The sequence below is a fragment of the Fundulus heteroclitus genome, unplaced genomic scaffold (assembly GCF_011125445.2).
Source record: "Fundulus heteroclitus isolate FHET01 unplaced genomic scaffold, MU-UCD_Fhet_4.1 scaffold_51, whole genome shotgun sequence".
NCBI lineage: Eukaryota > Metazoa > Chordata > Actinopteri > Cyprinodontiformes > Fundulidae > Fundulus > Fundulus heteroclitus.
Window position 1 is genome coordinate 1,968,074 of NW_023396934.1, and position 144,179 is coordinate 2,112,252.

General features: G+C 39.6%; 5 protein-coding genes across 6 annotated transcripts in view; 3 read left to right on the forward strand and 2 right to left on the reverse strand.

The window, feature by feature from the left end:
* Nucleotides 1–12,127: 12,127 nt before the first annotated feature.
* pcdh12 (protocadherin 12) lies at nt 12,128–30,754 on the reverse strand. Of its 2 annotated transcripts, none has more exons than XM_012853654.3 (5): nt 27,509–30,754; nt 23,619–23,707; nt 20,841–20,992; nt 15,370–15,537; nt 12,128–14,405 (listed from the first exon to the last, which is right to left on the reverse strand). In XM_012853654.3, exons 1-5 carry the CDS (start codon nt 30,371–30,373, stop codon nt 14,152–14,154), a joined length of 3,528 nt encoding a protein of 1,175 aa, XP_012709108.2. In that variant the 5' UTR covers nt 30,374–30,754; the 3' UTR covers nt 12,128–14,151. The 2 variants fall into 2 exon arrangements, with proteins under 2 accessions (XP_012709108.2, XP_012709107.2); XM_012853653.3 differs by having other exon boundaries at nt 23,619–23,710.
* Nucleotides 30,755–40,498: 9,744 nt separating this feature from the next.
* Nucleotides 40,499–48,030, reverse strand: gm2a (GM2 ganglioside activator; the record flags this gene model as incomplete). The annotated part of the gene is made up of 4 exons (XM_012853655.3): nt 40,499–42,191; nt 44,688–44,870; nt 46,931–47,083; nt 47,803–48,030. Coding segments are annotated over 4 exons (720 nt in total), but the record flags the coding sequence as incomplete, so codon positions are not given.
* Nucleotides 48,031–49,172: 1,142 nt separating this feature from the next.
* shtn3 (shootin 3) lies at nt 49,173–88,592 on the forward strand. Its single transcript, XM_021311191.2, is given in 18 exon segments — nt 49,173–49,244; nt 58,826–58,886; nt 72,367–72,419; nt 72,421–72,462; nt 72,702–72,873; nt 74,257–74,354; nt 74,448–74,529; nt 74,981–75,075; nt 75,538–75,684; nt 76,624–76,777; nt 77,575–77,743; nt 78,385–78,449; nt 79,936–80,039; nt 82,064–82,078; nt 82,331–82,390; nt 82,641–82,770; nt 83,180–83,456; nt 84,183–88,592. Coding segments are annotated over 18 exon segments (1,902 nt in total). The 3' UTR covers nt 84,289–88,592.
* A 3,020-nt stretch (nt 88,593–91,612) lies between these two features.
* On the forward strand, nt 91,613–99,168 carry thoc3 (THO complex 3). The gene is made up of 6 exons (XM_012853660.3): nt 91,613–91,827; nt 93,433–93,589; nt 93,674–93,878; nt 97,218–97,379; nt 97,471–97,571; nt 98,042–99,168. The coding sequence occupies exons 1-6, from the start codon at nt 91,648–91,650 to the stop codon at nt 98,203–98,205; spliced, it is 969 nt and encodes a 322-aa protein (XP_012709114.1). The 5' UTR covers nt 91,613–91,647; the 3' UTR covers nt 98,206–99,168.
* A 22,663-nt stretch (nt 99,169–121,831) lies between these two features.
* LOC105918548 (complexin-2) overlaps nt 121,832–144,179 on the forward strand; it is a 50,332-nt gene continuing 27,984 nt past the window's right edge. Inside the window, exon 1 of the mRNA XM_012853662.3 lies at nt 121,832–121,987. The gene's annotated coding sequence lies outside the window, so the exon portion shown is untranslated. The remainder of the gene's footprint in view (nt 121,988–144,179) is intronic.

Below are 144,179 nucleotides of genomic sequence, written 5' to 3' on the forward strand. Positions count from 1 at the left end.
TAATTCACAAGATTTTTGTGCTGATATACTGTTTGATGTTCTCCAAACCTGGTGCCATGCATTATGGTCAAAAATCTCTGCTTTGGTCTTAGGCATCCAAAGGACATTGAGCCAGAAATTGTGTGGCTCATTCAGATGCAACTTTGCAAACTTTAGTCATGTTCAGAAAGATGAAGTTCTCTCCTTCAACCCATCCATTGAAATTATATTTGCTTAGTCTTTTTCTAAATGCCCTGTCAGGAACATTAACATTTATCTTGCTAACTGAGGCCTGTAGAGTTTGAGATGGAGAGCCATTGCTCAGAGAGTAAAAATAAAAAAGACACCACTCCCTGAGTGAATTCAAAGCTGTTTCGGATGTTTTGTACTTGAGAAAATTGTTTCTCTCTGTAGATTGATGGAATCACTGTTTAAATATATCATAACCCTTCCCGGATGTATTTAAACCAACAATTACTTCTCTGAGGGCATTTTTGTGTTAAGAAGACATATTTGTGTTCATGAGAGCAACAAATTGCTAGAAATCCTGCATTTGAAAAACGATCAGATTGATGATGATCAGTTAATAAGTTAATTTGATTATCATCTTAGCTTTTTGCACATTCCCTTAGTTTTATTTATCTTTTTTATTTTTTATTTTGATCCATCAAAGTTTAATTTTAATGCCCAGCTCAATGGTTCTGATTGTGAAATAACAGAGTCGTGAGCATGGATAACACAGCTGGATAAGTGAGCCCAGTGGGTTTTTGACAGCCTCAGTGGGGGAAAAAATCTGCTGAATAAATTGGGTGTTGTTCAATCAAGAGCAGGATAGGTGTTTGAAAAGATGGATGGAGGGGAATCTGAAACTCATCTCTTTGCAGCTGTTGAGACAAACGGAGCTAACAGAGGATCCATGGAGTGTAGCAGCCTTTTACACTGTTCCAGGCAGCGAGGCATTTACATCTGCTTCTGCAGTAAAGGTTTCTTCTCATCTTTATGTGTGTGTTTGTGTCTGGACGTTTGCCGGTTTGTGTCCCAGCCACCTGTCACTAGCAGAGTTTACCTTATCATGTTTGTCCACACCTTGTTGATTTTATCAATGCAAAAGGTCACTTTGTGCGATCAAACAAAAACATAAAAGTTTTCTCGCATATATAGAAAGATATCAGATAACAGCAGAATCTGAGTAGAATTTTGACTCAAAGAAAGAAACAAAATACCTATTTGTGTTGCTAGAACATACTTTAAAGATCAATCTAACTTTTAGCGTTCATTTCTTTTTGTCTGTTTGTTTGTTTTTCTTGCCGTTTGCCGAAGTGGAGATTTGATTGTTAAATATTTTCAAGGAAAAATAGTCAGAATAAGCAAACTGACAAGAGCTTTTTGTTTGTTTTCCAAAAGTTGAGTTTTAAATTGATCAGATTGGAGGCAATTTTGCATCATTCTGAAAGATTTTGTCTGTTATTGACCATTTTGTTGTTGTTCAGCAAACCATGTATTTTTTTGTGCTTTCATTGATGTTTTCTTTATCATTATTGTGTTCTATTTGAATTTTTGGTAATGTGTTCTGTAGTTCTTTAATCCTTTTCTGGATGTTGTAAATGCATCCTTTGTTTTTCATTGAGCAATTATAAATGCAATTAAATGTTTTCATAGCTTTGTTGCTTTTCCCAACAGATTATACTTGGGAAATGGCTTTTGTTTGAAGTATTTCACACATTTAGCATTGTTTTGAAATACTTTTATTAAACAATTATTCAGTTTAATAAAACGGTTTTTGTTTAAGTCTGTCTTACCTGCTGTTAGTCCATCATCGGACTGTGTGCTTTATGTTTATTATTATTTGTGATTTTTCTTTATTTTGACCGATTTTAACAGATACTTGTGTGAAATGCTCTATTAAAATCTAGTCTCATTAACTGTTTGACAACCTTTTGCTGTTTTTACAATCACCATAATCCATATTTAGAACATCCCCTAAACATCTTTTGAAGGAGAATCTGTGAGCAGGTGCTGGTGGATCCAAGCAGGTTTATAATGGGTTTCAAAAGTATTCCTACCACCTGGACCTTTTCACATGTAGTTATTTTACATCCACAATCCTGAATGCATCTCATTGAGAATGTACGTGATAGACCAACAAAAAGCTACCCATAATGTATATGGAATTTAAAATTTGAAAACCGGTATGGTGAAGTTTTATTCTTTTCCCATGAAATAGTGCTTTGTAGAACCGCCTTTAAATGAAACAGATGCAGGACTTCTGGGGTCTGTCTCTGCCAGCTTTGCACATGTAGAGCCTGAAGTATTTTCCCTCTATTACGTTTAGTACATCTTAAAAATCACACCATGTTGCTTTGTTGATGTAGCATTTACTGAACTTTTTACACAGCACATTTACAACGTTCTTTGTAAAGCACAGCTGTAAGCCTTAAAGACACAGCGTCCAGCCAGACACAATGGAAACACAAAACTGAGTGTTTTTCAGCCATAACTTCAGCTCATTCTCCCCAGTGTCGCCATCACCCTGTCACATAGTCCTCAAAACAGAGAGGTGGGATCCCCATTCTCTGAGCTGCATCTGGCAGTGTTGGAGGGTTACTCCCCACTTGGCTCATTTCTCAAGTAGTCCAAATGTTGATTTAATTCATACCTAACCGTGAGCAATTCAGGTGACACTCTTGTGTTGGATTGTTTGCATGCCCAGATAGTGAGGAGGGTTTGGTTGAGAGCATTTTTGACAATTCCAGGGAGGCCCCAGTACCCACACAGGTTGTTTAGGTGGTCAATGATGGCATTTGTGGTGATACATTGACAAACCTCTGGCCACTTTAAACCTGAATATGTTCTCAGAGTGAAGACGCCAGTGATGTGGGGTGAGCTGGACTGTGGCAGGCTGACCAGTTTTCATCAGCAGCTGGGGCTTATTACAGCTCCACCATGACTGACTGGTAGACATGCAGGACTTGGACCCTGTCTTTGTCACTTTCTGTGGCCAGTGCCACCTGTCTCCTCTGTCACTGACACGGCTCTTTTCAGGAGCTTGACCACTGTTGTGGTCCACCCAGACATAAACTGCAGACTGAAGTTGTATTTATTCACCTTGACAGCCCACCTCAGCAATCTCATGGTCCTTTGCCTCAAGCCCTGGGTTACCATGAGTGCTGTCAGCGCTTGGTGGCCTGTGCAGATGTCGAACGGCCATACATCTACACAGGCCAGTGTTCACATTACCACAGGCAGCCCCCCCACCCCCACCCCCACCTCAACCAACTACTTCTGCTCAGCTGGAGTAATTCAATAAAATGTTATTTATATAGCTCCAATTGACAACACATGTCAACTCAAGACACTTTACAGAGTCAAATTCAATGAAACGCAGCAGATTGCATCGAGACTTGCAGCATTCACTCCTCCTGAAAGAGCGTAGTTCCACAGTGGACAGTCGTCTGTATTGGGATAGCTTCACAGCAATCCCTCATACTGAGCATGCATAAAGCGACAGTGGAGAGGAAAACTCCCCTTTAACAGGGAGGAAAACCGGCAGAACCAGGCTCAGTATGAACGATCATCTGCCTCGACCGACTGGGAGTTAAAGAAGAAAAAGCAGAGACACAAAAAGCACAGAAGCACACATTGATCCAGGAATTATTTCTACGCCACTAGTGTTTATATCTGACCTGCTCTTTTATGAAAAAACTTCAGTTTCATGCACATTGCTGCACCAGTGGTCAGCCTCTCAATCTCAAGTCCGCCTTTCTTTTTTTAACTTTCTCACTCCATTTTACATGGTCTTAAGGGTTCTGGCATGCAACTTGCTGTGCAAAGGTAGTGGAGATTCTGATCTCTTTTTGCTCCATCTGCAGTGGGTATGAAGATTCATTTGCTAGGTTTGCAGCCAGGATGAGGCAGCAGCAGCTGTCTGTGAGACAGACTACAGAAGTGGAAAGGAAATCAGGGCTCCCTCAAGTCAACTCCCTCAACTGGAGAACGAATGGTCCTTTCACGTGACGTCATCAATAACAGAAAAAAGACAAAAAGTTGCTTTTATGAAAATAAATAAATCGGTGGAGCAGGAGTCTGAAACGTTGCTGGTAACAGTGGTGCTGTGACAGAGAGCGTGAGCAGCCTCAGAAAATGACTGGAGGGGGGTATCTGTGTTTTCCCTCTTGCAACTGCAATCTGTGGGAGTTTCAGACAGGCAGATACCCGAGTGAGCCACATAAACGGCATAGATTATTTTAATTAAAGCAACTCAAACCTTTGCAATCACTGAGTGGGCCGGGGCAGCAGGCTAAGCCACCGCCAGGCCACCGGGAACAATCCTGATGCTCCCGATGTCCAGTACGCCCCTGGCTGTAAGCCTTAAAGACACACAGCGTTCAACAGGACAAAATTAGAACACAAAACTGAGCATTTTTCAGACATAACATCCATATTCTTCTTAGCTCGAGTCCTGTAAGATTAGATTGAGAACATGGGAACATTTTAGGCCATAGATTTCCAACTGCATTTAAATCTGGACTTTGACTAGGCCATTCAAACACATGAATAAATGTTGAAACCATCTCACTGTAGATCTTGTTGTAGTTTTAGGGTTACTGTACTGCAGTAACACGAACCGCTATCCCAGTCTCAAGCCGTTTTGGAGCTCCTAACATTTATTTCTTCCATGATTGAGTTGTAATTAGTTTCATCCCTCTTACAATCAACTTTGACCAGTTTGTTTGTCCCTTCTAAATAAATGCATCCCCACATTACAATGATACCACCAACATGTTTCAACGACGGGATGTTTTTGGGTTATCGTGAGGTGTTAGTTTACATCTGCACAAATCGGTTTACATGTACACAAAATAAATGAATTTTGGCCTCATCATCATTTGGCTGATTCTGATTAATGCTCTCCTTAACCTAACTGTCAGTTTAGCCGGATAGGCTATGTCTTGTTAAGTCAGCAGTTGACCCGTACGTATTTACTGAGGAAGGCATAAATAGGGCTCTGTGAGATTCTCAAAGCATAGGATATTGCTCTGTTACCCAAAGGCTGGTTCACATGGCAGGATTTTTAGCCCAATTTTGTCCTGATAGTCCCCTTTACGAGAGGTGCCGACTATTCCCGTGTCTCTTAAGATAATCTTAAGAGACATTTGTGCTGTGTGTGGTGTGTTCAGAGTGATCGGGTCCACTTGGTGGAACACTGGGACCACTCCAACCTTAAATCGGGATATTCAATATGTCGGATTGTCTTGCCTCGATATCCTAGCGTGCGTGGTGTCCCCCGAGGACAAACACGTAGGCAGCCTGTTGAATGTGACATGACACCAAACGCAGAGACCCCGTTTGCGCTGTCTCCACTCCTTCAACCAACACATTTTCTTTGTGTTGTGCTTTTTTAAACTTCAGAGGCATTCATAGAACAGCTGGAGTCCAATGCAGAAGTTATGGGAAGGCCTCATAGGTTTTAAAGAATAGCTATACTTCAGTCTTTTCACAAATTATGGAACTTCTGAATGCAACTGGTATCACTTTCATTCAGGGGTATCATAATATACAAATAGATGCTAGACGGTTATCTGTAAAAAATTAAAAAATAAAATAAAAAATAAAGCCATATATTATGATTTTCGATTTGCTTTACAATGATGCACAATTTGGCTTAGTCTCGCACGTGAAACCCAAATTGAAGTACTCCAATTGACTTCAGTGGAACTAAACTGTTCAGAAACATATGAAGCTCAAACATTTTGTGCTTCATATGTTCAAATCGGATTTGTTTCCTCCGGCTGACACTGAGACATTCAAGACAACTGTCAGTTGAAAAAGCTGAGCTCCAGTGCGCCATGTCATGTGCATACCGTCTCCTCGGTAACAGCTGTAAACTGCTCTGTGCGTCTGCAGAGCTCAGCGGGGAGCTGACAGGAACATCTGAGCGGATTGTCTTCTTACAGTCGTTTATTTGAAAAGCAGCTCAATAAAATGAGAAGCAGGGATATTCTTCCCTGTCCGGTCTCAACAATGGGATGTTTCTCAAGTATATTTTTTTTTCTGTATGATTGATTATCAATAATTTCCTGTTCAGCTTTACCAGAGTCCTCTGGATCTGAGTTTTGGTGCTGCAGCTGTTCATTCGTTTGATGATGCTGCCCTCCAGTGTTTCCTGCAGTTGGCATCCCAGCTGCCTTTTGAGCAGCTTCTCACCCTCTAACAAACAAAACAACATGCAGAGATAAAAAAAAAGTATGTGTTCTTAGTTTATAGCAAATTTGCTAATGAAGATTTCTGTTTTGAGTAGCTTGACTTTTCTGAAGCCATTTCATTAAATAAAGTCACGCCACATTAAGTATTTTATCTTTTTTTTTCAGTTTAAATCCACCAGTTTTGGCTGTTCTCTCTCTCCTTTTAGAGATGTATCTTTAATTCTCAAATATCACTTTAAAAACTTTAAACCACATGAAAATATACAACCTTTAACATCATCAATAAGATCTGAAAGGAAGTTGCTCTGCTGCTTTTTCTTCCACAGTAGATAAAATATACTAAAACTAGGACATTTATAAAGCTCCCCTTCTCTGAACCCAAAGAAACAACTGAGAGGAGATATAAAGAAAAAAAACTCTGTGTTTATGACAAAAGTAAGATAAATGTTCTTTCTCTTGAGGTGAATTAGTACCTGAGTGGAGCAAACAGCTCAGCTTTGGTTTGGTCACTTGGCAGGAGTTTTGCAGAAATGATCAATAACTTTGTCCTAAGCTGTACAAAACTTCTTGTAACTGAAGTGAAACCCACAAAACAGCTCCCAAAAGAAGCTCAGTACAGCAAGCATGGAGGCCAAAGTCTCACCAAAAGACTGAATTATAACAGTTCTGCTCACATAAAATGGGTTACAGCTACCGGAGGTGACATGCAACCAAAGCATCTTTTCTTTCCTTTCTTTTTTATTTTACTGGATTGTATTTGGTTGAGTGTTTTTGAAAAGATGCCAATCATTTCCAACCAGCTTCTGCTGTTTCCAGAGCACATATACCCAATAAGGTACTCCTTATTGGATATTCGAGTTCAGCAGGTAATAGAAGCATTGCTTCAAGCATCAGATTGTGGAATTTTTGTTGTAATGGATGTTTTATAACCTACTCTCTGTTTCTCTCAATATTGTAATGCTTATCCAGAGTTAGGTTGTAATAGTACCAAAAGAGAAACCGTTAGGATTTCATGCCCTACTCCTGGGAGATTCAGTGTCCCCCACCGGGACACTGGTGTCACACTCCAGTCCTCCAGGGCCGCCGTCCTGTCCTTACAGATGTCTCTGCTTTAACACATCTGAATTTAATTATTGTCAGATCTCTACAAGTGAACTGTATGCTGAGGAGAAAATGTAGCCATTTGTTTCAGGTGAGTTAGCCCAGACCTTGACAAGTGAAAGTTTCTTCTTCTGAGATAAGGCAAACATTTGATTGTTTGCCTTATCTCAGATTGCAAAGATTGTGTTGCTTTTATCCAGAATCTTAATAAAATAAGATTTGGGATTGGTCCTCATCCCTGTCATCGCCATACTATTTTGGTTAAAATGTAGATGCACTTGCAAATTAAGACCTTTGAGCCCAGGTCCTTCAATGAGACTCCATTATTAAAGTAAATCAGTGATAGATTTTGTTTTGACACGTTGTGGGTTGACAAGCATTGCTGCCTTGCCTCACATCAGCAGTATCCAAGCAGAAACTGAAGATGCATCCAACATCTGAGGCGTAAGACTGCTGATTTTGCAGGTGGCTCAGCTGCTCACCATCAGCTGATTGGTTCTCTCTTTAGGGAAGTCACTCAGTGCTAAACAAGATCCAGGTCTTTCTGTGATTAGCACATAATCAACCTTAAAAAAATCCTTCTGATATTGCTTGTATTTTGTATGTTTGTCAAAGCAACTTTAAGTAAAATAATAAATGTATAAATGAGCTCTCATATTGTATGTATTTACACTATGGATTGAAAAACACTCTTGAAGTGCAATTTTTAGAACTCATTTTAGATTCTTTCAGACCAGTTTTTTTTTCATACTGACCCATATATGAGGAAAAGCATATCATCTATATGGTTTTAGCATATACATATCTAAGCTCCATTACTAGTAAGACAGGCTTTTGGGATAACTGTTGTAAGTTATTAAAAAAAGAAAGATAACACCAAGGGATGAAAACTGAAAAAAAAAACATGTCTGTTGTTTGAGTTATCTCTTTATAAAAATGTGCACACAATTTTCTGTAAACAATTGGGGCTGGGGGGTTGCTCATTTAAGTTGATGCAATGAATTGAATAAAGGTGGGGAGTGGTGGCTTAGTGGTTAGAGCATAGAGCTTCGGTCCCAGAGGTTCTGAGTTCAACTCCCACAAGCTGCCATTCTGGGTCCCTGAGCAAGACCCTTAACCCCTGATTGCGCCGCACAGTGGCAGCCCACTGCTCCCCACGGGGATGGGTTAAGATACAGAAGTGAATTTTTCCATTGTGAGATCAATAAAGTTCAATTATTAAAATGTATTTTTATCTCAATAACTGATGTAAGCTCACATAACAGATATTAAGCTGTAATACCATGAAACATTATCTCTATGTGGAAATGAAGGGTAATTGGCTTCTTTTATCCTAAAGAGTTCTTATCTGTGTCTCTCTCCTCCTCAAGGTTGAAGAAACATTAAACAACTGTTGTTCCAACTTTGCTTTTACTAATCTTGTCTTTGTGCGTATCCGTGCCCCGGCTGTGTTCTATTCCCCAGCAGGTGAAATTTACTTTAACCTCCTCCTGGGATTCACTCGAAGCTCACACATGCCCAACGTTCCTGTCTGAAATTAGTTTCTTTCTCAGCCAGCATTATTGCTCTTTACAAACAAAATATGAGTGTTGTTTGTAATCGAGCTTTTATTGGATTTTTTTGGTCTCTCTCGCTCTCAGTAACTCACAGGTGGCACACTTAACAGCAGAGAGTGCATTAGCCGTTTCCAGATTTATGTCCTGCCTCTTCCTCCCTGCTTATTCTCCATTTGGGCAAGGAAGAAATAAGCTTATTGCTGCTCAGGCTAGTTCAGTTTGTCTTCTAAATTATTATTTTCTCTGAAGACTGAAACTCCTTTAAATGATCACAGCTTATTCAATGTTTTCAGAAGTTTCCCTGAAACAATAAAAAAAAGAAATGAACTTCAGAGTGCACATATTCAGTCCCAGAAAGGGTGGCAAAAAGTACACTATAATCAGGAGAGAGCATTTTGAAATGTCTATAATTCAGAACGAAAGGTTCTGGCAGAGGCTGAAGCTTGTTGATATAAAACATTTATCTTGACTGCAGAAACGTTTCACAGCATCTCTATCTCCAGTCTAAAATCATTATAACTGATTTACTTTTGTCTCCACTTAAGGAGGTGATCGAAAAACTCCACAAGCATTCACAGCAGATTTAACCCAGACCTGCAAAGAAATATTTCATCTTTTAATGGTTTCAGTCTCTTTTGGCACATCTGGTTTGGCTTGCCTGCTTGTCGAAGAAAGCGGTTTCTCTGTTTAGTTTACCATTAACCCTTTTGTGCTTTTGTCAAAGTTTAAACCATCTGGCTCAGTTTTCTAAATTAAAACCTGCTTTTTCTTATTGATTTTTGATTATTTGCTTCTGGTTTCATCTTTTACTTTTTTAATATATATGCCTTAAAAAAAGTGTGATCTGGACTGGCATATGTAATTAGTCTAGTAAAAAAAAAAAAACACCTATAATTGTTTTTCCCCCAACAAAGGAAATTCTACTGTTTCTCTTGTACATCTCCTTGTTTTAGGGCAAATCTCTTGATAATCTCAAAATGATGCTGCCGTCACATTATTTGTGTAAAAAAGGCACATTAGAGGGTTTGTTAGTGAGGTTAACAGATACTGGTGAAGAATAAAGCCTTGCCAGCAGATCGCCCGGGGAGAAGTGATGATGAGACAATGCAGGAGAAGTTCTCAAGGCAAATCCGTTACATCGTGGGTATTCTGACAATTGAACATGCGACTGGGCATAGCATATGGGGGGAAACGTACCTTTCTTGTTACTGTTGGGCGTAATTCTGGTCAATCACATGTTCTCCAATGTCACCTGGTGTACATTAACGCTGCTGAAATAGAAGTATAAACCTGTTTAAACTTCTTGAGCGTCAGGTAGTCCTTATTCAATGTCTGCTGGTGTTTATGAAACGTTCGGTTGTGCTTCATAAATGCTAGGCCACTTTTTTTATGGAAAGCCCTTTTGAACTCTATACTGCAACTTCTCATTGTTCATTAAACACCTAGGGCTTTAACGAGAAATAGGTAAGAAATCTACTGTAAATATAACCAAAATCATTCATTTGTCAGTTACACTTCAAATAAACAATCGGTTTTCTCCATCGACAATATCTTGGTCAAGTTTTTCTCTTTTCAAATCTAGACGTCCAGAACTACTTCAGTGCAGTGTGTGGCCCGTGTTTACTTCCTAGTTCTTGAGCCAATCGTTTGAGAGAGCCAAGGGTTGCCAAAACAGAGCATAGCATTTGGTATTTTATGTTGGCAAAAGAGCAGCAGCCTGCAAACATGGAAACCAGTAAAAAAAAAAGAAAAACATGACAAAAAAAAAAAAAACATCGGTTGCTGCTCTGCTAAAAGTGACTTAATCTATGTTGTTTCAAAGTTGTGTGCAACATATTGTATCAGGGGAGTGGTGGCCTAGTGGTTACAGCACAGAGCTTCTGAGTTCAACTACCATTCTGGGTCCCTGAGCAAGACCCGTAACCCCCAATTGTGTCACACAGTGGCAGCCCACTGCTCCCCAAGGGGATGGGTTAAGATGCAGAAGTGAATTTCTCCATTGTGAGATCAATGAAGCTCAATTATCATTAAAAGGGTTTGTGCCGCAATTTACTGAGGGTGAGTCTTCACTCGTCATTTTTTATTCTTCTCATCTCTCTTGACTTTTGTGTGTTGTTCCCATTTGAAACACTATGTGTCATCTTTACTTATTTATCCTTTATCAACCACCTGGTATTCTCAGACACTTGGTTATGCAACACTTTTTAAAGCCAGGTGACATCGATTCAATGTCAGATTCTATTGTATGTGTAGAGGCACTCACTAAAGGTGCCACTTTTAATGGTGTTTGTTAGACAGTAGGTGATGCTGGAAAGCACGATTAATGTTTAAAATGTCTGTCCATACCCTTAATAGTGTTTATTGGATGGCAGGTGCTGTTTTGACAGCAGATAATTAATTAACAATTTGGCTTTCCATACTTTCCATTATTTCTAGTTTGGGGAATTTTGTTAGCTTGGGTCTTTATATGTAGCAAGCAACAAACTTCTGCTGTAATTCAGACCGGATATTTTATCATTCATCTTTCCAGATTTTGTAAAGTTAAGTAAAAGGAGTGGGTTTTCTCTCCCAGTTTTTAAGCATACTTATAGTGTTTTCAGTTGGGGCTTTGAACACACTGTTCCAAAAGCTTCATATTCAACTGCTTTATCCACTTTAAAACTAGTTCTTCTTCAAATACACTTTTTGTCAGATAATAAAACAAAATAAAATGATAATGATTGGCTTGAGCCTTTGTGTTCCCTGGGTTGTTCATGAGTATTCAAACCATTTTATAATTATTTTTCAGAAAAAGAAAGGTCGGTTCCTCTTCATGCTACTAGGAAAGTGATGATATATTAATACCTTTGAAAATATCATCTTGGTCTTGGATGCATATTAAGCAGGAATTTCCAGTTTTGAAATATCTGTCCTATTTTTTGCTTTCCTGTTCAGGTACAATGCGTCTTTTTTTTTTTCTTTTTTTCTTTTTTTTTTTGCTGGACAAAAGTCTCGTTCTATTTCCTTGTGTGAAGATAAGCCTTTCAACAATCTTCCTGTAATGTAATTACAATCGTTGAACTCCAGAGGGCGCACTGCTCTAACAAAATGACAACCTTAAAATCACTGGAGAGCTTTTCATCAAGGTTCCCCCGTGTTTGACTATGTGTCACTTTAAATTAAACCAAGATATCCTCCTTGACCTGAAATGAGCAGCTGAGGAGGCCAAAAGGAAAACAACTGTCTCTGTAATGGAAACAGATGTTCGTGTTGATGCAAACTCATAAAACAAAAAACTTGACTCTTCTGGAGTTTAGATAGACAGAGTTTAAACAGGATTCACATTTTATTATAAAAGTTACAAAAGTTGTTTTCCATTTAGAATACATTTTCATACTGAAGAAAAAATTCACAAAAAATATGTACAAAGTGCTGTTTGAGAAAACGAAACAAGAAACCTGTAGGGATTTAAACGATTGCAAACTTTCTCCTGTTCTTCTTTTCTGGTTTCAGCGCAATTTTAGTTTAGAGGAAAAAGAAAAGGAAAACATATCCGTCTGCTCCCCTTTGGGCTTCATCCGGTTCTGACAGACGGAGATCACCTGCTTCTTTTCCTGCTGTGTGGGCAACTTTTTGTAGGTTTTCTCTCCTTTTACAATGACTTCCAGCTTTTAGATTCAGCTTTAAGCAGATTTACTTCTGTTCAAAAGGCCAGGATGATGAGAAAAAGTGTTTGCTCTGTTTCTGCTGCTTCCGTGTGAGGAGGGTAGAGGGGAAATTAAAAGTTTGAATATGTAAGCCTAACAGAGTTTGTGAATTAAAAAAAATGCACCTACATATGAATGTAAATGGAACACAATGGGTTCTTTTCATAACCTATTTACCTCTTTATATTTACAAAATAACGTGTTTTTTCCTGAGTAATCTTCCTTTTTTTGTCTGTCATTCTATTGACAAACTGCCTCCTATTGTCTATGACAAAATATTTTGAAATCTAAAAAGTCTCCATATATAAGTTATATATAAAACATATATAAGTCGCCCGGTGCGATATATATATGTTTTTCTTTTCCACTATATGACCCATTTGTTGATGGATGTGACTTACAGTCCAAAAAATATGGTATATTTAAAAGACCTCCACCTGTGGAAAGAACAGCTCCTAATGTATCATTGCGTTATAAAAAATATCTCTCCATTTTATTTTATTTTTGATTGTACTAACAGCAAACCCTTGAAAATGAAAGCTAAAGAAATCCATCCATCCATCCATTACGTATAACTGCTTATCTGTGCAGGGGGTTGGTGCTTCTCTCCAGCAATTATTGGGCGAGAGATGGGAAAATCTGGTCCATCACAGGGCATGCTAAAGAAATACATGCACTAATTTTGTATTTTTTCCAATATATCTCTATCCTTCTTATTTAAAGATTGACCAATTATTGTGTAAAATCTAAAATAACGTCATACAGTTGCTGCTTTCTGCTTCAGTTCTTTCAGTTTGTTTTGCACTCGCAAGCACCGGCGTGTGATACAGCGCCATCAAGTGGCATAAACTGCAGTCTGCAACCAACTGAACACCTCGTACCTCATCCTCCATATGTCTAAAGATAAAAAAGGATTTAAAGAGTTTTTTTAAGTAAAATAATTACACACATGGGATTTTTTGCAGTTCTACATTAGTTATACATGTGAAGAATGTTAGATTTTTATCCCTGCTGATAAGCCAGTTAGAAAGTGGAACATTAACCGCTCTTTATCCCATACTCTTCCTGAAGACATCCCCTGATCCTATCTCATAGCTGCAAAAAACTGCTGATAATTAGCTTTTACAGTTTAAAATCACAGGCTTTTTATCATTCCTGATTCATTGAGTCAGTTTTAACATTTTCTCTTATTTGTTGGTTTGAGTCTCTCACAGTTCTACAGGACTAGAGTTATAAGGAAGACTAAAGCTATCCTTGCTGACCCAAGCCACCCTCTTTGTAATTACAGGCTGCTGCCATATGCTTGCAGAAACATGGTGGTTAGGTGTAATACAAAAATGTATAAATGTTCATTTGTCCCCTTTAGTGTCAGCCTTATCAATAATTTGACCTGATGAGCCCTTGTAAGAACTGTAGTAGAAGTTTATGATTGCACTCTTGCTGTGAATGTTGCATGTTCTTTGCTTTTCGTTATTTCTATTTCGTGTGCTTCCTCTGCATTTGTTCTTGATGGCTGCAAGACAATTTACCCCTCTCGGGACAATAAAGTTTATCAGTGTTGTCATTTCTCTGTTTCTGGTTTGGGCTCCCTTCAGTTCTTCTGCAATGTTTGAATGCATGCTACAGTTATTGGTGCTGATGTTTTGTGGCAGGAGCCATGACCGGCCTCTTTTCAGAGCAGTTCTTTGGGGCGCTGCCTGCAGCTGTCGTGGTAGCATCCAAACCCAGAGAGCGCCGGTACGCTGCCGACAGCCTGTACAGGACTTCGGCCCGAGGGCCCGGGTGGGCGTCGGCCTTCTGAGTCATGAGCATTTCAAACAGCGTGCTGACCTCAGAAAGCAAAGCTCCTCCCAGTTGGCCGTCCTTCTCTGGAGTTTTACCTGAGAAATAAGGAGAGGGTGAGAGGTTACATCCAACCAGGACTAAAAGCAAAACGTTTTCAGTAAAAATCCATACAAGACAAATGTGAAAATGATCATTTAACTGGTCTGGAATCGTAATTTGCCACTGAGTACTTTTACAGTGCCTTCTGGTTTCTTTCCACTTTATCATATCAATGACATTCTAGGATTTTATGTGATACAGCCGCATAAAATATCAGACAATCGTGAGGAGGAAGAAAATTTGTTTTAAATTGTTTTACAAACAAGCAAAACTAACACTCATTGACACTTTGAAATATGGTTGGTGGCAGCATCATGCTTTGGGGGTATAGTTTTCTTTAGCAAAGACAAAGCAGCTGATGAGAGCTGATGAGAAAATGGATGGAGATAGAGGGAAATCATGGATGAAACCCTGTTAGAGGCTGTAAAAAGGTTTTAATACTAAGTCTGAGGTTTCCAGTCCAGCAGGACAACAATCTGAAACATACAACCTGGGGCACAATAAATTGGTTTAGAATAACGTCCAGATCTAAATCTAGTTCAGAATCTGTGGCAAGATTAGGTAATTGGTGTTTATAGACGCTCTCTGTCCAATCTGACTGAGCTTTAGCTGTGTTAGAAAAAGAATAGCCAAAAAAAATAAAAAATAAACTCAGTCTCTCTATGTGCAAAGATGGTTGAGACCAAAAAGACTCTGAGCTGGTATTGCATTAGCAGATGCTCTAAAATCTAAAATGCATGCCAAACTTTTCCCATATGTATTTGTGAAAGGTTTTGTTAGCCATTCATCCCTTTCCTTCACTTAACCGTTATGCAACACTTTGTGTGAGTCTATCACATAAAGTCTCCTCCAAAAACACATCAAAGGTTGTTACAATGTAAAGGAAAAAATTATTAAAGTTGTAGAGGATGAATACTGTATGTTGAAGTTTTGATACGTTGTTTCTTTTAAACTATTTACCAAAGGTGGAGAAGGATGAGGTGGAGTTCAGGCCACCCCGCGGAGGGAGCTCGCCTTCAGGGGACGGAGGACCGTTGGGGACAAAAACGTTGTCGTGGTAATCGGCTGCGAGTGGCAGAGAGAGCCTGGCCATCCAGGCAGGGTCGCTGACATCTGAGAAGACATCATCTGAAAACAAAAATAAAAGTGTTCATTTTGTTCAACTACCAGGAATTCTGAACACTTGGTTAAAAGAGAAAGAGTTTTTATACCAAAGTCTTTACATTATTCGCCACGTGTCAAGGCTTCGTTTTTATTAGTGATGTGAATCTCTGGAAGGGATCTGATTCCACTTGTTAGAATTTTAAGGCGTAACTGGATGTTTAGTCATTAGGAATGCTATCTGTGATTTAATGATAAACTAAATGACTATTCCAGCAGTTTTTTTTTTCAGAAGCCTGGACTGTATGATCTTCTGGTAAGACGTCATCTGAATCACTGTATGCAGAACAAAAATTCTGTTTGAGATTTAGGAAACCTGTATTCTATCAATGAAAATACACAGAGAGCTCGCTCAGTTTTTCTGAAATACGGCGCAATTAAGATCAAGACAACGCTGAGCAGCATTCTTTAAATCTTCATTCTACATAGATCAAGTAGTATTGTATTAATATTTTGTCTGTGTTTCTGTGAAGTTACATATTGAGCTTTCAGAAAGGGCTTTGTTAAAGGAGAAGGTGTATTTTTGCAGGGGCAGAATGATTGGCTCACCATGAGCGCTATTCAATGAAGAACCGGCACTAGTCAGAGTTTTCTTGAAGGGAATCTGAGACTCCCTTCTCAAGGCAGCTACAAATACAACTTCCATCTACTTAACTTTAATGAATTAAAAGCCTCTAGAGAGCATCGGTGGGACTTTACATACAGAGACCGTCAAAACAAGACAGACATGGCACGTTTATGATATAAAAACAGATGCTTGGGGCCAAAGTTCTGTTTCTTCCATTGTTTTTTCTAAACTAAAACTAAAATCAGAATTAGCTGCAAAGCAGTTTTACTTTTAATCCAGTTCTACAGCATCTGGGTAGATTTCATATAAAGAACCCAGTTATGTGACCTGCTGGCTTCTATGTGCCTCCTGGCTAAGAACAAGGCAGGAAAATGAGGAAACAACACGGGGGTTTTATCTGGCCGATGTTAACAGGCACTTCCTGCCATCTCTGGCATCCTTTGCTCTTTTGAGCATGCATTAAACATCACGTCCACACTGAAGCTACAAACCTCCTGCAGTCGGAGAGTTCAGTTACCATAAGAGGCGTAAACACTGGGTGTGTCTGTGTAGAAACACAGCAAGCCCACTTTCTGACTCACAAACAAGCGGGACACAGATGATTATATGGCTCATTTCATGCATTTGCTAACTGTAATACATGTCGGAGTTTATCTTTTTGTTTAAATCTCCCAATCTTCCTTTTTCCTCATTGCTCCATCCTGTTTATGTGCTGTTCTTCCTGCTGTGACAGCTTGAGTTCCCCTTGAAGCTATTTAGGATTCATCTGATCTAATTTAGTTGTAAAACATGAAAAGATCTTCTCAACATGTTGCTGGAATCTGCTCAAGTATCCACAGGATTGAGTCAGACTTAGCTGTATGCATCACTCGTGCTAAAAATACATTCTGTAATCTGTTAAATTTTATCAACTGAAGATGTTTAGAGATTGTAAGACTGGATTTATGAAGTCAACTGTATGAAAATGTGACGCTAAACCACTTTAACTTTTACCAATAATTCTGTTCTAAAAAAAACAAAGTGGGATTTACTTCACAATGTGATTATCCCTGTTGCTTGTGCACATTTTTCTACATCACTTTTTCCTTCCAATCAACTTTCTGGGAGGAAATCATTGTGGAGGGTGTCAATGACTGACTGCTGGACAACAACCAGTTCAGAAATCTTTTCTGTGAATGTTTAGGCCATACCATCAGCATAGCATTTCAGTAATATGATAGCATTTTTTAAATCGGTATTATGTAATATGTAACATTTCTGAGAAGGTATTTATTTGATTTCACATTAGATGTAAGGCATAACATTATAATTTACTAAGTTTAACATTAAAAAAATTACTCTGTGTGAAATTAATATGAAATAGGTACTTCATATTTTGAACAGAGTAGCTGCAATAAAGTACCCTTTTTTGACTATAATATATTTTAATTTATAAAGTATTTATATACATATTCAATAATTAGAATATCATTGGAAAGTTCATTAATTTCATTTACCTAGTTCCCTAAAACACATTAAATAGAATAACTACACAAATACAGATATTTTCCAGCCTTTGTTTCTGTTAATTATGACGCTATATTAAAAACATTACATAAAAACATACATTAAATAATAGAATATTATATTAAGACAATAAAATAATAATACAGAAATGAGGGCTTAATGAAAAGTATGTTTAATACTTGCTCAAAGGCTGCTATTTTCAAAAAGTACTGTTAGTCTGACAAACAAGCCTCATTGCACTGCAGATTCTAATTTATTGAATATGGCTGTATGTATACAGGACAGTTTTAATAATGTTATGTAATGTTTTCCAAGAGTTAAAAAAACACAAAGACCTACCAAAATAAACTCCAAAGATCCACAGCTTTAGATTATATAGAGATATAGATTTATATTTACATAGATTTATTACTCTCTGTGTGAACTCTCTGTTGATGCTAGAAAAACAAATTCTGCTGGGAACAATTTGCTGATTATGATACTGTGTCAAGCTTATTTAGAGATGTAATTGATAACATTGAATTAGAATTAAATTAACTCAGTTGAAGCGAACCAAACTGAATGATCCATCTATCCATCCATCCAGAATCTGAAACTTTCTTCCCCTGCGTCTGAGAACTGTGGACTCAGTGGTCTCTTTTAAAAATAAGCTCAAAACATATATTTTTTAATTCACCTTACAAAAGGTCCTGTGCATTAATCCTGTTACTCTGAAGTAATTTTGAGGATTTCTCATTATGTTTTTAACTTTTCAAAAACTTTTCAATATACTGTGAAGCACTTTGTGATATTTTTCTTTTTAATCAGTGAAAAGGGCTATGTAAATAAAAAAAGTACTCAACTTATTCTGTGGAACAACCTAATTTCATTAGAATTAGTGATTATATTCTTTTGATGATTAATCAGTGATAGTAGAGGAGACTGGAACAGTGATCAACTAGTAAACTGGTGAATTTGGCCTTTTAGCTCTCGCTTCACGACAACAGACTTCGCTGAGCTGAGGTTGGTATTTAGCTAATTAGACATTTTCAAGTGAAAAATAGTTTGCAAAGCCAGACAGACCTTTTCCTCTCATAAAGTAGAGACTCCAGAGTTTACTTCACTTTAGCATCTGTATGAAAATCCAAAATAAGTTGTCCCAACACACAAATGCAATTGATTAAAACCTTCCTCAGCTTTGACTGATCAAAAACTGTTGGTCTCCTTTATCCAACCACAACCAGATGTGGTGACTTTAATGTACCATCACACACAGAAATAGAGGACTTATGTTTCCACCCAGTGTGGTTCAAAACTGGCCCTGAAGTAACCCCTTCCCCTTCAACCTCCCCCGTTCCTCTCATTGTCTGGCAGCGTTAAACCACAACCCCTCAACGTACAAATTATCTTTGAGAGACTAGAAAGGTGAAGTTTCACAAGATTCCTCGGATATAAAATATGTGGTTTTCATTGAAGGCTGTAAAATAAATTCAACCTAACCTTTTATTTTGCCCAAAGAGCCTGGTAACCAACAGTTTCTCTGTGCAGAGCAACCTTACCTGACACACAAATTTACCCTAAAATACAAGGAAAAGACAGATTATATCTGTGAATCATTCAAGTAAAAAAAAAAAACACATTAAAAGAGAAATGCTCCACGATAATGCTGCTTTTAACACACCCGGTTAGGTCTCAGGTGTGCATTACGCTCTTCTCAGACCCTTCAGGCCAGAAGATGAGTCAACCATCGCGCACACAACAAAACACACTCCCACTCACTCTTTTGTTCCTCTCTCTTCCAACCAGTCATAAAGTGAAGCTTGGCCCTCCATCATCAGGCAGTAAACCCCCCCCTGCTCGCCTGGAGGCTCTTACAGCCTCCAAACTACAATACCAGGAAGAAATTGTTTAACAGACTTACTGTACGCAGCCAGACCCTTGCGTCCTTCATACCACGAGAAAGTCCCGGCTAAACAATGAGTCTCAAGTGTGTTTGATTTTTGTTGCTTAAAGTTTGATGAAGACTCACGAGTTCATTCAAACACAAACCTACTTCTACCAATTTCCTTTTAAAGTGAAGATATTCTCAAACATTTTGTATTTTTCATATAGAGGAAAGACCAGATTTATTTTCCAAAGTCAGATTGGGATCTGCAATATCTTTTGTTTGTGTGTTTTTTTTAATACATGCACTGTTTAATGTTCTTATCCTCTGAACAGGATAATCAAAGCTCAAGTACACCAACAAACCTTTAATTAAACACTAATCCAGTTTGGGTTTTGTGCATGAGTTTTGGCCTTTTTCATACATGTGCAGTATACAGTACTTAACATCAGCTTCAATGGGGGATGGAAGTCACTTTTAATACTTTATCATTGCATGACACACATGACGTTGATGATTTGTTAGTGGCAATTTTTTGATAGTAATTTGCTGTCAAATGACAATTTGTTGATGATAAACCTTTTGATTATGAAGCACAGACAAACTGTGCATTTATAGCTGTAAGTAAATCAGAAAAAGGAAACATCTACACATGTTGGATTGGTCTTCAGCATTTCTGTACATAAAAAGTTTTTTTAAATCATTTATTAATTTATTTAACTTTTTTTTAGATTCACTCGTGTGATCTGGTGTTGCTGATGTTTTATAAAAACGACCATCAGTTTGAATCTGAAAAATGTAATGTATGGGTGTAGAAATTGCAGGGTAACACTGTGTGTTTCCCTTGTTATTTCCTGCTGTCTTCCTGTTTTCTCCTATTATGACATATTTACTGAAAGAGAGCAGTCTTTATTTTCTTATGCAAGAGATGAGGGACTTTATGTCAAAGGTTACATTAACTGCATTTTTACATTGGGACTTTTTACAAGGAACCAGAGTTTTTAAAATCCTTTAAAGATTGAAGCTGAATGACTGCTGATATAATTAAACCAATTGAATCTACTGTGTTTTAGACTTTTGTCGACAGAGGGCCCACTGCTGAAATAGTAAGTTAGTTTAAAAAAAAATAAAGCTCCAGTTTAAGTTCAGGTTCTTCTTTGAAATAAAATATCTAATTACACTCCAAACAGAAATAGCCAGGAAAGAATCGTTAAACCAAATATTGTTTTAACTTTTAGGCTTTGGAGCTTATATAACATATTATATTCAGTTTGCATAAACATCCTCTATTAAAGCATGGAATTTTATACTGTGTATTTTGTTATGTATTACCTGAACTGTTGAGCAGGTTATTAAGACCTTCTTCCAGTTGTGGGTCTATGGGCGAGTCTCTTCCTGCTTCCCAGTCCACATCGCCAGCCTCACTCTCTCCATGTCCACTGTCTTTGGTGCTCTGCCAATCTGAGCAGTCCGGACCTCCATATCTGTGGACACATGTAAGAACATTTAGATTGATTTAGCCTGATTTTCTAATTTCAAATATGTGGCTTCTGTAATGCTAAATAAAAAAAGAGAAGTAACTAACTTAAGTAGTTAAATGAACCAGAGAAATTACATAGGTTGTACAGTACAAACTAGCATAGCAAAAATAACATTCACCTATGCTAAATTTAATTGAGGTCTTTGTTTTAGAGGAATACACAGATTCTGACGTACCTTGTTAATTTATTTCGCAATATTAGTAGAACATAAAGGCGGAAATCAGTCAATGTATGAAAATCACAGAAGCTATACTGTCTAAGCTAGTGTTTAGCTTAAGATAAGACAGCAGTGGTTGTACTCACTTGTTTAAGATTATGTTTAATAAGTAGAACATATACAATATATGAAGTGAGTGCACATAACAAAAATCAAACATTGTTCAAACGAAACTTGTTAAATCCAACCAGGCTATCTTAGAAAACCATCACGGCTAACAAAAGAACATTTGCAGAACATTCTGTGAATATTTACTCCAGGTCATCTCACTAAATGTCAGTGAAATTTCTATGTAATTATGTTTTCCTAATGTTGTTCAATTGAGAGAAAAACACCATTCAGGGAACACTCCCTGAATATTTAACTAATCCTCTGATTTCTCCTGTTAGCTATTTGGGGAATGTTTGCCTCTAACCTTTAACAAATGTTCCCAGATGCTCCCCTGACCTTCAAGCCAACCTACCTTTCTTTCCCCTCCTCCCTATCCCTCCAGAAAAATGGGTTTTAGCTGCATTTTAGAATGCAGCCGTGCTTCACAGACTGATTTACCCAGCTTTGCAGCCAAGAACAGGTTTCATGTGTTGATGACAAAATGTGACAAAGGCAAAGCATTGATAACCACACAAAATCCCAAAAGCGCACAGGAAAATTAGCTCTTATATAATAGTGGTTGAAAACATTTTACTTTTTGTTCTCATTTAAGCTTAAAAAGACTTAGCTCATCAAAAATGAATTGTCTTTATCTAATATGCCAGTACATCCTAAGGTCTTCACAAGCTATAGGAAGTCCTTTGGGTGTGTATGTGTTGAAACAGGGCAGTGTGTGAATCAAGGTGATGTCAGATCTAATCTCTTCACTAATCAACGCTGAGGCAGGGGTAACTGCTTCCTGTCAGGGACTCTGAATCACTCCGATAAAGCTGTTTTAACCTGCCTTCGTGCACAAAAGCACTTCAACACTCTGAGGTTAGCAGACACTCTTTCTGTCACATTGATTGTTTGCCTTTATCTCCTGTATCCCCTTTATCTCCTGACCACTTAAAATATAAACTAAAATTTAACCGCAGAGCAGATGACAAAGCAGCTGTTCTCCACACACATTCCATACATTGGCTTTAAAAAGTAAATTTTACAAACCTTTATTTTTCTTAGCATTATGCGAGAGAACCTTGAAAACAATATAATCCACTCTCTTCTGCAGTACGTTACAAAGTTCAACAGGCCAAGCAATACATTTCTTCAAATAGGTAGCTTTCGCCTTTAATGTCAGTGTGTCCTGGCAACAGAGGAATATTCTTTTGATCAGGGAGCGCACCAATGATCATAACCTAAGACCTACAGCCGGCTGGCTCTGACAAAAACCTCTGCTGATGCAAAAAAGGAGGAAGGGAGAAAAAACAATCCTAAATCATGATCTTTCCTGCTGGATCTCCGAGGGTTTTGCAGTATAGTGAACTCAGGATGAGGTCAGCAGGAGGACAGCTGTTAGGTGCTGCGAGCGTTTTAAAATATTATATAGGTGCATTTCAGCAAATTAGAATATCATCGTCAAGGTAATTTGTTTCAGAAATTTAATTTAAAAAGTGATGTAGATTTTTTACACACATCGTTAAATATTCATAGCATTTTATTTTGTTAATTTTAATGAGTACAACTTGCATCTAATGAAAACAATATTTGCTTTCAGAAAATTTAAATATGACACAAGACTATTCAGAAGAATAGAAAAGATCACACAAATATAATTGTGAAAGAGGATGGGCGTTCAAAGAGTTCTGAGCCCAAGAACATGAAGGAAAAGTTCACTAGCATTCTTTATCAAGCCACTCCACCACCAGACTCCTTTGAGAGTCCACTGTGTTTTCTCAAGTTTAAAGTGCTTTAATGGATATTTTTTGGATCACTTCATGCTTCTCCCTGCTGTCAAGCTTTATGTAAATACTAATTTCATCTTCCACGAGGGCTTAACACATACTCAATCTGACAAAAGTAAAATACATCCACTGTGCTTGAACTCTCCTGAGTAAAACCCAAAGGAAAATCTGTGTATATTGTGAAGAGGACGAAGAGGGACATCAGACCTAACTATGCAGATGAATTGAAGGTTGCTAAAAAGTTGAGCAGAGCAGCAAGGAGATCACTTTTATACCACTCTACAATGATGCAGCGGTTTATGCAAATTTAGTTCTGTCAGTTCTTTTCTAAAGGCTAACATTTCTGCATTTAAATCCTTTGCTTATAGGTTTTATATTATTCAAGGTTTCTATTTAGAGAAAACGGGGACTCATCTTCCAAAGGAACATTATAAGAGCAATCAGCATTATAAGGCAAAGAGGGAGCCTTCTTACACACCTGCCATTCCGATGGGAATACTTGTTTCCTCGGAAGTTTGTCCTTGGCTGCAGCTGACCCTGACGCAGTAGGGAGAGAAGCTGAGAGATCTGCTGCAGAAGAGAAGAGGTGGAAAATAATAAATAGGTGATTGTTTAGCATTGTTTAGTAATTTGACCATGTTCTTAAGTTAGGGATTTGAGAAATGCTGCTAAAACGGGTGTTAGAGGTTTTTTTAAGAGTTTAACACCATTCCGACTTTACTGAAGGTCACATTTGATGAGAAATTAATATTGTTTTACACGAGAGAAAAAAAGCCAAACTTTATTTTGTGCTTCTGTGTTTTTCATCAGAAAGAGTGAGAGTGTTTTTTGAGGCTTTGACCAGCTGAACAATGATTGCAGCTTTTATTTAGTTGAACTTTCGTTTGTTTTGCTTTAGAGTCACTGTGTGAGAACAGAGCGAATATGTCCGTCTCACTGCTCACAGTTTTCTGCTGACAGCTCTGTTATACAGCGGATACACACTGCACTCCAGGGAGGAAACACAAACACACAATGGTAAAGGTGAGTGTGTATACTCATTTCTGACTGTTGTAGCCATAATTGTTGTGTTTTTTTGCACGTGTATGCCACTGTGGTGACAGGAAATGGCCTCTGCGTAACAGCCCATTCTTCTCTTGCTCAGCTTCCTTCCAGGTTGGACAGAGAAATATGGATGTGTATGTCGTGTGGAGGTAAATAGTGGGTCTCAAACATCCCAGCCGTCCAGTAGGCCTCTTCCTCTTTTACCTCAAGGGAGGAGAGAAACATCTGAGGCATGTTGAGTGCCAACTGGGACGACCGGGAGGGTTGGGGAAGACAGCAGCTTGGCGCAGACTAACAAGGCCTCTTCCTGTCTGATGAGATTCACGTGAGGGTGTTGGGGCTTGTTGCATTCTTTGTCCTAAGCTGGGCGTTGGTGATGACTTTAGGCCTCAGTGACGTTGGTCAGCCATTTAGCTTTCTTTGGTCCTTTAACCTTAACTGTTAAACTCGGCTAAACTTTTAATAACAAAATCAAACTCAACTTTATTCACCAAGCTTGTGGGTACAAACAAGGAATTTGACTTAGGATTCCAATGCTTACATTGTGTAAAAAAATAAACTGGCAGAATCTAACAGAAAACACATTATTCAGGGACTTTATAACTTTAATTAAATAAGAAAGCTAGCCAAGTCTTGCTTTTGAAACCAAAGCTATTTCTACACTGGTCAAGTAACTCTTCACAGCACCTATTAGCGCCTGATTTTTGATACCTTTTGACTTAAATGTATAGTAAGTATTCAGAGGTTTGCACAGTTAAAAGTCAATTGATGAAGGCAGCACCTCAAACACACTTCTTCCTCCTAGTGACATCACAGAAAAAGAAATGAGTCAAGATAACAGCAAGAGATTGGTGGACCTCTACAAGTCTGTTTAACATGTGGGTAAAATATGCAATTCCCTGAAGGTGCCATGTTCATCTGTCCAAAGTATTGTTATGCACAATGTGAATATTTCCAGCCACCATACCTTGCAGGAAGGAGACAGATTCTGTATGCCAGAGAAGAATTAGTTTCAGGGCAAAATGTGAATCAATGCCAGCACACTGCGAAAAAGCCTTGTAAAGATGCTGGTTGAAGTTGATAAAATAGTGTAAATGATCACAGTGAAACAAGTTACTTTCACAATGAGGAAAAGGCCATTCTCCAAATGTGGCACAAAAAGCCAGATTACATTTTAGAAATGGACAAAGAACCTAATTGTAGGGGACATCCTCTGTTGCTTTGTACTCCACCTCTTGACCGCTGGAGATAGGCACTAGCACCCCCATTATGTTGTGGGAGTGTTTTACTGGGAGAGGGTCAGGCCAGCCTACAAACTTGACTCAGTTCTACCTGCTCAGTCAGGAGGAATGGAACAAAATTTCCAGCAAACTATTATAAGAAGCTTGTAGAACACTACCAAAAATGTATGATGCCAGTCATACAGTTTAAAAGCTATTTTATTAAATGCGAAGGATACATATGTGAAATTCTAAATTTGGAGGGAGTACACAATTTTCTCGGAATCACTTATTTTTCTGGCACATAGTAAACAGAAATTGACATCAGAATAATAACTGACCTAAAACAGGGTCAGGTTTTGTCAGATTCAATGTCCGACAAATGAATTACCTGTGATGTGTCAAGCTCTCACATTGTATCAACACAATGATTTCAAACTCTGTCACTCTGCTTTTTCAGACGTTTGGAAACTTGCTAAAGTTTTTTTGATGATTCTTCAAATCATCAAAAGAAATCATCACTCATCTACTTCCGAAGATCTCTGTAAATTCATTCCATCTATGTTTTGACCCATAAAGCTATTTGCATTCTATAAATGTTTGTGTAGTATTGCTAATTACCAGGAGTTGTTATTCGCAAACCATTGTTGCCTAAAACATCCGAATGAATTTCAGCCTCATTAAGGTGCACAGTTTGATTGGAAATTTGAAGATCCGCGAGATGGCTGTGTCTTTCTGACAAACTTCCAGAGGTCATCTCTTATGTTTATGAGCTTTTTACTGGCTGAAATATGTAAGGTAAGGTAAGGTAAGGTAAGGTAAGGTAAGGTAAGGTAAGGTAAGGTGAGGTAAGGTATCGGATAACTTCCTGAGTGGTTTAGTTTACAGGCACTAATCAAATCAGTGTGGAAAAATTAGTCAAAATCTAGACTTTTACATCATATTGCATGTACTTTACAGATAAATGAAAATACATTTAATGTTTTAAATCAGCTTCTAACTGAAATAGAAAGATTAAAAATGGCTTCCATGTAACAAGTAATGCCTCAGATGTTATTTCTGGCATGGTACATTGTTGTTAATTCTCTCCAGACTGAGCGTCTGTAGCTGACAGGTCTGGTTGTGGATCTGAGTTGTTTTTAGGCTGATCTGTTTTTCTTCCTTCTCTGTTCAGTAAAAGTGATTTTGGGGTCATTTATCAGTAACAGAGTGATGTGTCAGGGTGGTTTTAGATTACACTACAAACACATCACAGTTTATGTTGGCTGGCTCCAACCCCCATCCATCCTCCTCCTCCTCCAGGCTTCAGAAGGAACCAGATACATGATATTCAGTAAGAAAACGAATGTCACAGTTGCTCTGTTTTTTTTTTGTGACTCAATACCTCAATGTATTCAATGCTCTAGGCATCATGGAGCCCCCCCCCCCCACCCACACACACACACACACACACCACCACCACCACCAACCTCCCCCACCTCCCACCCCATTGACTTCAGCCTTTAGGGCGTCATAATGAACCATCATACAGGAGGCAAAAAAAAAGGGGTTGGAGGCTGCTGTAAGCGAAGCTGTGTGCGAGAGACAGGGGTGGGGGTGGGGGACTGTCGGGCCTACATCTTTACTCTCTAATGGACTTCACTTCAGATTAATCTAAAAGTCTGCAGGGGGGGACACTTAATTACTCCATCGCTAACTGTAAGCACATGTTGAAATAAATGTGATCACACATTTTAGATCTGAGTAAATGGTATTTAAATGAGAGCCAGCAGCAGCGGCAGCAGCAGCCATGCATTAGTCTTAATGTTTGAGCTGCAGCAGAGAATGTAAATAAGAACACATTAGAGAATTATCCAGCGGATTACTGAATTCATTAATGTCAAGCAGATGGGTGTGTTTAACAATTCAACTTGATCTGTTCTGCCATGAATGTAACTTCTGAACCCATAGTATACGATTCAAGCTTAAAGATGGGATTTAAAGAGTTTACAGGAGACACTACCGGTTAATTTCATTCAGATTCTTGAAACGCAATGACACGAATGAGCAGTTTGTGAATTTATGTAAAGAACAATCAAGCTATTAATATGAAAGTACATCTCACCTGCACCTCTGGGGAAGCTGAGGAAAGCTCAATGGTGTCTCCAAACGCAGCCATGGAGAGACGAACCAGGTTTCGAAGCATTTGTTGGTGTTCTGCATCTTTCTGACCGTCTGATGTCTTTGGCCTCCTTAGAGTCGTCTGCGATGCGGAACGCTGAGAGCACAATTCTTCTCCTTCCGGGTGCAGCTTATTACGTTTCAAGGTGCTAAAATGTGACAGCGAAGAAGAGGAGGAGGAAGGGTTTCTGGTTTTGCAGAGGGTCTGATATGATGTAGCTGGTGTCAGGGCCAAAGTCTCATCAAGTTCAATATTTCCAGGTTTCCTGAGAGTTTTGCAGTGATGGCCAACATGATGAGAAGAATCCCCATCTGGATAGCCTTGGGAAAGGTAGTTGGTTTTCATAACTGATGGTATGAAGTTATACTGCATCCTGGTTTGTTGATCTTCTGGCAGTGCAGGAGGGTTCAGAGGCTGGATCTCACTGTCATCCTCAGAAGGCTCCTCTTTGCGCCCTCTGATCACTGGAATTAGCTGTATGTCAGATTTTCTGATGTTTTTCTGTGGCCGCCGAGGATGCCGGGTGTAGCTAGATTCGGCCTGTCTGCAGTTGTAAGCATGATTGTCCCGTTTCTCGGGTCGGCAAAACGTTGTCACCATCGCAATGGCCAACAAAAGAAGCAGGCATGTGGCGCCCAGGCAGATGGCCATCATCATAGTGAAACTGAGCTGCCCTCTGTTTCCTGGTGAGGAGTTTTTCAAGTGGTCCTGGAGACTGATGAAGGTCACCTCAAGAGTGGCCTTAGTCTCATAACTAGGAGTGCCCATGTCTGATACAACAAGCTCCATCTTAAAAGTTCTCCCAATGAGCTCAGTGGCATTGGTGGCATTTACAAATAACTGGCCTGTTTCTTGATCCATCCAGAACAAATCATTATGGTTTCTGTTTGAAATTATATATTTTAGCTGTCCATTGAGTCCTGAGTCTGGATCTTCCGCTTTTATTGTGGAGGCAAGAAATCCCTTGAATCCATCCATGACGGAGTTATTAATCAGCGAAGATGTGGGTTCTGCATCATTTCCAAGCTCAGTCACAATCTCTCCTTTGTATGCATTCACTGGGATACTTACAGAAACCACCCCATTCTTTGGATTTGGTTCCTTGATGACTGGAATGTTGTCATTTAGATCCTCAACATTAATCTGTACTGTGGTTGTACCAGTTAGTGGAGGGTGTCCATAATCCACAGCCTCCACAATGAAAGAGTAGTTCTGAGATTCCTCATAGTTCAAACTGCGAAGTACTCTTATAATTCCAGTTGTTGGATGAATAGAGAAATGTTCCTGCTCAATAAGACCCTTTATTTGGTAGGAAACCTTTCCATTGAGTCCCTGGTCATCATCACTGGCTTTAACCTCAAGAACTGCATCCTTTATAGCATTGTTCTCCTTAATTGATGCCTTATAAATAGAGGCAAAAAACACTGGGGCATTGTCATTTACATCCAGAACAGAAACTGGCAGGTTTTCAACAGTAACCAAAGGTGGGTTTCCATTGTCCCGAGCAATGAGCTTGATGGTATAATTCATAACCTTCTCACGATCCAAGTAGTCATTTGTTACAATCAAGTAGTTGTCATGATTGATATATTTAAGATGAAAAGGGCCTGATCCTTCTTGAATAATCACACTCACATCCCCATTTTTTCCAGAATCTGCATCATTAACTGTCACCATTGCAAGAAACGTGTCGATCGGTTCTCCTTCCAAGACAGTGGGGACAGCGGATGTGGGTGTGAGCCATTTTGCGCTAATCCTTGGTGCGTGATCATTTACATCTACAAGATTGATATGTAGTTTACAGTGAGTTGGCATACTGTTGGGACCATGGTCAATAGCCTGTATAATGAGCTCATAGGATCTCTCTCTCTCATAATCCAAAGGAGCCGTTACAATTACTTCTCCAGTCTGTGAATCCACATGGAAGAGCTTTTGAAATTCTGGAGGTGTGTGCTTACTGAACAAGTACTCTACCTCTCCATTGGCACCTTGGTCCGGGTCAGTTGCTGTAAGCTTGATGATGGTTGTCCCAATGGCTGTATCCTCACGTAGAGTCACAGTTGGACTGGTCTCCTCAAAAGCTGGGCTGTTATCATTTGAGTCTTGGATTACAACGTGAACTAATAAGCTCCCAGACTTTGGTGGGTTCCCTTTATCATATGCCACCAGGATCAGGTCAAAGGAGCCTTGAGCCTCCCTGTCAAGTTCTTTGATAACTACCAACTCTGCTTGTTTTGACCCTAAAGGAGCATCAGTCACATCTAAAGCAAAGTGTTGATTGACTTGAAGAGAATAGGTCTGTAGGCCATTGGGCCCTGCATCAGGATCTACTGCTCGATCTAAAGGGATGCGCATCCGAAGGGGTGCTGTCTCTGAGATCTCCACTTCCTGGGTGGTGTTAGAGAAGCTGGGACTGTGGTCGTTTAGGTCCATCACTTCTACACGAACCCGCAGACAGTTAACAGCTCCACTTTTCCTGTAGAGGACGCTGAAGGCCACCTCACAAAGGTCAGATCCCCGGCACAGCTCCTCCCTGTCCAGCCGGCCTTGGGTGGAGACAACCCCATCTCGAACCGTGACAGAGAAAGGAAGGGCCTTTACCTGCTCCACCACCTGGAAATCCTCCAGAGGGCCAACTTCATCCTTCTGCCGGAGGTCGTCCAACAGACGGCCGACCCGAGTTCCCGCCGGCTGCTCCTCCCAAACTTTGTAATGGATGGTTATTGAAGATGACTCAGAGGAGAGAGTCTCAGAGGAAAGGCTTAGAACCAGAAGCAGAGCCAGCAGCATTGTGATGTAGAGTAACATTTACCTTTTATGTACAGGCTAAACTGACATTATTACTGTCAGTAAATATAATGGCTAAATAACCTTTTATGTCTAAAACTAAAGAAAAACGGATTTGAAGATTATTTTGAAAAGTAATCCTTCCTATGAGAGAAAATAATTTCCTCTTGCAAAACCCAACTACAGCTACATAACTATAGCAACTGTTTGGTTTTGAGAAAAAGCCCAAACAAAGCAAAAAAAATCTCTTTTGTTGCTTTAGAAAAAAAAAACAAATCAGAAACTCAGAATTAAGATATCATCATGTCATTCTCCGTAACCTCCAGCCTCTGTCTGCCTCCTGTTACTCACTCACAGCTGCTGCCGTTCCTGCCTCTCAGTTCATCCTGAGCTCAGGGAAGTTCTCCTCCAACTAAGTGAGTTTGGATATGTGTTTTCACATGCCAGCAGGGACGCCGGCCAATCCAGAATAAGAAGGAGGGTCACATGCAAATAAGCCACAACTCCACACAAAGAAAAGTCCTCCTGCCCCGTGGAAACTCAGTGCTTTTACAGAAACATGACACTGCCTCTCCATCACTTAACCCTCCCTCTGCCCTTCCAAAAGTCTGTGCAAACTCATGAAAAGCTGCACTCTGGAACCTTAAATCACTTGGAAAATGTGTTAATTACCAGTGGGACAAGAGCCTGGAGCAGTTGGACATCTACCTGAACTCGATCATGATGACGTAAGGTCTGGCCTTTTGACAGCAGAAACAGAAACAAAGATAAGACGATAAGCCATCATCGTACCAGACGGGCCTTGGTATGATTGTATCGAGCAACCTTTGAGATCAAATGTATGTCATCAAAAGTATTCATAGTCATTTAATGAGAAAGAAAAATAAGCCTCTGTGACTGTAGAAGCTATGAAGGGAATGCTTAAATTCCAAAAGTCTGATTTTAATGTGACAGAACCCCACATTCCAGCTGTCGCTTAAATATAATTACAGAGAAATTCGTCTTTAACCACGCGGTCAGAGGTCGACAAATGTCCCATAAACTCTCATTTCTGTCATTCCCTCGCCACTCTGGATTTTCTTTTGTTGTCAGAAAAGCAACATGTTTTGAATTAAATGGAAGGAAATCAAATTCAGTAAAGAAATTTAACTGTCAAAATATCTTCTCAAAGGTTCATTAAAAAATGTAATGAGTTTTATGAGAGTGTTCAAGACAGGGTGGCAGCTGTCTTAATTGTTTTTCCTCTAAATAATTTGTTTTCACTGCATTATGTTGGGCCAATTGTTTTAAAACAGAGTCATAACCCCTCCAGATTGATGGGCTGCAATAGCTGATTCTTTTATCTTATTATTTTTATCTTATTCTTGGGTTTTTTGTACATTTGTTATTATTTTTGTTAGATCTCGTCTATGTGTTTTTTTCTGTTCAATTCCTTTTCATTACACTCCTCCTTTTAGCTCTTTTGTCTTCATTGGTCTCAGCTGTTCCCCATCACGACCTGATTGCTCACACCTGTAGCCCATGTCATTCACCACACCTCCCGTTAGTATAGAGGCTAGCTGTGTTTCTTAGTTTTCTGTTGGTTCCTTAAGTTGCTCTACCTCATGTTCCAGTATTTTGCTCTGGATTCTGGTTTCCAGATATTTTCTGTTTCATCCTACTGTTTGACCCTCTGTTTGCTCTACCCATTGTTCCACCCTTGATGACTTTTTTTCATTTTTCATTCTTTTTTCATTATTAAAACTTCAGTTTTTGATATTGCTACGCTCCGCACCTGGGCCCTCCTTCATCCGCAAAATTCCATTATTTGCTAAATGCCAGATAATAGGAGACATAATCTTTTAGACAATTTAGTTATACTTTCTTAACATTGTGAAGTTTTTCTGTCCAAAAACTATTATTGCCTTCAGAGAATCAGTAAAAGCTTGAATGATGATGTCACATCTTTTTAAGCTTCTGAATATGAGGTTTAATCTGCAACAATTGAGTCCAACGGAGACAAACCTCTGCATGTAATTTAAATACACTGCTCAACGGTGTGACATCATGGAAAAAGCTTGAGACGTCAAGCATGTTACCAGGTTAAGAACTGTGCTCTACAGTCTTAACCTGTTTTCTGGCTCAAGCCCACTCTGCATACCCAGAACCAAACATGGAGAAGCAGTATTTAGTACTTGCGCTCCAGTTATCTGAAACAAACTCCCAGAACACTGTAAAAGTGCTGAGACCCTGAGTTATTTTCAATTAAGGTTAAAAACTTATTTACACTGTAATATGCTTTCCTCTGTGATGTTTTATTTTCTTATGTTCTGTTCATGTACAGCGCTTCAAAATGTCTTATTAAGAAGTGTGCTATGCAAATAAACTTGCCTAGCCTTACAAGCCTGGTTCATCATCAGGTGTAATTTCCAGATGCTGGAAGGTGTCACATTTATATGTTATATGTATAAAAACTATATGGAGTATAAACAGCATGGACATGTCTGATCACGGTTCAGGATGGAGACAGATTCTGGGTCCTAGACATGAATGTGTTTAGGTCAGACATGATAATTTCTGCCCCAAAACCAAAGATTCTGGTCCTGTATACACTGAAAGGAGGAGATAGTAATTACTGATTAGAGATCAAAAATCTAATCGTAGTTTATTCTTGTGTTCTCTTCTTTGTGCATTTGGATTTGATTCTCTTTGATCAGTGTTGGCATTTTTTTCCCTTGGTTAGTACTTTTGTTATCTGTTAGTTCAATTCCATTTGCGTTAGTCTCCCTCCCCCAGTCTTCCTGCATTCCTGCTCCCTCAGCGGCTCCACATTAACCCCTGATTAACTCACCTGCATTGTGTGTCATTCTCAATTCCTCCCTCAGTATTTAAGATCACTGATCCTGGCTGGATCCTGTTGTTAGACAGCTTGTTTCTCCGTTGCTCCGTGTGACACTGTCCGATTGTTTTGCCTTTGTTTTGTCCTTGTGTACCATAGTCTGCCCCTGCACTTGGATCCTTCACAAAAGAACAAACATGACAGTGACACGTTCACAGTAATCTTGGTTTGTGTACATTTATGAATTTGTAATTATTTTTTTTCTCTCTCTCATTATTGTGGCATTTATCAAATTTAATTTAAAATAGGAAAGGTTTAGTGTAATTCAATGTCCAACGGAAAGAAGGCTGCCTTTTTGTCAAAGATTATATTAGGAATAAATATTGTTAATTACTAAAAGTTAGCTAAAAGCCAAATCTATTTCAAATTTCAAAAAATGAAAATCATTTATAGATTCTTCCAGTGGAACGGTTGGCGAAATTAGCAGTCTGCAGTGGCAGACTATTAATTGAGTTACTAACTTTGGAAATCTAAAGAATCTGGATGGCTTATGTGATAAAAGAAGATCTAATGAAAACACTGTTGCTCGTATATTTAGAAAATTTCAGTTTTCAGACATATTTCTCTTTATTTTGATTACATTTTCCTGTGATATATATGTAATACATAAGTCAATAAAATTTCAATAAGGTATACACATACACACAAATGCCTGGTTAAAATAATTTCATAAGAAAACATAAAAAAATCTATTCAAATTTTAGGGGACTGTGATTATTCGCACTATATTAACAGTCAATAAAAGCACTTAATAATTAAGATTAAAACATACAGGTAATTCATGCAGAAAGTTCAACATTGGAACAAAGCAAGCCCTGTTTTGGTATTTTGCAGGATTCATGCAGCTGAAAACACAACATGGCAGTAATCTTGTCCACAAGCTAAAGCATGCGCTTAGGCCGCTGTGAGAGACATGTTACCCAGGTGATAAAATTTATCCTTAAAAACAATTTGAATGAGAGCAAAAAAGTCCAAAATGTTATAGAATGAAAACATCAAACCTATAATTGCAACCAGGCAACCAGGCTTTGCTCAGTTTTTCTATTTTATCTTTGTAGAAAGAGAAAAGCCAACACTGAACCGAGGGCCTGGGCCGGGGGGTGGAGAGAGACCTGTAGTAATTATCATTCTAAATGCAGATCTAATTCATAACTGATTCATGTGTTGGTCATCGAAAATGTTAGACACAGCAGTGCTACAACATATTTTGCAAAATCATAATTCCAAACTGATTAACTCAAATGTCTCCTATGTCCACCCCTTTCTGCATTTTGTTTAGGGAAGCCAAATCTGAGTCGAGCAGAGGTCAACAATCACATTAGGTTATCTCCAAAACAAACTGCCTCAACCTCTTGTCTGCAACAAATCAGCTAACACTTTGTGTGTGTGTGGCTCCATTCTCTGCTGAGAAGCTTTTAAAGAGAGAAGAACGTTTTTGCAGACACACGCAGGCACAAGTCTGCTTCTAATTAACCCACCACCTGGATAAAAGTGTGTGTGGTAGGTAGTTACACATGGTCAGTCTTTCTAGGTCTGCTCGCCCCTGGGGTTGTTTTATATAACTATATCTTTGCTAAAGTTCTAACAGTTGTTTCTTTAATCTCCTGGTGGAGATCATCTGGACAAAATTGCACTGATTGCACATTTCCCAGCTGATTTTCACCTAAAATACAAAGGTTATCTTTTATTATGACTGAACTGCTGTTTTATTTGAAGTCAGTTGTTAATATAACTGCATTAGAAGTACACAAAAAAGGTGAAATAGTAACAGATGGCATACCAGTTTCAATAGACAGTGAGAATAAAGAAAAAAAAACAAGAGATTAATCTAGTTATAAAGGAGTTAAGAAGATATGTATAACAATCACACAATTATGTGCATAAGCGGGTAGTGACTAGTGACATTTACTTCTGTAGCTTTTTTAGGAAGAAAAAATGTAGGCCTATTTCTAGGAGAAGTTTTACTGCAACATACTTTTTGCTTTATGCCGATTAATATTATTATAGATGTACCAGGGGTGTAAAGACATTATAATCATTAATTATTATTATAACAATGTTTCTTATATTCACATGTTTTTGTTTTGCATGTTCATTTCTGGGAGTTTTTATCTTATTTCCTCCTACTCGTTTCAACACACGTGACTTCCTGTAGTTTTTCACACTACCCTCCTCAGTCCACCAGAGGTTGTGCTGGGGAGAACTGGGTCTCCATCCTTGTGCAGTCACATCATGAAAACATTTATTAAAAAAAACTCATAGTTAGTTTCAGGTAGCTTATCTCCCAACTCCAACAGGTGCCTTTTTCCCACTGTCAATGGGAGAGTAGCAGGATACACCCTGGACAGGTAGCGAGTCCATCAGAAGGCACTTAGCATCATGGTTGCACAAATCATCATACCATTGTGGGGTGACAGATGGATTCACATGAAAGTTACAAACTTGTCAGATGCTGTGGAGGAGTTTGAGATCTTCAGAAGTTACATGTCAACTGGAAATGTCATAGCAGAAAGAACCAGAAGATAACACCGAAAAAGCATATCTTGATCAGAGGCTAGAAAATATGGGACTGAGTGAGCTTGGTATTTATTCATGTCACACTTGCCATGAAGGGGGGAAAAAATAGCTGGGCTGCTTGGGAAGTACAGTGACATATTTTTCAGACATCCGTTAGATTGTGGTACGGGAAAAGACATTGTCTATCATATCCAACTTAATGATGACAGACCATTCCGATTCCCCTATCTCCCAGAAACACCTGCTCATTACAAGAAACTGCAGTGGTTGCTGTCTGAAATGGTGGAGCAGGACATCATAAGACTTTTAAAGATGCACACCCACTGCCACACTAGTCAGACTGTCTCGCTGTTTTGGGTGGAAACACCTTTCTCAGCCACCTAGACTTGACCTCGAGCTTGTATAACACTCCCTTGGCAAAAATAAAAAGACAAAAAATATTGTGTTTTCACAACACCTATTATTTGAAAACAATGGAATGCCCCTAGGTCTTTATAATAACGTCATTACGCAAATGATCCTCAACTTCTCCAGCCATTTGTGTTATATTGATGTGCTTGTGTTCGCTCTAACAGAGCAAGAAGCTTCGGAGAGACTCAGGATTGTGTTTCACCCTCTGCACTTCCATAATCTGAAGATAAGCCCCAAGAAGAGTCCCCCTGCTGCGATCTTTAGATAAATTCCTGCTTCATGTCATTGACAGCAATGGAGTGGCTGTGGATCCAGCAAAGGCTCATGGCCCAGAAATCATTACAAAGGATAGTCTTTGTAACAACTAGAGCTTGACACAAACTGGAACATCAACAAGATAGTCCTAACCACACCCGCAAATTCACAACAAAATGACTGAAAGAGAAAACAATCAAGCTGCTGCAATGGCCCAGTCAAAATTCATGCATCAACCAAGTTTTGAAGGAACAAATGTTTGCTAAGCTCCTTGAACTGAAGTGAAATTGTCAAGAAGACTGAGACAAAATACTACCACAACAATGTAAAACACTGACAGTCATACAGAAGATCTCTATTGACAGTAAAAGGGATCTGCAAGCTGCTCATTTATGAGTTGACCTAGGTGTCATTCAGGGGCTATACAAACTATTTCCTCCTTCTATATTAGCCTTGAAATTTATATTTTACATGTCATGAGGTGGGGGTTGAAGGATTAAAAAACATTTGTATGGACATAGCGGAGGATAGCTGCACTGTGACATATACCTGACCAAACAAATATAAATTCAAACTTCAACCAGTTTCTGTGGTTTAATACAAACGATGATAAAATCCCCAGCTGGGTCCAATCCAGAAGTCTTGGCAAAACTCGAACTGGCAGGTATAAAAATGGACAAAGCTACCGAGAGACTTCCTGTTTGGGATGCTAAATGTTGACGTCTGAGTTACAGCAACGAAGTATAAACCTATCCCGCTGATGTCTAATCTCCTCGGCTGGACATCCTGTCTCTGACCTCCATCATCAACCTTTTCCTGAGACAGGAAGCTTGCTCTGGTTGAATGTAAAAAAAACTGGAGGAGGAAAGTCTGCATAAAAGTGAAAAAAGATGAGGAGAAGAAGAGAGGAAGGACTGCAGAGTTCAAGACAGCAACAATCAGCAGAACAATAGGAGTTGAGGTGAGCGGGTTCAGCTTGGCCTGAGCATTAACAGCCGTGTTTCATCACCTGTTGACATGTGCACTTAACCAATCAGAAGAAGCATTTTATATGAAAGGCTACAGGCATCATGGTAATGATGAGGCATGCTTCTTTTGTAAGGATATCAATTTACCATTGAAAATTAACTACAATATGTCTCTCAGCTGGCCGTGGACGTCTCAAGCATCCTTCAGAGGAGCTGGAGGATGTGTCTCTGCTAAGTCTGCTAAGTCTGCTGCCCCTGCGACCCGCCCCTAGATAAGCGGAAGACGACGAGTAATAATACGTCTTAAACACAGATAACTAACAACGCAAATTAAGCTAGATTTGTTTGCAATGAGTTAATCATTCCCTGCTGTCTTTGTCCCATTCAATTTTTATGGTTTGCCACAAACAGCAGCGATCAAAACACTGGAGAAGGGTTAGTGAAATCCGGCTAAAACATAGCATCTATCAATGAAAAAGAAATGAAGCAGTCAGAAAGGTGGTTTATTTCACAGACGAATGTTGGGAAGTTTTGGAATTAAAAGTGATCCTTTAAATATTTTTGTAGCAGGGTGCCTAATGGTGGTTGTCAACAGTACGTATTGTAATTGCACTAAAAAGCAATCTGAACAGCCTAAGATTTGACAAAGCGGAACATTTTACAGTAGTTAACAGAAATGAAGACAATGAGCGTGTGAGTTTTGAAAAGGATTTATGGCATCCCATTATCCCTAGAGTTAACCATTTAAAATTTGTTTTTATTAACATTTCCACCACTGTCATATTTAAACTGGGCAGTTTTTACATAAAGTCCATGTAATGTCCTATGCCCTAGTAAAATGATGTGTCCTGCATTATGCAATCAATAACGTTAATCATAACCAGTGAAAAACATTATCTGAAGGAACACAAATCAATCAAACTTTACTGTTAGGCTACTTATTGCACAAAGTATAACACACGGTGCTTTGCAAAAGGGAAGACAGAGTGCCTGAAAAAAATCACTTCAGATAACTAAACTAAGACATACCATTTCCATCATGCAGCGGTGGCAGCATGATGGAAATGTGTTTCTTTTAGAGGGACGGGGAATTTGACCGCCATTAATGCAACTCAATCAGTATCACCTACAAATAAAACAACACAACATGATAATGTAAAATTGCTTAAACATGTATCTTAAAAGAACAAATGCAATTTAGATAGATACAAGCAGAATTAAATATATATTCTTAAACTTATATGCTTGGTACAATTTTCAGATGTTTAGCTGAAAAAGCTTTTCAAAACTATGTAGAATCATCATTCCAATTTTTAGTCATACAATAATTTTAGTTGGTCTATGATAGAAAATCACTATAAAATACGTTAAAGGATGTTGTTGCAATAAGACAAAAGACTATGAATACATTTGCAAGACAGGGTAACAACTCCTCAGATTCTCACTTAAAAAAAATCTGTTACAGAACAGATGGCAAATTGTTCCTATTTTCTAAAACATGATGTGTGAAATCCAAAAAAGCTGCAAAGATCCCTAATATGTTAATGACACCAGAGGCAGAATGGTAAGAAGGGGGGGGGGGGATTTTTTTCTCAAACTTTTATTAAAGTTTAAGTTTTTTAAAACTCTTTTGTCTTCACAGAATAATTACATTTGACATTACATTTCATCTAGATATCTCCGAAGAAATGCTGAACATATTTAAAACCACATCTTAATTTCTTCTTCAGGAGACGTCAGAAGAGAAACATAACTTCTGTCTTCAGCTGAAAATTAGATTAGACCAAAATATTCACCCAGACGCTCAGTGTAACCTCACCCTATTCTATGGTATTTGCTTTCTGCGACTCTGATCGTTATCTGGCGACATGTGGGTCAGCAGATCAGCCCCATCCTGCCACACATGCACGCACCAATGCACGAGCACACACAGGGTCAGGGGAGGGGTTTTCAGCTGCTTTCAGTAAGGCCTTGGCCAAACAGAAGGGAAATTAACTGCAGACTCCTCTCCAAATAGTAGCTAATGACATACAAACCCACACGGTCAATGAAGCTTTGAATTCTTGCACGCGTTGCTGCTTTCCGATCAGTGCAGCCAGTTCCAAATGACAAAATGTAAAAGCTGAGACAGTGTCAGATGTTTTGCTCCACATATTCTTTTCACATTTCTTTTCAGAAAGGATTTCAGCTGATAGGGCTAATGTTTGGGTACATTTTACTGACGCTTCAAGTAGGGCAGAGTTGAATTGGGGAAACCTGCTAAAAAAGGAACAAAATGTGAACTAATTTAATTTGCCTATAAGTAACTTCAATGTGTTAATTAAAAGGGACATTCCTCAGTTCTGAGCCTTTTAGTTCTGTAGTGAATGTTTTCTTTTGAAATTCATCTTAAATGATGATTTAACCACTTTAAACAGGAATAAAAACAAGGTTAAAGCAGGGATAGATTTACATTTTTATAAAAATTTAATAACTTTTGTGGTTAGTGGTTTCGGAATATTTAATAATTTCTTCAAAGTGTGACAATTTCAAACAAGTATCAAGGACATCAGCTTGCAAACAGTTGAAAGGAGGCAATTTAACTGGCCGTGTCGCAGGCATCTGCAGACCACTTGTTTCTGAGACAGGAAGCAGGAAGCACACTGGATCGACTGCAGCCGCAGGATTTTAACCAGAGAGATTGCGATAAAGTGGGCTCACTTAGAGCACAACCACAGCATGTGCACAGCAGATACACGTTAACAGTAGCTCGTGTCTGTTTTAAGTTGAAAACAGTGTCAACTTGAATGTTCCAATTAGTGAAAAATGCAGCAATGATTATCAAATATTCTCTGGTTCTGCTCTCATTACATCTATGTGGTACTCGAATGCACTTCTGCCACAGGTAGACGCAAGTCCAGATACTTTTAATAATTTAAGCTGCCATGTTACTCATCCAGTCACCTAAAGAAACCAACATCCTGTTAGCCCAACAACTCTTGCCTGCTTCTCATGTGCACTTCCTCGCTTTTCCTCCTTTTGTTTTCTGCATTCTTTGTTGTTTCCCAATAACATTCAGTCCTGCTGCAGCCTTAAATCTGATTTTGCACAAACATAACACACAATGGAAACTGAAGCTGTGATGATCAAGATGTGTTTTATGGTCATCTTCTGCCGACACACTGTAAAACAGGATGCAAAAAGTCTGAGAAGAAATATTCGTTTTGTTAAATCCTGTGACGAGAGAGTGGGAAATACTGTCACCTGGTGGGAAAACATGTAGCAGCATCTTGTAAAACAAAGAAGCGCAAGAACTTCAAGGATTGGTCATCACCTTACAAAATAAAACCACAGATGCATGTATGACAGTACCATCATTTTCATAATGAAAACCTTTTTATATTTAAACAGTTATACAAACAGAGACACTGATTTCTTGGAGTTTCTTCTTTAAAAAAAAAATAAAAATAAGAGCAGGCACTTTGATAAACTGAAAATACCGGATACAATTAAAATATATCTAAGTAATAGCTTTGTTAAAACCCTTTCACCATCAAAACAATAAAATTAACTAAAATTAAAGACATTCTCACTCAAGCAAAAAAAAAAAAAAAAAAAACACAAAATCACTTGCATCTAGCCTTATGAATGCTGCAGATAAAACAGGAATAAAACAAAATGTTACTGTGTAACAACCCACCTCCCCCCCAAAAAGCACTGCGCATTATTTTATTAGATTTGACAATTTAGAACCTTTTGAAGTTGTATCCTCAATGCTGCAATAATTGTGTTTTATTACTAAAAAGGTGGATGTAAAAGGTTTGTTTTGTTCTTTAAACTGATTACTGATGAAAATACACTGATCTTTTTCTAAGCTGATGTAAATCTTTATAAGTAAAAAGGAAATGTAATGGTACCTTAAATACTGGGAGTTCTGCATGTAACAACATAAAGCATGTTCATTAAACTACTATTTTTACCGATTTGGTTAAATCAATAGAATCACCTTAAAAACAACAGTTTGTTATTTTAATCCAATAAAACAAATAGTTTTGTAAAAACAAATTATCTGAATGTTTAATAAACTCCTACAGGAAGAAGTGCAGGATTAATGAAACTGTTAAATTATGCATTAAAATAGGTATTTAAAATAAAACTGTCATTATGACTGTTTTTAATGCTACTCTGAATAGAAAAAAAAATCATATTCAAGCTAAACAGAGATTTATAAAAATACACATTGTGACAAGATTTAAAAAGAAGAAAAGGCTCATGTGAAAAAAACAAACTTCTCTTGTTTCCAAAACCTTCGCATTTATAAAAAGCAGAGAAAGAAACAAAAGGATAAATCATATCTATTGGAAGAATCTCAGTAGAATCTGCACCTGTTTCTTGATTAAATATTATTTTCTGTTGTTGCTAAAAAAAAAAAAATCTAACATGAATGGATTGCAATGTTAAAAATCCTGATCCAGGTTAAATGACACACCATCAGTAGTACCTGATCCACTTAACTGTATCTGGTTCCGCCTGTTGTGGAGAAACCAAGCTGCTGAAATCTGAATCAAATATAAAATAGAAAGGTGACGCTCATTTATAAAGCTTGTGGTTCCTCTGTTTCTTTCACATTTCCGTGCGGATGAACAGAAACATGAAGCTGCTGTGAAACGTCTCCTCAGTCGGAGTGAATGGACAGAGACAGTTTGAGGCATCCCAGCTCTTTGCCCCCGCCACCCAGGTCTCCCTGGACCCTGTAATCCCCGTTGGTGAGCCAGTACGGCAGATCCATGTAGGGCAGGTAGAACTCGGACTGAGGCAGTGAGTACGAACCCTAAGGGAGACAGAATATAAGATTTATTTAGCAAGTGCATCCAATTTCTGTTTAGAATGAATATTTCCAGTGTTCATCCTTCTTCTACCTAACTCCTAAATGATCTCCAATATGCTGGTTATCAACTTCAGGACTAAATCTCGACTGATATTAAACCTTTCTTGTCTTATTGGCTCTTGTTCAGTGCAATGAATTTTTACTTAGCTTTTGCTGGTCTTTGTCGCAAAAGTATAACCGTTGTATATAGACTAGGGCTGGGCAACGATTAAAATATTTAATCGCGATTAATCGCCCTGATTAATCGCGATTAATCGCGATTAATCGCATTGTATTTACAAACTCCAAGAATGAATTCAAAAGTAGTGTAAAGAACACTTTTATTTTAATGTTCTGCTGCCATATGAACAAAAGTGTTGTAACATTTGTAGCACTTATCAGTAACACATATTTAGTGTAAAGCTCAACTTAAACATGTAACACAAAAAATAGCAATAATAATAAATTAAAGCTTATTGCCACTGACAGGGAATTCTCTTTATGGGGAAAAAAATCTACCAAAAACAGGCAATTTCTGAGGTAACCGCAAGGAGCAGCATTATCATTTTATGTTCAATACCAAAATTTAACTTGGCAGTGGTTACAACTAACTTGTTTCTGTCATATTCCATGCTGGAAGAACTTTAAACTGAAATGCTTGCTAACTCGATATGCTTGCGTTACTTGCGTTTATTTGACGTTAACACGCGGTTTTTTGTTGTTGCTTTCTCGCGTTCATATAGTGAATGGCAGGGCAAAACAGGCAAAAACACATGGATACTTTGAAACGAGAAGCGACTTCACCGACGGCGTCTAAGCAGACCCCCCCCCCGCTCCGCTCCGCACAAAACTTGTTCCGGCCGCCAACTCACCGCCTCGCCTCGCCTAAGCTCGCTCGCGGTACCTGCGGGAAACACCGCCTTCCGCATGTCGGCTTTGTTTTTTTCCGGCCAGTATCTTTCTTCCTCTGAATCCGAGGCTTGGCTGACAGCGAGGTTATTGGCGCATTATCGCCACCTACTGTTCTGATTCAAACCCCTACACCGCAGCAACAGACCTTCACAAAATAAAAGCATGTGACCAACATGCGTTAACGCGCGTTAAAGAAAATATCGCCGTTAATAGTCTAATGAGTTAACGCAAAATTAACGCGTTAACTTGCCCAGCCCTAATATAGACATTTGTTTGATTAAACATAAAGTGCTAATCTCGATTAATGACTTAGACTTACTTTATTGTCATTTTGTATGCATAGAGTGCATACAGAACGAAACTTCATTTCCATACAGCTCAGAAAAATTGCAGTAACTCTACAGGATACCTTGCAGTGAATTACAGTACAGGATAAAAATGCAGTAATAAATTGCAGTCAGTTACAGGATAAGTTTCAATTGACTTCCGGATAAAGAAAATGAGCGATAACGCTCAAATAATTTACTTGTTTGAGTCAAATAGTGAACAGATCTGTCCTGAATATCGCCTCAGCAGACAATAATATGACAACAACAGAACACCGCTGGGTTGGTATCTGCTGGACTGACTAGTGATGATGATGACCGCATGAAGGGGGATTTTTTTTCCCCATTGATTTTCCAAAACCCCCGGAGGATTGCAGAGAAATGGCAGTGTTAGATACGGGCTTATAAGTGAGAGGACTTTACTATGGAATCTGAACAAAGACATCTAAATGTGCTCTCAACATTTCCTCTGTGGTAAGGAGCCAACACTTTGAACGTGCAGACCTGAAACCAGCGAATGCAGCATCTGGGATACATTTATTTGGCTTTTTCTCAGCGACTTTAAAACTTCATACAATCCATGAGGGCTGAGTCGGCAGTTGCGGTTTCTTGGGGTTTGTTTCTGAACGTGCAGTCGCTTTTTTTGGGGCTTTGTTTTTTCCAACAGATCGCCTTTTTCCGGTTATCGTGCTGCGCAGCCCCCCTGCAGAGGTGCGTGTGTGTGTGTGTGTGTGTGTGTGTGTGTGTGTGTGTGTGTGTGTGTGTGTGTGTGTGTGTGTGTGTGTGTGTGTGTGTGTGTGTGAAGAGGAGACAGGTTCTGAGTGTCTTGATTACAGCGGGACGATTGACTGTTTTTAAGTCTATTTTCTGCAATGAGCTCTGTAATAAACTACAACATATATTTTTTTTAGTATTAGCTGCAGTTCTACTCAGATTGACGGGGTTTCTTCCTCGAGTTTGATCCGTTATGAGAGAGGAGAGGACAGTCTCTCCTACCTTTTTACTAATACCGCTTTCTTTCCGCTCATTTTGAGTTCTCTACATTTCATCCAACATTGCAGCTGTTCTATGCTGCTTTCTCCATTGAAGTAGGTTGAAATGAAGGTCCTGGAATGTTGTGATCATCCAAAATGGTTAGTAATGCGGTTGCTGCTAATGTGATTTGCACTCCTCCTGCCCGACCAGCCGGGAACCCGTTTCTGTTGGTGAAAAGAAAACTCACAGCTTTGAAGGGGCAGCGGCAAGGCAGGCCGTAAGTGTGCAGCGGCTCGGGACAGTCCTGTCCCGGTGGGATCAGCTGGTTCAGGATGTCACAGGCGTCCTTATAGTGACAACTTCCCAGTTCTTCCAGGCAGGGGACCTTCACCCAGAAACCCGCCACCTTCTTCTCCAGGGTCACATTTAGCTGCAGAGGAAAAGGAGGTCAGAGCGGGCTGTAAAAAGATTGGATTTAGTTTGATTAGTTTAAAAACCAAACCTGCACAGATACCAAAGAAGTGCCGTAAACAAACAGAGCTGCAAATACTTCAGACACAGACATGACTGGACTGAGTACGTGAGGCGAGGTGTTGAGCTGGAACAGGAAGTTACATGATGAAGAGATTTCTCCAAGCATGTTATGAATATTTAGACTAAAACAACACTGAGTGGACACGGCTACGAATGACAGCAGAACAGAGGGCCATGTCTCCTCCTGATGCAAACCAAATCTGCTGTTCTGTCAGGCATATTTAGAAATAAATGGCAACAAGGACCCATGCCTGTCAAAAATTTCAGTTACTGAACCAAAGGAAAGAAAGGAAAAGAAAATCAAAACAAACAAGAACAAATCTCTGAATAACGAATGTTTCTTTAAAGCCACTCATACCAGTCAAAATGAATACAAAATTGGCCATTTTTATCTCCTCCAGCTGGTGCACAACTTTACACACCAGCTGTGCAGAAACTGACACTCTGCCATTTCCCTCTCTTGCAGAGGGGCACGGGAGCAAACATTGTAAAAAAAAAAAAAAAAAAAAAAAACAATGCTCTGCTGCTGGAGATTAAAAGTAAACTAATTTAGCATGTGTCTGCCCAGAGAAGAGCCATTGTCTATGGATAAATGTTTTTTATTCAAAATGAGATAAATAAATAAACACCGTTCTTAACAAATTATTAATACACATTCTGTCAGATAAGTAAATGTTCCAGTGAAATCAAACAAGTATTTGAAAAATATTGTTTTTAGTTAATTTAATTATCGATATCGAACAATATGATTCCTATTTTATCAATATGCTTTGTTTCTATATCGTCCAGCCCTATTGGCGACCTCATTTTGCAGAAGTTCTCAGACATTGAACCTTGGAGGCTTTTTTTTACCTCCCATACCATCCTACTCACTGTGCACGGTGGCCAGATAATCCTGAGTCCTTGTCCAGCCTCAGATATCAGGAGCTTAAACAAATAAGCTCCCCAGACCAATCCAATTCAAATCACTTTAAACTTATCAATGATGACCAAAGCACACTGCAGCAAAGGCATCAATAAAATATAAAACCTTAATAAAGAAACTAAAAGGATTCTTAAACAAGAAAAAAAAAAAATAATAATAATAATAATAATAATAATAATAATAATAATAATAATAATAATAATAATAATAATAATAATAATAATAATAGTAGTAGTAGTAGTAGTAGTAGTAGTCTTACCATACATGACATTCACAACATGGGATTTTTTTATTATTATTATTTATGAATAATAGGGTGATCGCTTTTGTTTGCTTATTTTGTGTGTGTTTTTTGTGACATGCAATGCACAGCAAATTTGGATTCTTAAAAGAAAGTAAATTATCTTAAAGAATAATCCACATTTTCAATAAAAAAAGGAAGCTACTAGTGGCATCACTAGTTTTTAGAACAACATTTTAAAAAAATATTTGAGTTTGTTTGTAGCTCAGTGTGCTCTAAAAAAAAATGCCCAACCTCTAAACAGGGAGCTCACATGATGATTGAGCAGCAGATGCAAAGATGTCTGCTGAGACATACAAAAACATGCAGACGGCAGACCAGCAGTTCAGCTGCTGCTGAGTAACTCAGAGTCTGAGGCTTCCTCACAGACTATGTATTGTGCATGGGTTGTTTGTCTTTTTACACAGTATCTCACGTTAGTTTGTTGCTGTTGCAAAACTGATAAGAAGTTGCCTATTGTTTTATTATAAGGAGTCTCACTGTCAATGTCTAATCTGATCAGGGTGTAATCAGTGCAAATAAATAGACAAATATCTTCTGTGTTAACAGTGACTGTTTTCATTGTCAGTGTGTTTTGTGTGCCAGACGGTTTTTATGATGCAACCAAACCAAACGGTGCCGAGTCTGTGGGGAGTAAACCTGTTAGTAAACCCGGTGTGAGCTCAATGTCCCAATAACAAACTTGTAATGTCTATTTTCAAGCCGATTGTTTCAGGTTGTGTTAACTCACAGAGAGAGGAGCGGCGAGCTCGACCACTGTGGATCCAGATGCGGCGGCTGACAGCGATCCCGGGATGTTGATGGGATCTGGGGACAGGGTCAGGGTCTTTAGCACAGCCGGAGCTTCAGGCTGTCCACAGTTTTTCCAGTCAAAACCCAAAACCTGCACAGATTCAACAGCATGGAGATGATTTTCTTCTCTGTTTCCTTTAAGTAAAGTAACCGAACTGAAACACTAGAGAGGAATCTGCATCCACTACTGCTGCAGCTGCCTATATTAGCAAGTTTATTCATCTAACCATTATTTTCTCTGTCAACAATCGCATTAGTCTTCTTCAGAAACTTTATAGATGGTGCAAGCATCTCAATTCAGATTTTAAACACAACGGCAAAATATACTCCTGATCTCTTAGTACAGGGCAGTTTTTAAAGGGAATTTTGTTTCTTTGCATCAACTTCAGTTCAATACCAAAAAACTGAAAATGGATGTAAGTATTGAGTTTCTATACATTATTTAATGACAAAATATTGTCCTTTAGGGCTACGGAGAAAAAAACAAAACATTTCCAGAATACTCAGCCCATTTGTTCCAAATTTTCAAAAGTTTATCATTAAACAAAAACTTCACCTGGATTGTATGGCACATATTTCTACAAAGGTTAAGGTTTAAATATGGTGCATGCAAATAAATTGATGCATACCAAAGATGATTCAATAACCAAATAGGCCAAAAAATAACCTTTTTAAGAAAACGTATTCTAAGCTAAACACTAGATTTACTTTACTGTTATAATGCATACAGTCAAATGTTTATTTTTAAGCATTAAGGGCGACTTGACTTTTTAAGGCCGAGCAGATGTTCTGACAGAGCGGAAAACTTGCCTTTGCGTTTCTTACTCTCCTCAGTCCGAAGGAGCTGCAGTTCGCCTGAATTATCACCGCAGCTAGAACCACCGTCACGGCCACAGTCACCTTAGGAGAGCCGGCCATTCTGTTCACCGTCACGGCAACACGCCACTGCTCCGAGCCGTTAAAGCGAGCTGCTCCACGGCCAGAAAGATTGGAATGGGGCAGCACTTCCGTGTTTACAACCGCTGCCTGAACAGACTGTCACGTGATTAACATTAGTCACGTGGCGGATGGGTGTTCTTTCTTTCTTTCTTTCTTTCTTTCTTTCTTTCTTTCTTTCTTTCTTTCTTTCTTTCTTTCTTTCTTTCTTTCTTTCTTTCTTTCTTTCTTTCTTTCTTTTTTAATAATGGCCACATACATACTGAATTGTGTGTTGTGTTTTGTTGAGTGTTTATTTACACAACGTAATAGGCATAACAATTGTACTGTATTAGTATTATTCAGCTCTTATCCTCTAAAATCGAAATTCACAGCACTAACGTCTTATAAAATATGCATGCATTCAACCAATACAATACACGAATTTCACGTTTTAAATGTAAGTAATAACTAATTAATCAAATAATGGTGAAAGGATTTCCATCCATCCATCCATTTTCCAACACGCTTATCTCTTGTGGGGTCGCGAGGGGTATGAAAGAGTCTACCAATATTTTAAAAGCTGTTGTAGTTGCATTTTATAACCTCTAAGTGACGCTGTTGTACTATTGTTTTACAACTACAAATTTCCGGGTAGTAGGCTACCTGGCCTTACAACAAACAGTGATTCTATTTTTATCTTAGGTGTAATCCTCGGTCTACATTTATGTTTATGATAATAAAAGCAGTGGCAACAACATAAATAATTGTTATGGGTTGTATGTCAGAAATAGAGCCAATAAATGTTATTTTTCTCCAAAGCAAAGCCAAATATTGCACCTAACTTGGATTTTTTAAAACATATCACACTCCTTTATGAACAATTGAACTGTCTGCTTTTTTTTTATTTAAATCGCAAACAGCGGAGATCTCGTTTATCTATAAGGCTAACATATTAAATCAATAACTGTGTATTATTAGAAATTAGCTCCATACACATGCGCGCTTGGTTTGACGTGACTACCGCTGGATGGTAGATGGGGAAGAGAAGGGAGGAGGGGCAGATGATGCTGTCAGTGAAACGAGGAGGACCAGCAGGACCAAAGAGCTGCCCTCCTTCCCATGTGTTTGGGGAGAGAAAAAAATCAGCCATACACAACGGGGCTATGAGCTCCTTTTAGAGCAATTCCTTTACTTAGATCAACCTGAAATCAAACGCGCACCAGCTGGATTATTTTTTCCACTTTTTTTTCCGGGGGGGAAAAATGCTTCCCTGCTCATCATCCGTGCAGACGGAAGGATGCGAGGAGGAGAGCGACGCGCACATGCAAACAGAGGTAAACCGAGAAAAAGACAAACCACTCCACATTTTTATCCTTGAACTCTATTGTCCTGAAGATGAAGCGTGCCGCTGTTTCTAGACAAAGCACTTATTTCGCTCTGCGTTCCTAACGGGACATTTTGCCGGCTCGTTGGAGGCGCCGGCCGGCTTCTCATGGAGGCTGGAGACATCAAAGAGCCAGACCCCTCCCTGAATCACTCGCCCCGCACTCGCCATTTTCACCCAGATGAGAATTTACACGTTCAGTTTACACCACCATTGAATGTTTCAGACCCTCTTTCTCTAAAGCAATGTGCTGTGTGTTGAAAACCTGTCAGTCATTTTTTGTTTGAGCTGAAATGTCTGACTTTTGAGGTGAGAAAATGCATGGCCTCAGGTTTAAACTGGTATTTAAATGTATATATATGTATATATATAAATACTACATACAGGATATGGGGGCGAATAGGGTACTGGTAGGGAGATAACACACCTTTTTTTACAACCAATAAAAAAATATTCTAATTATATATAAAACTAGGACGCAGCGCTTAAGAAGCAAGGTGCAGAATGGCCAAGAAAAAAAGATACAGTGCCTTGCAGAGGAAGCTCTTCCACATTTTCTGCGACAACTACTAAATGGATGTTATTATTGATGTTTTGTGTGATAGATCAGACCAAAGTATTGCATGAGTGGAATTGTTTTCAGTGTTTTCTGAAATAAAAGTCTGAAAACTGTTTGCATTTGCATTCAGCCTCCCTGAGTGATCACTTTGCAGAACCACCTTTGATTGCAGTTACAGCTACACGCGACTTGGGATGTGTCTATCAGCCGTTCGCAAAATGAGCAAATCAGCTCAAACTCAGTCAGATTGGATGGAATATGTCTTTGAACTTTGACTGGGCCATCTAAAGTATTTAGGTGTAGCTCTGGCTGGGTGTCTGTGGCTGCTGCCTTGCTGGAAGGTGAATCTCTGCCCCAGCCTCAAAGGCTTGTGCAGTTTGTGCCAAGTTTTATTCTAGGATTATACTGTATCCCCCTCCATTCATCCTCCCATCAATCCTGACCAACGTCATTGTCTCTGTAGAAGAAAAGCATTCTCACAGCATGATTTTGCAGCCACCACGTGGCACCATAAGGATGGTCTATTCAGATGTAAACCACACCTATTTTGGCCCAAAGTTACATTTTGGTCTCCACATTTTTGTTGTGTTACACAGATTGATGCATAATAATAAAAAAAAACTTCATTAAGTCTAAAATGTTAAATTACATAAATGTTTCTATTATGAAAAGAATACATACTAAATTGCCTAATACCATCACTTCATTTATTTTGCAATGAAGACCTAACACATATAATTGTAGATATTTATACTTAATGTCCAGATGCTTAAACCTTAAAACCAGATATGCTATTAAATACCCTTACTCCAAATATTAATGGTAATGCTCAGCATTATACAGTTATGACATGTGTTCCCCCTTTTGCTGCCGCACCTTGAACAAAGTAAATTTTTCTTGCTTATTTGAAGTACAATCAGCAACATTTCTTGTTTCTTTTTTCTGAGCAAAATCAGCTCAGATGGCTGACAGCTGGCCACCACATGATCAGAGGTCCCCTCAGTAATCTATAAGGTCACATGACGACCCACCTGAACCAGCCTTTGGAGGCTGAGAAGACACAAAGAAATAATCCTGAAGGCTCTAACAATGATTTTGTTTGTGATATCCATTATTTAGATGAGTTTTAGTAACCACGTGGTAACAGTCCTATTTATCTTGTTCATGGTTCTCTTCCTGCATTCACCAGTCCATATATACTGTCTTGATCCGACAATTATTTCAGTTGAAAAATTATAATGGTTTACTCACCCTATTATAAGGTTTCCAACCTCTAGAAACTGTTGTTAAATGTCATTCATGTTGAGAGAAACACTAATGACATTACTAATGACAAGAAGAAAGGTTGATTATTATGAGCTGCTGATTAGAATAAAGGCTCCGCCATAATTTAGCAATTTTTTAAAAATAATGAACAAACAATAGTTTCTTTGGGGCTGTAGATAAGTGCTAATGGTTGCCTTGGTAGCGTCAGTGTCTTTCCTTTTTTCTGTGAACCTGCTATCCCCGTTGTGCTCCTCAGGGAAATCTAAGATGACAGTTTGTGAGAAAGCAGGTAGAGCTTGGACAAAACTGGGCCAAGAGCATCCTGCAGCTGGAGCAGCGAAAGGGAGCAGGATGAAGATTTTTATCTAGAGATATCAGCCTGGTTTTGTTGCAGCCCTTCCACAGACTGAAATTTGAACCTTTTGTTGGCTCCGCATTTTCCCTTATTAGTCTGAAAACATTTTATTTGACTGACAATCTAAGTCAGTATGGGTGAGCTTTTGTCTGTTGGCACCGTTAAACCCCATTGGCAATCGATGATATTATTTAGTAGTTTAACATGTTAAAATTAGCATTGTACTTGTTCTTACTAGCCATTATTCTCATTTTTGCAACTCATTCACAAGCAAAGATAGCCAGAGCAGGTTGTTTTAAAAAAGGAATACAAATTTTATCTATGGATGTAAATGCCATTGTACATCATATCTGGTACATTGTATACATGGTTGTGGTTAAGGCTGCACAGTATATAGTAATATCACTGTAGGCAAAGTACATAAACCAAAAAAAGACTGCAGCAAATGTTAGCTAATTATTTTAGTGCCATGCAACCACACTCCATAAGCCAGGTGTATAGTTGGCGTCACTTGTTGTTTAATGCAACATTAATATGTTTTTGAGGTTATAAGGTGATAAGAAACTACAACTGAGTGTGTCATTTCCAAAACATCAGACATCAGACAGAAATACATTTCTTCAGTAAAACGTTGTTGTTGAAATTAAAATGTTGAACAAATTTTTTTTCCAAACATTACTAGTCTACAACTTACCCATATTTACTCTGAAGCCAAAGCAGAAAGACATTAAAACCTTTTACATTTTTTATTTAATTGTTGGCAGTCATGATATTGTCAAGATGTTCATAAAAATTATTACATATAGTATGGTTTCCTCACCATGTGCAGACCTAGTTGTGGTAGTGTGATGATGTAGGGCAGCTTTGCTGCTGCAGGACATGGTTGACTTACTGTACCAGTTTTTGCCTTTTGCTTTAGTATAAGGTTATCTGAGTGGACTAGTCAAAGTTTAGTCATTAATCAGATTCCTGTTCATTCTTTAAAAACCCCGAATGTGGCTGAATTTAAATAATTCTGCAAAGAAGACTGAGTCAACAGTCCTCCACAGGGACACAAAAGACTAAATGCCAGGTATCAGAAAAGGTGGTTGTAGCTACAAAGGTTATCTCAGCCACTTATTAAGTTTAAAAGGTAACTACTCTTTCTCACAGGGTTGGTTTAAATAGTATTTTCCCTTACAAAATGAAATCATCATATGAAAGCAGTATTTTGAATTTAATCAAGTTTTTGTTGTAAAATTTTTAAATCTGTTTTAGGACCTGAAATATCAAATGTGACCAAAAAAAAAAACAACAACCTTAAAACAGTAAATCTATGGGGCACATACATTTCCATGGCACTGACTATATCAGATGTTTGTAAAACAAACTCACAAATATGATCCCTGAAACCACACCTAATCCTCCGTCTAAGCCTTTTATGTCAGGTGTTGGCTTATTGCTTGAATATGACTTATTTGTGATCCTTTTGACTCATTCAGCTGCAGCTTCAGAAATCAGAGCTTGTTTTCTGCAGTTGCTGTCGGTCAGGTTTTGTGTGTTTACTGCTGTGATGGCTCATCACCACCTGACCACAAACTTATGATACATACAGTTATGTTCAAGTAGGATTCTTCCCTGTGTGCGTGAATGAATGAATCATTGAACGGTTTATTGGCTTCTCTGTGTGGTTTTGAAAATTAAAGACATCAAAGTTATTTCAGTCCCTGGATCCTGACTCCTTTAAAGAAAGCTTCTCGGGGAGATTTAGGACATCAGGTAAATTTAACTTACCGATATCCCACATAAACTCACTCACAGATTTCTGTCCTTCATAATGTCAATTCATTGACTTGCACCCAGCAGTGGAAACCTAAGGTATTAGTTTATTGAATTACTCATGAAGCATATTCTGTCTGTTTGGCTCACATTGGGTTTGACCTTACAATCATAACTTTAACACTTTTTGGGATTTTAGATGATGTGGTTCATCACGGTGGTCTGATTTTTAGAAACCGTCTTCCTTCATTTTCTCTTCTGTTTTGTCTCCATAAAAAAAAACGCCCATAGGTGTTCAGAAATCTCTGGAGGTCTTTTGAGCCCAGAAGGACAATTTTCTTTGTCTGCACTATTGTTGTTTTTTTTGCTGCACTAGAGGTCACTGAATTCTTTACGAGTTCCAATTACCATTTCAAATGAAGCGTGTGGATGTGAGAGCAGCGCTGCAGAAACTCCTCCATCGACTGTGGTCATTCAAAGTTCTACTGTGCGTCTTTCCTACTGAGAAAAGGAGGCTTTCATCTGAATTCTGGGCAAAAATGAGAAGATCGTGCTCAGTTCTTTGGCTGAGATGCGGTGAGCAAAGGCAGCCACAAATGTCAGGGCAAAAACAGGAACGATTACAGAAGTGACTCATGACTGCCTTACTTATAACATGTTGATGAAGACTCACATTTAGTTAAAAATAATTTAAAACTGCTATTTACAAACTGAATTGACCCACATCCATACATGCAAATCATCCATCCATCCATCCATCCATGGAAATGCAGCCAGTAAGTATAAGTCAAACTTTAAGTAGAGAAAATATGCTTAGTGTTTTTAGTTGGGAGTTTAAAGTAAATCTGAGGTCTTATTCTAGACTCCAGAAAAGCTACTTTGATATTCACTCAGTTGTTCATATTTCCGACATCCAGACATCTCCACAGCTGCCCACTCTAAATATGGAGCACAAACAATGCGGACCTCAGATACCAGAGGATGTGAAAACAAGCAGTTAATGCCCTTCTTTGTTATCTCTTTGTAGGGCAGCTGTTCAGACCGCAGACGCTGGTTGAGTCTCATTTATCATCAGTTTTGATGGGCTCTAGCTTTCTTGCTGAGGCAGAGAAGGATTTTTAGATCATGAAGACGGTCAATGTAGGATTCAGCAGGGTGGGTAATCCTTGTGAAGAAATTAGAGTGTACTACACTTCGACAGAGGTGGGTGGAGTGTGCAAAAAATTACTCAAGTAAGAATAGCATTACTGCAGTGTATTTTTTATCAAGTAGAAGTAAATAAGCATTTGGTAAAAGTACTGAGTAATTGGTTGGATCATAACATCTGGTTAACTTGGTTGAAATAATTTAATTAGACAAAAATATAAATCAAGCAAGGTATTTTAAAGAATAAAATAAAACTACCTCTAATACCAGCTAATGCTAACACTGTAGCTATTTGTCTTTGTAAGCTGAAACATTCACATGAAGAACAAAAGGCATGCAGAAAGACCCCAGGCCGGGGTTTAAACCCTTCTTGCTGCAAGGCGATTGTGCTACCCATTGCACCTCTGTGTAGCCCTTATTGAGTTCTAATGTAGCAAATTATTATTTAAAACATTTTTATCAAGTGAACATTTCTTCTTCTGTTTTTTATTTTGAACATGCTGTTTGAGCACAAACCAAATGTTGTTCTTAATTAGATTTAAAGCTAATTTTTACCACATTCCAAATTTATCAAAGCAAACCTTGGTGCTTGAATATACATAATCACTCTGAACTGTGACACCACAGCAAGCTTTTGTTGGTGATATGTTTCAGTTTTATCATGTTCTCTCTTCCTGTAGTTTTTTAGTATTTCTTATTCTTTTAGTTGTTTTTTTTTACTTTGTAAAGTAGTTGACGGTTACTAGCTTAGTTAAAGAGTTTGTTGACTAAAGATATTTAACTGGAAGCTGAATTATTTAGCAAATTCTTGTGGTTTGTGTTTATTGTGTATATGTACGTATCTGTTCGAGAACACCAGCTCACCTTCCTCTCTTGTACAAATAGAGGATATTTTTCCTCTATTTCGTTGATATTGTTCTGCTATTGTTTTACAGGTACCTGTTGCACAGGTATTCATAAAAAACAATTGACCGAAACTGAGAAATTGTGACTGTCATGGTCTAATAATCAGGCGGCATCCCAACTTGGTAATTTAGATAAAAATTATTGACTTTTTTCATAGTTGCCTTTGGCACTTATTAATGTTTATTCATAGCCAAACCAAACCTGTTGCATAACATTCACCTCGTTGTGGAGGGAATTTCCCCACTATTTTTAAGAATGTCGCTTTTGGTTATTGAGGTTTGCAGACAATTTATTTCTACACTTCTTTTTCTAAAATCATACTAATCAAGTTATATTTGTTCAGTCTTGTAATTGTTTCATTATCTAATTTAACATTAAACATTTTAACTTTTTTATTTTTCACAATTTTTGTGAGACTTGAAGTCTGAACCTGGGCTGAATTTGCTGGGATATCTACTCCTTGGATGATCAGCAGCTATCTTAAATGCTTTGCACAAGTGACCTGGTTTAACACACAATACTGCAAGGTGATCAGGTTATGAGACTGGAAAAAGCCCAAATTATAGGCTGTCTGTCATCATGCCTTACATTTGATAGGCTATGTTTGTTAAGATCTGATGTGTTTAATTTCCTCAATTCAATTAAGTTTATTTATATAGCACCAATTTACAACATGTCATCTCAAGCCACTTTATAAAGTAATTTCTATTAAATCATACACACACTGATTAAAAAGTTTCCTATCTAAGGAAACCCAGCGGATTGAAACCCAGTGGATTGCATCAATTGACGTGCAGCATTTACTTCTCCTGAAAGAGAGTAGAGCTACAGTGGACAGTCATCTGCATCGTTGATGGCTTTGCAGCAATCCCTCATACAAAGCATGCATGAAGCGACAGTGGAGAGGAAAACTCACCCGGTCAGCCAGATTGATGATGCATAGCACTCTCCATTCTGCACATTATCAATCTGGGACTTTCCCCCACTGAATCCGTTTGGGGAAAGGAGCAGAACTCTCCAACCTGACTGGGTGAAGCAACCCTTAGAGCTCACCCACCAAAGGTTGTTTTTAGCAAATCATATCCAAATTAAAATGTAAACAGCACCGTCATGCAAAACCACAAGATGGTAAACTAGTCAAGGCACTTCTTGCTGTTCTTGTTTCAAAGATTAAATTGTGGATTCATACAAAACAGATGTGATAGCAGCAGCTATGCACGGGTCCTCCTGTGCTGCCATGTTTATGTTTACGGCCGTGGGCTCGTCAGCTGATGATTTTGTCGCACCGGTATGTCCCGACGTAAACCACTACACTGCAACGTGATTGGCCTGAACCATTTTTGGTTCTGACACAGGCGGTTTAAGCCAGGGCGGTACAAGATAAATTCTCTTGTGTTTGTGAACACACAAGTACAGCAAGAATTCATCTTGCACACAGGGTTAGAGGAAAACTCTCCCTTAGCAGGAAGAAACCCCCAGCAGAACCAGGCTCTGTGTGAACGGCCATCTGCCGCGACCAACTGGGGGTTTAACAAGACAGAGCAGACAGATACAAAAAGAACACAAAGGTACTAATCCAAGAATACTTTCTATGTTAGCGTGGGTAATATTAGATTAGCTCCATAGGTGGCTTTGACTATGAAATAAACACAGCTATGCAGATAAGCTCTCAGACAGTAGGTGTCGAAGATGAAAGAGAGTTCATACAGCTGGTTGTGGTTACAGTTCAGCTATTGTCTTGGAGAGAAACAGGGCTAAACACTGAAAAACGGGACCGACAGTATTGTCTATGAGAAAACATGAAGTTGTTGACAGCAATAGCTCAGCCTATCTGCCAATGAGGAGACAGAATACCAGGCCAGATGTAGCTATCATGAAGACAAAAAACAGAAAGAACATAACGGTAAAAGTTGAAATGAAAACAAATTACGCAAAATTGGAGAGTAGCGGGAGAATGTAGCCGAGTGAGCGAAAGTGGTCTTTATGTCCTCTTGCAACCTAAGCCTATAACAGCATAACTGCAGAGATAGCCCAGGATAACCTAAGACACTCTAACTCTAAGCAAAGTTTTAAGCCTAATCTTAAAAGTAGACAGGGTGTCTGCCTCATGGACTAAAAACCTGGATTTCGTTCCACAGGAGAGGAGCCTGTTAACTAAAAGATCTGTGTCCTTTTAGTTGGGGGGGGGGGGGTTGCCTATCTTCAGCAATCATTGGAGATGAGGCGGGGTACACCCTGGATAGGTCGCCAATCTGTCACGGGGCAATACAAAGACAGATAAGACAAACAACCATGCACAAAAGTATACTAATACTTAAGGGCAATTTGGAGAGACCATTTAAACTAAGAGTCATGTTATTGGTCTGTTGGACGAAGCCGGAGGGTCCAGTGGGAAACCACTTATATACAAGGAGAACATACAAACTCCATTCAGAAAGACCCAGGGGAGGACCCTCTTGCTGCAAGGCAACAGTGCTACCTACTGAGCCACTGTGCAGCCATTATTCTTATTCTCCTCTATTAATGATGAAAAATACTCTGTTCTTGCCTTGTAAGTTGTTTTTTTTATACAACAGATGACTTTTCCTAGATTAAGTAGAAATCCTTTAGATGTGCAGTGTCCATTTTTTTCTCTCTGATTTTCTAACCTTGTGTTTTAATGGACACAGCTCTGAATGAAACCATGGAGCCAGCTTCCAATGAATATTTTTTTTCAATGGGGCTACATTGTCTAATGCAAAATGCAATGAGGAAGTCAAATTATCAACAAGAATATCAATTTTGGAAGGTGAGGAAAATATATATTTTCCCTCTGTGTTTTTTTTTTGCAATACAGAGGCAATAGAAAATGTAACACATTCTGATCTACTTTCCTTCAGGGGTGGAGTACTTGGTTGAAATAAACTTCAATGCTCAGACAAGACAGGGTTGTGAGGAAATCAGGTTATCTCTTCACAATCAATCCCATGTGTCACTTCCTGTGACAACATTACGGTTAAAATCCCACTAAAATTTGCTTAGAAGTATTTAACACTAAATAGGATGCAAAGCCTGAGTACTGAAAATTCAGAATAGGTGCCTGGTGAACAATTTAAAACAACATGGTGCTGTACATTGTCAAACATCTCTTCTTTGGTTTGTCTGTTCAGGGACATTGTCAAGAAGTCCTCATTTAGATGTAAAATAAGGTGAACTTCAAATATTTAGAGATAAAAAGGCTGTCTCCTTAAATACGTCCAAACAATCTCTTGGAATCTGTGGTTTGGTTTTGTACAGGCCCTGTATGTCAAAATTATTCTCGTTAGCTTGGTTATGTATGTATGATTTTTTCTGTGTTACATTTTCAGGACTTGGGGATTGTTAGAAAATATTTACAATATTGCCAAATGTTACGCGTTTATATCCACAATGATCATTGTGCATGAACAGCTTAAATTGCTTAGTGTGTCTGTGTAACTCTATCTGGCGGTATTGGCGACCTGTGTGCTCTGTTCTTTGTGAAACACAATCTAACAGTTTGACCTGCTGTCTGCCCCCGCAGTGCAACAGGCTGACCGAGGAGAGGGATGAGGCACAGAGGCAGCTCAAGCACATCAAAAGAGGTGAGTCTTGTTTCCTTCCACCTCATCAGACATCTCCATTATCACAGAGATACAACTTATGCACACTGAGATTTGAAATAAGTATTTCCTGGGGGGAAAAACTGACTTGTTTTGACAAATGTGATTTTTTTTCACTCTTTTCCAATAGCAGGTAAAGTTGTTTCCTTGTAGTACATCTTCTACTTCTTAATGATCTCACCTTGAAATGAAAACACTGTCCTTTAGGGTAACATTTTAGAAGGATGGATGTTAAATAATGTGCAAGTTCTAGGAAGTAATGTCTATGTTCTAGTAAAGCAACCTGAGAATTCAAGAAAGTAGGCCTAGACTACCCTGTAAGTACCATGTGTTTTAGTAAATACCCTGCAAGTCATTGATATTTACCCTACAGGTTCTGACAAAGTAACTCTTGTAAAGTGCCTTAAGAAGACATTTGGTTACAATTTATAATTCTAACAATATAACAGAATTGAACTGAAGTGAATCTGTAAGCTTCATGCAAGTAACCTGCAAAATTCTAAACGGATACTGTAAGTTTTGGAAAATAATATGTAAACTCTGGGAAAGTAACCCAAATTATACAAAATAGCATATCCCATCAATACTCCAATCAAGTAGTGACCTAAAGTGACCTATAAATTCCAGAAATTTGTTTTCTAGAAAGTAACATTGAAAGGTCTTAAAATGTACCTTGTAAATCCCGGGATTGTACCGTGGCAGGAAAGCATCCTGAAGGGAAAGCAGCTTTCAAGTTCCAGGAAAATGTCCTGCATGTTCTTGGAAGGTCGCTTTGAAGTTATGGGAAAGTAACCTGCAAGTTCCAGAAAAGTATAGTCTGCTAGCCCTCTTTTCAGAGGCTAAAGAAATGCTAAACGTTTTAAGCCTCTAACCTTTCAATGCATCCAAGTACTAAAAAAAAAAAAACTTAGTGACACACCATCCTGCTCTTCTTTTTTCTCCCCACCCCACCCTAACACATTTCCGCCTCTGTTGGCATGTCATCACTGACACCTTGTTCTCTTAACAGGTGTGTTTAAGGGGGAGGAAAGGGCAGGGCCTCTCAGTTTCTATGGTAACGGAGAGGTTACTTAGCCAGCAGAAGCATATACGGTTAGAGGAGGGTAACCTTTAAACACAGACAGTCAAAAGCTCAAAGAAGGTGCTTCTCTCCATCAGATATGACTATTTGTGGAGGTAAGAGAGACTTTACATCTTATCACCTGTTAGCATGTTCAATCTGAATTGGGTTTTCTTCATCGCAGCAGATAAATGAAGCTCATAGCAGCTGGTAAGGATATGAACAGAAGGTTAAATTATGTGGATCAAAATTCAGGTTTCTGAGGTAGGGACACTACAAAAAACAACAATACATGGTTTGATGGTTTAATTCATTAATATATATATTACCTATCAATTATTTAATTATCTCAGGGTAAAAATTAAAAGGGTTTGTAGTTTGGATGAGTTCATTCACCTGTGTGTGGTAGAGTGAGACGTTAACACTGAAAAGGTAACCAGAGAGCCCAGCGGTCTCCATCTGGAGGTGCAACTCAGTGTAATATTTCATCTGCGTTTATGAAACATCTCCTAAATAGATTAAAAGAAAGGTTTACCAAGTAAAGCTTCAACCATTTTCTATCATAGGTGCATTTTTGAAGTTGTAAAAGGAAAAACATGGTGTAAACAAATGTATTGTGTCTCTTGAACTCGTCTATTACGTTTAAATTAGATCACCTCACTTTAGTGAAATTATACTTTCATGGTTTAAAACCACAATAAACATTGTCAAGGTGTTTCCAAAAATATTTCCCACAATTGTAATGTGATGCAGTTTGGAAATATTTTATTAGAATCTTTTGAATGTCAAGACATTAACAGAATAATACTTGAACAAATATGTTTTGTATATCAACCAATCAAAAAAACTGAATATTGATGTAATTACTACAGACAAGCAGAAAACAAGGCACTTTTGCTGGACACAAACCTTTTCTGGCATAAAAAGTGTTGGTACAAAAAAAGCATATCAGATAAAAGAAGCTCAGAGCAAATGGGATATTTGAAGAAAAATTAAAACATCAGGTAGTTCTTGAAGCTAAAGATGGTTACGGCTTCTCTTCAGAAGCAAGGTTATCATTGACTTTACTGATGTAAATGAACAATCCCCTAGTTATAGACATGTCTAGACCTATCTAACCGATATCTGAAAATGTGTCAACTGCTACAGAGCTGGGTATGGAAGGGTATTTGTCATTGTGATTAGTTTAGTAAAATGACAAAGCTAAAATAACGTTTTTCGCCATGATGCTGTGGCTCAGCTGAGTGGCTTGAACACTAGTGAGAAACTTGAGTTTCAGTCACTATTTTGGAAACTTTTTCTTATACATCATTGAACAAAAAAGATCCTATAAACATTTTTTTAGCCACTCGTTAAATCCAAGAAGGTGATGCGAAATAAAAATGAACTAAACTAAATCCCAAACAAAAGTTTGGTCCTGTTGCAACAAATTATGTCTAAATCGGACAATTCACTTTGGGTTCTTAGCTGGTTTGTTACAACCGTGACAAAACATCATAATAGTACTACGTACATTGAAAAGTTCATAGAAAAGTGTCTGGAAGTTACTGGATTCGCCTAAACCTGTCTCAGGTGGAAACCTCAGACAGATTTTGCTTATCGCCGTGTGTTGTAAGAAGACAAACTTTTATTTTTCTCCATTTTGCTGGAAGATTTTTTTTTTTTTTGTATGTAAAAGAAACCCAAGCAGATCCAGCGATGACGACCAGATGACACTCTTCTGAAGGAAAGTAATTGATGAAACAGTTTACTGCAATTCAGAGTTTTCTCATTTCCTGTTGTGGGAGTAGAACAAATATTGAGCAATTTATCCAATGTGCATTGAAATCATTGAGCAACATGCTAAAGGCACCATAGCAGCTTTGTTCACTGGGGATGGTGTAGAGTTACAAGTGTTCTGAGCATGCATTCTTTATTATTCTTTTAGTCTGCATGCATGCTGTGGTGAAAACTGTGGAACTGTGTGACTAAAATTCTCATAACTCAATGCCAAAACCTTGTCAGCAGCTGCAGAACTGGGTCTAATATTCTCAGTGTAGTCAGCAGAAATGCTGATCCTCCTCTTCATTGCAAGTCCCGTCACTCTTTGCGCTCAGTCTCTCATTCATTCACTCATTTATTCATTCACTGCCCTGCCCCCAGAGGGAACAGCGCTTGCTCTTGTCATGTTATTCTCATGAATTATTAAAACCGCCTGACATGAATTATTGAGCAGCAGAAGATGTGGAAGGATTAGTGTGTTTTTGGGAGGGTGTTGTCACTCCTCCCTGAATGTTTGCCGCCCTCCAAAGACCCTCTCTACCTGCTACTTCATCTCTGATGGCCTTTTTTAATAGCTAAGTTGACAACTGGCCAGAAGGGCTGGTACTTCAGCTTGAGCTTGTTTTAATCTTGAAGGCCAGACCAAGTGAGTGTAACACGGATTATGTAGATATAAAACTGAAAAACCTCTGACCTGACCTGAGTCTCAGTAAGGCTCTAATTAACTAGAGTTTTTCTTTAGAAATAGATCTTGCTTTTCTTTCATTGCAAGGAAGCATCTTGCTTTGATGACCTTACTGCCTCTGTTAGATTTTTGTAATGTAATTTAAAAGAAATGCATCTACCAGCTCTCTGCATGTGTCAGATGCTGTCTATCATGGAGCATTAATCTATACACTCATGCATTGGTACATTTTCATCTACAAAGCTACTCTTGGACTGTTCCTTGCCTTATTTATTCTTCTACTTGTCACTTAGACATTACTGCCACAGACTTTGTATTATATCAGCTTATTTAATTTGAATGAAATGTTTTAATTATTTGTATAATTCCTCTGTTTGTTTGTCTTATCAAACAGCTCTCTCTCTTGTAAACGAGATCTTGGATCTCAAAGAAATAACTACCGTATTTTTTGGACCATAAGGCGCACCAGATTATAAATCACACTGTGAATGAATGTGTCTATGTGTGTCGTTGTCCACACGTAGCCGCACTGAATTATAAGGCGCAATAAATATTGTTCCCAAGAGTGTAATATCACTCTGCCCCTCCCCCGTACACAGCTCTCTCCTGAGAGAGTGAGCTGTGTCTCTGTTGGAAGGACAGAGTAGTTGGCTACACTGTCTTGTTTCTTACATACGGCCAAAATAACTTAATTCAACTTTTATATTGAATTAACTTACTTGGTTTATTGTTGCTAGCATGTACTACAGGCACGGGCTGCCTTACATGAATGCACTTCTAGTTTCGACATTACAGTCAGGCAGTCTTGTAGACAGCTCAGGGGTCCGATCAGATAGTGACACAGTGTACCGTAATGCTCCAAATATCCATTGAGTGGATGGGCTTTGTTGCTAACCAAAGTCATACATACACATTTTAACAGAATTTTGAGCATATTGTACCACATAAAATCAGTCAGTAAGCACAACGGTAATCATATAAGGCTCACCGGATTATAAGGTGCACCATCAACTTTTGAGAAAATTTAAAGATTTTAAGTGTGCCTTATAGTCTGAACATACGATAAAGATTAAATAAAAATAATGAATTACTGATGATGATGATCACACTGATGAAATGTTTGTGAAGCTTCAGATTTACCAGCCACCAATGAGGCAGCTAATCTGGCCAGCCAGATTGGTAATGTGTAGCACTTTCTGTTCTGCACATTATCAATCTGGGACTGCTTCCATTAAATCTTTTTGGGGAAAGCAGGGACATGCAGCAGAATTTTCGGAGCTGATTGGACGAAGCGACATCTATTGCCCACTTATCAAAGGTTGGTATCAAATTAAAACATAAGCAGCAGACGTCATGAAAAAACCACAAGACGGTAAGCTAGTCAAGGCAGTTTTTACTGTTCTATTATGAACGAAGAAATTGTGGATTCTTACAAAACAGATGTGATAGCAGCAGCTACGCGTGCATCCTCCTGCGCTGTCATGTATATGTTGATTCGGCTGTGGACTCGGCAGCTCTTGCTTACATCGCACCGGCATTTCCCACCTTAAACCACAATACTACAACGCGTTTGGCCCGAACCGTTTTTAGTTCTGTCACAAACGGTTGAAGCTGGAGCGATATAAGATGGATTCCCATGTGTTTGTGAACGCACAAATACAGCAAGAATTCAGCTCGCAGGCAAGGTTATGAGCCAGCAACTGAAGTAAAACTTTGCCGTTGTAGCTGTGGCATTATGTTTAGTGCTGCTGTCATGCTGGGCAGTGAGCTTCATCCATCTTCTTATCAACTCTGACCAGCTTCCCTACCTATGCTGGAGAAAAGCATCCCACAGCATGATTCTGTCTCCTCCATGTTTCACCTTAGAGATGGTGAGATCAGAGTGATGCGCAGTGTTAGTAACATCACACATATCGATTCGTTTGTAGGCCAAAAAGTTTAATCTTGGTCTCATGTGATCGAAGCACCTTCTCTCTACATACACAAAAATACAGTTGCTCAGCTTAAGAAGTTAAAAACACTTTGTATGGACATGGTTGGAACTATTGTAAAGAGAAACAACCTTTTTCTTTTCTCAAAGTAAGAAACTAGAAAAGCGAGTTGAGTAAACTCAGTCTCCTTTTTGTTAGAGGAAAACAAAATAGTTTTAAATTGAGGAAGTTTTCATGAGTCCTCTTTAGACAGACTTCTCAAAATAAGCCACTGACTCATTGATGTGTTCATGGAGCAAACTTACACATTTATGTGGAAAATGCTTTTTTATTTTAGGCATGATAAAAAAAACAGCCCCTGCCCACCAACCCCATCTTTGTTTTTTAGTCTGACGCCTGTGGCAAATTTTAAACTAGATTGTTTGTGGCTTTCTTTTAATGTTGACTCGTTTTTGTTTGCTTTTTTCATTCTCTTTCTTGCCAAACATACATGTAAAGGTAAGATTTAAAGATTGCTCACTAATTTTCCTGTCCATATTTCTCCCTCCTGAGCTATAGATCTTTGCAGCTCTTTCAGGTCATCATTAAAACATAATGCTAACAGGTGTAGAAGTAAAAACAGAAGTCAGACAGATATCTAACAAAAAATTGTGCCCATAGATTTGCAATTTGTTTTATTTCAGTTTAGTTAATCCAGATACACAAACTTGATAACAGACATAATTCAGTTTAAGGACAAGACGCAGATGTTTTGGTTGGATAACTCATTCCTTCTGGTGTTAATAATATCTATACAAACCATCTGAAACCTGTTACCTTTCCATTCCAAAAAGGGTAGAAAATATACTGAAACACATCAGCTGAGCAACTCCTTTGTAAACATGAACATGAGCAACAAAAGTAAAATAAATTCTCCAAACCTATATGAACATTTCTCTCATGACACACAAATATCTGGTGTGAATTCTCTTTACATGTTAATCTAAAAAGAAAAGTGAAAAGCCAATTTCAGGGAGTGGCATCGCTGTTTTACCTTTTATATTGTTATCACCTACTTTATTTTTTCTAGGAGTTGACTATTGTTCTGAAAGGAAGATCTCCTCTCCGCCATCTCTGCATAACTGTGATGTATTCAACCCACATGACTAAGCAGAGCTGTGCTGAAGTGAGGCTGAATGAATCTGAACAAATATGCTGTGGGTTTAAACCAGTTCAGCCCCAGCTACAGCCAGCCTGAAGCATTAAACTTTTGATGAAGCATTAGAGCGATCCAATAGCCCTCCCTGATCTCATTCCCTGTCTCTTTGTCCTTAAAGAGACCCATCTCTGACCCAGACATTTTCTCTAATATTTAAACTCAACACTTGTGGTTTCTAATCTTGTTCTGCCTTTGAGTGCTCCAAATAGGAAAGTTCAACTTTATTTCCATCTTTTTAAACAACATAGTGGCTGTCGTTGCATCTCTACGATCCAAACAACCATTGTTTTTTGTTGTGGGTTTAAAACTGGTTTATTAGTTTAAAATAAAATGAACTGATTTGATTCCTAATACGTCTTCTCTATTCAGCTTGAAATGAAAGCATCTGTCTGCGCTTTGGATATCAGATCAATATAAATTTAGGCTGCTGCTGTGCTTCTGCAGCTGCAGAGTGATATCCTACAGAGAGCCTGTTTTATAAAAGCGTCTCACTGGTTGCAATCACATTAAAACCGGTGGTCCCTGCTTGTGTATGTTCATTTTGCTCCCAGGCTACATCATCGGGTGGAAAAGCATTAGTCATGTTCACCTGAGTAACATGAGAGGTCAGGTTGGAGGGAAGCATAATGGGCTTGGAGGCCCCGGGCCCTCACTGACACAGATCCAGGTTTATTATGCCTTTGGTTCCATTGGCTTTTTTACGAGTGGAGGTCTGAACAGTGAAATCCCATAACTGATATTTCATTTCCTGCTGCTGCTGCTGCTGCCTTTTTATGTTCTGAAATGAAATAAATCCTGCCTGTTTCAATATGACAAACTTATGAAGGCTGTGAACCTTTATAAACTGCAGTTCTGAGTTTTTCCAACCACATTATAGAGGGGCTACGTGTAGAATACAAACATTTCTGATAGTACGTCTAGTCTTTTTGGGTTGTATAATCATCAAGCATATCTTTGTGTGCGCATCAAAACAATGTATAACACATTAACATGATCAGTATTTATATTGTTTTATCCAATACCAACTATCTCTGCCCTCTTACATGAACCATTCTCATAAAAAGGAAGACGATAGGGTCAGCATGGCAGTCTCTCTCAGTTTAGCGTGGAGCGCCTGCTTGGATTTTCGCACACGGAAGAGCTGCGAAGCCGCAGTTCATATACTGTCTTCATTTAGAGCAGTGGAGGGAAAACCGCTTTGTCGACATATTCAGAGACACTTTTTGTTCTTGGGACATCTACAATTCTTTCCGATTTCTTTCTGCAGAAGCTAAGAGAGCCAGGTTACAAATGGCTTATTTTTAGCTGGGATACAGTCAATGGTTGAACCAACAGTAGAGTTCACTTATTATGGATCCAAGTTTTCTTTGAAGTTGACATGCGTGTGGCCTCCCTGATGCTGCAGCTGAAGACCTGCAAGCAAAGAGAAGATGCTGCTACGTATTGTTTAGTAGCTCTATGACGCAATGGGGATTCCAGTTGTGACTCCTCCATTCTGGGAGCTGTGCATGGAAATGTTTTAATACGGTGCATTGTGGGATTCAGAGTTGTTACTATTCTCTTTTATTCTTTGTGTGTAGTTCAGTCCTTTGTGCTCCTCGCATGGCTGGCCCCAACATGTATTTGCAAAACCTTTGGGCAAGCCAATCTCCATAACATCATAATAACAGTGGAGTTTAGAGGTGGTAAATTGTGTTGTTTTTCAGCATATGTTAAGTCTGATTGGAGAATTTACTTTTTGATTAAGAAACTGCTGCCATCTACTAGTGTCTTGATGATGAAAGGAAGGTGTACTTTTCAGCAAGACATCTATACCAAACTCACACAGGGAAATTCAGTTGGATTCAGACAAAACCAATTATGCTTCATTAAAATCTACTTATAACTCTATCTACCAAAGTGCATACAGGAGGCTCCCAGAACCCTAAAGACCTGAAGACAGTTTGAGTTGTCATTTCCAACAAAGGCTTTTTAACAACATATTTAAGTATTTCTGTAAGTGTGTGCAACACGGATTTCCTACTCAATTCCGCTAAGTATATGGATTAATTAAAGTTCCGATGCCTTTCTTGGTTTTATTGAATTTCTGTGCACACCTGCAGAGGAAATGTGAGTCTGATCTGCCCATATGAGCTCAGTTTTTATAATAGCATGACAGTGTATAATAGCAGACTCCTTGAGGATGCACTGATCATAGTATTTTAGAGGGAAGATCATTTTGTTGTCAGCTTGAAACCTGACGGTGCGTTCAGCAGCCGTGAGGGCTTCACTTACTGTCTTCTAACAACCAGTCAGGAAAACGAAGGACCAACAGCCGGTCATTACTGGCTGAGCTGATGTTGGTGATGCTCAGAACCGGTGATCACAAAGTGTTACTCATGGTTTGAACTTGCTGAATGTTGAATTTGGGTTTAAAGACTCAAAGTACAGGTCTTTCTTTACATAACTAATAACGGCTTGCCTTCAGATCTTACAGAGTAGGAAAGTGGGATATTGACTAACGGTCTATGTCCATTTATAGAACACTAAACTTAGAGAAATCATGCATTTCCTGTTTTAATGTTACATGGAAACAACAGATAAACATCACAACCCGAATATCTCATATACTAAATAAGACATTACCTATCATCATGCCAGATTTATTTTTTTCTTAATTTTGTTACCTGGTTTTATCTTTTTTTATCTTCATAAAATAATTTTCTGTGAGTTCATGCACTTCATCCATTCTTCTATGTGTTTTTTTCTCTTAACACTCTCTAATTATGGTGAAAACGCATGTATTAAGCACACTTAATACTATTGCCATGTTTGATGTTCTTTATTTTCTTATTTTCACAATTTTTGGCGTGCTACTTGCTACTAAAATCATTGTACTTTGGTCTTCTTGTAGCCGACTTTACCAAAAGGACCCGTCTATCACAGGACCTGTTGTAATGACTATTTGTACCAGCTTGGACAGGCATTTTCAAAAGATTCTGTAATAATCAGCTCATGGTTTACTGAAAGAAAATGTGTTTATTCAAATCCATAAATAACATCTGCCAATGTGAGGTTGCTGATAGTTCATTTGATTGGTTCAGGAGTCATAATAGAAGCTGACTGGACCAAACAGCTATCAGGACCATCTTCAATCAAAAACACAGTCTAATGTTAAAATGTGTGTGATATTTGAACATTTTAGTATCATCAATGTTCATATCTCACGAAAACACTTAACAGCCAAGAAAAATAAATTGCTCCGTAATGGTTAAGTGCATGTGAAAAAACTGACTTTAGATAAAGAGGGACACGGTGTCAACCTGTTTGCATAAAATAGGGGCAGATATGGTGAAAGGGGGAACTGAGTGTGCTGTGACTTGTTAGTCCCCCAGAAAGCAATGGAATAAGCTTAGAAAAAATGTCTAAGCCCCTATTAGACAGTAATAGGGTTAAGTAAACCCAGCCCTGTTTGGAGCTTCATGGTTTACTCGTGAATAGTAGAAACACTATTCAAAGCTTAAATGGTCCTAATTTGCATTTTGATACATTTTACATAACCCCGGTTTAAGTTGCATCAATGGTCACATTGTAAACCCAACAATCTGACCCTAGATTTTGACCTACTGAAATATTCAGAAACATTTTAAAAATTGAAACTGTCCACATTCTTATCATTTGTACAATTTAGAAATAAAATTGTGGCCTTTTTCGTCTACGTTTGCAAAGTGTGTCTCCTACAACTTAACGACTTGCAATTTTATGTCAAATCCCCATGGGGAGCACCATCAGCACACCTAAACGTGTATTCAGTCACATAATATTTTTGCTTTATATGTATTTCAAAACTGGTCTTTAAAGGTACATATTCACATTATTTGACATATTTTAAATTTATATGCCAGTAACTCATTCTGGTTGCATACAACGGTTTTTTTGAAAGATTACAAGAATATGTCCTGCTGGCATAGTATTTGTTATTTTTGTCTTTTAAGCTTTATTTTTGCTCAAATTGTTAGCAAACATAGCCTTTTCTGTTTACCACTACAACATTATGTGACTGGGGTTATATCACTGCGCATGTGTACAATAGGTCAACAAGCCGAAGCAATGGAGCCGAGTGAGTGTGTGACCCCTAGTGTAGTTGTGGAAAAAAAAGAAAGAAAAGTGGAACTTGAAATAGGAGTAGGTCGAGTTGGTCTTTGACCACGCCAAGCTGTTGGTTTTCCGTGAGGGTTTACAGTACAGTGTGCTTGGTCGGGACTTATGTAGTGGCTGTGTCAATGGCGGCCATCTAGCTTTCTAATAGTTCTGAGGTACTGCCGGTTTATGGCCCCACGTCTGTTTATGTTAGGTCATCCCTCCCATTGCTGGGGCTCCATTTAGGCTAAAAAAGGACCATCATATATAGCCTTATTATTATTTTATCATAATCAACTGTATTCTGGTCTTTTTGGTATAGGCATATAACATGACTATATTACTTTAAGCTGTTCTCCCACACAAAACAACTGAAGAATCTTATTTTCTCCTTCAGTCACTGTGTTGCTGTTTAGTCGGCCCTTTTGAAGGGTTCTAGTTCTGACATTGATCTCAGAACTGGGACCATCAAATGAAACTGGTTTCACTTATCTTGTCTTTCTTTTTGCTGCTTCAATCTCTCCTTGTTTGACTCAACCAAGAGATAAATTCAAGTCAAACTGGTACTTCAAGTGGAAAAACCACAATTAACGAGAAGTCGAGTTCTTTGTTTCTTATCTACCAAACACTTTTCCTCCCCGGGTGCTTTCACAACCATTCTCACCATGAATCACGTGACAAAAATGTGTCACATTTTGGGGGAGGCAGATAACAAGTCATGGATGACAAAAGACCTAAATGACCCACAGTTTGGGTCATGGGGTGGGTCAAGTGACATCACAGACTCTTAAGTTGTACCCCCAACAAAAGTTTATAAGTCCTGAAACTCCCATCAGTCAGTCAGGAGTGAAGAACTGTTTTGAGCAAACTGGAGAGCCATGAAAAGAGCAATCCACGTGTTTGCTGTTTGAGGAGTTAAAAATCAGTGATGGATTCCTACGCAGTGGTCATAAATGAAGAAACAGGTACAGTGTTGCTTAACAAAGCTCAAGATTTTTGTTAGATTTACATTAAGATCACCTGTTTAACTAAAAAGTGGAAGAGTTCATCAGTGACAGGATTGACTGCTGCTATTTGAGTCTGGATTTTCTCCATATGTAGGTCATTCTTAGACAACTGAGGGGTAATGGATCTCTGAAGATGTGAAATTCTGACAGCCTCTGCCTACATTTTCTAGCCCAATGGATCATGATCCAGACTAAGCAACAACATGCCCTTTATGGAAGCATTGCTTTAAAATTTGAAGTTAAGAGCAACTTATTTTTGGAGGGTTTAACAACAACATTACTAGAACTAATTGAAAACCAGTCCCTTTTTCACGCCAGAGTAGCTACATTGTTCTGTCCATAACGATCCTTATTTATTGTTATTATACCAAATTCTACTTCTCAAATCTGGGTTGAATATGTGCATTTCTTAAAAAAAAAAGTTTCAGCTTGTCTTGGCTAACTGTATTAATTCAAAACCCATGTGGGAAATCCTAAAAATTGATTTGTTTATGCCTATGAATGGCAGTTACAATTTAAAGTTACGATTTAAAGCGGTTTGGTTACAAATAGTTGTGTTCAGGGAACATTCAGAAATTTTAGTCACATTTTATTAAAAGCGAAATTACAGCCAAAAAGTATGTAAATACAGATCTGCAAAACCAATCAATTTTTATATTTTACTTTCAATTAGCCAGATTAAAAAAAAAAAAAAAAGATCTTGATCAGTAGTTTTCTTACAAGGATCAGGTTATGTACCTGATTATCATAACATGTTGAGAAACCTGCACAAAGAAATTAGCTAAGTGGATGAGTGGATGACAAAAGAAGGGCCAGGTCTATGAAACCTGCGTTTAACAAACGAACAGTGTCCTAGAATCATTTTTTGAGAAAATAAGAAAGAAATCTAGCAAATACCTACAACAGGACCTTTAGATTAGATGATTAGATTTAGATTAGATTCAACTTTATTGTCATTACACAAGTGCAGGTACAAGGCAACAAAATGCAGTTTAGGTCTAACCAGAAGTGCAATAGCAGCAAGTGCAGGATAAACAATGGTTCCATAAGTACAGGGTATGGATATGTACTGAATAAATAGTGAATAACGAATGCCAAGGTTTCTTTGACTGGCTCTCTGGGAATCATCTTTTTGGAGCTGAAACTGATTTTTTTCAGCTAAACTGAAGAAGTGGGAACTGAGTTTTTTTGTGTCTGGCGGCTGGTAGCAAAGTACCTACCATGTAATTTAATATCAGCTTAATTAAGTTGTCTATGTCTAGACACAAGGCTGTTTCACACCTTGATGGCATGTAGGTAAAGAGTCTTAACAGATAATAAACATTATTGTGAAAGTTGTCAGTACTGGACTGCTATTTAGGTAAAAGCACTTAACGTCCCCCCCAAAACAACTTTGAATAATCTTTATGAAGCCTGAAGAGCTGTTGATTGACAGCATTTTAAAAGATTAAAAGAGGTTCTTGTTGTTGTGTTTTTTCCCATATTAGGCCACAATATTCCTTCCAAGGCATTTGGAAAGTCCAGTTGAGAGATCCATCTTTCCCTTTTGGCCTAAATTTATGATCTGTGTTTCACTGAATCATGTTCTACATGGCTGGAGTGTGTTGTCTGTGTGTTGGATATTATTATTATTGTATGTTACTCTGTGCAGAGCCAGTGGGCACCAACCTTACAAAGTGTCTACCTCTGTGTGTTAATTAGTTTCTCAGATGGTGATTGAGGAGGTCAGCGTTCTGCAGACTCAGCTCGAGATTCGAGAAGTCGTGTCGAGAGAATGCAGAGGCCCTGGCCACGAAGGTTTGTCTCACGCATAAACGCTCAATCGATGCAAGATCAATGCCCCGTTCTCCTGGCATCGGCACGAGAACGCGGCAAACAGATGAGTCAGGATGACTCTGCAGAGACAAACTAACTATGTCATATTTGTGTTAATGTGAAAGCCACTGCATTCACTGAGGTTAAATAGAAAATAAATGGTAGAACCATGATGACACTGAATGCTGTTACAGTTAATCCCGGTTATCTTTGATATGCAGCTAAACTGTGAGAACAGGAAGCTGAAGTACCTGAGCCTTTCGTCTCGGCCATGTTTGGATGAACTGCTTCCAAGCATCTCTGACTGCATTGCACTCGAAGCTGACGGAGACCCTGGAGACTCTGTGGAAAACAGCCCAGACACCTTCTCTCAGTGCCAGCAACAGGTTAAAGGTACAACACATCCATTAAAATACTCATATTTAACCAAAATTACTTCACATTCTGTGTCTCATTAAGGCCTCTTGTCTTCTTTATGTTCGTCACCCCTTCTCGCACATCCCCTATCCTAAACCAGTCAAATTCAGCTCCCTTAACTTTTCTGAACAAGGTTTTAAATCTTGCAACCACAGATCAACATTTTTTGTTGGTCTCAATTTGTCGAAACACATTTATTTTCCGATTTCTCATGCATTTGGTGGACCGAGTTTGGTCCACCTTATGAACATATTTTATGAGCTTCCTCAGAAAAAGAAACATGAAGAACCTATGGTGCAGTGACCTTTACAGAGATAGTTGCTTTTACATCACAGTTGAATGTTTCAAACACAACAGACAGAAACAACCAGGGTTTAGACAAAAGGCAGTTCTCATGTGATGATTGTATTTTTTATGAGGAAACGTTATCCAGATGAACTTGAGCTTATTTAAAAAAATAATTAGTTCAAGAGTGCATCAACGACTCATCCCAGGAGGGTACAAATGAACCCAGATCTAACACACTGCAGGCTTCATTTTCACTTCTTACGTTAAAGGGTAACTCACTCCCAAATCAACTTTTGTTGCTAAGAAACTGTTAACATGGTTGTCTTTTAATACTGTCTTCATATCCTGGTCATTATTTTGACAATTTCCTGCATATTTGTTTAAATCCTGCTTTTGTGTCTAAAACCCTCAGTGTGGTGCCCTCCTAAGGTCCAATGGATGTCTTGAATTGCATTTAGAATCAGTATTGCTATTCAGTTCAATAGATTTTGTGATGTTTCCTGGTTTGCCCGGCAAACCGCCTCCTCTTGGCACATTTTTCAAGTATGAGCTGGGCAGAGTAAGGCTCTGGTACAGAGCTGAGTTACACTTTAAGCTCAAACAGACTTGGGTTACGCAGCAGGATAATGCTCACACCAGGAAGTCCTCACCTGAATGGCTCAAAAAATGGTTTTGGATGGGCCTAGTCAAAGTCAAGACTTGAATCTGATTTAGCTGCAGTGGTGTGACCTTGCACAGGCTGTCGAACGTGAAAAACCTCCACTGGCTGAATAAAAAAAAAATAAATACTGGACTAAAAATTCTCCACAGAGATGTAAAAGACTCACAAATGCTTGATGGAAGTTGCTGTCATCAAGCGTATTAAAATCATTTATTAGGTCTAGGAGGTAATTACTTTTTAACGTTGGGCCAGGTTGGTTTGAATTGCTTTTTTCCTTTGCTAAGTAAATTTGTCATTTAAAAATTGCCTTTTGTATTTCCTCAGGTTGTAACCTTTATTCTGACAAAAAAAATTAAAGCAGGAAAAAAAGTTGTTAATTTCATCAATAAACCAAAATGTTTGTTCATCAGAGCTGAGGGAGACGGTGAGCAGTTTGTTGGAAGAGAAGAAAAGCTTTGTCTGTCAGATTCACGAACAGCAGAGGCAGATAGAAGAGCTGACCGTCCAGGTGAGAACGGATCTGCACGCACAGGTACTCTTCTTAACCAGTAATCTCTTTTCCTTCAACTGCTCCTCTTGCGTTCTCCTTTGCTGTCACCAGTCTGAGAAAAATCACGAGGAGATGAAACAGCTTCGTGAAACAGTCGAGCAACAAAGCAAAACCATCAAGAGGTTTAACAGAGGTGAGTCGCAACAGAAGGAACTTAGGAGTTTAGAAGCAACTCACACAAACAGCAGAACAAAGGACTGCTGAATGCATGTAAGGAAACCTCATTCATAGATAGCCTAAATACTCTCTAAGGAGCCAGGTTTTACATCAGCTATGTACTTTTCAGACTAACTGTCAGGTATTTTGGAGAAAAATCCCAGATTGACAATGACTATTTACAAATGTCCCATCTTTATAGCTAACACCATTCATTGGAAGAGTAAAAACAGACAAGAAAGTATGAGCAGTAAGCCACAGAATATGGGCAAAAAGGTGCAAAAGTAATCAGAACCCTTTATCTAGTTCTCCTTAATCTCCTCACACTTTGTACATCTGTTGTGGAGACTAAATTAGTAAATTACTAAATTTGATATCAAGTCTTTGTTTGTGATTCAGCGGCACGTACTCTGCATCTCTTTCTGCAGTCTCCATGATGGCGGCTCAGGAGTACGACGGAATGAAGGAGCAGCTTGACTTGGAGCAGAACCTCAGAGTCAAAGCTGAGACTTATGCACACGAGGTAAAAATGGAGGTCACAGAAACACGAGATTAAAAACTCTGAAATGGCTTTTCAACATTTTTAGGTTTCAAGCTAAGCTTTGGAAACATATAGCTGCAGCTAATCTTCCAGAAGAATAAAGCATAGAAAATCCCTGTCTACTGCCATCTCAACATGTTGCATGTTTTTGTCATCTGCATTTAAGATCTAACATGCTTCCATAACCTGAGTGATGAGTAGCCAAGTGGTGCAGCTGTATTACTATGTTGGAAGTTGATCTGATCCGGAATCTGGTGTTTAACTGACTTTTAAATAATTTACAAAGCACCATCTGAGCTCAGGTTTCATGTAGATATAACTGACATGTTGAGAAAATGTGTTAAAAGTAAAAAAGACGAGGCATGCACGTTTCCTTTTTTTCTTTCAAGTAATTGCCTTTTTTTATGTCTGCATCCTCCTCTGTTGTTTTTTTTTTTTTTGCAGATGCTGGTCAAGCAGAAGGAGGCCAACAGACAGAGCATGTTGCTGCTGCAGAATGCTGAGCCTAGCGTTCAGTTGCTGAAAGCTCTGGAAGATGTCGCTGCTATTACTAAAACCCTGGAGGAGGAGCGTCTGCAGCATCAGCAGAAGGTAAATCCAGAAGCCTCTTTATTTTCCTGACGCCTTGTTCTTAATGTCAGGACAGGGTGGGATTTGTCCGTTTTCATGCCGCGTTTGCAACTGCACTTGTACCCACTTTACCCATCGGAAAGCTTAAAGTCACATAAATGACGCAGATATTCGCATTTCAAGACTAAAAAGGAAATGAAAATGACAAGAGTGCCAAGTTTTCCTGCAAGAAACTAGTTCTAGAAGAGCAGTCAAAAGATTTTTTTTCTTTAAGCAGAAACACCACAGACACAACTTTAGGTGCGCATCCTAATTTTAAATGAAGGTTCTTTGCTTGGTGCCACAAGAGTGGCTGCAGCTTTCAGTTTCTGGGAAGAAACAATTTTCATGGGAGTTTTGAGACTGACAGGAGAAAACACTGCATTCTTTCGTCTGCTAAAAGGCTTTATAGAGATGCTGATTTCCTTTTCCAGCAGGACCCGGGCATGCTGCCAAAAATTCCCTTACCTGATTTAATGACCATGGTATCACTGCTTGATTGGCCAGCAAGCTCGCTTGACCTAAAACAACCCCAGTAGCCCCACATGCTAATCGACTCCATTCTTCGCCACATCAGTCCAATATTTCATGAAAATGGAGCACTGAAGGAGTGTTGAGATCACATGTTGTACAACACTGAAGCTACTGAGATAAATCAACTTCTCGATTAAATGTTAAGTCCTGGAGATGCACCTGAATCCCTCTGACCTTTTCCTATGCTTTGATCAAACACTGGGTGCAGAGAATAAAGGTTATTGGAGTTTATAACATCTATACAATTGAATTCAGCCATAGCCTTAGGTCTAGGACCAATCTAAATAGTCAGTGTTGCATGCTGCTGAAAACCCTTAAGGCTAATATCAGACCTCTTTTAATCCTGCTCTACATATCTGTGTTAATTGCCTACTTGTGTGGGTGTAGGTGCAGAGCCTGGAGGCCCAGCTAGAGGAAAGCAGCGTGAAGAAACAGCTGCAGGATCTTCAGAGACAGCTGGAGCTGCTGGAGGTGGAGAAGAAGGAGGCGGAGGGACGGCTGGAGCAGGCAGAGAAGAAGAACGCGGAGCTGGAGGAAAGAGGTGGGTGGAGGTGAAGATGAGGGCGTTTGTTGGCTAGAAAAGAGCAGATGGTACTGTGAAAACATTCTGCATAGCAATGTAAAATACATCCTCCTGATTGGCTTTAAGGCAATCTGGAGGATTTTTTCTAGAGAAAAAAAAGATAATGAGAATTGACCTAAAAATGGAAGTTGTTATTAAGAATTAAAGATAAATATTAATATAAAATAGAAGGTAGTGATTGTGGTGATGTAAGGCAGAATAAACGGATGCATGCAGTTGTGCTTTTTTGTAACAGATGTCTATTTCACTGATGGTGACACACATTTTGACCCCTGTGCTGCATGAGATCAGAATCAGACATACTTTAATAACGCCAGAGGGACATTACTTTTGTTACACACTCCAGTTAGACAAACATTTTTACACACACACAAAACTGAACTGTGACATTGTGAATACTTCATTGCATCATACATATGTGTGTGTATATATATATATATATATATATATATATATATATATATATATATATATATATATATATATATATATATATATATATATGGGTTTTTGCAATAACAGCAAAAACCCACCTGCTGACTTTAGCTAAAATTAAATAAAGAATCAAAACTGCAGCCCCCTTTTCCTGGGCTGCATAGCTTCCAGACTTAGTGTGTTGGTTAACAGCCTGCAAGATAAAGCTCTGACCATTATAAATTAGTCTCCTCCATGTAAGCACAGTACTCAGTGTGTTAACTGTATTAAAAGCAGTGATAGTGGTTGGGATTGTGGTTAGATCTGTTTTCTCTTCACAGTCCTCGAGCTCCAGGAGGCCGAGAAGAAGATTACGGACACCACAAGCCTCCCTCCCCCAGAACCCGGGGTAGCTCCGCCTCCTGCACCTCCCCCTCAGCCACCTCCACCCCCTCCTCCTCCACCCCCTCCTCCCCCACCTCCTCCTCCCTCCAGATGCAACCCTCTCAGGTAAGTCTTTTGAACAAAGTGTGACTCTTCATGTTTTCTGAGGTGTTCTGCAAAGAGCAGCACATTAAATTCAATTGCAAAAAAAAAAAACAGTAAGCTACCCTTTAAACACATACATACACAGTCTACACAGACTGTAGAGGAGCTGAGCAGCTCCTTTAGTGACAGACTTAGACATCCTGTCTGTAAAAAGGAGCGCTACCGCAGGTCATTCATTCCTGCTGCTATCAGATTATACAATGCTGCACTATAACTGTAACCACAACTGCAATAACTAATGTGCAATGACTAATGTGCAATAATCTAATTAATACACTGGGCCACAACCTGTGCAATATGTATATATCTTTATATACAGATCACTATGTATGTAAATAAGACAGCATATGCCCATCCCTATTTCTTTTGTATTTTTTTGTATACTTTTTGATCCGTTGTATATATGAAGATTCACTGTATATAACTGAATGCACCTTTCCTACTCTGCACCTTCTTGTATGAACCGATGTGGCAAGTGAATTTCTCCATTGTGAGATCAATAAAGCCTATCTTATATTATCTTATCTTTTCTTAAAATATTCACAAGCAGGTCAGGGAACAAATTATCATTTTTTACTGCTAATGAGGTTTCTGTTTCTTAGCTCACTGATCGCCATCATGAGGAAGTCATCCAAAGGCTCCAAAGCAAAGGTGGAGCCCACTCCAGGTGAGAATGTTGTTATAGCTCCTATCCATCCATGGGAGAGAAGACAAATCCAGACTACAATGTGTCAGGGACAACATAGACAAAGACCAGGACTTCTGGAATAATGATTTTTATACATACTAGTCTAATGTTGTTTGAACTCCAGAACAGAGAGCATGTTTGGCTCAGACCAGACACAGCAATCGTGCCCTGCAACACGACAGTGACCCCAAACTTTCCAGTTAATCCACGAAAGACTGAAATGAAAAGTCAAAGCCCAGATCTTGTTCTAGATGCGTTGGGGTGACTTGAAACTGGCTGTACATACATGATAGCCCTCAAACATCTCACAGCTTCCAGTGAAGAGTGGTACAAAGTTTGCTCAGGCCAATCTCAGAGACCTGTAGATGACTACCAGAAACGTGTTGCTGTCAGGTTCAAACACCTAAAACATTCATTAACAACACAAGAAGGAGAGACAACAATGAGATGGGTTTTCAAATAATCTTGCAAAGAGATCGAACGGAGATGCTTAATACAGATGTCCAAATTCGATCTGAAGCAAATCCGTCGCCCCCTCTCTATTTATTAGGAAAGGGAATCCCTGGTTCCATTTTGAATCTAAGGGGTAGGGATAAGCAAAATAACTGTGACCTTCCAGATAAAACCAAGCAGTTCACACAGTGCAGCACTCCAGATGGCTGAATAGAGTTCATAAAAACACTTATCATAGTCACAACATATTTCTCTGCTTTCTGCAGGCCGTCTGCAAATATAAGAGAGATCTAAAACCTTAAAACTTCTTAGTAGTAAAGAGTGAATATATATGATAAATGCAATGAAAATAGTAAATAACATAAAATATCTTGACATAGTAATAATAATTCTATCAGTTGCCATAGTGTTTTCAATCAAAGGAGGTAATACTAGCTATTAGCGGGTAGGGTTCTCTAACTTTTCCCTCGCATAGAATAGGAATTAATGTTGATATATGTTGTTTAATTAGAAAAGCTAAATTAGTGGTTAATGTTTACCTGCATTAAAATTCCTTTATTTTATAGAGATAAATAAACTTGTATATGTTAACCTTTTTTTGCAAAGGAATAGAATATTTGATAAGTTGTCCTATTTTTGTCTCTTTGCTGTTTGCTCTGTTGAAGTTGAGTCTGGGACGTATGGAAGCCAAGCCTGGTTCTATGTTCCTTAAATCCTTCTGGAAACCTTTCAGTGGGGGGGGCAAGGAGCGTTATTTTTACAGAAAGTAAAAATAACTCTATCAAACAGTCTCCCGGGGAGACCTTTGTTCCATGATCCCAACGAGTTTTTCTCTGTTATGGCTGATGACTTATTTATTCTTTCTTTGTGAATTGCTTCTGTTTTTCTAGTGACATATAATCAGCTCTATGGGTTCCCAGTGTACACATTTTGGCATTCTCTCTGGATTTCTTCATTACTCCTAGCTGTGCTGTCATGAATTAGGCGTGATATTCTCTCTTGGTGTCTGCAGCTGCTGAAGGCGTGGACGACGTCAAGGTGAAGGCGGTGAATGAGATGATGGAGCGAATCAAACACGGTGTCGTCCTTCGACCCGTCAAAAGTCAGGAAAGCAAGGTGAGGACAGCATGCGTTATTTTAGTGACGCCAAAGTTTAGATAGATTAGTTTTACCTTCCTCTATAAAATATTTAAAAATCTCGCACATATGGACGTAATCAAACAAGATTTTTCAAACTTAAATTGGATCTAAGCCAACTATGGTGTTGTGATGTGGCTGACTCATATAAAAGTAGATGCTACTAAGCATGACCACATCTGGCATTAAAATCGTTTTTAAGTGACTGGATACCTTCTTTATATTTAATCACTTTAACTACATCATTGTCTTTTATAGGATTGAGATCCGGGCTTTGTGATCGCCACATCAAAACACTGCCTTCATGTAACTAAATTTGATGCTTTGCTCAGAGTCCGATTGGAAGACCCACTGAGCCCACGCTTTAGCTTCTTTGTTGGCGTCTTGAGATGTTGCTTCAATGTTTCCGTATAATGTTCTTTCCTTCTGATGCCACCTATTTTGTGAAGTGCACTAGTCCCTCATGGATTAAAACACCCCCACATCATGATACTGCCACTCCCGTACATTCCATTTAGGAATGTGTTCTGAGTCATGTAAGGTTTCCCTTTTTTCCTTTAAATCTAACAATGGTCATTGTGGCCAAACTTTACTATCATTGTCCACAAATTAGTTAATTTGTCCCTTGGTGCATTTGCAAACTATAATCTGGCTTTTTATCTTGATCTTGGCATAATGGCTCCTTCCTCTCTGACTGGCCTTTCAGCCCATGTCGGTGCTGGACCTGTTTTCCTGTGAATCTTGTAAAATAGCTTACAAAGCTGTGATATCATCACCTAGGGTTTTCCAAACTGTGTAGGTATAGTAATCTTAGTGTATATAAAGAAAAAAAATTTATTCTCAAAAAAAGAACAGCAATAATTTTGGTAATCCTAACTGAACTCAAACAGAAAAATGTTTAGTCTGATTTATGTCAGACATGGAGGATAAATATGTTAATGTTTTTTTTATGCAACTACTCTACACACTTTCATTGATCAAATTGTGCCGCTAAATGAGTAAACATATCAGTTGAGTAAAACAATCTGCTCAAAAATATCTGAATAAAGGTCACGCTCCAGAAAAAAAACGAATCCATTCACCATCCTATAAACTGAAATTTAATAATTCAACAGAGGTTTTGATTAGACACGTTTTTTTTCAATGGAGATTATTTAAAGAAGTTTTTAAAACCATTTGACCAAATAAAATCTTTAGAATAATCCCTCAGACGGCTCTTTGAAGTAACCCGGCTGCAGTGTCTGCTGTGTACAGACGTGATTGTGACACCCCGATAACGCTGCTGCCTGTTAGGAGTCAGACCAGGTCAGCGGGTGGTCCTTTAGTGTCTCAGAATGGATTACATCCCTACGGTTTCCCCCAATTGTTTAAAGGCATGGCAATCTGTAAACAAAAGCAGATAGCGGCGTCCCAGACAACCTCTCAGGGTGGTCTGAGGGGAAAAGGCATAATTAATGCAATCGGTACATGATTAGATTGCTGAGGAAGAACGCTTGGCACTAGGTGTGAATGGCCTCTTTGTTTTGTCTCTTTTCGCCCATCGTTTCTTATTGGAGATTTTTTTTGTCCTTTTCTCTGTTTTAATCGTTTTTGTCAGATATTGTACTCATGTTTCTTTTGCGTGTTTTTATTTTGTCTTTCAAAATGTCTCATTGTCTTCTAAGATTGCCTTTGGTGTCATCAGAACCTCTTTTGGGTCTCTTTGTGTTGATTTTATTGTCTCTTTTTGGTCACATTATGTCTCTGTATTGTTAGTTGTTCTGTGGTAATTTCTTTGTCTGTCACCTTGTATTTCCTTGAACCAAATTTTTTTATTGTGCAGAAGAAGTCACAGATCCCAAGCAGGGAAAAACATTGAAACCCAGGATCCTGTTTTTCGTTCCTCTTCCATCCTGGTCCTCATTATGCTATAAAGAACAGGTTATCTGATGATTCTCCTAGGACTCTGATAGTTTTCTATCTCTTCTCTTTCCTTTCTGCCTTCATTTATTGTGCTGCAACAGAGAATAGCAGTGAAAGTGAGTATATGTATATTCGCATCAATCTGGACAGTCATCCCTCCCCTGCGGTTCCTCTAACTCAGCTTCCTAACTGCTCCTGCTAACACGGGTTAAATCACATTAAAACCGTCCATTTTAAGGCACCTCACAGCTTTTAATCCTTAAAAGGCACAAAAAAATATTTTAAGCCATTCTGACAAAAAGATTTGTCTCTAATGATAAGTGATCATTACGAAATAACAATGTCTTGATTTTTTTTTTCCCCTGCAGCCTCCACCTTGTGAGGAGAAGCAGCAGGAAAGCGCCATGGACGAACTGAAATGCATCCTGGTAAAAAAAAAGAAGTTTTTTTCTCTGTCGTGTGGTGAACGGTTCTTTTTTCATCATTGCTTGTTTGTATTTGCTGATACATTAAAGCTGTTGTGTTGGGGTGAAGACTTTAAATTTTCTGTTTCCGCTTCTGATGAGTTTTTAACTTCAGTCTGACCAGTTAGTCTCTGAGAGATAAAAAGGATAGATAGACTTCCGTCTAAGTGTGGAAGCGCTCTGTTAATGCTGTAACATTTGCGTTCTGCTCAAGGAGACGGTGAAGAGGAGCCCCAGCCGAGGCTCCCAGGAGGCTGGACCGTCGCCGCCGACAAAGAAGGACAGCGAGCTGGAGGTCATCCTGAGGCGCCGGCGCAACAAGGCTGGAGAAGCAGGATCAGGAGGTGAATCCCATCCAACCTTTCAACAAATTATCCACACCATCCATCCGTCTGTCCATTGAATTCAGTTTATTTTATATATTTATGAAGCACAATTTCGCAGCAAATGTTGTGAAAGTAAGGACACCATAAAAGATAATATAATTAAATAAGTCCAGTCATACAGAATCCAATTCAGTTACATACATTCCAGTTTGACCCTAGTTTTAACACAAGGTCATAAAGTTCAGGTTATTACGCCAGCTGCTTAAAAGTTATTTATCTAAGGAAGCCCAGCCTTAGATACCCAGCTCCTCCTCTCTGGTGGAATCGGCTCCCAGTTTCTATCCATGAGGCAGAGATCTATTTGTTTGTCTGCGCGTTTGTTTGTCCATCAATCCAAGACCTAAATCATTCTCCTTTTCACCTCCAGATGAACGCGAGGGCCAGATGAGCCACGTCTCTTCTTTTGACAGCTTGAACGGGAGACGCACCAGCAGCGATTCGGGCAAAGATTCAGAGGGACCGAGCGGACTGAGCGCCGCCTCGGAGGCGGCGGGAATCGTCCGGGTCAGTCCAGACAGAAGGGGCTCTGGACCGGGCCCCGCGGTGGCCCCGAGGAAGTGTTCTGACGTGGAGAGGAGATCATGCAGCTCTCTGTCTGAGAAGGAAACATCTGAGTCTCCGGTCAGCAACGGCTGCATTAGCAGGTGAAGCATCTCAGCGTCTGAAATATTAGGTGCAGATGGTCTCATTAGCTTTTTAATATACGCCTTGAAGGTTTAACAGTGGTGGCATTATAACCACATATTAGGATTTTATATGATGGAGCAACACAAAGTGTTGTGCCCACTCTTCACTGCACAATACCTTAAAGGGGATGTATCAGGCAAAATCCACTTTTTTAGCCCTTAAATACACTTTATTGCGTAATTGCTGTCTGTAGGATTGCAGACAATGTTTATGTAGTCTCCCCAGAAGCTGTGTAGATATCTTTATATTCTCTTTAGGTCATATTTTTCAAGCCATTCAGTTTTCTCTACTTTCTATAAAAAAATGTTTTAACAATTACGTCACAGTATTTGCTGTGGAGCTGCTAAACAAGGTCATTGACTTCTGGCTTACCAATTGTTGTTGTTGCTTGGCCTTCTTACTAATTAACATGATGTGGCATGAGGACTTTTTAAAGGTAGCTTGTTTCCACTGGATGGTGTTTTGGGTGCAAGAGCAAAGTAGACTGAAAGTCGATCTTTATTTCTAAAATCTTAGTTTAAGGGATATACTTTCTTCAACTTTCTTCCTACTCTCTTCTTTCTACTTTCTTCTTTTCTTCCTTTTAAAGAGGCACAGTTGTTCAGTTTGATCAAAACTTCTAATATTTCAGAAAGCAAAACACAAAAACTAACCAGGGGATCTCTTCTGTCTTTGCCCCGCAGCACTGATGAAGAGAATCAGATAAAGTCAAACGGAGTCGACCACGGGGAGCCCGGCGACAGCAGCCGCACCGAGCACCTGAACGTTAGCGCTGACGCCGACTGCTGAGATGGACTCTGATAGTTTTCGCTCTGCGATCTGAAGAGAAAGAAATCAGAGAGATGAGACACACTTGCCTTTTTACACGTATGGTATCAAATGCTCATTAGGAATTTTGTTTGTTCTCTGATTTACACTAACCATCTGACAGAAAAAAAAGGCAACTAACCACAGTAACAAAAGCAGGCCACGGCAGTTTCATTCAGATAATTTATCTCCAGGAAATTTCTAATACTTTCATAGAGTGTTCTAAAATAGGTCTTCATAATTAAAGTCCAGATTAAAACACTTTAACATGACAGCTGGTGCAGAAAGCCCCCTGACTAACACAGGCTTTATAAACGTATTGTCAACAGTTTATAGTTCAGTTGTACTTATTGTAGCTCCTGCAGCAAACATCCCATGTTTACCTGATAAAGGAAATCTAATCTGCTCATGTAACATAAACTGGTTCTGCTTGACAGTGAAAGAGAGCAGAAGCTTAGAAGGTTCCCAGATCAGATTGTTTTGGTGGACTGCTGAGGAAGAAAAGCTCAGGTGTGCACACTACAAAAACTCTGATTGGAGGATTATTTCTTAAAAGAGTGATTCAGAGACCCACGAAATAAGAAAAATAACAGAACAAAAATGTTTTTAAATGAACAAAATACACTTACTGGAAAAAAACAACAACAACTATTAAACAGGAACGGCCCAGTATGCAATCTACATGCAGAGAGGTGATGGTGATGTCAGCGGTTGGAGCAGCTGTTATACCTAGAATGGCCACAAGAGGGCTTGAGGGGGCTGCCTCACAAATCGCTGTTGCTGGTGGGTGCGTTGGGATTATAGAAGAATTCGTCAAACCAAAAGGAACTCTAAAAATTACGTTTTCAATAACCTGATAATGAGAATCTGTAACATTTATTTCATCATCATGTGTTGGTCTCTTTGCAATTAAAATAATTTATCAAGAAAATTACAGTATTCTGCAGAAAAACCTGTGAAAAAGAGCAGATGGACCACTTGATCTACTTTTCAACTACAAACCAACAGAAACAGCTTATCCTCTTGTTGTTGCCTTTGAAGAAGTCCTCTGAATTTCCTAGAGAAGTCATGCTTCCCCTGATCTAAACTGTACTTAAATCTCACTGGGGTACCATTGTGTTTCCAGGGAGTCAGAACAGAACTGTTTCTGAATCCACCAAAAAAAAATAAAAAAAAATCCTAAACTTTCCTCAGATTTCCTGACCAAAAGCCTCATAGAATTGAAATTTCTGAGATAAAATTGGAATAAAACTCAAGAATACACATTTTGAAGCTACAATCGGTGAAAAGCAGAGTAAAACTTGTGTGCAGTTGCTGCAGGAGTTTTCTGAGGGCAAGGCTGATTGATTGGCTCAGAGGAAGCTGCAGCCCTGTTGCACAAAAAGTCCTCTTCAGATCTAATATCTTCAAACATCTCCATTGTTGCTCCTTTTTTTGTCTCAGTCTGATGCACAAAGGATGCGCTCAGCTAAACTGTGTCAACAGAAGGAATGCACTACGCTGTTTTAGTTTCCAATTTACTCGTTTGATTCTCTCCCACCGGTGCTGCAGACACGGCAGGGGGGGCCGTGCAGTTGCTAGAAGGGACACCCATTTTACTGCATTTCAGAGGATTAAAGTGTCATTTAATCTAATTAATGTTTTGACTTTTGTTTTTTCCTACTACTACATATTCCCTTAGGCTTCAGTTGGTTTTATACAATCCAATGGTTTAATAGTTACTTACTGTGGTTAAGAACCTGCAACTGGAGTTCCATTCTTAGAATGCTTGATATCAGGGTTTTGCCCATATCCAGCATACAGATAGATAAACTACTACAACTGTTGACTAATTTACAGTAGATGCTGATAATGATAACCCACCCTTGACAGTTATTGGCACCCCTGATAAATATACATAAAAAGTCTTAAAATATATTTGGCTTTAATTTAAAAAGCATTGTTGTATATGGAGAAGTACACTAGCTACATTTCCTCAATCCCTTAGTGGAGTGGAGGTGTAAGGCTGTGTCTATGATGTGGAGGAACCAGGCTTTGAGTCTATGTTGCCTCAAATAGGGCACCCAGTGCAAGAACTCCCCCGCCTCTTCGCAATTTCTACTAATCAGCGTTAGGGACTCCTGAATAAGTGAGCAACTAAAAGCATACAAACACACACACACACCAAAACTGAGTTCCATAAAACAAATGTCACTAAACATTTAGTTTTTATATTTAACTTTTTTGTGCAAGCATTAGCATTAAGGACCCACAACCTTCTGTTTCCATGGGGTTTAAATATGACTAGATTAAGACCAGTTTTCTCCTGGCTATTTCATGCGTTTGGAAATTCTTAGAATAAAATAACTCCTCGTCTAAACTGGACCTTATCTACGGTAAGAGCAATAATGAAAAACTGTATAACAAGTTGGAATAGGAGCCCAGTTTATCTTCCCACCGCACATAGTTAGAAGGAGGGTCAGGGTTGGAGTTGTTGTTGCAAGGAGCAGCAACAACCATTAGGTGCTATCTACAGGCCATGTAGCCGGTTGTGAGGGATGCCTTGGAAAAAGCCTTTTCTTTCTCACTACGTGTTTTCCAATAACTTGGACTAACTGGAACTGTGTGTTTTGGTCATGATGATCACGACCAGATGAAACGGGCTTAAAACGGGGGATGAACACAGGCTGTTAATTACGGTGGAGGATCTGTGATGCTGTCGGCTCGTTTCTCTTCTAAAGGCACTGAAATGCACCTTGCATGACTTGATGCCACGGCATGTCATTGTAAACTTTAGAATACCGGGGGCTTTCTTTAGAAAGTCTGGTGGCCTTTGCAAGAAAACTGAAGATGAATCATCATTAGGTGTGTCAGGAGCATAATGATCTAAAGCATCTGTCAAAATCATCAGAAACGGTTTGGCTCACACATAACCAACCTTTTTTCTACAGTTTTCTCAGCCCCCAGAGTAAAATCCCGTGGATCCATGACTCTGGACAATCTAGATACCCCTCCCTCTGTGTTCTCCTAGCTTGAAATCATGTTTTTGTTGTGCAAATAGAAAAAAAGAGGGTTGTTCAACATATTAAAAGGAGTGCCAATAATTGCTCCACTGGTGGTTTAAAATACATATTTCTGAATGTTTTTTTTTTTTCTATTTCCCTTACTGGCTTAAAAGGTTGTAGAGGTCTGTTTTATTTTATGCAAACATTGGCCTCACATGGAGGCTTTTTAACAGACATTTGAGTAAAATGTACATTTTTAGTCAAGATGCCTTCAGTCTGTGTGACCCTTTAAATGTGCAGCCCTGACTGTTGTTTCGATCCTGAACTTCTTCTGTTTAATATGAACCTGTTTCTGAGTGCAAGCATTAAGGAAAAAAAATGTTTCTACAGCCAGGGTTCCTCTCCTACACTGCTGCTGCTTCAGTTTCAGCTCCAGCGTGTCGACTATCAGCGTGACAGGAGGTTAGGGAGGTTTTGCCAAGTGGAAAATTGACATATATGAGCGGGAATAGATGTAGTACATCGAGCAGGAATGTTCTCAGGATTCAAGGGACAGGTATTCATCAGGTCAAGGGAGTTTACGTTGAAGAAAGCCAACAGAACGCCATGTTTTCTGGTTAAATGTGGAGTAGAAGTGCTTTGGAGGAATGGGGTGCTTGTGTATTTTCTCTACCTCTCCCCTGACACTTGCCTCTGCAGCGAAACATCCTAAAAACATCAATGTGTAGCGTGAAAACTCGTGAGATGCTGTCATAGTTCCTCCACTGGAGATAAGACGTCTTCCTGCACTAAATTAGCACTGAGCCCTGTAATGCACATACTGTTATGCTTATTGTGCATTCCTTGACTTTTATTCTCTACTGTACATTTACTGCTTTTCTGAGCACCTTTATGCAAACTACATGAGGCACATTTGTATGAAGTGTTCACACACCTTGTCATTCTTTTCTTAACACACAGACTCACAATGTAAAGTGATTTTTGTTCTGTCCATTTGGTGTATTTTGCTCTCCTACAGAGGACCATGCAGTTCTGCTGCACACACTAGGGCCACGGTTGGATTTTCTGCACAGTGAGGCCTTGCACAAAACCTCCACACAGCAGAAAAATGCAACCTGCAGCCGAGTAACATTTTGCATCCTCTACATGATTGCATTTGTTATCAATGTGGCTACCTAAAGGGATTTCCTGTATGCGATTGAGTACATTTTGTGTGCGTTTTGGGAATATAAACGGAGTGTTTAAGGTTTTTTTAACATGGATTTTCATCTTAAAATCACTTGAAATAAAATGCAATTTAAAGAAGTGAAACAAGCTCTCTGTCATTGTTTTAAGAAGAATTGAGACTGTGTCAAAGAGAAAATGTTGGGGTTTTCATCTTTTGGTCATTAGAGGTCAGTATAGGTCTAATAAAAGGTCCAGTTGCTTGTGATAGTTTTTTAGACCACCTTAGGGACCTGAGAGTATACACCAGGAGGTCTCATAAAAGATATCTCAGAAAATAGGGTTTTAATTGCAGCTGTAGCTCATTGGTGCGGATTGAAATAAAACACCAGTGACTGCTTTTTCCCCTTTAATTTTTTTCTTTTTTACTGGGCAAAGCATCTTTACACGCTTTATTGGCCTGCCCTTCTCTAATGAACACTGTTGTACATTTTCCCAGTCAGTTCATTCCTCTATGCCAGCGCAAATAGATAAAAAGGGATATAGAGATCAGCCGATTTCTTCAGAAATATGACGAGTCTGGAAAGAAAATATGACACTTTCTAAAACTTGAAAAATCCAAACCACTCACATTTTATGGCATTGCCACCTCAAACTTCATTGTATTTTATTGAAAATAGATCACAAAAGGTTGATAAAGGTTGGTTTGTCTTTATTTATTTTAAAACCTAATAAAATAAAATAAAATACTAAGCCAACAGGCCAGGCATGGAGAGCAAAAGTAGTCTGCAGTGAGAAGAGAGTCATAAGTAAAGCCTTGTTTGAAATTTGTCACATGCCATGAAGGAGAGATGGCAAACAGGTGGGAGAAGGTGCTCGAGTGAAAGGAAATCAAAACTGAACTTTCTGACATATAAGTGAGAAAAAACATGACACTGGGAATCACCCTGAACAGATATCTCTGTAGTAAAACATGGTTGTGGAAACATAATGATGTGAGATCATGTTCTTCATCAGGGACAGAGAAGTTGCTCTGAGTTGATGGAATGAGCTAAATTCAGCTCAATCCTGGAAAGAAGGGAGGAAGAAGGAAGAAACTGCAAACAAATCCTGTGACTGTATGAAGGTTCACGTTCAAGCAAGATAAAGACATTCTACTGTAATCCAATGTTATAATAGAATGTAAACTAACATGTTGGCAAAGCTTAAAAATTGATGTTCACAGATATCCCCATTCCATCTGATTGGGCTTTGACATATTTTGAAAAGGAGAATTGACGAGCATGTTAATATTCTTCCTGTCATACATATGACACACTTCTTTATGTTGGACTACACATAAAATAAGAATAAAATTCTTTGAATTCTGTAGTTGTGAAATGAAGAAATGTTCTAAATTATTTCCAAATCATACCCCGGGTATGAATACTTTTCCAATGGACGGGACATGTAAAACAAAAAAAAGACTAAAACCAAACCAAGCCACAAGGGAGTTTGGACAACGGCAGTGAGTGGAGGAGGAAGATTGAGTTGTGAGTTGAGACAGCTGAGAGGCCGTGCAGAGTTTGTTCATGAATTTCACTGAAAGCAACAACTTGCCTGGGGTATGTGAATGGAACAGAATTGATACTCAGGTAGATGAGGAAGAGGAAGAATGGACAACAGTTTTGAATGAGAAAGGAAGAGGTAGAAGAGGAGGGAAAAAGGATGAAAGGAGTTGGTTTGGCAGTCAAGGAAGTTAACAGGAATTACAGGAAAGCAGTTTGGATGAAGAAAGGGTTGTTTGTAGGAAAATTGTGAGAGAAGAGTTCAAAATAAGACCTGGATTTAGAGACGAAGAACAGGGTCACATGAGCCCCATTATGATTTCTAGAGAAATAAAAAAGAAGATTGGAGAAGTCAAAGTGGTGAAAGTGTTGAGAGATGGAAATGTGTTGATAATTTGCAAAACTGAGCAGCAAACAAAACAAGACATTCCATGTTGGACACAGGGAAAAAAGAGGTGACGGAGAGAAAAGTCATAGGAGAGAACAAAACAGTTAAAGGAGTGAATACCAACTAATGAGGATCTAGATAGATTAAAAATAAGCATGGATAAAAGCAAGGTTAACAATATTCAGAGATTCTATAAAAACATACAAGGAAAAAGAGTGCCAAGCATGTCACTTCTGATAGAGTTTTCATAGCCAGAAAGAGTTCAAATCTGCTGCACAAGCTTCCCAGTCAGGCCTTTCATTCTGCCTCCTCTCAGATGCTACAACTGTCAGCGCTATGGACACGTGGCTGCAGTTTGCAGAGGAAAGCAAAGGTGCTCAAAATGTGGTGAAGAACACAGAATTGAAGAATGCAAGGAAGAAGCAGAAGAAAGGTGTTGTAACTGTGGAGGCCAGCACATAGTTAACTGTGGAGGATGTGTGGTGAGTAAAAAAGGGGTGGAAATACAACAAATTAAAACAACCAAAAATATAAGCTATGCAGGAGCAGTGAGGAGAGTTTAAGGACAAAAAACCAGAGAAGTAAATATGGAAGCGAATCAAGTCCCAAAACAAAGTAAAGTGGAAACGGAAGAAAACTTCAATCCAACACTCGAGAAACTCATTTTATTTCATTTATGTCATCAACTGCACCAATCAAGCCAAGCATAAGACAGAGAAAATAAGAATATTTGCAAGAGGAGCTGAAAAGTTCTTGGGACTTAAAGAAGTAACTTGGGAAATGATTGTTAAGAGGTTGGAGATTTATGGAAGGTCAGGAGCGTCTGAAACCAGATTTTAATGGTTCAATAGAATGTTCAATAGCAATGGATAGAGATTCAGGGAAGATTTTGATAGATTATAAAATAAACTAGAAATGATAGATAGAAAAGGATAGTAGGAGGGTGGGGTTTATTTATTAAATAAGGAAGTAAACAAACATTTTAGGAAAGGGAATAGTTTTATAAATAATAAATAGTAGTTTTAAAAATAGTGGTTAAACTGTTATTATTAACAGTCTAAAACAATATAGCAAGTACATAAATAAAATACAGCCATTGTGTTCTACATGCCATACCAGTATGAGGCGGTAATCAAAATTCAACTTGTTTGCCAACCGCCATTAAACACCAAAAAGAAGAAGAAGAAAAAGAACCAGGCCACAAGAGGGCGACGCCTTCGCTTTTAACCCTCCCAAGAAGAAGATAACCGATGACAAGATGGCGTCGCAGTATTACCAAGAAATGCAGGAGAGCTTCAAAAATAACAACAAAAGTCGGGAATTCGCGGCTCATACAGCCAAAGTGCACTCGGTGGCGTGGAGCTGTGACGGAAGGAGGCTGGCCTCCGGCTCCTTTGATAAAACAGCCAGCGTTTTTATCCTGGAAAAGGACCGATTGGTGAGTAAAGGGGCGTAGTGCAGAGCATGGTCCTTTCAAACTGTTTTCTTCTGTATGATTTTCTTTGTTTACTCATGTGGTCGAATTTCCAATAAAGCTGCTCTTCACACATTTCTCTGCCTCTGTTGCCAGTAAGTGAAAAAAGTCTCTAATTTAGACTGAAACGCTGTCCGCTAAGGTTAGGTTAAAAATCACCGTAAGCAGTATTGGGTGGATGTGGCCCTTTCAAAGAATCTGGATTTTATATTCACACGACTTCAGATAACAAAATGTAATCTTGTCTCATTTAAATAAATTAGACTTTATTTCGGCTGCACTTAGATTAAACATAGATGGAAAATGAAGGCAGACATGACAGAATGAAGGTGGTAACATGACATGTCTACTCGTAATATAACGTAGTTATTATAACTGTAACTATAACTGTAATAACCAACGTGCAATAACTAATGTGCAATTCTATTTAATACACTGTGCAATACTCCTGAAAGAAGTGACTTCTGCTGCTATTGCCACCTGAATATATGTCAATACATATGTATATAAGTCACCGTCAATGTACATAAGACATCCTCTGCCTTATTTCTATTTTGTATATTTTATTCTTATTTTTCTTATTTACTTTTTTTTTTTTTTGATCCACTGTATAAATGAGGACACACTGTATATACCTGATGCACCTTGTCCTACTTTTGGCACATTCTTCTGATTATTGATTACTGAGCCGATGTGACAAGTGAATTTATCCAATGTGAGATCAATAAAGCCTATCTTATCTTATCTTAACTTACTCAAGGCACTTTACAAGGTGATTTATTAAAAATCGAAACATAGTTGAATTTGAATACAATATATTCAAAGTATCATCAACTGCCAATAAATGTGTAATTTAAAGAAGCTGGTAGATTCTATCAAGTCTGCACAGAGATCTTCCATCTTAAACAAGCACGTAGCGACAGTGGCAAGGAACCTCTCCTGTGTAACAATAAGAAGCCTCCAGTGGAGCCAGAACCAGTTTTAGGTTGGGCTGCCATCTGTTTCGACTGGCAAGGGGGATTTAAGGAAAGAGACACAGCAACACTTGCCTTTTTCTGGAAATGTGTTAAATATTAAACCATTATTTTACCAAGAAGATCTCATTGAGGTTAAAAACCTCTTTTTCAAGAGAGTTTTGGCCAAGATGGGCATCAGCACAATTAAGAAAAAAAACAAGGAGGGAAGCATAACGGTAGCAATAATTGCAAGTTATATGTAAATGGGGATTAGATGGACTAAAAGACTACCGGGTTAAGGAAAAGTGGGCAGCAAGGAAAAGAGAGAATTGGCTTAGGTGCTGAAAAGGGAAACCTTTTAGTGTCAAACAGAAAAAGAGGGGTGTAGTTTGTGCTTGAAAATCCCCTAAGAAATTTATCTATTTCACTGCACAAATACCCCTTCGATGTCGAATGAAAAGGTTCATTCAGATGCCGTCGGACTAAATCAAACCTCTGAGTGTGGTTCCAGGTTGCTTCCCCTCGTTCTTCAGTGACTTATGTATGACTCTGCTCTAGTTTATAGCAGAACTGTCACCAGACTCTCTAAACTGAAGCTTGTTTCTTTCTCCAGGTGAAAGAGAACAACTACAGAGGACACAGTGACAGTGTGGATCAGCTGTGCTGGCATCCAACCAACCCGGACCTGTTCGTCACTGCCTCCGGAGACAAAACCATTCGCATATGGGACGTGCGCACCACCAAATGCGTCGCCACAGTCAACACCAAGGGTACGCTCAGACCTAGGGCTGCAGGAATATGACTCCAGCAAGGATCTAAAAGTGATCAAACATTTTTTTTCTTTTATTATTAAGGTGAGAACATCAATATCTGCTGGAGTCCAGATGGGCAGACCATCGCCGTCGGGAACAAAGACGACGTGGTGACCTTCATCGACGCCAAGACGCACCGCTCCAGGGCTGAGGAGCAGTTCAAGTTCGAAGTGAATGAGATCTCCTGGAACAACGATAACGACATGTTCTTCCTCACCAACGGCAACGGCTGCATCAATATTCTGAGGTAGGAACCAAATGGATCTGTTCCCCTGAAGTTTCTGCAGGATGCTGATGGAATGTGTGCTGTTGGCTCACGAGAGCCGTCAGTGGTTTTGTTGTGCTTCCTAAAAATTAATTGTTAAGAGTACTGATTAAGAAAAGAAAAAAACATTTCCATTCTTCCCAGTGATCTCCTTCCTGTCGAGTAAAGTCCCAGTTTCAAAAATCCAAGCTGTGGAAGTTCCACAGTAAAATAATGCTGTAACCTCTGAGCAATTACTGCTCTCGCGCTTTACGATTGAAGATCCCTGGCTGTATGATTTGTTGCCGCAACATGTGGAGGATCCGACAAACATATCAGCCCAACAGTGAATGAAGAAAGCAAGTTTCTGGTGTGAACACTTGCTGTTTTGGAGTCGGACTCTGAAAACAGGGATGGAAGGATGAGGAAAAGCAGACAGATGCAGAAGTGCTCACGACTGGGCAAAATAGCGCAATGATAACACGTCTGCTGGAGCAGCAGTCAAACTTTAAGGTGGCTCTACAATCTTTTTGATATTTGGCTCAGGTTGTCTTCAGTCACCAGAGAACTGAGTTGGTGGTCGCTGTGTTTGTCACACTGAATGTATGATTCCTTTGTGATTAAAAGATTTAGCCTCAGAAGTCTGATAAATGGTAAATGGCGTATACTTGTATAGCGCTTTAACTAGTCCGACAACTACAAAGCGCTTTACACCACAATCAGTCATTCACACACACACACCCTGACGGTGGTCAGCTATGTTAACTGTACAGTGACAAACTAGCTTAGCATGTGAAACAGTACTTATCATTATTGCATTTACACAAGTGTTATTATTGTATCCACTAACATTTGTGATATACTATGATTGGTGACTTATTGTCCCCGAGTTTGTTACTCTGCAGTACGACTAGAAAGGAAATAAATTCAATCGGCTGCAAAATTGTGAATGCAATGCTAATATTTCATAGCTTATCCATGCACTGTAGTTTTATCAATTTATGCAGAAAAAACAGATGAAGAATCAGAACTGAAATGTTTCACAAAGAGCTGCATGCTGGTTAAGTATCAGAACCATCTCAGCTGACTGTTTTACTGTTGAGATGTTTTGGCCCCTGTCCTCCTCTCTAAGGCTGAAACGCCTGGAGAGGAGGCTGATTTAACCCACTTGTTTCAGTTCTTGAATCCTGTTTCATATGTCATGATCACAGGTGAGAGTCGGAACAGAGACGGATCAGTAAATTCAAACCATAACCTTCTGACTCAGATCCTTCTTTGCAAAGTATCACTCCATTTATCCACACCACCATCCATCACTTGCTAACAAAACACCAGGATCTCTGAACTCCTTCATTTGACTGTCAATATTCCCCCTATTTTTTACCGGGTGAAAACAGTCAGCATCTTTTCTAGCGACCGCTTCTCACCTGACTGCAAACTAAAACTTTGAAATAAGCGTCTAAGACAAGGTGCACATTAAATACATCCTTTTGTATTAACTTTGAAAGCATCATCAAGTCTCCCCTGGCACAGAACACGTTGCCTCATCTCAAATCAGAACAACTGTCTCCACTGTAAGGGTGTTTACAGCATTAGCCGATGTGTAATCTGACTATTCCCGTATTTAGCTCCATCGTTTCCTCAACTCTGACCAGTTTCCCAGTCCCTGCTGTTGAAAAACACCTTCGCAGCATGATGCTGCCACCACCACATTCACTGTGGGGATGGGCTAGTGGGATGTGTTGGGTTTGCTTCAGACAGCACTTTCATTGATGGCGAAAACGTTTTTTTATTTATTTATGTTATTGTTTTATAATCTTTGGATGGAGTGGAGCTTTGTCTGAAAAGAGGTAAACTGTAAGAATATCAATCAGGAAGCAATAACAAAGTTCACAACATCACTGTTCAGATCTTTTATCAGTGTCTGTGGTTTTCACCTCTCATTACATCAAAGCAAAGCTATTTTCTATATATTCTTTCCTGGTTTTCTCAGTTCATGTACACATTTATCTGGATCTGCACAGAACCTACTGCAATTTTTAGTGTTTTTTATCTGTGATGGAATCTTTTTCTGCGGGGTTGCCTTTGCATCTATCATGATGTCGCTATTTACCGTATTATTCGGACTATAAGACGCACTTAAAATCATTAAATTTTCTCAAAACATGATGGTGTGGGCGCGCGACCCCTTTGCGGGGGCCTTGGTCCTCGGCGCGGTCGGCCCGCGGTTCGGGTCCGGCCCGCGCTCCTTTGCCGCGTGTCTCTCCCCCTCTTCCACCCCCTTTCTGTCAGCCTACTTTCGGAAAAGGCGAGCCACTGGAGGCGCAAAAAATCCCCCCCAAAAAATAAAAAAAATAAAAATAGATGGTGTGCCTTTATAATCCGACGCCTAAATTAGATTGAAGTTCTATTTTCAGACGTGTATACGCTCCTGTTTGGGAGGGAATAAACAGGAAAACATTGTGTGTCAAAGTTCACTTCCGGATGTATCCCAAAATAAGAGTCATCAAAAATAAAGCGCCATGGCTGTAGTTGTGACAAGCTAACAAACTAAATTTTGATATTTCTAATCAGATATGGTCAAGACACGGTCTTTTAGGTGATCAAAACATAGGATATATTAATGGTAATTTAACACCGTACCCATATATTACTGATAATTTGTCTTTCTTTAATTACTTACCCATGACGAAAGTTCTTCTGTCTGCAGAATCACGCAGCTGTGTGCTCTGCAGCGTCTGGTGTAAATTTATGCTTTTAAAAAACACGCCATAAACCGCACCGCTTACGTTTCACAGCCAGTGTATTTCCTCCTTAAGGTGACCATATTTGATTTCTCTAATGAAAACTGGGGACATCTCTGATTTTGTTAAGCACAGAATCTCTGCCAGGGGGTTAGTTTGTTTTGTCTGAACTGCAACGCAGACGGGGGGCGGGGAAGGTGCGATCGGCAAAGCTTTACTACGCCGGGACAGCGGCAGGACTGAGTAAATACCTCGTGTTGTGCTAAATATTTTTTATTCCATCATGATACACTGAAATCGGGGACATTTCCGGGGACAGGTCATCTGGAAGGGGGTCTTTGCCTGGAAATCGGGGACATTTGGTCACCTTACGCGAGGGGCGGAGTGATATTACACACTTGAGAAGAGTATGTATTGCGCCTTATAATCCAGTGCGTCTTATATGTGGACAAAGACACATAGACATTTTAATTCTCGGTGCTTTTATATGATCTTCTCAAAAAAGGCATTTTTGCATATAAAGGAACGGCTGTTGAGATCCTGCATGAGAAGTTTATTGTGTGCTTCAGATCTGCAATAAACAACGTTTTGTGTTCAGTTATCCGGATCTGAAGCCCATCCAGTCCATCAACGCTCACCCGTCCAACTGCATATGCATCAAGTTCGACCCCACAGGGAAATACTTCGCCACAGGAAGTGCCGACGCCCTCGTTAGTCTGTGGGACGTAGAGGAGCTGGTGTGTGTGCGCTGCTTCTCCAGGTCAGTCTGTGCTTCTCTTCTTATTTCTCGGTTGCCCTCGGTGACGTCCGAATGAATCTGGGATGTTTATTTGCTGGCGCTCTCGCTGCAGACTGGACTGGCCAGTGAGGACGCTGAGCTTCAGCCACGATGGGAAGATGTTGGCCTCCGCGTCTGAGGATCATTTCATTGACATCGCCGAGGTGGAAACCGGTCAGTAACCATGACAACAGACATTTAGCCGTAGGAGTTGACATGTGGAAATATTTTTAGGCAGACTCGGTTAGTTGGTCCTTTTTGCTACAATTTCTGTCAGTAGTTTCCACTCAGTCCATGTTTGAATCCCTTTTTTTTACAGGGATGAATGTTTATATAACATTAAATCTAAGGGATTTTTTTAAAGAAAAATATTGAATAATGTTTAAATTTTTATTGACACATACAAAGTAAAGTATATCAAGGTGCAATTTAAGTTCTGGGGCTGCTACATGTTGCAGATTAAAGTTGTAAACATGGAACACTTTGGAATCTCAACAGGGTTATAATTAGATCTCATCCTTCTTTACAAAAAGGGATTTGTTCAGTGATGTCAGCTTACAGTAGAAATTAATGAAATTATCCAATTTTATACTAGAGAATACTTTTAATCAATTGGATTTAAACGCCTCTCTTGTATGTTGCAGGTGAGAAGCTGTGGGAGGTGCAGTGCGATTCTCCAACATTCACAGTCGCCTGGCATCCGAAGAGACCCCTGCTGGCCTACGCCTGCGACGACAAGGAGGGCAAATACGACAACAACCGCGAGGCAGGGACAGTGAAACTGTTTGGCCTTCCCAACGACTCCTGAGAACAACCAGCTCCTCTGTTGGCAGGAATATTGTCACCTTCAGGAGGGAGCAAATGAAATGTTACAAAGATGAACTGCAGTAACCTTCTGCTACCAGCAGGTGTCACAGCTTTCATTGCTTTCTTCTGACTCAGCCAATGTCATTCCCTGGTTGTTTTCAGCCTGTTAAACACCAAGAGCTGTAAAGTATTTTCATGTAAAATAAAATTGTGGGGGTTTTTTTTATTAAAAATGGTCTTTTTACTAAGTACATGTAAGGCTGCTGTTTAGTCAAAAAGATCTTTCAGCTGCTTAGGAAAGTTGAAAACAAAGGAATCAACCAGGATACGCATAGGCTCAGGTTGTGATTTGGGACCTTTTTATAATGTAAAGAGGGGAAAAGTTGTATTTGGGGTTTTTTTTGGATCTTTTTAAATGATACTTACGGAAATATTTCAGTGTGAAGCCGGATTTGAAAGCTGTCTTTCCAGTGGCAGATGTGGTATAGCTTGTTTTTACTGCTCCAAATGTAAAATCATAGTGAAAATACTCTACACCCTATTATTCCTAGGTTTCTGTCCATTTACCAGCCTCCAAGCAAACCATGTTCAGATGCTGGTTAAAACATCACAATGAAAGACATAAAGACATCAGCCGAGACGTCAAAGAAACTGTACATCAGTCTAGTGGTCATGAAATAAATTTTCCAGATAGATTATAAGTTTGAAGCATTTAAAACGACCATCAATCTTCTCAGAGGCTCAGGATGATGACCAAAGAAACATTTGTTTAATGTACGCTGAACAAAAATCCTTTTAATGAACATTACCTTTCCATATTTCTTTTATTATTATTTTTTTTTTTACAATATCTGATCTTAATAAATGAGATCCTTAACAGTTTTACAGTCCTCTCCACTTCTACGTGATGTTATACGCTATTTAAAGCATTGCTGCAATAAAATTAAAAGTCTGTGGAAAGAGACTTGCAAGTCCACTTATTACACTAGAAGGATTTTTTTTTTTACTGTCCTTTAATAACTTGGTTAAGGAAGCAAAGTCTAGCCAGGTGTAAAAGAGCAGAGGTAAAGTTGCTATTCCACATTAATAGGAACATAATTTCTCCTGCTACGCCTACTGCTTTCATGTGTTTTAAAAAAAAAGAACTCAAGGTTTTACATCTTTTTTTTTTTCTTATAAAGTGAAAAATCTCTTCTTTATAGTATCCTCTCCACCTCGGCCTGTTAATTTAGACAGCGTTGCAGCAGTAATGCTCCTTTTTTCACGGGTGCTACTTTGCTAATTTGGAAAAAACACCATTTTCCAAACTTGTTACTACAGGATGAAGAGAAGCAATATAATCCTCACAAACAGCAGCTGTAACACTTGGTGCACGCAATGAGATGCAGACTTTTCTGTGCATCATAGGGGGACGGCAGAATACAGCAGCAGCTTGATGGAACTACTACAAATTGAAAGGTGTCTGCCAAGGTAGCAGAGAGAATGGCAAGTCATGGATGACCGCACATCTTTACGGTGCTTGGAAAAGCTAAAGAAGCTTTGGTCACACAGTTATGAAGCCCAACACACAGCGTAGGGGAACCACGGGGTGTTCCCCTCCTCTAGCTGCACCCGGTCAATGGGAAACTAAGTTTGGTGTGGAGCTGAAACAATCAGTGGAAAAGGGGCATAACTGTTCGTCCGTCCGTCTTCTTCCGCTTATCCGGGGTCGGGTCGCGGGGGTAGCAGCTTCAGTAGGAAGGCCCAGACGTCCCTCTCCCCGGCCACTTGGGCCAGCTCCTCAGGAGGAATCCCAAGGCGTTCCCAGGCCAGCCGGGAGACATAGTCCCTCCAGCGTGTCCTGGGTCTCCCCCTGGGTCTCCTCCCGGTGGGACGTGCCCGGAACACCTCACCAGGGAGGCGTCCAGGAGGCATCCTGACCAGATGCCCGAGCCACCTCAACTGGCTCCTCTCGACGTGGAGGAGCAGCGGCTCTACTCTGAGTCCTCCCCGGATGACTGAGCTCCTCACCCTATCTCTAAGGGAGAGCCCAGACAAACTATGGAGAAAACTCATTTCAGCCGCTTGTATCCGGGATCTCGTTCTTTCGGTCACGACCCAAAGCTCGTGACCATAGATGAGGGTAGGAACGTAGATCGACCGGTAAATCGAGAGCTTCGCCTTTTGGCTCAGCTCTCTCTTCACCACAACGGATCGGTACAGCGCCCGCTTCACAGCAGACGCTGCACCAATCCGCCTGTCGATCTCCCGCTCCATCCTCCCCTCATTTGTGAACAAGACCCCAAGATACTTGAACTCCTCCACTAGGGGCAGCACATCCTCCCCAACCTGGAGAAGGCACTCTACCTTGATATAATGCAACACTCCTGTGCAAATGGGCTTAAATCGGAGGCAACCGAACTTTAGTTTAGCTTTTCTGAAAACGTTTGGACGCACATCAAGGAGTCTTTGTCAATTCCGGTTTAATTTGTTATTCAAACTTTTTGCAATACATTATACCCAGTAAGTAAAACCTCCCTAAATATTTGGCAAGTTGTTCAAAATGCTGCTGCCAGACTTCTGACAAGAATCTCCAAGATTTAACAGGTCAGATCCTGATGCAACTACACTAGCTTCAGGTTTATTTCAGAGTTCAAATGAACATTTCTCTACTGAGGGCTTCTGCATCCATATGTCCCTGGCAGGTGCCTGGGCTCTTGTGACCAGGATCTGCTAATGGTACCCCTACTAAGATGAAAACAAAAGCAGACAGTGTTCTGCTCTGTGATCCCCAGACTCTAGAACCCAGACTTGCCTTGGCCTTGAGATCAGTGGACTCTTAAAAATCCATCAAAAATGTAACATTTTAAATCTGCCTTTTAATATTTTCTGGGTTTTTTTTTAGCATTGTTGGCTCTTGTAGGGATTTTGAAATAAAGCTTTACTTTGTCTTATTTATTCAAAAAGACAAGACTTATTTTCTGTAGAGCAAGTCAGGACTTGGTTACTAAACATAAATGTTCATATCTAAAGCTAAAACTGTCTCTTATGGATGAGATTCAGATTACTTTTGGTTGTACTTGTTTTGATTTGTAGACTGAAGGTAAAAGGAAGCATGAGGTGTAAATGTAAATCAGACAATTAAAAGTCAAATCAGAGAGGCAAGCAGAGACCCTGCAGGCTACTCCATTTGATTCATCGTCCCATGACGGGCGCTGGCAATCACATCCATGAATATTGACCGACCTCCTTTCTCCGTCTCAGCTACAATGAACAACAGCTGGGATCACAGGGAGAATGATGTGATGACACACTGAAGGGCCATCCACCAGCTCCGGGCCACAAAGCTAAATTCAGTTCCAGGTGCTTGACGCCTCTCATTTACACGTCGGCTTTGAAATGAAAATAAGCTTCCTTGTTTAAATTTCCTTTCATGGCTTGTTAGACTGGGATCATTCACACTTCAAGGCTTAAAGATGAATGTAATTTTATGCCTTTACAGAATATGTTTCCCTTTTATTTTTACTGACAGCCAATAATTAAAAATCCATCCAATATGCTACTTCTACATGGAGTACCAATCCACTTCTGCCCTCAAGTTGAAATACTGTTTTTAATTTAATTGCAATGGCCAGAAGTTAACATGAATTTCTCTCTCTCTCTCTCTCTCTCTCTCTCTCTCTCTCTCTCTATATATATATATATATATATATATATATATATATATATATATATATATATATATATATATATGAGCTGTTTAATTCCACTTGTCTTTTCCCCTCTTTCACATTTAAGTCAATAAATAACACATTTATTTCATCCTCACTAGCCAAAACACCATCAGTGAGCCTAAAACAGACATCTAGTGTCTGACAGACCTCTGTCGTGACCACTTTATCTTCCTCCAGCCTGACATACGCACGCAGCGTGGGCCCAGATTTAAGGCCTTCGGTCCGGGCCAGTGGCAGCTGGTTGCTTCTCTTTCTCCGCGTCGGAGACCGGCAGGCCTGCAGGATGTTTATCGCCTCGCAGCTTCCTGTCATCTTAGCACGGATGTTGCCGAGCTCCCCCGCCGCTCTCCTTTAATTTATTTTGATTTGGTTCAGCCCCAAAAAGGAACTGTGGCATCCGAGAACACAAAAAGGCCCAACGTCTCTAGATGTTGTGTAATTTATTAAAAAAACTAAATCAAATTCTTGTGGACTTATGGCATTGGCTAATTTATATCCATGTTCAACATTAAAACAAAAAAGGGGGCATAAGAAATACACTTGACAGGTTTCACTATTTTTGTTGTGTGTTTGCACTGCCACAACATAATCATAATAAATTATAGACTTTGTTGCCACAGTGGCTTGCAATAGTATTCATATCCCCACATTTTGGTACATTACCACCACAAACATAAATATATTTTATTGGAATTTTATTTTAAAGACCAACACAAAGTGTTATAAAATGGTGTTGTACAAAGGAAAATATACATGATTTCTTTTTTGTTTTTCCAAATAAAAAATTGAAAAGGCACAAAGTATTTCGCCCCCATGAGTCAATACCACCTTTTGCTGCAATAGCAGCTGAAAGTCTTTTAGGGTATGTCTCTACCAGCTTTGCGCATCTAGTGACTGAAATTGTTGCCCCTTCCTCTTTGCAAAACAGCTCAAACTCAGTCAGATTAGACATTTGTGAAAAGCAGTTTTCAAATCGTGCCACAGATTCTGGATTGGGTTTAGTTCTGGACTTTGACTGGGCCATTCTATCACGTGAATATGTCTTGTTTTAAACCATTCCTTTGTAGCCCTGGCTTTTACTTTTAGGGTTGTTGTCCTCCTGGAAGGTGAACCTCCACCCAAGTTTCAAGTCGTTTGCAGACTCCAACAGGTTTTTCTCCCGAGATTTTCCTGTATTTGGCTCCATTCATCTTCCCATCACGTCTGACCATCTTTCCTGTCCCTGCTGAAGAGAAGCAACCTCAGTGCATGATGCTGCCACCACCATGTTTGATGGTGTTCAGGGTTGGTTCTCTGTCACACATAGTGCTTTGCATTTAGGTCAGAAAGTTCAATTTTGGTCTCGTCTGACCAAAGTACCTTCTTCCGTGTGTTTGCTGTGTCCCGAACATGGCGTCTGGCAAACTACACTTCTTACATTTTGTTTTTGTTAACAATGGCTTCCTCTGATCCAGAACGCTGCTGCCCGCGTCCTCACTAAGACTAAGAAAGTAGAGCACATCACCCCAGTTCTAAAGTCCTTACACTGGCTCCCTGTATCTCACAGAATAGACTTTAAAATACTTCTGTTAGTCTATAAATCCCTAAATGGCTTAGCACCTAAATACATCACAGACTTTTTATCGGTATATCAACCTTCCAGACCACTAAGGTCTTCTGGCTCCAGCCTACTCTGCATACCTAGAACCAGAACTAAACATGGAGAAGCAGCATTTAGCTCCTATGCTCCACTGATCTGGAACAAACTTCCAGAAAACTGTATAAGTGCTGAAAGCCTGAGTTCCTTTAAATCGAGATTAAAAACACATTTGTTTAAAATTGCCTTTAAATGTTCTAGTTAACTGAATCACCACTTTTTTGTTCTTTTTTGTTTCTACATTCTATCCCTATTTGCTTTTATTCCTATATTTTAATCATGTAAAGCACTTTGCATTGTCTCTGTACTGAATTGTGCTATATAAATAAATTTGCCTTGCCTCTTGCCATGCTATTTGTGCAGTGCATGGCTAATAGTTATCCTGTGGACAGATTCCCCCACCTGAGCTGTGGATCTGTGCAGTTCATCCAGAGTCACCATGGGCCTCTTGGCTGCATCTCTGGTCAGTGCTCGTCCTTGTTCGTTGGACTTGATGATGTTCTTTGCTCCACAATATTCTCTCAACCAACCTCTGAGGCCGTCGCAGAGCAGCTGCATTTACACTGAGATCAGGTTACACACGAGTGGACTCTATTCAGTCATTAGCAATCACCAGGCAATTCTGAAGGCAATTGGTTGCACTCAGAGAGAACTTACTTTTGCACACTGCACTTTTTTTTGTAAATAATTGTTTAACTTATGTACAATTTCCTTTTTACTTCACAATTTTATACCACTTCGTGTTGGTCTTTCACGTAAGATTCCAGTGAAATATATTCAGGTTTGTGGTTGTAATGTGACAAAATGTGGAAAAGTTCCCGCGGTGTGAATACTCTAGCAAGCCACTGTACATATCTATATCTCCACTGCAGTGCCTCCAGTATCAGGATGCAGCAGAGGATGTATAGATGGGCTCGGCCTTTGTTTCCAGAAATGTTGACATAGCTGTTGTGTTACTGATTCATACGTGTTGCAGCCCCCACCTATTGTCATGAGATGAGAGCAATGTCCAAAAAGAAGAGTTTAGGTCGACAAGCAAATGAAAAAAGCTTTGTCTGTAGGATGGGTGGATGACTCAGAGACAAGGTGAGAAGCTCCATGCTGCGGTAGGAGCTCGGAGTACAGCTGCTGCTGCTGCTGCTTCACATTGAAAGGAGTGAGCAGGAGCTGGAGGTCTGGGTTTCTCTTCTGGGCCGGTGACATTCCTGACCCAATCTCTGATGAGTGAAAGACAACGGCTGGATGGGCATAGATGAGGTTAAATAGCAATAACTCAAAAAGTATTTTCTAAGGAGAATTTTTTAATTGATATTTTCTCACTGAGACAAGTCTTTTTCTCCCACAGTTACATATAACAAGATGCAACCATGTTAGGAAAGAGCACAGGGCATCAGTCAGGTTTCACTCTGATCGATATTAACTCTCATTGAACGGCAGCTTTCCCAAAGGTGATGCAGCTCTGTTTAATCAGAGGCAGCGCTCAGATGAGCTCCAGCATGCCTATCAGTCTTTCACATCGTAATGCTCGCAGGCAGGGCGCGTTCTAGTGTTTTGTACATTTGCATGTGTGCACGCGTGTTGGCGATCGGTCACACCCGTGAGTGTGTGTGGGTTGCGGAAGGGCAGCTGCGTGCAGGCAGATAATTGGACCCACCCGTCCATTTGTTTCAGTCAAAACTAATTAGACTCCAGATCGGTTAAAGGGAATTTAGCTGTTGTGGATAATTGCTGACTGGAGGCTTCCTGATTGATCTTAAAGTTTGGCGTAACATGTATCTGTGGTATCAGTTACTTTTAAAGCATGGGTTTATTTTTAAGTATTTAAAGCAAGTATTTCATATTTTTATGATGGCATGTAAAATAAAACAGACTCCTGGTGTTTTTCAGCCCCCAGTGAAGCTGAGGTAGACATTAAATAATTTTATACAGCTGCTCATTAGAAGACCTGTAGCATTAAGATACATTAGATACATTATAACAATTTTTATTTGTGGTTAAGGTTAATCTTTTTCTTAGTCAGATCTAGTGGCTGCCTTGATAATTGTTAACCTCATCTATTAATGATTAAAGACGAGGCTGAAACTTGTTCCTGCTTCACACAAACCTCTGAGGTACTCGATGCTGGAAAATTTGTTTTCCGTAAGAAGATTAAATGAAGTGGACAAAAAAGGCACAACGGGTGCACAAAGTTTGATTCTAAGGTCATTTACTTATAAACGTCTTGTCTTTTAGTTCTTATTACTCAAACTTTTTTGTGTGTGTAACTGTAAACCCCTACTATACAACCCCTCTACACTTTTAATGGCACCCCTGGTAAAGATGTCTAAAAACTTTGAGTCAAATTTCTTCTTTTCAAAGAAGAAATAAATCTAACTTTCATGAGTTTTTCTTACTCATGAAATTATTTGGTTTGTAGGTGCCAATTCTCTGTACAGCTCAGTTTTTACAGCGCTAGTCTTCTGCTATAACATTTCATAAGGTTAAAACACACAAATAAAGGGATCTTTGATGATTCCTCTTCATACAAACTCTCTAGATCATCCAGATCCTCCAGGATTCTCTGTTATGCTCTCTTGCCTTAAATTTATCCCACAAGCTTTTTGTTTATTATTGGATTTATGTCTGGGACCTCAGATTACCATAGAGTCTATACAATACAGAAACTTTGTCTATGGCATAGACAAAGTTTCTGTATTGTTTTGGCTAAATGTTTTGGGTCATTGCTTGATGACCACCAAAGCTCAACACAAACTGATGAAACCTGCAGGAGGAAAGACAGGTACAATAACAACACAAAACAAGCAGCAGAGAGACAAAGAAGAAGAACAGACATCTGTATTCAAAGCTGGACAGAGGTTCCTTTCAGATGCTATAAAGAAAAATGGAATAATGGTGGACTGTGGAGCTACCATGTAATAACAGAAGAGAAAAGAGCAAATTTGTAAGGTTTGACGACACTTTCGACCCAATAAAACATTGCAAGGAACTGGCAGATGGAAGCCGAAACTTTGGTTCTCTGAGATGTGCAGTCAACCAAAGATTTACTGGATTATTTCAGTGATGATTGTTTTCAGCTATTTTATTTTGCCCTTTTGTTAATTTGTGTGTATCTAGTTCCTTAGGTTTTTTTAATCATATTTTTCTTAGTAGTTTAGTTAAGTTTCTCTAGCCTAGTAGGGAGGATTTGTTGATTGAAATATCTGTTTAATTCAGGTAAACAACATTCTGTGGTGGCGTTCTCCTGATGCTAATTTATTTCTGTTATTAAATTCATATGCTTGAAAAGAACTTTTCACTAATTTATTCCATATGTGTGCAGAGTTTGCAATTTAAAGAATGCCAGTGCTCAAATTGCCCTTTCAACTATTGTCCTAATATCAGCTATTTGGGCTGATATTCACCAGACAATACTTAACAGACCGAGTTAAACTTATTAAACTTATTAAACATTAAGTAACTTACAAACATGCGTAATGGCACAACAACATATTATGGTTATGTTGAGCTCTTTTTTGTTTTTACCCATAATGTGTGTATGTGTAATTGGAACCACTGCAAAATAAATCTACCAGTGGGTACAAATAAAGATCCTTGTATCTCAAAATTACTAAATGAAAGGTGTTTTAACAAGATGGTTCTCTAACGTAGCTTCAAAAACAAGCGCCACTGCAAACTGCCTTTACTTTTATCCTTTCTCAGTCTAAAAGACTTCACCTAAAGAGTATGGATGGATCTTCCAGGGACCTGCATCAAAGATCCTTTCGAGAAACATATCTGACAGTGTCAATGAAATGCATACAGGTCAACACAAGACATACAAGGCAGTAGATAAACAGTAAAAATGGAATAGGTGTCCCCAACAAACCAGTGCGTATGATGATAGCTGCAGGCCCAGAGTTTATCTTGGACAACAATAAGACACTTTCTTGTTTCCAATTCATAGTCTTGTGGGAATAAGCAGCAGGACACAGATTACTGCTTTAACTGGAAGTGCAGGAGTCAGGCTTTTCTCTGAGTAGATGCAGCCAAGTGCTGACAGTAGCAACACTCAGCCAGCTCTGCCAAATGCTCCGGATAAAGAAAAGAAGCTCAAAGCTGCACATCCATTAACACACCCAGGAGGAGATGAGTGGCAGCAGAGTGGGCACAAAGTTAAAGAGCAACATGTTGCATATATATATATATATATATATATATATATATATATATATATATATATATATATATATATATATATATATATATATATATATATATATATAATATTCTTGCCAGAATAATGAGAGCGAGAATTTTTTTTAGCAAGAAGTTACTTTCTTCAAATTCAGAGGTTTGCATGTTTTAAGATTATTATGCCTTTAAACAATTTGGAAAGCCAGTGTCATGGTTTTGTACACTTCTGATCGGTTAATTCAAAACATTTGAGTTAAGTGGAGGCAAGCCCGTGAATGGATTGTAAGACAACACCTCAAACACACTGCTTCCTTGTGTGACATCATATAGAAATACAAAATAAATAGGCCAAGACATCTGGTAGAGGATTTTGGATGTCCATAAGTCTGGTAAATTCTTGGGTACAATTTGCAGATGCCTGAAAATGCCACATTCATCTCTTCAGCTATAGACAAGTATAAACACCATGAGAACGTCCAACCACCATACTGTTCATCAAATGGGGGGAAAAAGAAAACGTCCTTGTAAAGATCTTGACCTAAGCTGGTAAGAGAGTACCAGTTTCAGCCTGCAGAGAGAAGAATATCAACAGTGAAAAGGAAAAAGTCCAGCATCATTCCAAATCCATCTTGAAAAACCCGAAAGACAGATTCCAAAAAATACTCAGGGACAAAAATCTTAATTTTGGAAGGCATGTCCAATTAAATAGAAATTGAAAGTTTTGGCCATAATTATCATTGTTACCTTTAGAGGGAACTTAGAGGGAACAAAGAAGAAGTTTGTTAGTCTGGGAACCCCATTCTACCGGTGAAGTACACGGATGGCAGCATCATGTTGTGGGGTGCGCCCGCTACAAGAAGAGCTGGTGCACTTCACAATATGGAGAGGAAAAAGTATTCAGTGGAAATATTGAAGCAACATCTCAAGACATCAGCCAGTCTTGTGCACAAATGGGTCTTCAAAATGGACAATAATCCTTAGCATTATGGGAAATTAGCTACAAAGTGGTTTGAGAACAAAGTCAACGTTTCTGAGAAGCCATCACATAGCCCTGATCTCAGCAAAGCGGCTGACAAACCTGCCTCAGTTACATCATTTCTGTCTGGAGGACTGGACCAAGATTTAAGCAAACTACTGTGAAAAGTTTGTAAAAGGGTTGCCAAAATCTCTTATTCCAGCATTTTAATTTAAAAAAAAAAAAAACCCTGAAAAGTCTCTGTCTCGTTATTTTGGCATTTAGCAAATCCCCTCCAAAAGAGGTCTAGCATCTGTTGTGCAGATTGTTGCAGAGATACCAATGTAAAAAAAAAAAGTTAAACTTCGATAAGAGTATTTAAAGACAGTAGTTTTGTAGCTCCTTCAACCAGTGTGTACACACACGTCAAATGAAAACTGTTAAATAGCAATTAAGAAAGCAAAGGTTCAAGGTTTAAAGCAGTTAAATGTTCCTATTAAAAACAGACGCTATTTTCCCGACTTCTGCATCCTGAATTATGGCATCTTCAAGAATTGTCCAGGATTCTTGAGAAACCTGCCATATTAATAACCATCAGATTAATAACCCGATTCCCCGGTTGTTTGCTGCAATCGCTGCCCTTCCACTTTCTCCCTTTTGGCTGCTGTAATGAGAGTTATGTTGTTGCTATTAATCTCATGTTTTCTCCTCTGATCTGTTTCTAACTACTGAGGGGACTAACAACAGTGATGGATGGTTTTCATGGGCAGGAGTGATGGCTCATTCACTGATGATAAACTATAGTCCTCTCTGTGACTAATGGACTAATCAGAGTGGTAAGCCTGCACAGTGAAAAAAGAGGAGGAGGGAAAGGATCTAAAATAATGGAAACAAATATAGAACTGTGTCAGGAAGGGTTGATAACAGGTTTTCAGTGCAGATGCAGTCTGTACTCTCTGCTGAAGCTCCCTAATTATTTGCTTAAGTGTTTATTCATTATCAGAACACCAGAAAGTAAAGTTGTGCCTGAGTTTCTCAGATCAAAACTTGAAAAATGCAAAATGACAGAAACTGCTGGGAAGCCAGTGGACTGAGATCTCATCTAGTGCGATACAGCTTCAGTTTGAACGCCTTGTGGCTAATTTATACTGCAGCAGAAAGGAGGGGATGAATAAGACGAGAAAGGAGATGAAAGAGGACTGAAAAGAAACAGCAGCAGAGAAGGGAGAAAGTAAAATAGACATTAGATGGGAAGACATAGCCGTTCTGTTAGAAGGATGCCAAGAAACAACTACCAAAGAAGATAAGGAAGAAATGGAAGAGTAAACTTTCCAAAGACTGAAAAGAAGAGTGGCTGTTATTGGGCTGCACGCATAGAAAAAGCTGTATCAGTCAATAAGGAGAAGAGGTTTCATGGATTCTTAATATTAAAGAAGATTGACCTGAGTTATAAAAAGTAAGGAGAAGGCATTTCTTTACTTAGGCAAGGTTTAGCAGAAAAAACTGTTCTGACTGACTTTGGATGGAGCAGCTCTTACCTAAAAATATGGCGACATTCATCAGTCTCCTAAAACAGTGACAACCACAGGGTCCAGATATGGAAAGGTTTGACAGTGCATCAATAATTTAAAGAGAAACCCCCCCCCCCCAAAAAAAAGGGGGGGGGGGGGTATGCCAAAGTCACAACCCCCACAGTAAAGGGGAACATCATGAGAGTTTTACAAAAATAGTAATACGTAATTTGATCGAATGTGGTTCATCGTACATGTCTATGATAGATTTTTTTGTTTATATTTCATTAATGATAATGAGATTTATTTTTGACCTCTTTGTTGTTTGTTCTGTTTTGCTTAAAGTTGCTAGCTCAGTTCTCAGACATTGAATCTGATTTAGTGCTAAATACTGAGAAAGTAATCACTTTGGGGGATTTTACCATTCATGTAGAAATTTAGGGGTGATGGCCTAAATGTAGTATAAATGCTATCTTAGACTCACAGACCTACTTACTTCTGTCGTAAAACTCTTGATTTGTGCTGAAACATGTTACAGTGTGAAAGAACGACAGCACTTTCTCCCGGCTCAATTTTTGCCCAGATCTTCCCCTTGGTTGTTCCTTCAAGGATAAACAAGCACACAGCCTGTTGAATGTGACTTGTAGCCAATCAGAAAGCAAGGTGAGGGATATACAGAAAGAAAAAAATACAACTAACCTTCATAACATAGTGTAGCATACAAAGAGCCACTGTTTGCGCTGTCTCCATGCTTTTAACCAATGGCTTTCCCCCCCTAATGTTTTCTCTCTGTTAAAATTAGTCCACAAACTATTACCATTGATCTTCCTCGTCAGTTGTGTTGAATTCATGTTTGATATCAAGAAGTTTGACATCTGAATTTTCCTCAGTGATATCTGTTCGGGTGTGGTGTGGTGTGCTTGCTGTTTGGCACCACACATTGTAGGAGCCAACTTTTTATCGTTATGTGTGGTGTCTCTCAGGTTTTGAAAATCGGCCAACAATTTTGAAATCTTGCCATGTGAACCCGGCATAAGGTATGTAGGGTTTTAAAATAATGGTATAGTGAACAATATTTTCCAGAAATGTAGATAAGAAATGCCCTAGTCCCTGTTAGAATAACCGTGTGCAGATGCAGGAACATCTTACATGCTCTTCCACTCCTCAGGGGGATTGCATAAAAGAGTCTCCAAATGCAGTGTATACTGTGAGAGCACTAGCACTACAATGAACATCTGAAACCAAAGCTCACTGGATACATATATACTATAAGTGTGCATGTGCACATTGACATTAAGTGAGCACATCACAATGACTGAGACGTGGAACAACCAATAGATAAGGTGATCCCCACGGAACTTGAAGCTGCAGAAAATCATTCACTATACCTTTTTAGATATTGTTCATTGAAATGTAGTTTTTTTGGTTGCAAATTAGAGAAATGAGGCGTGGTTGGACATAATTATGACCACCAGATGGCAGCAAAGTGCCTCCAATAAGATAATCAATATGTGGGGAATATGCATCAACAGGCATTCGGGGTACACAAATCCTACCTTGCGTTGTTGGTTTGTGCATCACAACAAAGGGTAAAAAAAAATAATTATTTATAATTTTCTTAGCATTACAGAACAGCAGAGGAGAGGGGGGGGGGATCTAAATTTTACCCCTCAAAAATCTATTGTTTTGACAATAATGCACCATTAAAACATGTTGAACCAGACCATGCTACCCCTTGAACATGGATGTGATCAGTCAAAGAAGGTTGTTTCCCTGGTTTCATGCAGAACTAGCAACTATTAGCTCTCCTTTTGAATTCAGACAAGCTGGATGATCCCATGTTTGGACCCTGGCATCCAAAGAACATGTGTGATATTGCCAGAATTAGAAACACCCTTTTCTAAAACTGATGCAAACGATGGGGCGCTGTGGGGGTGCAGGGGTAGAAAAATACGAACCACGTGCAGAGTTTTACGGGCTTGAGTCCGAACCTAGAGACCTTCCCCGTATGTCATTCTATTTCGCTCTTCACTTAATTCCTGTCTAGAAACTGTCAAATAAAGGCCACTAGAGCCACAAAAAAAAGAAAAAAAGAAAAAAAAACAGACTATTGTAATTCATTCAGTAAACAACCAGACATTTGTTAAAAACTTAAAATGAGAAATTCAGCCTATGATGATCTGGAGATAATTGAGCAAAGAAAAAAAAGCACAAAAACAATATGGTAAAATGACAGCAAAAAGGAATTTCCTTATAGACAATACATTACATTTAGAATACATTTTACACCCTGCATCCCAATGCACACGTACTGTTAAAAAAAGGGGGCATATCTTATGTGACATATGCTTCATAGCATAACAGAGCCTGATGTATAGTATAAATACAATTACCTGCAAATGGTCTGAAGTGATGAGGAAACTATTAGCAATTGTTTAGACTTCAAACTGCTTCTACAAATGTTTGAGAAAGAATAGGTCACTTTCAATGGCTCAGTAAATTCCAGTATGGTAGCCAGATGGGAAATCACAAGTGCAATAAGTCTAGTCAGGAAATGTATTAAATTCAACTGAATTCAAACTTTACTACACAGTTAACTATTAGCTTTGTTATAACATCGTAGGAGCGACTATGCATGATAGCCACAAAGCGATAGGCCACAAAAAAATCCCTGTAGAGTAACAAAGAAGACATGCTATCTAGAGGGACAAGCCATGCCTTTCTGTCTGGTGATCTAATAGAAAAGTCTGGGCTTGCCAGTTGCCAGCAGAACAGTACTTTCTGACTGCATTGTGTCTAGTGTTAAATTTGCAGCAGATGGGATTATGTGGCAGCAGAGTGGCTGTGGCTGTATTTTAGGAGTCGGGCTCTCCTAGAAGAACGCTCAAACATTCTTTTAAACAAACTTCTTATGCAAGGCCAGACCCAGAAGAGTTGAAGGTGTTGCATAGCTGCAGAAATGTCATATTAAAGCTTTTGCATTAAGAATGGGATGTTACTAAATCCCATGTGTGTGATAAAATGTGACCCAATACTTTTGGCAATGTAGTGTGCATTTCCTTTGGACTGTTTCTATCAGAGGATGCAGCAGAGATGTTTGCCATCTTCACCTATGCTAACATCCTTCTCCGTCACACCAACCATCTGTTTAACCTTCTGCGCAACAGCCCTAAACTTCACTTTGCACTTCCTTGTTTCTGTCTTCCCATCTGTTCCATATTCAACATCCATGGTCCAATGTACCCGCGTCCCTCCTTTGCATATGTTTAAACCAACTCGCCCTCGCCTCTCTATCCGTTTTCTAAAAGAGCTCTCAGTCTGACGTGTTCTTCAGCCTGAATGCTACTGAACAATGTTTCAAAAGGTAAATATACGAAACAAATGGTAAACTGAGTGTCCAGTATTTTATTGTGAACCAAAAGCAATAAGAATAAGAAGCTTATTAAAGGGAGCTAGTTTATTTATCGTCAATCTTTTTTTGGCTTCGAGTTCCAAAAGGGATCATCTTATCTATGGGTTGTTCTACATGCCAATCATCGTGACGTGCTCACCTAACGGCAAAGTACACGCACGTTTTTGCCAGTTTCCTCTTGCTGCGCATGCGCACTTCTAGTGTTTATGTATCCAGTGAGCTTCGGTTTCAGTCGTTCATTGTAGCTCCGCTGCTTTCACTGTATACTTTGAAAATGGTCGCAAGAGGTAAACAAGTTTATGAGAAGAAGAGGAAGGCCTCAGAAGAAAGAAATAAGACCAGAGTGTATTTGAGAGATTCCTTCATGTGATTATTTCACACTATTTTATTTTTCTGTGTTGCATTTGAACAGAAGAAGAATGGACAAAGCAGAAAACACGCACGGGATTTTACTCCCCAACGCCCATAAATTAATTATTTCCCAAGATTGAACTATACAAGTTTCTTAAGCGACATCTGCCCAACGAGAAAAAAGCCTGTGCTCTTGGAGAGTAATTTTATTTATAGACAACAGTGGCAGCAATTACATTTGTGCGTTTTTTTTTTTTCCTCTCTGAGGTTTTCAATCCAGTCGGCAGCTGAAGAGCTGTGTTTACAAGAGCACAAATTACAGTCCCTTATAAAGATGTTCACACCCCTTGAACTTTTTCTACATTTGTCACGTTGCAACCACAAACTTCTCTTCAGTTTTGGGGGGAGTATAATTAACGCTGTTCTGTAAAGGCCTCGTAGGTTCGTTAGAGAACGTCAGTGAACAAATAACTTGATGAAGACCGAGGAACACAGCAGACATTCTTCCTGCGTGCTGTCTGGACACTGACAGACCCAAAGCACGTTAATTAGTATCTCTTTTCTGGTAGGACATTGCTATTTAAAGATATAGCTGATTAATGCAATTACAGCCATACTTCTCTTTTTGCTTGAGCTGACTGGTGCCTCGTGTGAGTCAGACTGGTTGGTTCACTGCTAAGTTGTTTCTTAGTTTTGCTTTCTACATCCAGATCAAATATCTGGTCTAGATAAACTTAAAACGCCTTGCAAAGGTTTGCTGCTAAATGAACTTTTGTACATTTACACACTCGTTATCACGTTACAAACACAACATATGTTTTATTGGGACACAAATATTGTTTTCTTTCTTTGATTTCTATAAATCTATTTTTCTCTGAAACAGACTGGGAGCATCTATGTTGAACATTTTGATATCTAAACAACTGTTTTGGTACAAAAGGCAGTTTTAAAGAAATCATCAGCATGACGATTATTTGAAAGAAATTGTTTTCCCTGTTAGGGGTCCCTGGCACCAAGAGGTTTGGGGGGGAGGTGGGGGACTGGGCCTCGAGTCTCTGAGCCCATGGCTGCATCCGCTCAGGCATAGTTGGCTGCTGGAGGAGCCAGTGGGCTCTTCGCTGCAACCCTAAGGGGCTTCGGCACTGTGACTGCTGGGGGGGTTTCCTGGGGCTCTCCTCTGCTCTTCTCTGGGATGGGGAAGCAGCTATCCCTGTGTTTTTCCTTCAGGGCCTTTGCTCTGGGGACCCTTTCGACCCTGGAGTTCTGGTCTCCCCGGTATCTGCCTCTGCGCTCTGGGGGGCAGCCCTTTGCCACTATTGAGCGTTTTTCTTTTTGATAAACCTTACATATGCAAGCACACTTTCACAAACACCTACAGGTGCTTGTATCCGAGTGCTTACAGATACACTTCTTTATAGATAAACTTTTTTTTTCCTTTCTGCCCCACTTGTGGCATTAAGACGGCAATTCCTATGTTTACTGCATCACTTTTTTCCTGCAATTTTGATGGGTGCAATGCCCAAGCATCCCCTTGTTGACAAGAAGCTTCCCTGGGGCAGACTGACAGAAGAGGGGCTGTCATACAACCGCAGCCACCAGGCCCTCTGACCACAGACAGCAGGCAAAGTGGATGAAGTGTCTTTATTCTTTTGTTCCATTTTTTTGTAGTTTATTAGTTTCCTTTATTCTTTTGATTTTTACTTAGTAGTTTAGTTGAATGTCACTAGTCTAGTTAAAATGTTTGTTGAATGAAGTATTTTAAGTGGAAGTTGGAGTCATTAAAATGCAAAAAAAATAAAAAATAAAAACACGACATTCATGCTTTGATTGCAGCAATACAATCCAGAAAGTGGATCATGGAGTACTGCGTTCCCTGTTTTAATGGCAGATAAATTTGACTGTCATCAACATAAAAAAAATGAAAGGTCTTAGTGCAATCTTTCAGTGTAACTTCACATCCTGCTCTACTTCCTAACTTGTATCAAGTTTTTGTAAAATATGAAAAAATGATGGGTATTTGTTGAACCAATGCAATCTTTCTTCACCCTTTTAAATTGCATTTTTATATCAGATATTTGCCTTATTTGAGTGCCTCCTTTATTTTTACCATTAAAAGTTGTACTTTTTGAATCAGATTACACAAACGCTGTTCAAGTAGCTCAGCACAGGAAAAAAAAAGCAATGGCTATCATAAGCTGGAAGGCTTTGTGCACATGCTTGGTTTCTAGTTTGTGACATGAAAACAGGAAAGTGCCAGATACATAAAGAGAACAGGAGGCAGTGCCAAATAACTAAAGACCACAAGTAAGAAACAAAACCTGAAAATGAATCCAGAGAACTTATGTGAACTTATATCCAAACCCTCACACCTGATGAACGACCAACTCAGTGTTTTTGAGCTCTCAGATCATGTAGTTCGCTGTAAACCGTGTGCTCTGGGTTTGTTGTTCATTCAGCCTTGTTGCTAGAGTGATGTGCTGCACGCAGCACCTGTCCCCTCTGTTTGCTCAGCATTCGTGTGCCCTCCATGTGTGTTTGCCTGATGATAAATGAGGCTGGTAATGACACTTTAACAATGAGTGCATTAGTGTTGCAGCAGACTTTACGTCAGCAGCCCCCAGCTACGCTCTGAAAGCTGTTGACACCTGAATGGGGTGGCAGCCCAACTTTTATTTATGAAGCACTAAAGTGCCGTCTGCTCCCCGAGCATCTGGTCCGCCTCAACTTCTGGATCATAATTTGCTGTTTTTATTGAATTATAAACTCGGTAGAGATGTATACCTCTTCTTATATAGCTGATTTCACTTCCAATAACTCTAGTGGCCATCAGGCGTTGACGCACCAGTAAGGACTCAGGAGATGTTTTATAACCATCAAACTACTTTCTAACAAATAATTTAGTGAAGTGGGTTCCTCCAAACAACTGCATGGGTTGTAAAATCTCAAATAAAAAGACTTAAATGGGTTTTAAAGGTAACATCTGTGAGCATACCAGCTTCTTCTGATAGGCACTTTGAAGAATCATTTAGCAAACACACAATAAGCATGCAGCTTCTGTAATAGTCATGACTTTCATGGAAAGCCTTTTCTTTTTGTTAAAGGTTAGATATTAATTAATTAACAGTGAAGCAAAGAGCATAAAATAATGATCAATATATTATCATTTGTTGCTTTAGTAAGGTCACGGTACAATTAAAGACCGTAGGACATACTGTGGAGACCTATTAAGATCCCGACACAGTACTTTAATCAGGTAGGGTCTCTCCATGACCCAGTCCGAGTCAAGCTTCAGCTATTAGACAGATGGTCTCACATTTTAATCTGGAATACTTTTTGTATACAGTATTCCAGCTGAGTGACTCCAACTGTTAACCAAAAATAGGACTGGGCTGTTCATTTACCTTATGATATGTAAGGAAAAAGCAATGGTATTCTTCCGTTTGATTTCTTTGTATTTTTCCCGGTCAGAATCTATGTTCATCTGCTTGAAAATAGAAATGTTTGAGGTACTTACTTCCAGTCACTGTTTCCACCTCCCTATAGTTTTTGTATCTCCTTGTCCAAGGTAAGACACTTCTGATTTCCAGTTCAGGAGTGACTTAGCACAAAGTGTAATGATACAGTGTCAGTTCGTGCCCTGGATGCATCTCTGTGGAGGATATCAATGAGTGTCTGTGAAACAACTGTCGGGTCAGAAGCCTTTCGCACAATTTTTCAGGCCACAATGTAACAATTTTGTATTTAAAACCGGTGGTATGTGTGCCAATCCAATATTCATTTTTTCCAGGAAACGGGATTTCTTTAGGCCCAAGCCACAACAATACAAAGTGACAAGAATAAACATGTGACACTTTTTGTGTGTAATGACCTTTTTATTACATGAGCAGAGGCAGGTTGTGCATGAATGTTGGACCTGATAATCTGCCATCCCACACATATTTAAAACGCACCCACTAGCATAGTGAAGAATATTCAGTACAGGGAAAAAAACAGCAATTTTTTATTATCTAATTCATTACATAAACAAAATGTGTCAAATCAACTAAAAATTACGTGCTATGATTACATACTCATCCAGGAGGAGTGAATGAAGTCAAGACTCGGTGCAATCAGCTGGTTTCCATAGAAAACCTTTTAAACAATCTGTCTGAGTGATTTGATAGAATTAACTTTGTAAAGAGTCTTTTGAAGACATTTGTTGTAAATTGGCGCTATACAGATAAACTGGACTAAAACTGAAATTCTGGAGAAGCTATTTTTCATAATGAAAACTTGAAGGCACATGCCTTGCTCAGGTGCGCTTTTGATCCATTCTTTTATATGTCGTTTCATTAAATCTTAAAGCTTCTCTATTGCTTTCATTGAAAATACCATACATATCATTCCCAGGTTTTCTTGAACCTATCTACGAGTGCTCTTTGGCTCTTGGACAGGTCTTTTGAATATTATTTTGGTTCGTCTGTAAGAAATCTTATAACTACTGTCAACATGATTTGTGGTTAAATTATGTTGTTTCTACTTCTGGATTATGTTTCCAACAGCACTCTCTAGAATATTTGGAAACTTAAATGAATCCGTAAACACAGGTAGTTTTTGAAGGTCTGGTTGTTTTTACAAATCCTACCATACTTTACAATACTTTGGTAATGAAAAATCTTTGTTCCCGCCATTAGTTAAAATGATAAACTGATAATGATTTGCACATAACAGGAGGGATTATTTCCAAATCCTGACAGATTTCAACAGACCTTCTATGCCTATTTTCACATCTTGTAGTGTTTATTACTTATTCATTCTATTTCATTCCACATAAATTGACTTTTAGACTAGCTTTTTTTGATTTGTGTTGCTACCGACATCTGATGTTAGTGCCATGCCAACAGAAACATTACAGAATATATTTACTGAGAAAAACATTCATGTATTCAATGCACATTTCACTTATTTTATGTTTAGTGTAGAGTTATTCAGTTTAAGTTTGACCAGTCTAAGTACTGTAGATTTTTAACTAAAGTAGATCAAATATCAAATCCAGTCAAGATTCTGTGAAAACTGTGAAATAGCCCTGAAATTTAGTCCCCCTGTATTTTACAGAAAAAAGGAATACATTGGATGGCCATACTTTAAAAAAAAAAGTCAACATCCATAGAACTATTTTAATATATTACCACAGACTGCATTGTTTGAGCAGAAAACTTTATATCAATACTTTGTTCTGACAGAAGGATAAATATTGTGCCTAGCAACATCATCTGCGGCTGGGGGTTGGAGTTATTTGTAGTTCATCTTGTTCCAGCGCACACTGTGTTTTTTTGACATCTGTAGACTAGTTGGGGGAAAAAGTGAAGCCCATATAAGCGTCTTCACATTCAAATTCAAGCCCTAAAAACTGCAACCCCCTCACTCACAAACTTTTTTAGTGACTTTAGAAAAAAACAACCCCAGCGTCGCTTATAATAAGAAGACTTGGCAACACTGATTCTGCCTTCCGGGTTGTTGGTGCAGGAGAGCAGCACAATGTACTCAATTGACCAGATATTAATACTACAAACCATCATTTAAGTGTAGAGAAGACCTCGAACCCCCACACCCCGAGCGTATGGTTTGTACGCTTGTGAAAGGCTGAAAATTGTGAATGACCCCTTAGAACGGTATATAATTCAGTTTAAATTAATGATTTCATCATCAGTGGCGGTTCTTAACCAAATTTTGCAGAGGGGCCAGGGTGGAGCCAGTGTCTTCTCATGGGGGCACAGAACCAGAGGGGAGGAATCCAGGTTCAGAAAGTGAAAAGCCCTGTCCAAAGATTAGTTCCAATCATTTTGCACAGACAGGTATCATTGGAAAGCAGAGGTTCTCCTGAAAAGGGACTAAAATCACCTGGTTAAGTGAACAGGATGAAGGAAAACCAGGAAGGGTTTTTACTTTCTGAAACTGAATTTATCCACCTCTGCACAGAACTAAAGAATAAAACAAAAAATGTCATTAACTTATCTTTTAACATATTAAGTGAGCCAAAGAGCCATTTGCGGCTCTGGAACTTCTTTGCCCGTATTCACAACGAATCCTCAGACTAAAAAGTAGCTCTTAGTTCAGTAGTTGTTAGGATTTTACCTCAGTAAGATAAAAGTTATTCACAAAGCATCTTAGAACTTCATAGAGCTCCTAAAGTGACAAAATGTTGGGAGTAGTGAGGAGGAGTTTTAGCAAGCCTAAAGGTGTCTGAAGCAGGAACATGGTGGAAACAGAGAGAGCTGATTGGCCGATCCACCACTTAAACAGTGGAGGAAATCAGCACATACACTTCTTTAACAATCAAATAATTATCAATATGTAGATAATATAAACTTTATCATCTGCATAGTGGGGAATTAATCAGTTTCAGTGGCCCAGTGGGTTAAAGGCGCTGCTCTAGTAATATAAATTTACTGAGGATAAATAATATCAATATTGAATAATCATGAATAAAAAGAGGAGAGATTTACAAAGAATATTTGTAAAAGAGGTGAGAAAGTGTTTTCTGTATTTCATGATAATATCAGGAGCCTAAATGATCATCTTGAAGTTTGGTTGTGTGACGCCATCTCCTCTCTGAGAAGTGCACCGTACAGCAATTACAACCCACTTTTTACCCACAGAGAAACAGATGCATAGATCTGCGGCAACAGACTTCAAAGTCTGTGCATTTGCGCCGTGATCTAGGGATCCACTTACCTTTCAACACTCCCCTGTTGTCCTAGCAGAGCTGTGTGGACGGATGCCCTGCTGTCCAGTGTGTTTGTTTTTTCCACTTTTTTTCTCCATTTTTCGACCATATGTCGGTCATATTGCCAAATCCCACTGCTTCACACAAGCGGTCGCACCCAGTAGAATGCTGACAGGTGAGTGTGCTTTAAAATCCTAGAGATAAAGCGGTAAAATGGCAGGCAAGTAAACATAAATAAGCAAATGTCTTATTTAAACTTATTTAGGATATTTTCATATCCTAAATAAGGTGCGTTCAGACATTTTAATGCTGTCTGACAATATGGTTCATCATCATGACACACATTTCTGAATCCCGTCTAATTTCTCTCCTTTGATCACTAGGAGCACATTTGTGTGTTTTTTTTCTTGTACTATCAACCAATCACAGCTCTTAAAAGATAGCATCACACAAACGAACCACACCTCCTCACTACCATGAACATCTCTGTCATTTCCTACTTCAGAGTTTCTCTCAGCAGCATCTGAATCACCCAGACTCCTAGGTAGGAATCTCTAGACTAAAATAGGGGCTATGAGTGAATGAGAATCTTTGTGAATATGGGTACAGGTCTCAGGATCTAGCTGATGAAAACCTTGATCCTAACTCAATGTGGTTGAAGCTAAAAGTGCAACACCTCGAATTTAACATCATTATTAAAGTAAAACTGTAAAGACAAAAAAGGGGACCAATCAGTTAGTTTCTGTGGCAGTGCGTATGATCATAGGAAATCGATTTAGGTTTAAGTCTTCAGTACAGGGGCCAGTGAACTGGTCCTGGCCCCTGTTGGCCCTTGTCCAGAACTGCCCATGTTCAGCATCATTCCTGACAAAATGCCACCCGCTCCTTGCTGAAGGAACATGCAAACGAGTGATACAGTAAAAGACAGATGATTGATGCCTTCCTTTATTTTGAGGGGCCCCTCCAGGCCATGTCGCCCTGGGTGGTGTGCATCATTAGTCCTGTGACTCCTGTCAACAACCACCCCTGTAAAATTTGCTCTTTAACCGATTCACTGAAATAAATGAACTTTTCGAAGATATTTTTTGCGCGCTGAGAGGCACATGTCTTGTTTCCACCAAAATGTTTATCTCTCTCAGAGCGAGTCGCCGTGTGGCTCTCTCTCCCGTCTTGGAGGAGCGGAGAGGAGGCTGTGAGGTAATAGCGCGCAGGAGGGGGTGTCGGTGGTGGAGAGAGAGACGGGATATAGGACGGGCATCGCACAGAGGTTTGGCTGCAGACTCGCCGGGATCCCTTTCGCCGCCTCGCCCTCTCCAGACGCATCAGGTCAGTAAAGCCAAACGCGCCGTGCGCAGGGAAAATATCCTGGGAGGGGCTGCGGGGTTGGTCGGCTTGGTGTTTTTGCTGCCTTCTTTGAGGTTGATGCTCCTCAGCTGCAGCTCATGTGGGTTTTATGGGAGGTGAAGACGCCGAGGCAGAGGCTGTGGACAGTTTCTGTCTAAATTATTATTGTTTTGCTGCCGTCGGCGTGTCACGGTGCGGAGAAGCGCTCGCAGGCTGGCGCCTGGCGGGCTGCAGGTGTCCGCCTTCCGCCGCCGCCGCAAAAAAAACGCGGGGATCTGCGTGCTCTCTGTGCCGAATCCACGGGGTTTGTGTTAGTTCTGCACAAACTGCGAATGATTATACTCCCTCCTCCGTCACCCACCTGCTCGGCGTCTTGTTCTCCCTCCGTCCAGGTGAAGGCGGATCCTGCCGCCATACTGCCTGGACGAGAGTGAGTGATGAGACAGGGAGGAGGAAGAGGAGATGAAGATTTTATTAGACAAACACACATGAAAAAAAAAGAATAAATTAGTAAATAATAATTGATGGGGAGGAGGCAGGAGGCCGGCTCGGGTCCTCCGCAGTGCCGTCACCAACAGGCAGCAGGGCAGCAGCAGCAGCTTCTCGCCGCTGCTGATGGAAGATGGAGCGCCTGAATTATTTATAGCAGCCACAGCATTGATTAGCTTTATGTAATTCGCCCCGGAGCTGAGAGGGGGCTGCCACGCCGGTAGGTGTTGTTTGGGGCACCAAGGAAATACGATTTTCAATCAATGGCTGCGCGCGCGTGCCAGCGTGCATGCGCATCTACAACAGACCGTGTTTGATGGGTGGCGTGTGGAAGTGGGTGAGAGGCAGCCAATCACAAGCAGAGAGACATGAGCCATAGTAACTCTCCCTGTAGCACATTGACAGAGCGAAAACGAACACACGCGAGTCTGACTTTAAGTTTTGATGATTTGCTTACATCTTTGTTTTTACTGAGTTCAGGAATCCAGGATTAAATCTCTGTCACAACAGTAGCTTTTACAGCGTAAACAATAGCTCTCACAATATTCCCAGGATGAGGCACTTTGTTTATGTTCAGGATCCTTGATTTAAATAATCTTTTCATAACACAAATATTAATAATATTATTTTCCTTCACCCCTTTAGTCTATTCCTCTCTTTCTTTGTCATTTTTGTCTCTTTATAACTGTCTTAGCCTGTCCGGTCTCATGCTTCAACCAGATAAGGTCTACCTTGCCTGTAATTAATTAAAGTTGGCAATGAAACGGGGCAAATATTTACACCCCCCCCCACCCCCCTTTCTTAGTGCAAAAGTAGCCAGTGACACTGCATGGCAGCCAGACCCACCGTACTGTTTGTCAAACCGTGGTGGTGTCCGTGGATGCGTCAAAACAACTAAAATAAACTGAAAAGAGCTACGACAAACAGACATATTTTGTTGTTTTTCTCCCCATGCTTAGCCTACCTTGGATTGTGGAAATGGACACATTTTCTTTCGCCCTTCATTTTTAAAGCTTCATTTTTAAGAACGCGTCCTCGTGGAATGAAAACTCATTGCTGTGTTTTAGAAAACGCAGTTCCCCCTGAGAAATATAACTTTTATGAATCCATAAACAAATCACCCTGAAGGTTATAAGAGAGCACACTAAACCTTTACTGAGAAATACTGTATATCTGAGCTGTGTATTACATACATTTCTAATATGCACCCACTGCAGTCGGCTTGAATACCTTGGCTCAACTGCTCCGGGTTTACTCTGACTCTGTAACGCTGATTGTGTTCGATGGTTGTTAAGCTGATGATTCTGCTTCCCGGGCCCGCTGTTATGTTTTGGTAACACCTTCGACAAACCGTTAAAACTCTCACGAGGCTTCTCAGCGCAGCAAAGACTGTGGCTGAAGGAGACACACCAACACGTCCTCACGTCCTGCACATACACAGCACCGACCAGTTTTTTTTTTATGTGACGTATTTTTAGAGGAAATAAAAGAACCAAATAGAGCATCACATATTTTCTTTATGTGGCACCTGGGACCCTAACTGGACAGGAACCAAAGTTTATTGCTTGTACAAAGCCATCGCTGGAGGTAATAATAAGTTTCTTTTGTCTGCTTGTGTTCTCTGTGAGTGGTTTATTTGACTGGTTGTGTAAATCAGACATTTTTTTTATTAGGTTTTCTTCAAATGAACTGCTCACTACAAGCTTGCTGGGTCATAGGGGAATGATTGATTGCCAACATATATTTATTTCTCTTCAGCCATTCTGCATAAATAAATATACAACATCTCAGCTCCACAGCGTGATACTACTACCAGCAGTTGTTTTGTTTTCTCTCTCTGTCTGTAAACCGAGGCAAGGACTAAAATGAGTGTTTCTCGATAATAGTGTTTTTTTATTTCAATTAAACAACGGTCCATATTTTATTGATCCACTCTTGTTGATTTGTCACCTCAGTGTTGGATTTTATCATTACATTAAGACCATATTTGAAAGCTGAGACCTTCTGTATTCAGTGCATAAAGTCTTAGTGTTCTGCTAAGGAAATCACAGGGCAGAATAATTGAGTTTGTATTTGCAACATTGACTTTCCTTACTCTTTGTCTCTTTTGCAACAACTGGTTAGAATCTGATTTCAATGACCGCTCAGCAAAAAGAAAATGCATCTTTATAACTAACCCCTGAAATAACACGTATCAGCAACCCAACTATTGTGTAGTCCCATATCCGAGTGTAGTCTGCAGTGTTTTGAGGAGAATATGCTTCCATTATCTGCGTCACTGTGCTGTTCTCATAATTAAACGGGGGGAAAAAAACAGCAGTGTTGAGCGGATGAATAAAGCCGCGGCATCGATGGCTTTGTTCTCCTGAGCAGTGAGAGCTTTGAGTGACAGCGGCGCACAAAGGTTCGCCCAGCGTGTTGGCTTTCGTGCTCCCATCTGATGCCACAAGCACAGACCTCCGTACATGGGCGCCGTCTCGGCTCTGATAGGCCATCCGCCCTCGTTTGACGTTGTGGTCTTTCACTGTTTGCTGAGAGGAAAGTCCTAAAACTCCCAGAGTCTACAGGTTGGGTTCACAGGCAGTAGCGTCTTAATAGATCCGAATATCATTGAGAAGTGAAACTCCCATGGATTCATTACAGACTGCTCCATTTCAATTATTCATTTCTGTTAATCAATGTGAGAAAAAACTGAATTCCGTCTCTGAAAATGAGAACATACAGCATGGATAATGTTCAACTAAAACCGTGGCGTTGGACAATATCCAACCCCTGCATGAGGAGCCATTTGAGAAATAGTTCTCTCTAAGAAACGGTGAGCAATTAATTTTTGGCAAAGGGCCACAGGAGTAATTCTTGTTGTGCGCTAGACCAATAGTTGAAGCAAGTCATTCCAAAAATACATGTGTTAATAGACTCTAAATAATAGCTGGTAATAGTCATTATTGGAACTGGTCAGAAAATGAATAATTAGGGCCTTTACTGTATGGGTTGATAAGGATTATTCAAGCCCAAGAGATTTCTCTCTGTCAAAAAGCAAAAATATAGTGAAATGTTCTGTTGTTAAATGTAAAGATGGAACCCTAATACTTTATACAGTATACTGGATAATTGGTTATTTATGTCATGATTGTGGCACTCACATTTGGTTTGATTCATCACCCTACACACCTGGATAGCTCCGCCTTTCTCTCATCACAATTCACCTTACTCACCTGTTCCTGTCACTATTTAATCTCCCTCCTAACCGGAGACGAGTGCCAGATTTTTTCGAGCCATTTGGTTAGACAAATCCAGCGTCTTCTCTTGAGTGCCTGACTGCCTGTTTCCTGACCCGATCTGTTTTCTCGTTTTTCTGAGCCTGCCTGACCCCTGCCTGTTTTGCCTAGCCAATCTGTGTACCGACCTGGAACTGGACCTCGACTTCGCCTCGGATTTCCCCTCGGACCTTCCCCGGACCTCTGACCTGGATCTGACCCTGGACTGGACATCGGAACACGATAACTGGACATCCCCTTTGAAACCTCTGCCCACGATCCCGAACGGATCCGAACATCGGCTCGCCCCTCGAGCAACCAGTGACTGTAAGAGGCTTCTCCCCCGAGCTGAACAACCCTCTCCGGCGGTTCCGCCTACCCTCGGTCGCCGGCCCTCCTTTGTTCTCTCCCGTCTCCCGCATTCTAAGAGGTCAGTGGTTATTTTCCCTTTTACACATCAGCCCCGAAGTGTTGGCAAAATAACTCACCTGCTGTTCCTCTCTCCAGACCTCCCGGCCAAGGACGCTGAGGACGGTTCCACAGCGCGCAGCTGTCTTTTTCGTTGAAAATAAACAAAACAAAGCACCCTCTGTCTGGTTGAATTCTGGGTCCTTCTGCTCCGCCGTGACAGAAAAATCTGGCCAAAGATATGGATCCCTCACCAGACAGAGAGTGGCGCGAAGGCGTGGAAAAATCCATCTCCCAGTTAGAGACCGGCGTTAGTGAGATTTTAGATCACTTGCGCAACCAGGCTTCACCCGCTCCGCCACTTCCGCAACCGCCAGTCTCTGCTCCCACGTCATGTCCGGTGACGTCATCATTACCCGAACCACGTCTCTCCCCTCCCGAATTGTTTAGTGGGAATCCCGAACATTGCCGAGCCTTCCTCACTCAGTGTGAGATACACTTTGAACTGCAACCCACTGCTTTTCCCACTGATCGCTCCAGAATAGCTTATGTTATTTCCCTATTAGCCGGCAAGGCAAAGTTGTGGGGAGCTTCAGAATGGCAGAGTAATTCCTGCATTTGCTATTCTTATCCAGCATTCTCCAGGGAACTTACCCGTGTTTTCAGCCCATTGTTGCCCTGTAGAGAGTCGTCCAGGGGGCTTTTAGCCCTGAAGCAGGGGGATAAATCCGTAGCTCAATATATTATCGATTTCCATCTTTTAGCTGCGGAGAGCCGGTGGAATGAAGATGCTATGATGGATGTGTTTATGTCTGGGCTTAATGGGAGGATCAAGGACGAGCTCTCCACTCGTGATTATCCCCATTCCCTGAAGGAGCTAGAAGAACTGGCTACTAGGATCGATCTCCGCTTAATGGAACGACGTAGAGAGCGGCGCGTTGAAGGTCCATCAGTATCCAGATTGTTTTCATCTGTGCCCGTGACTAATCCTCCTCCTGCCAGCAGGTCTGAACCTGAACCTATGCAGCTGGGGAGAACCAGCATCTCAAAGGAGGAGCGTCAACGCAGGCATCAGCTGAACCTTTGTCTGTATTGTGGGGGACAGGGTCACCGAGTGAGAGACTGTCGGGTAAAAGATCAGGCTCGGTAGAACGGGGGAGGTACCTACTGAGCCATACAAGATTATTTGCCTCCTCAAAACTCATGCTTCCAGCAGTTCTTACAACTTCAGCCAAGTCTCATAACCTCTCTGTTTTTGTCGACTCCGGAGCTGATACTGAATTTATGGACGAGGGACTCGCCAGGAGGTTGAACATTAAGCTTCTCTCAGGATCTTCCCCTCATACGGTGCTTGCACTGGATGGACATCAACTGAATCGTTCTCATCTCGTCACGGAACCCGTCGAACTTCTCGTTGGAGGTAATCACAGAGAAACACTCACTTTTCTGATTATCGATTCTCCACAGGTACCCATCATTTTAGGTGTTACGTGGCTTAAGAAACATAATCCCCAAATCGATTGGCAGAGGGTCGAAGTGCTAGGGTGGGCATCCTCCTGTTCTGGGTCTTGTTTACTCTCCGCTCAATCCCTTCAGCCCCCTGAGAATGACATTGAGGAGGTGTATCCTGACCTAGCTAAGGTTCCGTCCTGTTATCATGATCTAAAGGAGGTCTTTAACAAGTCCAAAGCCACGGCCCTACCTCCTCACCGTCCTTTCGATTGTAGTATTGACTTATTACCAGGGGCTACTCCTCCCAGAGGTCGACTTTACTCGTTGTCCTTGCCAGAGTCACAGGCAATGCAGAAGTACATAAGCGAATCACTTAAGGCAGGAATTATTCGCCCTTCATCATCCCCAGCAGGCGCGGGTTTTTTCTTTGTAAGTAAGAAGGACGGTTCCCTCAGACCCTGCATAGATTATAGGGGACTTAATGGGATTTCAGTCAAGAATCGTTATCCTATCCCTCTCATCAATACAGCCTTTGAGCAGATACAGGGGGCTAGAGTTTTTACCAAGCTGGATCTGCGAAATGCGTACCACTTGGTCCGTATAAAGGAGGGGGATGAATGGAAGACGGCGTTCAATACCCCTACTGGCCACTACGAGTACTTAGTGATGCCCTTTGGGTTAACTAACGCTCCTGCTGTCTTCCAGAACCTAGTTAATGATGTTCTCAGGGACATGATTGGTCAGTTTGTTTTTGTCTATTTGGACGACATTTTTATCTACTCAAAGGATCTAACAACCCATAAACAACACGTCCGTTCAGTTCTCCTCCGACTGCTCCAGAATCAGTTGTTTGTAAAAGCTGAGAAGTGCGAGTTTCATGTCTCCACCGTGTCCTTTCTGGGGTTTATTGTTTCCCCAGACCAGATTTCTATGGACCCAGCCAAGATTCAGGCAGTAACTGAGTGGCCAACCCCTACCGATAGAAAACAGCTTCAGAGGTTCTTAGGCTTCGCTAACTTTTACAGAAGGTTCATTCGGAGTTATAGTCAAATTGCTGCTCCCCTCCATACACTAACCTCATCTAAGGTGAAGTTTTTGTGGAACGACCAAGCGGACAAGGCTTTTGAGAGACTCAAGAACCTTTTCACATCGGCGCCAGTACTAATAGCCCCTGATCCTGAAAGACAATTTATTGTGGAGGTTGATGCATCAAGTAATGGTGTGGGGGCCATTTTGAGTCAGGAGGCTAGTGATGGTCGGATTCATCCTTGTGCCTATTTTTCCAAAAAACTATCCGAGGCAGAACGAAATTACGATGTGGGGAACCGAGAACTTCTAGCTGTGAAACTCGCCTTGGAGGAGTGGAGACACTGGTTGGAGGGGTCAAAGCTCCCTTTTTTAGTGTGGACAGACCATAAGAACCTCGAGTACCTGAGAACAGCTAAAAGGTTAAATTCCCGACAGGCCCGGTGGGCCTTATTCTTTGGGCGATTCAATTTCTCTCTATCTTTCAGGCCTGGGACAAAGAACGTCAAGCCTGACGCCCTTTCCAGGATGTACGAGGTGGGTGAGGAGAGTTCCGGTGGTACAGAGAAGTTTATCCTCCCGGAGTCAGTGAGATGCTCCGTCACCATGCTAGGCCTGGAGAGGGAGGTTAGGGACGCCCTCGTCAATGAATCCATCCCTGAGACCTGCCCTAGGGACCGTCTGTATGTTCCGGACGCCCTGGTTGAGAGGGTTCTTAAATTTTGTCACTGTTCCCGTCTGTTCTGCCATCCGGGAGTGACTAAGACCCTCAAGGCTATTCAGTCTCAGTTCTGGTGGCCCTCCTTGTCAGCGGATGTCAAGGAGTTTATTGCGGCCTGCACACAGTGCAACCAGGCCAAGGCTTCCCGCCGTCCTCCCTCCGGCTTACTCCGGCCTCTCCCTCTGCCTTCTCGGCCCTGGTCAAACATCTCTATGGACTTTATTACTGGTTTGCCTGTCTCAGAAGGTAACTCTGTTATTCTCACAGTAGTGGACAGGTTTTCTAAAATGGTCCACCTGGTTCCATTGCCTAAGCTCCCCTCCGCCAAGGAGATGGGCAACATTCTTACCAGAGAAGTGTTTCGACTGCATGGGTTACCGACTGATATAGTTTCTGACAGGGGTCCCCAGTTCGTAGCCCAGTATTGGCGGGAGTTCTGTTCAATGTTGGGCATCTCTGTCAGCCTTTCTTCTGGCTTCCACCCTCAGACAGATGGCCAGACCGAGAGGGTCAATCAAGAGGTCGAGGCGAAGCTTCGCATCTTGTGTAATTCTGACCCCACCAAGTGGGCACAGAATCTACCCTGGGTCGAACATGCAATCAATTCCACACCATCTAGCACCACTGGTCTCTCTCCTTTTTATGTTGTTTATGGTTTTCAGCCACCAGTGTTTACCATTCAGGAGAGGGAGTCTAGAGTGCCATCTGCCCGTTTGTCTGCCCTGAGGTGCCAACGTGCTTGGAGGAGGGCGAGAAGGACCATGGGTCACATGTCACAGGTTCAGACACAGGCCGCCAACCGTCATCGGACCCCAGCACCCCAGTATAAGGTGGGGCAGAGGGTTTGGTTGTCCACCAGAGACCTTCCCTTAAGGGTGGAGTGCAAGAAGCTGGCACCACGGTTCATTGGTCCATTCCCGGTCTCTAAGGTGGTTAATCCAGTAGCTGTCCGTCTTCAACTACCACGCACTATGAAGATTCATCCCACTTTTCACGTGTCCCGGGTCAAACCTGTTAAGACGTCAAGATTCGTGCCCTCCTCCAGACCCCCTCCACCCCCCCGACTGATCGACGGTGATCCCGTCTACACGGTAAGGCGCATCATCAAATCTAGAAGGAGGGGCAGAGGCGTCCAGTATCTCGTCGATTGGGAGGGTTACGGGCCAGAAGAACGGTCATGGATCCCATCCAGATTCATTATTGACAAGAGGCTTATCAGTGACTTCCACAAGGCCCATCCCAACCAGCCCAAGAGGGCGTCTGGAATCCGCCCTTGAGGGGGGGGCTCTGTCATGATTGTGGCACTCACATTTGGTTTGATTCATCACCCTACACACCTGGATAGCTCCGCCTTTCTCTCATCACAATTCACCTTACTCACCTGTTCCTGTCACTATTTAATCTCCCTCCTAACCGGAGACGAGTGCCAGATTTTTTCGAGCCATTTGGTTAGACAAATCCAGCGTCTTCTCTTGAGTGCCTGACTGCCTGTTTCCTGACCCGATCTGTTTTCTCGTTTTTCTGAGCCTGCCTGACCCCTGCCTGTTTTGCCTAGCCAATCTGTGTACCGACCTGGAACTGGACCTCGACTTCGCCTCGGATTTCCCCTCGGACCTTCCCCGGACCTCTGACCTGGATCTGACCCTGGACTGGACATCGGAACACGATAACTGGACATCCCCTTTGAAACCTCTGCCCACGATCCCGAACGGATCCGAACATCGGCTCGCCCCTCGAGCAACCAGTGACTGTAAGAGGCTTCTCCCCCGAGCTGAACAACCCTCTCCGGCGGTTCCGCCTACCCTCGGTCGCCGGCCCTCCTTTGTTCTCTCCCGTCTCCCGCATTCTAAGAGGTCAGTGGTTATTTTCCCTTTTACACATCAGCCCCGAAGTGTTGGCAAAATAACTCACCTGCTGTTCCTCTCTCCAGACCTCCCGGCCAAGGACGCTGAGGACGGTTCCACAGCGCGCAGCTGTCTTTTTCGTTGAAAATAAACAAAACAAAGCACCCTCTGTCTGGTTGAATTCTGGGTCCTTCTGCTCCGCCGTGACAATTTAACTGGTTGAAATGGCACGACCAAACGTATTTAACAGTATTATTAATAATGTTAATTATTACAATTCGCCACTCGCAAGACCTCAAGTCACCAGAGGGTAATTATTGCCATCTGCATCCGATTCGGTAAATATCAGATCATTTCATTTAACCTTAGTCATAGCATGTGTGTTTTTGAAGTTTTTGCCCTCTGTTATTCCTCATCTACCGTCTCTTTTCTCTCCTCGCGGTCTCAGCTCTCTCACATGCCACGCGGCGCTCTGCCAGTCGCAATGCTGGAAGCCTCCCTTCCATTTCAAACTCTCTTCAGATCGTATGCGTTTTTGAAAATGTATCACTTAGAGGGTTAAATATTATAGAAATATGTGTTACCATCAACAAAAATGCTAAAATCACTTGGAGGGTTAAATATTATAGAAATATTTGTTACCATAAACAAAAATGCTAAAATCTGTCCAAATAAATACATATAAATAGCCAGTTTAGATTTAAGTTTTGATTTACATGGTAATTTTGATTTACATAGTAGTCTGTCACAAGATTCAACTTATATAATGAGTTTGACAACATGTGGCCTGATTCCAAATGTTAATGTGTTTTATTTTATTAAATAGTGGAAATAATTAAAAACGTGTGCCGTGCCTTTAGTTTTAAGAAGCTCCTTACTTACAGTTATTTGTGCTTTATAGGCACAGCTCTGCTCCTCAGATGGCACTGCTGTGTTTGTGTGCGTTTGTTGGTATAATGGTGATGGGGGTATAAATGCATCCATTTGTCCTAGATGAATGGCACTTGATTTTTTTTTTGTTTGTTTTGTTTGTTGTAGGTGAACCTCTACTGTTGCCTCGCATGGCAGCTCTGCACATTATTTTAAAAACTTTACAGCTTTAGATGTGGATAGATGTGTTTCAGAGGGCAGTGCTGCCGGTGCGTGTTTTGGTGTGAAAGCCTTAATACAAGGTTCTCCTGTGAGGCTGGTGCTGGGTCGATGCATGTCGTTTTTGGTGGTCTAAAGTGGTCTTGAAAGCCTGCAGTTATAAATCATTGGATATCAGTACACAGACATGGGTGCTGATAAATGTAAACTGACAAAGAAACAACAGCAGTTACCTTGAAAATCAAATTATTTTAAATTATAAACAGCAGATTCTGATTGGTATAAAAATTTATATTATTTTTATTATTATTATTATTGATAACCATGATCCAGTTTGGATTGGACCTGGACATGAAAAGGTCTGTTTCGAACACAAGACAAGGAATATCTTTTTCCCAGAACTTATTTTCTCAGAACTTTATGGCTGAAGGATTTTACCTGTTTTCCATTTTATTAGTCTTCATGAGGAAGGCACAATAATTCTGAACCTGCAAAGTGCCTCTTTTAAGTTCCTTTTTTTATGGAGCCTGGTTCTGCTGGATGTTTTTCCTCCTTGTTAAAGGGGCGTTTTCCTCTCCACTGTCACTTCATGCTTGCTCAGTATGAGGGATTGCTGCAAAGCTATCGACAATGCAGACCACTGTCCACGGTGGCTCTACGCTCTTTCAGGAGGCATCAATGCTGCTTGTCAAGATTCAATGCTACCTGCTGGGTTTCCTTAGATCGGAAATTTTTTGACCAATCTGTCTGGATGATGTGATTGAATGTGATTTTGTAAAGTGCCTTGAGATGACATGTGTTGTGAAATGATGCTATATAAATAAAACTGAATTTAATTGAATTGACATCTATAATGAGACTAAAAACTATAACAAATACTCCAGGATACCTCAAGCTTTCTGGAAGGTATATCTGTCACTCGGCACATCTTTGTTCTGCTGTTTGTCTCAGCGTCCACCTGTCGGTCTCCTCCCACCTGCTCAGGTTCCCTCAACAGCTCATAAAACGTCGCGACTCTGAATCGATGAGTCATTCTGAAAAACTGAGTCACTGACGCTCCTCTGGCTTATTATGAGTCTCGCACCTGTGTTAGATTTCATTTTTGTTTTCCCATTAGATGACTCACTGTAAAATATTTGACATTTATTGCTTCTTAATGACCACTCAGACAGTTAATGGGCTTTTGGCGGGTCGCGGCTCGGTATTACGCGACATGATTTTGACCTCTTCAATTTCCCGCTGAAATGAGTGAACTCCCCCATAATTCTTCTCACACACTAGTCTGCATGTCCTGTGAGAAACGACAGCTCTGCATCTCTTATAGCTTTGAATTCCATGTCTGAACAAAACATTTGTGCTTTCTTTTATCATTAATATTTAAATACCCTTTGAGGATGTATAGGCTGAAATGCAGCAGCAGTGTAAACATCACCAGTTCTCTTTGATGTGTGATTGCATCAGTTAATTTTCTCCTGTTGAACTCAGCAGCCTGCGAGCTGTCTTACTCTCTCCACCTGTCTCTCTGTCGCTGATGCAAAGAGCCTCTGTTGCCCCGGTAATAACCCTTTGGCACCTGTTGCTGTGGATTGCCCAGTTGGCGTCACTCAGACGGCGATGGTGTGGTTGACTTTGGGAGGCAGAGCAGCCTGTGAGGCAGAGACGGATAGAGGAGACTGTTTTTACTGCTCTGCTGTTTTTTTTATTTCCTGTCTGGAAGTTCTTCTTCAAGGAGAAAAATCTGCTCCTTTTTTTTGTTTTATTACACAAACACAGACAAAAAGGAGTCCAGGTTTCCCTGAGAAGATCACCCTAAGGGGTAATATTCTCAAATATGTGTTTGTTAATGGATACAATTAGTCTTCAGATGGTACACTTACAAAATCAGACAATTATATTTTTACCGACTGCTGCAATAATAAGTTTTAACAAAAATTATTCAAAAGCATTCAACTGCTGAAGCTGGTCCAACTTGTTTTAAGTTTAAGTATGTTCTTGTTGTTTGATCTTGTTTTTACCCTAATTTCTGTTTTTTACATTTCCGTAAATAAGTGGCCAGACTTTCTTGTAATATTTTAATGTAGTCCTGAGCAATAGTTCTCCAGGATTTCTGTTTGTCTTCCTTTGGACATTGTATTTTACAACAAATGTAGAGCAAATACGTCTTAACAGTTTGGTCAAAACCAAATGTTTCTTTAATTTTACTTATTCAGAAAATAAAAAAATAAGAACCCTGCTTAAACAGACATAAAATTTACACCTGTTAGTGAAGATGCTCTAAGTTAGCAGCATGCTCTTTTCATTGAGGTTATAATTACCTACAGTTAAATGAAAATAAAAATTTTAAACATTCAACAAAAATTTTGACAAAACAGTGCCTTCTACAGGCTGTATCCCCCAAAAAAGCTTGATTGGGTTAAAAACTGGAGAGCGTGAACTGGGAAAATAGTTAATAAATACAATGTTGTCACTCATACCTGTTTGAACAATAAGAGGCTCCTAATAAACACCTGATGGAATATTCAACAGTCTTTTTCAAAGAGATTAAAGTACATAAATCCTAATTTTTACAAGTTATTTCTTTCAATAATGTTTGGCCTTGTGGCTAACAGTCTGAAATTGTGATTGGAAAAAAAAACTTGAAAGGAAAAAGTTGGTGAGAATGTTTTTAATTGATTTTAATATGATTTTAATTTATCCAAATTGTGTATTTTATTGTAGGGGTGATGCTGAAAACTAGTCCATGCATTTGTTACTTCAAGGCTGGACTATTGTAATTATTTAGTGTAAGGAAGTCCACAAAATGCAGTTCAACGCATTCAGCTGATCCAAAATGCTGCAGCAAGAGTTCTGATGAAAATTACAATGAAAGATCATATTTCTCCTATTTTAGCTTCCCTTCATTGTCTTCCTGTTAAATCAAAATATACATAAAAATTCTTATTTTTATGTATAAAGTCCTTAATAATCAAGCTTCATCATATGTCAGAGATCTGATTACCCCGTATCTTCCTAACAGAGCATTTCGCTCTAATAGGAAAATACCGGGTTACCCTGAGCTATCTCTCTAGTTATTCTGCTGTAGTCTTAGGCTGCTGGAGTACACCAGGGTCTATTTTTCTCACTCTGCTGAGTTCTACTACTGTTCTCCGATTCACATTATTTGTTGTTATTTCATCTGTTACCTTTTTGTTCTCTGTCATTTTTATTTCTTCATAGTAGGTACACCTGGTCTGGCGTTCTGTTAGCTGTGACATCATCCAGGGGGGCAGATCATCCGCTGTTACCATAAAACATAAAGATTTCTGGATCAATGTGTGCTTCTGTGCTTTTTGTGTCTCTGCTCTGTCTTCTCTAACCCCCAGTCAGTCGAGGCAGATGACCGTTCACACCAAGCCTGGTTCTGCTGGAGGTTTTCCTCCCTATTAAAGGGGAGTTTTCCTCTCCACTGTCCCTTCATGCATACTCAGTATGAGGGATTGCTGAAAAGCCATTAACAATGCAGATGACTCTCCACTGTGGCTCTACGCTCTTTTAGGAGGAGTGAGTGCTGCTTCTCAAGACTTGATGCAATCTGCTGGGTTTCCTTACATAGGACATTTTTGACTGATCTGTCTGTATTAAGTCTGTATGGTTAAGTCTGTATGGTTTGATTGAAATTGACTTTTAAAATGGCCATGAGATGACATGTGTTGTGAATTGATGCTATATAAATAAAACTGAATTGAATTGAAAATGTAATTATTTTAATATTTTCTAGTTCCAGTTCTAGTGTTTACCTCTAGTGCACTTCCTCTTTTGTCGTGCTTTATCCAAATCTGCAATAATTACACCTAGTCTATGTCGTTATGTGGCTTCTGTTTACATATTAGTGACCCTGTTATTTATTACACTGGCGATCTGCTTTTAGATCTTAGTCATTTATCTGCCTTCTTCTCCTATTCCTGGCATCAATGTTTTTGTCATTACAACATACTTGTGGGAGATCTAAACGAGCAGTTTATGTTGTCAGGAGTTTTTTTTGCAGTAATTTTCCATGAGATTCATGTCCACAGGTGTTCTCTGACAAAGCTCCACCTCCACATCTCAACTAGAGCTCAGTGGGCTGTGTCACCCTTCAAGAAACACACAGATTTATTGTTCAGTCAGGCATATAATGAATCTCTTCATCCTGAATCCCCTGCTAATTACCTGCACAGCAGGCTTCAAACCATCCTTAAAGAAGTTGAGGTTGGTTCACATGGAAGCTGCTTTGAAGAAAAGCCTTTTTATGTTCCACATAAAGTGATGGGGTTAGGGGACATCCTTTGAGTCGCCTGTTCAACACGTCGCTGTCACTGCATTTATCACGGAGCTCCTCACGCTGCCGGCCAGTGACAGGAAATGAGACAGGTCTTTGGCCCTCCTGTAGTGTTCAACATGTTTAGCAGTGTAGCAGCAGCATCTCACTGACCTGGAAGAAAAAGGGGGGTCACAAAATAGAATCAAGCCAAAGCTAAATGCAGCCAGAACGATCAAACACACTTAGTGACTGTTAGAAAGGGGGATTAAGAAATGTGTTCAAAACATCCACATTGCTTTTGGACACAGATTATCATGAAAGGTTTACATTAGTGTCAGCCCTAACTAAAGAGATGTCAGGTTTTCTTGAAGGTCCTTTCAGGGCCTGGCCCTAACCTTGATATTGGTCCTATATACTGGGTCTATGTCAATGTGTAAAAGCTTCAAATTACTCTTTATTGTAAATACTAGGCATGTGTAAGAAAACGTCCTTATATCAAAAGTTGGACCTATTTTAAAATAATTCCTAATCAGATCCACTACATTTTCCCAGATTTCTTAATGGTTTCATAATCTTGTCTTCTCTGACATGGGCTAACTAAATCATTCAGCCAAGTATAGGCCCATATAAAACACATTTTTATAGGGATGTGCCAAAAACCCTGCTGGTGACTGAAATCAGGTGGTTTTCAAATTTAAATGAGCATTAATCCAACCTCATATAGTAGTAGTAACTTCAAAATCATATGCCGATTGTAAACTCAAAATTCCTATCTCTTTTTTCCCATGAATCAACATATACATAGACAGCTGTGGCTCAATGGGATGAGCATCCTGCCACATGTCGATGTGCCCCAAGGCACTTTGCCCCAAGTTGCCTACCGATCTGCATATCAGTATATGAATATATATGTGCGCGTGTGATTGGGTGAATCTATAATACTGAGGTAGGACCTCTTGGACGTCATTACTTCTTTATAGACAAGTCTCAAGTCCAGGGATATGCATTTCAAGCCATTGAAGGAGCAACATGGGAAATTCCAGTATTCTAGATAGAAAGAAATAAAAAAAAATTTGTGAAGAACTAAAGGTTTCTTTTTAGATGGACTATGGTATTATGTCTCACACAATCTCTCTGTGTTGTTCTCCAGTCTCTTGTTAACAAAGCCGGGCCCACGTGCGGCCATGTAGGTGCATGTGAACAGCTGCCACTCAGGGCTTAGCCTCATAAAATGTCACCACCACATTCACTTGAAGAAAATCAGGACCCATTACTACCACAAAAAACAACGCTTTGGCAAAGAACTTCTCAGATAAGGAAAGACAAAACGAGGATTAACATTGACCTTGCATTTCCAAGGTGGAGAGCATTTTGAGAGCAGAAGCAGCTCCAGTTTAACTCAGAGCTAGCTTTTCTCCTTCAGAGAGGTAAGTAACAGCTTGAAGTCAAATATTTGTTTTTGTTGCTGTTACAGTCTTGTTAGATTTGAGTGGGTATGTTGATTCAATTCCATGTAATGCTACCACTGTGGCATGTGGGTTAATTGTTGGAATTACTGTTGTGAGGCTCTTTTTCTGAAGTAGCACTATTCTCCTAGACTTTAGAGGGCAGCGTTGTGCTCCTACGCCAAGTGTACTCACCCCACTACACGTACAAGTAGAAAACGCAGTGTTTTCCAACATTTTAAAGCCTCTTCCTTTCTTCCAAGAGTGACAGAAATTTCTGTGCCGGAATTGTTAACATTTTGTTGATCGTGGTGATCCTGGTGGGCCGAATAATAAAGATTACTATATTTCCGAACCTCCATCAAAAGCAGTGCTTGCTCGTCCGCAATGTTTTTCTACACAGCACTGTCCGCGTAGTTAGGGATTTTCCTAGGTGCATGGAGTAAAACTTTTGGAGGCACAGAGGGGCATGTAGCCAAAATGATACAATTTGGCCATGTGGACCTCATGGATGCGTCAAGCTTTGACCAGCCTTTAAAGTATGTGGTATGACTAGTGAAGCGCTTTTTAAATTCAGTCCATTTACCATTCACTAGGTTGCAGTAACATTTGACAATATGAATGCTGTTACTATAAGAAGAAGAATTAATGTTAGCTTTTTTAAGATTAAGATTTAAGTGTTTGAAAATAAATCAACATAAGCACATAGATGTAAGAGGCTGTTTTAAAGGGAAATTGTATTTGTTTTTACAGCAAATCAACACAGCCTGCAACAACGGGGGGAAAGAGCCAGACTTTTACTGCACAATCAGAAGGCTAAGCGGAGTACAAACTTGGTTCTCTTTTATAATTTTGAACATTCAGACTCTGTAATTGAAATTGCTGGATATATCAATTCATTCTTTTGAAAATCTCACAGCTGTCATCTTTTGTTTAGTTTTGAAAGAAAATTAGTAATTGGCTATAATCAGTACTGGCAGGTCAAATCTTTACAAAAATTGAAAATCACTCAGAAGAATGTTGTTTATTTTTGTTTTTCATATCCTGTGGGGTAATGCCTGCTTCAGTGATACATTCATACAATGATGAATTTTACAAACATAGAAGAACTAGAAATGTTGCTGTGGATTGACTATTACTTGACTATCAGGATCAGGGGTCTATTGTCCTGTATATTTAATAATAATAATTGAACTTGTATTGCTCTCACAATGGAGAAATTCACTTCTGCATTTAACCCACCCCTTCGGGGAGCAGTGGGCTGCCACTGTGCGGCACCCGGGGAGCAGTCTGGGGTTAAGGGTTTTGCTCAGGGACCCAGAGTGGCAGTCTGTGGGAGTTGAACACAGAACCTCCGGGACCCACTTCTAAGAATTAAGGGTATTTTTTGGTGAGCTCTGAAATGTTCTGATGCTACTGTGTTTAGGAGCTTTTTGTTAAGTTAATGTGGGATGAAATTTAGATGAATCCTGTCATCAGTGGTTGTATTGTTATTAAGAAATAAACTGCTTCAAAAGCTTTCTTTCAATGCCACAGTTTAAAAACTCAAAGTAACGTTTTGTTGAAGAAGCATACCTGGATTTTTGTCCTCCCAAACAAGGAGAGAATAATTATCAGGCATGTGCACACACATGTATGGGGGCAGGTGCTCAAGCCTAATAAGTTCACCCATGGCCAGATTTATTCCTAAAATAAAACAAATACAAAACATGGGATACATTTATGCTTTCTCAGCGTCTTTTCTTGCCACTATGCTACAAAATTTGTAAATGAAATAAATCAATGTTGTACTGTGCATGATAATGAAGAGTGAGTCACTGAATCTTCTGTAAAGTTCAGAATACAGTTTACATTTTTACTGTTTTCTGACAGACGTGATCATTACACTAATAATATACCATTACCCTTATTAATATACCTCACCAATGTACCTCAACTTAAGACTTACTTTGGGTAGGTTATTGTTAGCAGCAATGGCCCCAGTGTATTGCTAATAAAATCAAATAGTTATTTTTGAGCACCACCAGGGGTCTATCTGTACACGTGCTTTATAATGCAACATATTAAATTTAAATGTCACATCTTGTATGAGCCGATGTGGCAAGTGAATTTCTCCATTGTGAGATCAATAAAGCCTATCTTATCTTATCTTATCTTATCTTAAATAAACTGAACATGAACTTCTTGTACTTACAAAGTTGTCCTTCTCAGTAAACAACAACACAGTAATTATCGATAAAAAAAGATTGATGCAAATGTAAACATAAAAGTTGGATTCCAGATATAAATTTGTTTATTTAACCACAGCAAGAGCATCAAATAAATCAACAATCCCAATTACCTCTAGAGAAAGCCAGAGACATGCCAAATAATTAGTAATACATTATCAAAATTAAACCTTAAAGATCATCTCTCTGGTGTTAAGAGATTTGCGTTTGGATTGTTTTTGCCAGATCAAATATTCATGAAATAATTAAACTAATCCCAGGTGGCATAAATGCAGAATCCAGTATATTTTCCACTTAGCTCGTTTGTCTGTTCAGCTCTCCATCTCCCAACAGCATTCATCACTGTACTTGAGCAGTTGGCAGGCGTAACAAACTCGCCGCCCACACAGCCTCACCGCCCACCCTCCCAGCATGCCGCTGGCCACTTACCACAGCCCTCTTAACCCTGATGGAGTGAAGAGGAGGGGCTGCAAAGTGAGCACTTATCGACAGAAAAGAACCAAAAAAAAAAAAAAAAAACTAAGGCGAGAAACAAGCATCGCTAATATTCTGCAGAAATCTGTCATAATGTCCCACTGAATGTTTCTTATACTTTGACTCAGAGCGCCTTTGAAAAATGACACCTGTCACCTAAATCCTGTTGGAGGTTCCATGTTTCACTGTGATCACAACATCTTTCTTTAATTAATCTCAGTTTGTTTACTGCACCTGCTGTGTTTGACCCAAATCTGTCCTGCATGTTGGGGCAGACAGTCTAACTGCATATAAAATGCTGAGTGTCCATGCATTATGCAGGTTTGTCTCTCTTAGGACGTCTGTCCCACAAAAACACCACAAGCATATCTCTTTGCTGTAACATTTACCGATTCACTTTCCTCTTCGTGCCAAGGGTGGACATACACCAGTGGCGTGCATCACAGTAAACCTAAAGAAAACCTGTCAATTCTCTGATTCTTCTCTATGAGGATGTAAGGCAAAATTATATGATACTTGGTTCTTACTTGGTTCTGATTTAAATCTGTTATGTTTTTTAAACAGGCATGGGGTGCAAATGCTGTCTGTGATAAAACTAAGTATATCATATTATTCAGCAACCATCTTTAGCAAGTAAGACTCAGACTGTACTTGCAGTAACAGTTTTCTGTAGGATTTCCCAAAAACACCCCAAATCATCAGCTCTCCACCACTGTGTTTGACAATTGATATTTGAGCTGATATGCTGTGCTGTTTCCTTCAAACATGTTGCTCTACATTATGATCAAACATCTCTATTTCATCATCTGTTCAAATGAGTTTGGTTAAGAAATCCTGGGACTTATTCAGATGCAGCTTTACAAACCTAATTCTCGCTGCAATATACTGTAAATTCTTCTTCAACCTTTCCAAACAAGACGACGTCTTTTTCTAATTGGCCTGGCTGTCATTATGTGATTAACTTAAACATTTAAAACGCTGACTGGTGCCTGTAGAGTCAGAACATCTACTCTTGCTTTTGCACTTGGCTTTTCTGAAATGGCAGCAACATCTCTGAGGTCATTTTTTTATGTCTTTCCATTTTTGCAACGCGTTAACACATAAAATTGGGTATTTCTGTGCCTTTGACCAGATAATGTTGTATTATTAAAAATATTTTTTTACAGACTGCAATTGCTTTATTGCCAGAGATTTAAGGTAAAACAAACTAAAATAAAAGCAAGCTGACTTTCATGGATGAGTAGTTTTCACATTAAGAGGCAAAGACAGAGGTTTCCAACCTGTTTTGACATTTTTCTCTTTACTATAATTTAATAAAAAAAAAAGTTTGGAAGATAAGTTCTGGAAGCTTTATGCCTTTGGTAAGATATCTGCAGAATTTGACTTAAATTTAAGCATAATCAGATTCATTTAGCTCTGCATAGCCTTTGCTGCTTTGCCTTATAATTTTCTTCTCCTCTACCCAGATCTTTATCTCCCAGTCTTCCTGTCATTTTCATCCTCTCCATCCTCCATTATCCCATTCATATCCTTCATCCTCATTTCTCTATTAATTTCTGCCCCTCATCTCTCTTTCAACCCCCCTCTGTTTTTTCTTGCTTCAGTCACATGACTGCAAGACAAATGAGTGAACGTCTCACTGGTGATATATAGCCTCCTTTCTGCCCCTCCATCATCCAGACCCTAAAGGGGGGAGGCAGGGAGGTCGGCAGATACATGGAAAGTATCAAACGTAGCCACAGTAATGCCTCCATTTCCAAACATCAGTGTCAAGAAGTGACAGAAGATCCTGCAGTTTTTGATCTTTTGTTTCTAGTATCGCTCTCCACAAATAACGTGAAATATTTTGCTTGAACTCTATACAACATACAGCTAGTTGTCTCTATGCTTGTGGAGCTATTTAGTTGTTTTGTAGCCTATTACTCTTATTTATGTCTTTAGGATTATTGCAAATTTAACCAATTAATCTAAGTTGGATTAAAAGCGTGCACCACTAAAGCAAATAATTTACAGTCGCCTACAAGGTTCAAATCCCACAAATTTGTATAGTCTTGTACTTATTTAACCTGAATTGTGAGGGTTGTGGGTAGGGCTTCATGAAATTTGGCATCTGTATTTCTCTGAATGTAATATTTCATTTGATAATATTTATTTACTAATAAAAGTATGTGATCATCTAAAAACCCATATTAATAAAAATTAATAGATAGGTAACAGCCTTTTAATTAAGCATAAAAAAATCTGCTTTTTTTTAAAGTGAGATGATTAAAAACACGACTGTAATATATTTAGAAAGAAAACATTCTTTCTATAATAAGGTCACTTGGATGTGTGAAAGTAAAGAAGCACTACTTTTTTTAAATAAATAAAACTCTCTTGATATTACCTTGAAAATTACTGTTTACACAAGTCACTCACCAAAGACGTTCCTTAGGCAACGTTTTGCTACAGTTGTAGCAAAACCTGGTCTAAAACAGCCCAAATCAGTGATAAAATCTCGCTTTGCTCTTGCAGAGGTTTTCCAGTGAGGAATTTGCAGAAGGGAGAGGCTGGCCTGTGCTCACTTCTTCATCTTTGATTGTTCACTGTCACGTTTTCTTTTTTTCAAGTCAATAATTTGCACACAATTTACAGAAAATGTAGTTGTCCGATTGACTATCTGTGTCAGGCAAACACGACCACTGGGTCATCTAAACTGGTCACAAAATCACAGCCAGCTTCTTTTTCTCTGTAATCTCTGTTACAACGACTTTCAGCAGCAAGGTGTCATAATATTAACTCTAAATCCAGACATGGGTTGTGCAACTTGAGATCAGGATTTTATGCTGATGACATCCTACTTTATCTACAACATTCTTCAATTCACTATATAAAACCATCCTCCCGACAGTGTTAAATTTCAGTTTTGAATCAGCTTAAACTTCCCCATCCACCCACTTTATCCCAATAACTGCAACATAATAATCCAAATACTACAGCCTTAATGAATATTTGTTGGCTAGAAATACACTAAAACCATGTCTAAATTGGCCATAGAGGTCTAGGCTATAATCTGGTGATATATAAATGCACAGTTAGTCAAGAAATCATATTCATACCCTTGGCAGATTTAGGTTTAAGGTAATCTATTAATTTTACCAAAACAAAAATTTTTCTATGACTGAGGAATCTCCAAAAATACCAATGGAAACATCCCAGATTATAGTTATTATAGCATGTGCTTATTTGCTGTAATATTAATAGTCTTTTACATTTATTTTTGACAAGGGTATAAATAAATAATTAATGATATCGCTCATACATTATCTTTTGGGAAATATGTGTCTCATTTTCTATCGGTAACAAACTTCCTAATTGAACTACGGTATAATTTTTTTTATCTTAATCTGCCAGAGGGATGATTAATTTTGGGTTTAACTTTAGATGCCTATTAGGTGAACACTGGCGGTCTCAGACATCATG

Coding starts and splice junctions, on each gene's coding strand:
- pcdh12 (XM_012853653.3), bottom strand. CDS start 30,373: ATGTTACTCTACATCACAATGCTGCTGGCTCTGCTTCTGGTTCTAAGC. Junction 20,993..23,618: donor TATTCCCATCGGAATGGCAG/GTGTGTAAGAAG, acceptor ATGTGTCCACAG/ATATGGAGGTCCGGACTGCT. Junction 14,406..15,369: donor CTCATCCTTCTCCACCTTTG/GTAAATAGTTTA, acceptor CTTATTTCTCAG/GTAAAACTCCAGAGAAGGAC.
- thoc3 (XM_012853660.3), top strand. CDS start 91,648: ATGGCGTCGCAGTATTACCAAGAAATGCAGGAGAGCTTCAAAAATAAC. Junction 91,828..93,432: donor TCCTGGAAAAGGACCGATTG/GTGAGTAAAGGG, acceptor TTCTTTCTCCAG/GTGAAAGAGAACAACTACAG. Junction 97,380..97,470: donor TGTGTGCGCTGCTTCTCCAG/GTCAGTCTGTGC, acceptor CTCTCGCTGCAG/ACTGGACTGGCCAGTGAGGA.